The 128996-nt window shown below is 49.5% G+C and overlaps 8 protein-coding genes across 16 annotated transcripts; 1 reads left to right on the top strand and 7 right to left on the bottom strand.

Moving 5' to 3' along the window:
• Positions 1 to 15511: 15511 nt before the first annotated feature.
• On the bottom strand, positions 15512 to 36289 carry LOC122364427 (acylphosphatase-2-like). The gene is made up of 3 exons (XM_043334783.1): positions 35529 to 36289; positions 21546 to 21672; positions 15512 to 16303 (listed from the first exon to the last, which is right to left on the bottom strand). Exons 1-3 carry the CDS (start codon positions 35587 to 35589, stop codon positions 16189 to 16191), a joined length of 303 nt encoding a protein of 100 aa, XP_043190718.1. The 5' UTR covers positions 35590 to 36289; the 3' UTR covers positions 15512 to 16188.
• A 450-nt stretch (positions 36290 to 36739) lies between these two features.
• LOC122364426 lies at positions 36740 to 49937 on the bottom strand. Of its 2 annotated transcripts, none has more exons than XM_043334782.1 (5): positions 49389 to 49937; positions 46672 to 46821; positions 46152 to 46332; positions 45640 to 45783; positions 36740 to 38745 (listed from the first exon to the last, which is right to left on the bottom strand). In XM_043334782.1, the coding sequence occupies exons 1-5, from the start codon at positions 49908 to 49910 to the stop codon at positions 38651 to 38653; spliced, it is 1092 nt and encodes a 363-aa protein (XP_043190717.1). In that variant the 5' UTR covers positions 49911 to 49937; the 3' UTR covers positions 36740 to 38650. The 2 variants fall into 2 exon arrangements, with proteins under 2 accessions (XP_043190717.1, XP_043190715.1); XM_043334780.1 differs by having other exon boundaries at positions 45614 to 45783; positions 49389 to 49928.
• Positions 49938 to 53811: 3874 nt separating this feature from the next.
• Positions 53812 to 74894, bottom strand: LOC122364425 (TBC1 domain family member 23-like). Of its 2 annotated transcripts, none has more exons than XM_043334778.1 (13): positions 74764 to 74894; positions 69954 to 70171; positions 68156 to 68360; positions 67693 to 67816; positions 67266 to 67390; positions 66844 to 66994; positions 66408 to 66572; positions 60872 to 61076; positions 59175 to 59269; positions 58544 to 58889; positions 58068 to 58206; positions 57608 to 57802; positions 53812 to 55640 (listed from the first exon to the last, which is right to left on the bottom strand). In XM_043334778.1, the coding sequence occupies exons 1-13, from the start codon at positions 74802 to 74804 to the stop codon at positions 55412 to 55414; spliced, it is 2238 nt and encodes a 745-aa protein (XP_043190713.1). In that variant the 5' UTR covers positions 74805 to 74894; the 3' UTR covers positions 53812 to 55411. The 2 variants fall into 2 exon arrangements, with proteins under 2 accessions (XP_043190713.1, XP_043190714.1); XM_043334779.1 differs by having other exon boundaries at positions 58068 to 58203; positions 74764 to 74881.
• Positions 61176 to 65688, bottom strand: LOC122364424. Its single transcript, XM_043334777.1, has one exon. It carries the CDS (start codon positions 64849 to 64851, stop codon positions 61378 to 61380), a length of 3474 nt encoding a protein of 1157 aa, XP_043190712.1. The 5' UTR covers positions 64852 to 65688; the 3' UTR covers positions 61176 to 61377.
• A 4759-nt stretch (positions 74895 to 79653) lies between the features above and the next one.
• Positions 79654 to 88267, bottom strand: LOC122364423 (distal membrane-arm assembly complex protein 2-like). 2 transcript variants are annotated; one of them, XM_043334776.1, is made up of 7 exons: positions 87953 to 88267; positions 82882 to 83006; positions 82396 to 82578; positions 82048 to 82135; positions 81606 to 81738; positions 81039 to 81204; positions 79654 to 80574 (listed from the first exon to the last, which is right to left on the bottom strand). In XM_043334776.1, the coding sequence occupies exons 2-7, from the start codon at positions 82998 to 83000 to the stop codon at positions 80277 to 80279; spliced, it is 987 nt and encodes a 328-aa protein (XP_043190711.1). In that variant the 5' UTR covers positions 83001 to 83006; positions 87953 to 88267; the 3' UTR covers positions 79654 to 80276. The 2 variants fall into 2 exon arrangements, with proteins under 2 accessions (XP_043190711.1, XP_043190710.1); XM_043334775.1 differs by lacking the exon at positions 87953 to 88267 and adding an exon at positions 87308 to 87450.
• LOC122364422 (leukotriene A-4 hydrolase-like) lies at positions 83423 to 88522 on the bottom strand. The gene is made up of 2 exons (XM_043334774.1): positions 88354 to 88522; positions 83423 to 85737 (listed from the first exon to the last, which is right to left on the bottom strand). The coding sequence occupies exon 2, from the start codon at positions 85725 to 85727 to the stop codon at positions 83889 to 83891; it is 1839 nt and encodes a 612-aa protein (XP_043190709.1). The 5' UTR covers positions 85728 to 85737; positions 88354 to 88522; the 3' UTR covers positions 83423 to 83888.
• Positions 88523 to 88631: 109 nt separating this feature from the next.
• Positions 88632 to 94840, top strand: LOC122364421 (MAP7 domain-containing protein 1-like). 6 transcript variants are annotated; one of them, XM_043334770.1, is made up of 10 exons: positions 88632 to 88743; positions 89064 to 89227; positions 89534 to 89702; positions 90073 to 90211; positions 90568 to 90637; positions 90942 to 91509; positions 91876 to 92743; positions 92909 to 92982; positions 93240 to 93372; positions 93612 to 94840. In XM_043334770.1, exons 2-10 carry the CDS (start codon positions 89187 to 89189, stop codon positions 93887 to 93889), a joined length of 2340 nt encoding a protein of 779 aa, XP_043190705.1. In that variant the 5' UTR covers positions 88632 to 88743; positions 89064 to 89186; the 3' UTR covers positions 93890 to 94840. The 6 variants fall into 6 exon arrangements, with proteins under 6 accessions (XP_043190705.1, XP_043190706.1, XP_043190704.1 ...); XM_043334771.1 differs by having other exon boundaries at positions 88679 to 88729; XM_043334769.1 differs by having other exon boundaries at positions 88721 to 88840.
• Positions 94841 to 109211: 14371 nt separating this feature from the next.
• LOC122364438 (mitochondrial distribution and morphology protein 12-like) lies at positions 109212 to 113850 on the bottom strand (the record flags this gene model as incomplete). Its single annotated transcript, XM_043334799.1, has 2 exons — positions 109212 to 111306; positions 113694 to 113850. Coding segments are annotated over 2 exons (361 nt in total), but the record flags the coding sequence as incomplete, so codon positions are not given.
• Positions 113851 to 128996: the final 15146 nt, after the last annotated feature.

Raw genomic sequence — 128996 nt, 5'->3', positions numbered from 1 at the left:
ATTGCATGTACGGTAAGAGGACGCACTGTTCAGGAGGGTAAGAGTACGCAGAATTATACATTAAATCGAATATACAGAAATATAGAATTATTAATCTATCGCTCAATGACGATTGTTTTGTAGGTATATCATCAATGGAGCACTGTGATGCAGATGCGTACCCAAAATTCTTCCAAATACGAGTTATTCTCCTTTTTGATTGTGCATTTTTTTAAGAAACACACGACATGATTATTTCCTGATTTATAGACTTGAAAGATTTATTTTATGTTTTTCTTTTTGGATACTAGAATTAACTTAAATGCCTTCTTAGTTTGAAGTTAAGCATTTGGACAGTGCAAGCTGCATAGGTGTGTGTTCATATGCTTGCGTACTCCACCCGCCTGGCGTGCGTACTCTTACACACCCCATATGGTAAGAGTACGCAAGTGCAACGGTTCAGAAAATGTCAGTTTTAGACCACTTCCATTTACGCTGAAGGATCGTTGCCCCATGGGTTGATGGCTAATTCAATGAACTTTAATATTCCCTATTTGCGATTTCTTTCCTTCAAATATTAAACAAATGAGAGCAAGAAATCCACTAAGTGCGTACTCTTATACGACTTCACCCTATCCACTCAACACCATCATCGTCACCCATTCATGCCTTCCTCAGGATCAGCCGACCGGCATCCTTCCTCACGTTGTCTTCCCTAATCTCCGGCCACACCAGACAAGTCCGATGGCGACACTGGCCGGTCCAGGAGGGGCATTTGGGGCAAATGCCCATTAGTGTCGTTTTGTATGGACTTGGTAGGGCCTGAGCCCTACCATGGTGGTGGAACGGGGAGGGCACCGAGGCAACGTGCCCCCCCCCCCGCCCCCCCTTGATTTTGGTATTTTAACATTAGCCCTTTGGGCGTTGCATGGAAAGAATGGGCCCAAAAGTCGGCAGTGCCAGAGATAGTTTTTCAGGGAGCAATTCCCTCTTCTCGGGTTTTTAATAGGGTACCTACCAGTCCAATATGTGCAAATTGTAGGTAAGTACCTATGTCTCAGAATTGTTGCGTCTGTGTGCTGAGGTCAGGTCAGAATCAAATTCGCGACCTTCCTTAACCCTCGCCGGACCTACATATTGTAGGGGAGAGTGGGGAAAGATGCCCAGGGTTTTGCTATGTCATATATTATTCGAAAATGACGATCGGAAAGCAGGGCGTATTATAAGGGATTTTCACTGGGTCGGCAATCACAATTAGGGGCGGCATTTTGCACTCATAGGGGCGGCACTTGGCATCTGAGGTGGGCGGCATACCTACTGATATTTAATGACCAAAAAAAGACATGTTCGACGGTTCTTTTATAACTCTTTCTAAGTAATGATTTCAGATTCAACCTAAGCTCAGCGGTATTACGTTCATTTTTCCGGGATATAGTATTCCTCTCATCATAATGCGATAAATGAACTGTAATTTGACTTAACAAAAAATAATTTTAAAATTTTAACTTTTTAATTTTTGTGAGGTCAAGTTCATGACCTCACCAGAAATAAAACATGTTGCATACCAGTCGATCCGTATCGTCAAGCTTAAAACATTCACGGTGTTTTATGGCTCTATCTAGCCTTCGCCCCAGTGGGGGGGGGGCATATGTTACCACCCTGTCGCGTTTTTTGCGTATAAATAAAAAACCGCGGCGCGTAGCGCCGCGCCGCTTGGCATAGCTTTTTGTACATCAATTTTGGACAATGTGTGAAATTTTTGACCCCAGGTCATGTCAGGTCAAGTCACCAGGTCAAGTTAACTGACCAAGCCTAAAAAAAGTTTGCAATCATGTCCAGCCTGCAATGTTTGTCAGAAAGGTTTGAAACTTGGTGGATTGCATGCTGTTATGGGCGCCTACAATTTGTATATCTCGGATTTTTTATATCCGTGACCTAAGGTCAGGTCAGTGGCGTGACCTTTCCATTACAAGTCAATGGAGAAAAATGAAAATGCCTCTAGATCCGTGTGTACGCATCGGAACAGTCTAAATATTTCAGAATCACAATGATGTAGTCCACTCGTGATGACCAAGGTGTCATTTTTGCTGATAGCCTCTAGACAGGTCATCCGAGGTCACTTGAGGCTACAAACAGTTTTTTGCCAATAACTCGCGATTGGAAAGAGATAGAACGCTGGGGATGGTCTTATTGTGTTTGTCTTGTTGAGACTCATCGACTGATATGCAACATGACCTTTTCCGGTCAGGTCATGACCTTGACCTGAGGTCAAAGTTTCAAGTTGACCTTTCAAGGTCAAATTATAGTTCATTCGACGCGTCTTGGCGAGGGGAACACGATTCTGGCAATAGAAATGTCGTGGATTTTTGTAGTCGAAAGTTATTGTCGAAAAACACTTTTCGTAAAAACAGCTATTTTTGGAGTTTTTGCCCTCTGGAGGCTAAACTGTTGACCTGAGGTCAATATTGATAATGACCTTTTCAAAAGAAGAGTTCAAAAGCTATCGTTTGCTGTTCCATGCGTTTTTCTAGCTACCATAGTTCCTGAGAGAGCGGCATGTTTTCTGAAAAATATAATGACAATTGGCAAATTTTGACCTTTGATGACCTCTGGTGACCCCAATATTGCTCTAAGGTGAAAAATGGCTGAAATACTTTCAAACGTACGCATTGAGAGCTATTGACTGCTTTTTACCGCGTCTTTCTAGCCCTCTTAGTTTTTGAGTTAGAGGTGGGTGGTAACATATGCCCCCCCCCCCCTCACTAGGGCGAAGTTGGCTGAGACCGCCACTGGGGCGCGGGCTAGAACAGTGGTCGGCAGGTCGCACGAGTGGTGCCCACTTTATGGGCGCTGGACGGGGCCATTACCCCCACTTGTCATACCCAATTGCTTACACAGCAAGGGTCGCTGATATTCGGCCATATCCTTTGACGCCTCTATTTTTCTGCATAGGTATAAATAAAATGCAACACAATTAACTCTCTTTTTATGGAGAGGGAGAGCGGGTGGAGTAAGGATGAATTCATACATTTTTATTTATTAGTTACTCGCGTAATGAACAGCGTATTGCAACGATACGTTCATTCCCCCCCCCCCACGTTAATGAATGTTATACCTACCTACTCAAACATTTTCGTGACCCCAGTGACACTGTCATTGAGTTTTTGAAATTTGACCTTCACTCGGTAACTTTCTCTCCGGCTCGGCCGGCGGATAAAACGCAAGCGAAGACAATGCGGGGAGTCCGGTGCTCTACTAACTGAGCTACGGAACAGGCAAATGCTCACCATAGATATACCGACTGAATGATCCCTTTATTACTTCAGCGATTGATAAGACAAACAGTGTGTAACTGTACGTACATATAAAATGTAAGTATCGAAATTGCGATGTCTTTGACCAAAGGTAAGGACAATTTTGCGACCCTTCCATCAGGTATAATGAAATGGGAGAAAATCAGGGCATGTGCCTCTTTTTATAGGTAGACAAATGTCAAAGTTAACGAATTTAAACATCACAAAACAATTAAAAATGACACACTTAACCATCGCCGGACTTATTGGTTTTCTACATACGCGCCGGCCGAAGGGGGGGGGGGTACAACCCCCCTCGCCGTTTCGCCCCTGGTGGAGCTAGCGCGTCGCGGAAAAACGAGCGTGTGCGCCGTTACGAGACGCAGAGATTGGTAACCGATTTTAAGGTCCTAGGTCAACCGGTGACCTCTGAGGTCAGGTCAAGTGCCTCAAGGTACGGTTCAGTTTGTGGTGAATAACTTCGCAAAAAACGGCCGCAGAGCCGCGATTTTGGCAGCATCGTGTTCGCCATGCTCAGTCGCGTCCAATGATATACTTTTTGTTCGGGTCAGGTCAACTTAGGGTTTTGACCTCAGGTCAAGGTCAGGTCAGCACCCCCAAGTCACGAAGTTGGTCGAAAGAGGTCATGTCGCATATCATTCGACTCGGCAGGCCTTCCTGAGTCCACTGGTGGCTTTCCCGACTCGCTAGCTCAATTTGATCGGGAGTTATTGACGAAAAACTAATATGACCTTGATGACGTCATAAATGACGTCACGCAAGGTCAACATTGCAAAAAAGACGCATCTAACCTTGCAAGGAGTGCATCAAATCACGATTCTGTGTGTTTGAGATAGTTGGAGATCGTTCCCGGCGCCAGAATAGCAGTTTTCATTTTTCCCCATTGACTTATAATGGTGAGGTCACGAAAATGACCTGACCTCATATGACCTTTAGGAAAAATCCGAGATATACAAGTTGTGAGACTCATAATGGATACTAAATCCTGCAAGTTTCATTTCCCTGTGACATGTCCTCCGGCAGTGAGGGCGTTGCGAAGTTGCGACATCTGAAGACCGTGCAGAGATTCACTTATGACGTCATAGGTCAGTGACCTGACCTGACCCAAAAATGCGGTTGGTGTCAAAAGATCCGGCTTGAATCAAAGGTCAGATATGCCAAGTTTCAGCTCTCTATCGCCAGCGCGTTCGGAGCTATCGCGAAAAAATCCTATGGGGGGAGGGGGCGGCACCCGCCCCCCTCGGCCGGCGAGGGTTAATCGGAAAATTGCCACCCACGACCCCTCGTTATGTCTTTGAGGTCATGTCAGGTCATGGAAGGCCTCCAGCAGTTTTTTCCAATAACTTCTGATAAAGACATGCGACATGCCTGAGCGATGAAAACACCTTAGATGATTTCAGTTTGACGATACAAATCGACTGGTATGCAACATGACCTTTACCAGTCAGGTCATGCCCTGGACCTGAGCTCAAATTTCCCAAATGACATTTGAATGTCAAATTATAGTTCATTCGACGCATCTCGACGAGAGGAGCACAGTACTGAAAAAAAAACTGTCATAACTTTCGTGAGTCAATAATTATTACAGTAGAAAGGTTCCTCATTAAAACAGCTCAGTAGAGGGGCGGAGGGGGTCCACTGTCCCCTCCAACCCTCTGCGGCCAGGCACGGGTTAAACAAGTTGTGCTCTGGAGGTTAAGCCGTTGATGTTAGGTCAAGTCTGAGGACTTTATAGGAACGCTATTGAATGCGCTTTTTCGCGGTGCTGTAGTTCTATTCTTCCCCGAGTTATGCGCCAGTTTGTCAATAAATGTTGAAACAGACAACATTTCACCCACATTTCACCTTTGATGACCTCTGGTCACCTGATATTTGACATTTGACTTGACCTAACCAAAGTACGGTTAAAGGGACTATCCCACCTTTAACCCGCGAGTTGCTGGGGGGGGGCGTTAAACGCCCCCACTTTTTTCGCCGGGCCATAGCATAAAAACGGCGCGCCGCAGGCGCGCCAAATTTTGGGTACCTGTAGGGAATTGATTGAAGTTTATTGTGACAAAGTTTCAAAAAAATCGGTCGGAAAATTTTTGAGATATCGAGGTTTTAGTGACGTCATGATTTCTGAGTTTTCGACCAAAAACGGCACATGTTCAAAAAATCATATAAAATCACAAAATAGACATATAGACATGCCGTAAACGCCATTAGACTGCCAATACCATGGACAATCAAATGGCTATCTTCGATTATTGATTATCGTTCCGCATTTTCCAAAATCTTGAACTGAATCTTGGCAATTTCTCGTGACTACTTCACGACCATGATACATGAATTTCTTAAATTGAACTTTTTTAGCCAAACACGTACACATATGATAAAATTAATGTCACCATCGTGTTCTACGCCCCAAATTACCCATAAAACATCTGTCACAGGCTGCGAATATCAGTTTTTATTTTCGGGGATATGTGCCTGCCCGGTTGACCTGACCTTGACCCTGACCTATGCTTGACTGACCCCTGCATGGAGCTGACACTCTTGTAGGCCTTATATGATGGATTGTGCACCGTTTTGACAGAGTTTATGACGAGAGGCGCCCATTGCGAAGTCCTGAAGTCCATGCTACTGAAAACCCGATTTCAGGTGTTTGACCTGACCTTGACCTGACCTGTGACCTCAAAATTCAACTTTAAAGTACTCATCTGAAGCGTCTCGTCGCGTTCTTTCGTTTGCCGCCTCGTGCGTTTCGCTGCGCCTATTGGTTCTCGAGTTATCGGCTGGGGGCGTTTAACGCCCCCCCCCCCCCCCCCCAGCAAACGGTGGGTGGCGAAATACCCCAGCAACTGCCGGGTTAACATGGGGTTTGAGTTGAGATAGCCAAGTTTGCGGCGAGGTTCAGAAACCACTTTCTATCTAGGTTGCAACCCCTGCGGCCTCTTGGTGTTGAAGAAATTCGTTCCCTTCATTGGAAAATGGGCCTTGTACAAGGCCCTATCTTCAACATGGAGCGACCGTTAGTGTGACGTCACCTCGTTTAGTCATTCTGATTTAAATGGGATTGTTCGTTGAAAAATCGCTTAAAACTTGGTCTGAACTTTGTTGTGGTGCCCACAGAGTAAAAAGAATCAGCTTTATGACAGTAATGTGGCCTGGGGAAGGAGGTAATTTTGGGCTGTGACGTCACATATTTGAAAGTTTGTGTTTGGAATATGGGAAGCCTAAGATGTTTAATGAAAAATAAATGCCAGAACCGTGTTCCTGGTCATCCAATCTATAAAGTCGGGCACAATTTAACTGGTTTTAACAACATTTTAGAAGGTGGGATAGTCCCTTTAACCAACTAACCCAAGTAGTTTTTGACACTCTTTCGAATACCGCTTACCGCGTGTCGCTACGTGGCCCAAGAAGACAAGTTATAGGGGTCGGGAGGGGGGTTCAAACAACCTCAGCCCGGCGCCGATTAACCCTATTAGTGGCAGAGGGGTTGTTTTCATCCACCCCTCAGGTTTTTCGGGAATATCTCCGAAACCGCTGAAGCTACGATGCCGAAATTTTCTGACTTTTCCTAAAAACAAAATTGGGCACATTCCCTGAAAATTTCAAGTTAATAACTTTACCAGGGGCGGCTCCAGAGCACTGGGAATTGGGGGTCCTATTCGTGAAGCGAGTCATTTGGGCGAAGATCACGATGCTGCACCAGTTTTACGAACAGTGAATGAAAGGGATCATGTGATAACATATACAAAGTTATTGTGCATCCTCTTTTGACACGTTTTTGCTATAATAGGCGGATCCAGGCGTCCAAAAGGGGGGTTATGTTTTACCTCCCAACATAGGTGCCCTGACACCGCCTATGCATGACCAATACAATTGTAGTCGTTCTCTCATCAGAAAATTGTAGCATTACAAGACCATTACCACCCTTTTTAGAAACAGTACCAACAAAAACCTTATTTACTATACTTTTTGTGTGCCCCCAATCTCAATTATCTGTATCCGCCTATGATTTTTGAAAATGCATATTTTTAGGATCCATGTGAATTCCTGGTTCATTCTCTATCGATCGGTAAAAGTTGCGTTAAGATTGGTTCAGAAACCTGGCCGTTATAAACAGTCTAAAATGTATCTGCAATTTACCCGTTTTTACCCCCCTCTACCCCCCCCCCTCCCTATTGACATTTTTTAATTTTTATTTTTTAAAAATGTAGATCACGTTCAGCGAAATCGAATGCCGTTTGAATTTTGAAAATCGGCCCGTTAGATCTCGAGATATCAATGGGGGTCATAAACAGCCCCCCCCTGCCACTAATAGGGGTAGCCAGGAGCCTGCCACTAATAGGGTTAAGGGAAGGCACTATCATTTTGGGGGGCGCTGCAGATATGCTAAGGGACGACAACATCATTTTGAGGCGCGCCACCAATTTTTTTTAGGGCACTTTAACCACTTTGAGGGGCACCACCGACACTGTGAGGAGCGCAATTATCTCGTTGAACGTTGAGGGGTGGCACCATTACATTGAAGGGCGCCATGTGAGCAGTGATGTGGGGCAAAATGACAATGAGGAGCGCCTCCGATACTTATTGCGCCTCCGATACTTAAAGAAGAGACGCCACCATTACTCGGGGGGGGGGGGAGCAACATCACTTTTATTTTGAGGACGCCACCTTCATTGTAAGGGGCAGCACTGTAACTTTAAGGACCGCCGCGGATACTTTAACCCGCGCCCCGCTGGGCTATTCAGCCATACGCGCCCTGCTGGGGGGGGGGGGGCAGATTCTGCCCCCCCCCCTGTCTAACTTCCGAACCGATGGTCGTAGAAAGACGGGGAAAACGGCAATCGAAAGCTTTCAACAAGGCGGATCTTAAGAGCCCAAATTTTGTTGCTTAAGTAGGTCAGAGGTCAGGTCAAGGTCAGGTCAAGGGTACAAAATGCAAGTTTCTACAATATCGGCCTTGCACCGTAGTTGCCGAAGAATGGACTGAGACTGATTGCCCAAAACGTGTTCTTAGACTTCCCAGACAATATTCGTTGCATAAAATGTCATTCAAAGGTCAAGGTCAAGGTCAGGTCAGGTCAGGTCAGGTCACCAAAAACAAAATATAGAAATAGGCATGTGCGACACATGTTTTATGGGTCATTTTACTCATAGAATTCAATAGGCACACTCAATGATAATAGGCACAAGTGATGTGGACCACCTCTGGATGAATTTCAGGTCATGGTCAGGTCAAGGTCAGGTCAAGTGAGGTCAAATTTTGAAGTTGGTTGTTAAGGCCTAAAAAGGTGTCTATCTGATGTAGGTTTTCACGGCGAATCGAATGGTGCTATTTTTGTTTCCGTACGAGGTCTAGAACTTCCAAAAAAATCATTTTCAAAATTTTTGTGTGTCGTGACGTCATAAAGTTTTGAATAACTCCCACATTTTTGAACCGATTCTTCTAAAAATTGGTATGTAGGTGCACATAGACCACTTCTCTAACATACATCACGGTTTTTTTTGATAAACTCAAAATTTTGGATTTTATAATTATTTTCCCAAAAAAGTCAGTTTTTTGAAAAAAATTGGGCCAAAATCAAAAATTTCCAAAAAACTGAGATAGCCATTTGATAGACAAAGTAGAATCACGTATAACCTTTTTTGTTACGTCTTGATTCCTTTAAAAATGAAGATGTTAGCGGCGTTTGAAATTTTGCCGTTTTTGAGGCGAAAATGGCGAACATGACGTCACTAAAACGTCAATTCCTCAAAAATTTTCCGACGGATTTCGCTTAAATTTTCAGGGAACGTGTCAAATTGATGTATGATAAGGTACTGTAAGTTTGACGTCGCTGGCGTAACGCGTTTAGAAGTTATTGGCGAAAAACGGGAGGGGGGCAGATTCTGCCCCCCGCCCAGCGGGGCGCGGGTTAAGGGGCGGCTCCATCATATGGAGGGGCGCTACAGATCGTTATTGGACGGCAATAGGTATGATATTTAGGGACTCCGATACTTCGAAGGGCGCCACCGCTTGTTTGAGGGTGACATCATCACTTTGATGGGCACCACCGATACTGTTCGGGGCGCCACCGACACTATAAGGGGCGCCACCGACACTGCCAGGAGCACTTTGGCCGGCGTTACTATCACATTTAAGGGCGCCGTGAGCACATTGGGGGCGGCACCATGACGTGGAGGGGCGTTACGGATGGTTTGAGGGGCGGCAACATGACATTGAGGAGCGCCTCCGACACTTCGAGGGACACCAGCATTTCTTTGAGAGGCGGCACCTTCACTGAAACACGAGAACAGAATAGAATCTATGTTGTGCAATTGACTTTTGTGCGATGGGCGCTGTGCTATAATTCACATTTGTCGTTCAACGACGCCAGATGCGCACGTGTGTGATGTGAATGTTATGTGTCTCACAGTGCCGCCGGAGCCTCCAGTTTTGTACGACAGCTCGGGACAACAGATTTGACTTTTGAGGAGACACCAGTACCACCGACACTGTAAGGGGCGGTACCATCACTTTGAGGGGCTCCACGGATGGTTTGAGAAGCGGCACCATTATGTATATGGAGGGGCGCTACAGAAAGTTGGAGGGCGGCAACATTGTATTGATGAGTTCCTCCAAAACTTTGAAGGGCGCCACTGACACTGTAAGGGGCGGCACCAGCACTTTTAGGGGCGGCAGCATCATTTTGAGGGGCGCCACCGACGGAGACACCATCACATTTAGGGGCGCCACTGACACTTTGAGGGAGGCACCATCACATTGAGGGGCGCCACCGATACTGAAAGGGGCGGCATCATCTTCTTGAGGGGCGGCATCATCTTCTTGAGGGGCGGCATCATCTGCTTGAGGGGCGGCTCCATCACAATAAGGGGCTATGTGGATACCTAGAGGGGCGGCACCATTATATTGGTGGGTTCCTCCGACACTTCGAAGGGCGTCACTGACACTATAAGGGGCGGCGCCAACACTTTAAGGGGCGGCAGCATCATTTTGAGGGGCGCCACCGACTCGTTGGCCGGCAGCACCATCACATTCAGGGGCGGCATCATCTTCTTGAGGGGCGGCATCATCTGCTTGAGGGGCGGCTCCATCACAATGAGGGGCTATGTGGATACCTAGAGGGCCTCAGGGGCGGCACCATTATATTGATGGGCTCCTCCGACACTTCGAAGGGCGTCACTGACACTATACGGGGCGGCAGCATCATTTTGAGGGGCGCCACCGACTCGTTGGCGGGCAGCACCATCACATTCAGGGGCGCCAACGGCACTTTGAGGGCGGCACCATCACATTGAGGGGCGCCACCGATACTGAAAGGGGCGGCATCATCTTCTTGAGGGGCGGTATCATCACATTGAGGGGCTCCACAGATGCTTAGAAGGGCGGCACCATTACATTGAGTGGGGCTACTTGAACAGATTTAGGGGCGGCACTGTCACATTGAGTTGCGGGATCATCACTTTCTATAGACGGCTGCTTCACTTTAAGAGGCGACATTATCATTTCGGAGGGCAGCAGCCTCACTATGAATGACGGCACCTAGCCTGCATGTGCGTGCTGCATCCTAGAGGGGGCGGCAACTGGGTCGGCAAACGGCTGTCACTGGGTCAGCATTCTCCGTGACTGGGTCGGCAATTGCCGACCCAGTTAACATGTTAAAATACGCCCTGTCGGAAAGCAAAAACTTGGAGTTTCAACGGAAGCAGACATCATTTTTCTCCAAAAATATCACACTTTCGTGCCTGAAATATGATAACTTTTTTGCTATTAAGCATTTTCCCGAAGAAGTGAAAGGGGGCATCTTACCCCACAGGGTGGGAAAGACGCCCCCTGGCGTTGGGAAAGATGCCCCCTACACTATAAGTGACATAAATGGGCACGTGAATCGCCTGAACGAATCAGTAGTCCCTTCGAGACTGCAGTAGACACCAAACGTCATCGAAAGGGCCCTCAAAAGTAGTCGTAAGGGACTTCAGAGGTCATCGTTAGGGCCATCATAGTCCAACGCGGCCAAACAAGCCTCCTTGGTGGCGTTCGGAGACCACTGTGGGGCCCTTATAGGTCTTAATGATGCTTGAGGGCCCTCGAGCCAATCGTGGGGACCTCAGATGCCAGCGCGGCCCGTGGAGCCAACGTGAGAGCCCTCAAAGGATGTCGTGAGGGGCCCTGGAGCCAATAATGGGGCCCACAGAGGCCGTCGTGAGGGCTCTCAGAGTCAGATGCCGCCCAAAAAGTCGCTGTGTGGGCCGAGAGACCGGCATGGGGAGCCCCCGACCGTACTGGACTCTCAATAGTCCCAGATCGGCTTTTGTCTCTCATCACAAGTATGTAATAAATGATTTGACGGGCTGCTTGAAGGACAGCCTACGGATTTAACCCGCGCCCTGATGGGGGGGGGCCATTTTGGCCCCCCCCCCCCTGTGGTTTTTCTTAAATAGCGAGAAAACGGCGGCGCGCAGCGCCGCCAAATTTTGGGTACCTTACCGGACATCAATTTGACACCTTCACACAAAATTTCAAGTCACAGGTCACCTCAGGTCAGGAGTTATTGAGGTCAAACTGAGGTCATGTTCGAGTAAAAATGAGCAAAAAACATGACATCTTGAAACGCTCACTTATTCTACAGTTCACAAGCAATTTTAAAGTTCTTTATGTGGTTGTGTATAGAAAAGACGGCGCTACAAAACTGCTATCTCGGATTTTTGAAATTTTTGGATTGTGACCCCCAAAAATCAAAAAAATTGATTTTTTTAGAAAAACTCAAAAAATTTCCAAAAAATTTTCGAATTTCGAAAAAACCGGAATATATGTGATAGTCCCTGCGCTCTTCGATATACATACCAAATTTTAGATCGATAGCTCTTTTTTGGCCAAGTTATAGCGAAAAAACTGTTAAAAATTGATGACGTCAAATTTTTGAACTCAATTTTTAGCAATTCTAGACCTCGTAGCGCAAAACGGAGACCACCATTGAACTCCCCGTGACGAGCTGCATCGAATCGATACCCATTTTATGCAAAAATATCAACTTTGAAATTTGACCTAATTTGACCTGACCTTGACCTGACCTTGACCTGACCTTGACCAAAACGTGACCTAAGCTGGCCCTAAAGTCTGTCTGACCCACATAATCGCATTTGTCATGTAAAATGGACCATAAAACATGTATCACACGACACTTTCATATTGTGACCCCCCAGTGACCTGACCTCTGTGACCTGACCTGGTATCAGTGACCTCAAATAGCAAAATATGTGTTTGAAGAACATTTCCCCATCGATGATTTTCAATGAAATGCATTTTACACGATTTTACAACGCATTTCTTGAAATGCCTGTAAACGGTGAAAATTCGAACTTTGACCTGACCTGTGACGTCATCGGTTTGACCGAGGTCAATGAAATTGGGTCACAAGGTAGTTCCCTGTTGGGGCTATCCAACACCGTTTACCGCTTGTCGCTATGTTGCGTGGTTCTCGAGATCTGAGGGGGGGCCAAAATGGCCCCCCCCCATCAGACCGCGTTGCTCGGCAGACCCCATCTGGGCGCGGGTTAAGGGGGCGTCTTTCCCCATCAGGACAGGGGGCATCTTACCCCAAGGTACCGAAGTAACATTAACCCTATTAGTGGCAGGGGGGGGGTTGTTTTCATCCACCCCTCAGGTTTTTCGGGAATATCTCCGAAACCGCTGAAGCTACGATGCTGAAATTTTCTGACTTTTCCTAAAACTAAATTGGGCACACTCCCTGAAAATTTCAAGTTCATAACTTTACCAGGGGCGGCTCCAGAGCACTGGGAATTGGGGGGTCCTATTCGTGAAGCGAGTCATTTGGGCGAAGATCACGATGCTGATGTATTATAACTGTATGCACCAGTTTTACGAACAGTGAATGAAAGGTATCATATGATAACATATACAAAGTTATTGTACATCCTCTTTTGACACGTTTTTGCTATAATAGGCGGATCCAGGCGTCCAAAAAGGGGGTTATGTTTTACCTCCCAACATAGGTGCCCTGACACCGCCTATGCATGACCAATACAATTGTAGTCGTTCTCTCATAAGAAAATTGTAACATAACAAGACCATTACCACCCTTTTTAGAAACAGTACCAACAAAAACCTTATTTACTATACTTTTTGTGTGCCCCCAATCTTAATGATCTGTATCCGCCTATGATTTTTGAAAATGCATATTTTTAGGATCCATGTGAATTCCTGGTTCATTCTCTATCGATCTGCAAAAGTTGCGTTAAGATTGGTTCAGAAACCTGGCCGTGATAAACAGTCTAAAATGTATCTGGAATTTGCCCGTTTTTACCCCTCTCTACCCCCCTATTGACATTTTTTTAATTTTTATTTTTTTTTTAGAAATGTAGATCACGTTGAGCGAAATCGAATGCCGTTTGAATTTTGAAAATCGGCCCGTTAGATCTCGAGATATCAAGGGGGGTCGTAAACAGCCCCCCCCCCCTGCCACTAATAGGGGTAGCCAGGAGCCTGCCACTAATAGGGTTAAATCAGTACCTACAATTTGTTAGCCATAAAACTACACCCTGAAACAAACTGTTTGGGACACAGTACACCATGGGTGGAGCTTTTCCAGGAAAGTTGGTGGGGCAAAAAGTTGTCAAACCTACCGATGTCCGATTGTTAAGTAAGATAAAATACAACAATGAATCAATTCTTTTCATTACAGAGATGATACTCGTATTTTGCATTACACAGACATTTCAAAGCTCCTCGTTGCGAAAAACATTGGTTTGCTAAGCAGTAATTAGTCTTGCGAATTGGCTTAAGTTGGTGGGGCAAAACGCTTATTGGTGGGGCAAAATGGCAAGTTGGTGGGGCAGCCGCCCCACCAAGTGAATAGGAAGCTCCGCCCCTGCAGTACACGCATGTTAATGTATCACGACTATATAGCAAGGGACGCAAAAATTATCTACCTTCTTTGATATTTACAATGTTTTGACACCAAAATATTTTTTTGAAAGCAGCAAATAAAAAACATGCAATCACCAGCCAGCCGTTGCCCAACTGAGCTTCGCAAATTTTTGTGCAGTTTACAAGGCAGGCTTCCGCTTTACGCTAAGAACATTAATTTCCAGGTTCGATTCTTTGTTTCGCCGCTAGAGGGGGTGGGGCGTCTTTCCCACCCTGGGCATCTTACCCCACTCTCCCCTATTTCTACATACGCGCCGGCCGAGGGGGGGGGGGTCGGGTACGACCCCCCCTCGCTGTTTCGCCACTGATGGAGCTAGCGCGTCGCGGAAAAAACGAGCGTGTGCGCCGTTACGAGACGCAGAGATTGGTACCCCATTTTAAGGTCCTAGGTCAACCGGTGACCTCTGAGGTCAGGTCAAGTGCCCCAAGGTACGGTTCCGTTTTTGGTGAATAACTTCGCAAAAACGGCCGCAGAGCCCCGATTTTGGCAGCATCGTGCTCGCCTCGCTCAGGCGCGTCGAATGATATACTTTTTGTTCGGGTCAGGTCAACTTAGGGTGTTGACCTCAGGTCAAGGTCAGGTCAGCACCCCCAGGTCACGAAGTTGGTCGAAATAGGTCATGTCGCATATCATTCGATTCGAAAGGTCTTCCTGAGTCCATTGGTGGCTTTTCCGATCGCTAGCTTAATTTGATCAAGAGTTATTGACGAAAAACTAATATGACCTTGATGACGTCATAAATGACGTCACGCAAGGTCAACATTGCAAAAGTGACGCATCTAACCTTGCAAGGAGTGCATCAAATCACGATTCTGTGTGCTTGAGATAGTTGGAGATCTTCCCGGCGCCAGAATAGCAGTTTTCATTTTTCCCCATTGACTTATAGTCATAAGATCCGGCTTGAATCAAAGGTCAGGTATGCCAAGTTTCAGCTCTCTATCGCTAGCGTGTTCTGAGCTATCGCGAAAAACCCCTATGGGGGGGGGCGGCACCCGCTCCCCCCTCGGCCGGCGAGGGTTAACATCACAAGCCTATGTGAAGATGCTGAATAATGCGTCCTGCTTCGCGTAAACGAGCCAAACCCATCCGATTCGTACATGATTATGACAGATTGTGGCTCATAGCTGTACTGACCCAGGTGCCAGTTACCTACTGACAGGGACATCAGGAAAGGTCATCTGAGGTCACTTGAGTGTACGCGGTTACGAGACGCAGCGATTTATACCCGATTTTAAGGTACCCGAGCTTGCTGATCTGAAACAACCCACACACTCATTACCATACACAGGCATATTTATTTACAAACACGTAATCAAACAGCTCCGTTTTAATTTCAGCTCTCCTGATTTTTCCTCAATGAATGCATTTCAGACACTGTTGGTGTTGGGAGGGTTCCAGGTCATCCCAGCTCGGCTGCAGGGCTGGCCACGGGCGGATATATCCAAGGTCATGAGACGAGAGAGCCAGTAGCGGTCAGCGACGCTCGACGGTGAGGTCACGTGACATCACTGCCGTGGTTTCCTTGACCGACCAAGATGCAACATAGCTCCGTGGCTTTTTAGCATTCCACACCGGGACTGAGCTGCAAGTTACGCTCAATAACACTGAAAGCCGATCCTTTTGCGTGCTTCTGTTGGCAATTTAAGGCAGTATATCCATTTCTGGTAGTACACAACCAGGCTCGAGCCACGCATGACAAACTTTTGCATACACAATTGACACCACACACGACATCGAAAAGCACCTCAAGAGCCAAATCCGCTCCTCTCCTCTCCCCAACCCATTGCAACTTGCATGATACAAATGCTTCTTGCACCTTGACAAGAAGGCATTCCTAGCACAAATGCTCGTTTAGCACCCTAGCTCATAAAGGTCAGCACGCAGGTCATGACGCATCCTTGGAGCTGCACGGTCGCTGTCCAGGTCAGGTCAGGTCAGCCTTCTAGGCAGCTTTAAAACCTGACGGAGAAGTTGGAGAAGTCCTGTGCATTCAGGTAGATGGTGTTGGAGACGTCGCACCGCTCCGGCTGAGATCCCGGGCTTCCCGTCTTCTCCATCCACTGAACTCTGCCAACAGAAAAAGAACAGGGAGAATGGAATGCCTTTAGATTAAAGTGTCGCCTATAATAATACCCAGAAATTGCAACTTTTGATTTACGATCATTTGTGCGTCAACGAAGGTAGCTGTGCAGGTGCATACGTTTAAACTAAACTTTTAGTGAAATGCCTCTGCTCTCCAATGATTTGAAGTTCAAGAGGCCTGACAATTAGCATAACAACGTAAATTCGATTTAAAAAGTTGTCGAACATTTACCGCTGGTGACCATTTAGTTTTCAATCCATCATCAGCAGTCATGCTGAGCATAGACTCTGAGTAATCAGTATGTGTTGGCGGAGCGGGGCCAGACGATGTCGGCATCTCTGCGGCCTCTCGATCAATACGGGCCCGGGCCGAATTCGGGTCACTCCTCTGGCGCGGTCAAACACGACCGTGACTGCTGTTTGTGCGGTGTCGGCACCGCAAATGGCAGTGGAGAGAACGGGAACGGGGTGGTGGATGACGGGAGAATGGGGGCGGCGGGAAGAGGGAGGATGAGAAGCAAAAAGAGGAAGCTCAAGGATGAGGATTGAGGAGAAAGGATGAAGCAGGCAAAATGAAAATAAATAGGTCAAGACTTTAAGTAAGCGATAAGAGTTACCAAAATACTAGAATAGGCGGTGTTGACGAAAAGGCTGGAGGAAAGGAGGGACGAAAGAGTAGAATGAAATGAGAACGGGAAGAGAGGTTTCGAATTGCTGAAGAACCTGATTAAGACATCAACGGGAAGATAGAGGGAGCGGCGATAAGAGTTGGCTATCCGGCGAATGCACCTAATTTGACCAAATCTGCACCTAATCTCTTTTACAGCAAGTGCCTTCATTTTATTAATTAATTTCAGTGTTTTAATCGATGATGCTCTCTGATAATATGACAAAGTAGGCATATAAGCAATAAGTGCAACCGTAGCTGATAGCTACAATGAACCTAATTTGACCAAATCTGCACCTAATTTGCACCAGATGTGCACCAAATGTGTACCAGATGGCCATCGTGAAAACGGCTGATATCTACGGAAGCTCTCGAATTCGCCGTGTTTGCAATAATATCCTTACCCCGGCACCTTCTCGGTCGCCACCGCAACTTCTTCTCCCTCCCTATAGCCGATTATTCTCTTATCTCATTCCCCGTCGTGAAAACGGCTATTGTGTTCCATGTGTGAGTTAAGTAATGAAGCGGCATGCCAGTGCGGTATATTTTGGTATAGCGGGACTAAAACCCGAACTGTCCAATCGCAAAGTGCTTTTTGGTATCCACTATAGGACTGAAAAAAGGCACGATGGAACGACAATGGCACAGGATTGACAGGACATACATTCATATGTACCTATAAAGCCAAATAATTATAGGTGTTTATGTGTATGTGCTTTATCAGACGTGTGTCAATAAATGTTGCCTTCCATTAGAATAGCAAAGCATTTTATTCGGGGGTGAACACTTTCATTTCCTATTTATCAATGCTTGCCATATCATATGTGCGCAAGTTCAACTTCCTATAGGTATAAGGTTGGATTTATAACTAGGTGCGTATAATTACAAGAAGGCCAGCGAACACTCAAAGTAATACTTTAAGATCACGTCTTGTTTTTTACATAATTCCGCAGCCATATCTGTCCACTCTCTGTTTGCAAAGCATCCAGCTAAAATATAAAGTAACTCAACTTCCTCTCAAGCTTTGCCAAACTGCTGACGTCATGTGGGCGAAAATCTCGCCGAGTTGGCAACAGCCCGTCCGCAATTAATTTCAGTCATCCTGGCAAAATTAATGACTTTCAACCGCCGAGCCGAATATTCGCAGCAGTTGTAAAGCAAAGCAGCGGAACGAAATGTCAGGACCGTTAGGAATCAGCGAGCGTCACACTTTTGGCTGTTGAAGGTTATCGTCGCACCGAATGAATGCATGTTTTTGAACACACACAAAAAAATGGATAGGATGGTAAACAGGTAAACTGCGCGGATTATACATCAGCATATGCATCCAAGATAAAATTCGTACCAGCTTTAACGCTGCAATGGCAGGTTAAATACATTTTTGAACTACATTGGCTTCAAATGTGCTATTATACAGCATTTTCAATTAGGTAAGTGTCTGGGATTGGATGTAGGTATCCTTGGCTTTCGCTACAACGGTGGCAGCCCTATTGAGGCATGAATGTAGGCCAAAAGCTTATGCGTTTATTGGACTTTTCACTATAGTTCATGTTCCTCTAAACTCTACTCAGATCCGAAAGTTTGTCTTCCTTGAGTTGGCAAAAGAACGGTCGATAAGCGGCTCTGTCCAGAGTGATGCTGTGCCGCATTGCTTCTGTGCTAGGCGGCACAGTATACCTGGCAGGGCACCAGATCGCCTGCTGCCAGCCTGGACGAAGCATACGCGCTGTTGCTGACGATCTGATGAATGATTAATCCAAGCAAGCTTTCAGCTCGACACCCTTTTTGCTGAGATGAGTCAGCCAATATTAGATATTTAGGTATGTCCTACATTCAAGTTGCCACAAACATCGTTTTAGCCCTTTTCCACTATCATTCACTCGATTCTCCCACTCTTTGACATGACTTTTCTCATCACGTGTTCACTGTCCGTTCTCAGCTGGGAGGGCGCGTCCGGCGGTGTCAGTATTTTGACGCTGTCAGCCGAGCGTCGTCCGTCGTCCGCCCCCGGGCTGGCACCTCTCCACGGAATGTGAGCGCGCCTCCGCCGGCGCCGGCCGCTGTCCAACGGCTGCGACCATTGCTCACGGGGAGCGGAGGACAGACAGGACCGCCGGCCTTCACGGCTCAGAGGCGCCGGGCGTCTGCCTGTGTTCACCCGTAGTTGAACTATTGGTGTGTGCTCACAGGTCCAGGGCCTGAACTTGGGCTGACTGGGGGCTGGAGTGTTCAATAATGTATGCAGAAAGTGCTGGGATATAAGTTATCTTCCATGCCAAAAGAAAAGGAAAAGTTTCGACGAAAATATTCAGCCTTAGTAGATTTGGTCTGGCTTTATCCAGACAGCAGGATGGAAGATCGTCATCTCATCCAAAGCATATCACACCTCAATCAGCCTCAGACATCGCTGGCATCTCGTATATAACGCCAACAACCCTATTCTGATCCGATTTGTTAGCAGCCAGTCTGACAGAAATCCTCCTCCCATATCTCGTCTACATATCTCTTCTATTTCTTGCTAAATAGACGGCGCCCTTGTATCTCGCCTTTACGATAGTGGACAGCTGATGATCACGTTTCGTATTCCATAGAGACAGTCTAAATCGTGCATATTTCAACAGCACTGCCCTTTTTCTACAACACGGCATATGGTTTGTTTCTCAAAGGCGACGGTGCGGTAACGAGCGCGGCAGCTCCAGCCCAGGGCCTGTTTTCGGTGCGTTTCCGGTGCGTTTCCGGCCGTTTCCGGAACCAGAAGCGCCGCTCGTGGCGCCGCTAATACAACACTGTCGATTGGCGCCGGCTGCAGATAATAGACAGCGCTGATCGATGTCACTCGCGCCGCGCCAGATGCTGGTCGTTTCCGTGAGCGGTGGCCAGTGGTCGCAGCAAGCTGCTGCAGTCCGGAGTTGGTCCCAAGGGGCAGGGCAGGGTCTCGACCGGCCACCGGCCGTCGGTCGAAGGCGAAGGTCATTCGCAGATTGCATACTAATTAGTGAGTCGGCGCACCGCTTCGGGGCTCGGGAGGAAATTGCTTCATCGTTGCAACGGCAGCGCGAAATGACAGCCGTTTCTCAATTAGTTCCGTTATAATTTGGAGGAGTTGGAATGATACTGTTGTGAAGATTGTCCAGTTGTGCTAGGTGGCTTCTCAGCTTGTATCTACCGTGTAATGATAAATTGCTGAAATCTGCGCTTCGAAATGTAAAGCGACAAGAGAAAGTTTGCTTTTACTAGGCCCGTGTGACGTTTACTTCCCCTGGAAATTATGAGGAGCGGAAGACATTATGCCATAACGTAGCTATGATCGGCCTTTACGACTCCCTGAATAAATAACTCGATCAACAATGACAGGCTATTGAAGTTATAGCTTCAATATCCCTCGAATTACCCTGAAAGTGGGTCAACTTTTATATGGCTCCACCATGCATCGTAAACTCATACACAAGGGAAGAGGTACGTCATAAGCATTTCCCTGGACAGGCCGGGAGGATATGATGAAACAAGCACCCGGTATGAAACTGCCCCCTCTCTCTCTCTCTCTCTCTCTCTCTCTCTCTCTCTCTCTCTCTCTCTCTCTCTCTCTCTCTCTCTCTCTCTCTCTCTCTCTCTCCCTCTCTGTTTCTCTCTCTCTCCTCTCTCTCTCTCTCTCTCTCCCTCTCTGTTTCTCTCTCTTTCTCTCTCTTTCTCTCTCTCTCTCTCTCTCTCTCTCTCTCTCTCTCTCTCTCTCTCTCTCTCTCTCTCTCTCTCTCTCTCTCTCTCTCTCTCTCTCTCTCTCTCTTCCGACACGGCTGCTCGCCGACTTCACTGATATCCACATAAACTGAGCCGGGGTCAGGTCTCGCCCGGCGATAGTGTTTCAGCGGTTCGCCCGTCACGCTCCAGCCGGCGCGGTCGGTGCAGGGCATTGTTCGACCGATGGCGGACCGGCGATCGTGCTATCATCAGAGAAGTTGGACGATCACGGCCACAAATGGCTGGGTCGCTCCAGGACAACGGATGGAGTCTAATGGAGCAGGATGTTTCACTGTTGAGTGTTATTCGTTAATGGGTTAATGACTGGGGGAGTAGTTAATTCTGGAGCACTCGGTCCAGCTGATCATTTAGCTGTCTAGTGTCTATACCACAGAGATTGTACGATCTGTGACGGGCTTGTAACCACTTGCTAGACATCTGACCCATGCATATTGCATATACCTATATAGGTAATCGATTAGTTTCTTTGCGTGGGCGATTGATAAATGATAACTGGGTGAAACAGGGATTACTGCTGTAATCTCCATGTCATACAATAATGCATATTGCATCATATAACAGAGATCAAAACCCCATAGTGCAGTGAACAGACAAAGAACGGTATTGTTTGAGCTTATTTCCTCGCAACAGTGATAAGCCCCTAAAAGAGGTTATTCCGCTTTTTCTGTGGAAAAACGACATTGAACACCAACCTGATTTATGAATATGTATATAGCTGCATAAGAATATTAAATAGAGCAAGATTATACCTAATGACATTAACACCAACTATTCCCCGCTCGTCTAAGGTGAGCCCCCACTCACATTTCGTCCACCTGCGATTTGCGCGCCTGCAGTTTGCCGCAGATGGTGCCCTGTTTGGTGTTCTTTACCCAGCCAGTCGCGCCGAGTTCGTCACACTTCTCCTTCAGAAACTTCACGTAGCCACAACCTGCCAATGAAACGATGTGAAACTATGTGAGCAAAAATTTATGTGAAGACAACCTTGACAAACTTGTTAAAATTATTGTCAGTGCGGTCAAACTTCGTTTCCTGCAAGCTCAAATCACGTCAGCATCTATTAGCGTAGCACATCAGCAGCAGCTGGTGCCGAAATTGGGTCAGGGACTGGCAGTAGGTCACAGCTGCCAGCCCTGACCGACCGCCAAATGACCATTGACCAATCACTCCCCGTTCCCTCGCCCAACCCGTCTGGAAGGTAGCCCACCGCGGGTCACCGGGACAGGAAGGGCACGAATCCACCGCATACCGGAAGAGGGCGTGTGTGACCTGACCGTGCCGCGGGCGATATTCATCCATCTACACCAGCTGAGGCCAGCGCTGACCGTAATGGCCGGGACGGCGCCGCGGGGGACGGCTCCATCAGGCTATCACGATAAGCGGGTCGTCCTGGGCCGCCTGCCCGCCCGCGGAGTAGCTACTTCTGTGTCTGGCAGCCGACGACCCATCTGGTACCAGTGGATATCTCTCAAGGTCTGATAATCTGGGTCCAACGGCGTGGTGGCGATTTTTTCAGGCATCTGACGATTTTGAATGGAAGGAATTTGGTTGCTTGCCAACGGTATACAAGTGAATGCAGAATGAAACACTACCTACTTACACTGAGAAGCAGGGCTGCGGAGTCGGAGTCGGTCGGAGTCGACAGTAGTGACCGGAGTCGGAGTCGGAGTCGGAGTCGATTTTAGAAACCCGAGCCGGAGTCGGAGTCGGAGTCACCGAAAATCTGTCGACTCCGCAGCCCTGCTAGGTCTGCGGAGTCGGAGTCGGGAGTTGGAGTCGGTCGGAGTCGACAATTCTGCCCGGAGTCGGAGTCGGAGTCGGAGCTGGTTTTTGAAAGCCGGAGTCGGAGTCGGAGTCGCCGAAAATCTATCGACTCCGCAGCCCTGCTGAGAAGCCCCAGTTTCCTTCCCTAAAAAGATGCGCGATTGTCCTGAAATTCCACTTTAGATGATCACTCGGACAAATAGACGTTACGTTTGCTCTAAATCAAAACGTTTTTTTTTTTACAACAATCACATTCGAACAATTTGTAATAATGCATTTTAACAGAAGAGTTTAGAAACAAATCTTGATAATTTTTCTCGCCCGTAAGACGTTGCTCGATTTTAGTCGAAAGTATCGAAAGTATCGAAAGTACAATAGTTTCGATGGTTATAACCCTCGCAGGCGTGCGGCGTTTGCCAGCTTCTAATGTGTAGGGGGGGGGGGTCGGTTGGACCCCCCCCCCTTGCCGTTTGGCCCCTGATCGAGCTAGAGCTTCGCGGAAAAAAACGAGCGTGTTGCCCGTGACGAGAGGAAGCCGATGATACCCAATTTTAAGGTCTTAGATCATTGGTTGACCTTCCAGGTCACGTCAATGACCCAAAGTCGGGAAAATCGGGACCTGTTAGAAAGTCGTAAAGGGTGGCTGCTAGGGGGTTTTTCGGGGTGCTGATCACGAATATCGTGTTAGTTTTGATCACAGATGATGTCTTTAAGCATTTAGACCAGGTCGGGTCAGGTCAGGTCAGGTCAACCAGTAGGCGTCGTGACGGGTATTCGTAGTACGTGTCAACCGCCTCTGACAGCTTCGTAACATGTTACGAAGGCACCAAAACTACTTCGTAAATCTTCAAATGGTTGCTAGATTCGAATTCAGCTCCAAAAACTGGCCTAGAAACATGCACAGCTCGAAAAAAGTGAACCGAGGTCACCCGAGGTCACCAAAGGTCAATGACCTGACCTGACCTTCAGGTGACCTTGACACCCACCCTGATGCATGGAAGCAACATCAAATCACATGTTTGAACGTTTGAAACCACGAAAAGCTTGCCAACGCGCGGCTAATGCGAGCCGACATACGCAGAATCGCGATTCCGGCCAAACATGGTCTCGGAAAAGAGGTCACAGGTCAAAGGTCATTTGGGTCAGGGTCATGAAATTTTCAGGGTAGGTGTAAAATTTATCAATGTGAGGGTACCTATATAGGGCCAAGGCGATGTCGCCTCTTTTTTTTGTTGCTGTTGAAAAAAAAATCACAAATTTTGGGAACGGGAGCCACGACCCTACGAGTCTGTTAGGCATATGCCTGACAAAATACCGTCTTATAATCTGTTCTGTCTTTACTTTGCTAAAGGATAAATCAAGAAGTCCAAGATGGCCTGACTCCATCCGAGGATGTCACCACCTCTCACTCTCAGTTAGTCCGTCAGACGAGGCATTACTCACATAAGTAATAACGTTAGCAGTGGACAGTGGTGTCCCTGCTGGGAGAATGCGTCGTGTTTGCTTTCTGTCGCTATAGTGGCGGCTGGCGTGTCGAGATGAGTGGCCGTGTGGCACATCGATCCGTCCATATGTACTTACCACTGGACACTCCGCCATACTCGAGGGCACTCTGAGCGCTCTGCATACACTCCCGAAATACTGACCAATGCATAGTAATAAGGCCATCAACATTCGGCGATTGTCATAGCGTGCATAAAAAGTGAGATGTTTTCGGCGATCAGTTGTATGAGCCTGGACAATGCATTGATGTAGTTGGTAGGAGTCTGAGGAGTCTGCGGGTTGTCGAGTGTTTCCCGCCGCTTGGCTGGCACCGATATAGAACAGTCGATACTCGATAGCTTATTTCCTACTGTCGTTTGTTGGCTGAACATTTATCTTCCGCTGTGGACGGCTAGATTTATTGGAACTCCAGCCGAGCTGGTGGCCGTTTTCAACTGACAAATGTGTTACAGGGATACTGAAACTGCACGACAAAAGATAAATGTAACATTATAAGTCAACTGATAATGTTTTTTCTCCGCGGTGAGGGCGAGCGCCGCCCATGTGATTGCGTCATACCGCCCGCTCGTCAGGTCCGCATGACCCGAGCCCGGGTCATTCGCGCTCGCAGCGCCGCCGAGAGCAGTCAGCCACTGAGCCGTGGGCTGAGCGCGGCGCTTCCTGCTTTTCGTTCCTTTTTGCTCTAGCAAGGCAAAGGAGCCCTACCGTATCCTCACATTCCCACGTAAAGAATGTTTTACATTCCAAGTTCTTAATGAGTACTGTAGATACATCAGCATGAGTGCGTCCAGCGGGCAGAAAGTGAAGCTCCAGTGTGATCACCGGGGTAGGACGGATTAGGCTCGCTATTAACGCTTAAAAATCTCCCCTATCGCGACGTTCAAATCTTACATTGGTTTCATAACTTGCGTGCGTGGGTGGATCGGCCTTGGGAGTGTTTTCCTACGCCGAACGTATGATCTGCACCAAGGCACGTTCCGTCCGTACCATCGCATGGCGGTCAGAAAGACAGCACGTTTGGATCTCAGGGCATGGCCGATGATGTTGGTCCTTTTTGCCCAGGCCATGGGACTGGGGCTACCACGTCCCCGTAATCCATAGAAGTGTTCATGGCAGTGGCGCTGGCTCCTGCTACGACACGAGCCTATCACGCTGTCTGAAAGGAGCAGAACTTTCCTCGGGAGTCGGCTTCTGACAGCCTGTTTCTAGTCAGCGTCACAAATGTTGACAACCTTTGGCCAAGCAGAGTTTTGCGTACTGCGATGCTTTTGCTAGAACTGGGACAGCTATGTAACGCTCGCCGGCAAGTCACCATGTTTCGTTCAAATTGCTCAACGTTCCATGCCATTTTCACGCTGTTTTTTTTTTTTTGCCCCTCTCCGTCGCGGCGAAATGGTCCGTTGCGGGCTACAGGAACATACTGGTGCACTTGCAGTGCCATAGAGTCCTGGCCACGACGCAGTTGTAGTATTCCGTGCTTCTTCCCGTGCTCTCTTTCCGGTGCGTGTTAGTCGCCATGCTCCATTGAGCGTTGGTCGTTGTGCCAGTTTGGCCAGAGGATTCATGTAAGTGATTCTCCTGGCTCTCTTGCCGTGCACTGGTCCGAAAGGAAAGGTTGCCAGTTCCGCCAGCCGAACTTTCTCTTTGCACTGTTCAGCCGTGCGCTGGTCCAAGATTGGTGCCAGTTACGCCGGCCGATTTTTCGTTGCACTGCTCAGCTGTGCGCTGGTGCCAGTTACGCTGGCCGATTTTTCGTTGCACTGCTCAGCCGTGCGCTGGTCCAAGATTGGTGCCAGTTTCGCCGGCCGATTTTTCATTGCACTGCTCAGCCGTACGCTGGTCCAAGAAAGGTGCCAGTCTCGCCGCTACACTGCTCAGCCGTGCGCTGGTCCAAGATTGGTGCCAGTTACGCCGGCCGATTTTTCGTTGCACTGCTCAGCCGTGCGCTGGTCCAAGATTGGTGCCAGTTTCGCCGGCCGATTTTTCATTGCACTGCTCAGCCGTACGCTGGTCCAAGAAAGGTGCCAGTCTCGCCGCTACACTGCTCAGCCGTGCGCTGGTCCAAGAAAGGTGCCAGTTACGCCGGCCGATTTTTCGTTGTAATGCTCAGCCGTGCGCTGGTCCAAGATTGGTGCCAGTTACGCCGCTACACCGCTCATGCAGCTGCGCGCTGGTCCAAGTTTGGTGCCAGTTACGCCAGCCGAAATTCGCGACACGAATTTTCTGTAGTCCCTGTTCTGCCGATCTCCCCCGTGCTATAGCAGCGCATTACTCTCAACGTAATGTAACTCGCTGGGGCTTCCGTGTATGCAGCAGATGTAGTTTTGCTAATTTGCAAGCACGCTGCGTGTGTTGCGGACCATGTGCTGGTGTTGAAGCGAGCTGCGTCTCACGCGCTCCTCAGTTACCGTTTGCGGCTATTGTATGTTGTGTGCCGGACATGCGCCGGGTGAATGCATTTGTTTTACTTTTATGCAAATTTTTATCTGCACTTAATTTTGCTAAGCTTACCTGCCTACGCATCGTTCTCGGGTTCGTGGGGGTAATGGGCTTTTCCTCACCCAAAGGCATTGTTGGAGTGCACAATACATAGACCCATAATCACAACAACGCCTTTGCGAGCTCGAACGAAGCGTAGAAATGTAACATTATAAGTCAACTGATAATGTTTTTTCTCCGCGGTGAGGGCGAGCGCCGCCCATGTGATTGCGTCATACCGCCCGCTCGTCAGGTCCGCATGACCCGAGCCCGGGTCATTCGCGCTCGCAGCGCCGCCGAGAGCAGTCAGCCACTGAGCCGTGGGCTGAGCGCGGCGCTTCCTGCTTTTCGCCATCCACCTCCCCTCCGCCACCGACGCGACTGTATTTTATCATTCGTGTAATTGTGCAGCTTCGCGTACATGCTTGATGCGTTGTGCAATGTACATACCCTCGTCTTCGGCTATGTATTGTGGGCTTTTCCTCACCCAAAGGCATTGTTGGAGTGCACAATACATAGACCCATAATCACAACAACGCCTTTGCGAGCTCGAACGAAGCGTAGAAATACAAATATGCCTCTAGCAGCAGTCAGCACAGCTGATCCGTAGAAGTAGCATTTTGTTTCAAATGTTTACGATGATTGGGAAAGCTACGCTATCATATGTTTTGTTCCGTGGCTTAGTTAAGTTGATTTCGGAATCTTGCTATTTTAGGGTAGTGAATTACGTTCCCAAGAGGCTATCCACTTTTCTACAATAAAGGAACCGGTCCTGGCCGGCGCAGATAGGCATGCTAGCTCTGGTTCCCTGTCAGGTATGCTGTGCCGCCCAGCACAGAAGCAATGCGGCACAGCATCAGCCTGATTCACTGACTGTTAGGGCGGGTCGATGAAAAAAGTTTTCAAGTGAAGAGCGATTTTCCTACGGGCTGATCCATAAAACGGTAAAACATATTTTTTGCGAATTTTTGAAAAGGAACTGGGCGCGCCGTCCACGGTTTTTCGAGACCACTTTTGCTAATTTTTCTCGTTGTTTGCAAAATTTAGTAGGAAAAAATCGAGAAAGATACTATATTTACCACTTTCCTAGTTCTACATGCTTACCCCCACCTCTTCACAAAGTTTGGAAACCCCAGTGGCAGAATCGTGCTCAGAATAGCGATTAGCATCGGCGATCTGAGCGCAACGAAACCAGCGCCATCTATTGAGCGAGTTTGGCATAACATTGGTTTTAACGGCTTTCCGACCGTTAAAAGCTGACGCAGCCGCTGCCAGGGTATATTGCCGCTGCCACGTCGGGTATATGGTGTTCTTTGGTGTTCCTAAGTGTCTGGTGTTCCTTATTTGACACTAGGTGAGTTGTACCCATTCGATCCATATACTAAGTTGCTCCGGAAGCTATGTGATTTCGCCAAGAAAACAGCGAGATGCTTAACTTTGATATATGTTTATCAGTTAAATTAAGTTTTGCAGACAGATAACATCAGTCCAAACCGTATGTTCATTTTTGAATGCAATGTAGCCAGCCACCTAACCGTCCTAGGACAGAAAATCACACTTCGATAATTGATTCAAACGCCGGCATGAGAGCGTTGCATTGCGTCCTGATGGCACACGTGATGTAACCGAGACGTGCTCTCTTAATAACAGCAACGTATGCTGCCTAAGTTAGGAACCGGACGGCTCGTTCCACTGCCTGAGTAGTGAGTATGGGTTATGGGTATGCACCGGATCGAAATTAATTTGTTAAGCAGTGGGTCGAAGGTCACCCTCTTCCAGCGAGATTGCTATTGGTGACTCTGTAACGCGTTCTTTGGACCGATCTATGAGCTGCATGTAGTGCATGACTTGTTTATTGCAAAATGCTGATAGAATCGCATATCTTTGTCTCCTGCCTCATTCACTTCTTATCCCGGCAGTTGCTGGGGTATTTCGCCACCCACCGTTTGCTGGGGGGGGGCGTTAAACGCCCCCAGCCGATAACTCGAGAACCAATAGGCGCAGCGAAACGCACGAGGCGGCAAACGAAAGAGCGTGACGAGACGCTTCAGATGAGTACTTTAAAGTTGAATTTTGAGGTCACAGGTCGGGTCAAGGTCAGGTCAAACACCTGAAATCGGTCTTTCAGTAGCATGGAATTCAGGACTTCACAATGGGCGCCTCTCGCCATAAACTCTGTCAAAACGGTGCACAATCCACCCTATAAGACCTACAAGAGTGTCAGCTCCATATAGGGGTCAGTCAAGCATAGGTCAGGGTCAAGGTCAGGTCAACCGGGTAGGCACATATCCCCGAAAATCAAAACTGATATTCGCAGCTTGTGACACATGTTTTATAGGTAATTTGGGGCGTAGAACACGATGGTGACATTCATTTTATCATATGTGTACGTGTTTGGCTCAAAAACTTCAATTTAAGAAATTCATGTATCATGGTCGTGAAGTAGTCACGAAAAATTGCCAAGATTCAGTTCAAGATTTTGCAAAATGCGGAACGATAATCAATAATCGAAGATAGCCATTTGATTGATCATGGTATTGGCAGTCTAATGGCGTTTACGGCATGTATGTATGTCTATTTTGTGATTTTATATGATTTTTTGAACATATGCCGTTTTTGGTCGAAAACTCAGAAATCATGACGTCACTAAAACCTCGATATCTCAAAAATTTTCCGACCGATTTTTTTGAAACTTTGTCACAATAAACTTCAATCAATTCCCTACAGGTACCCAAAATTTGGCGCGCCTGCGGCGCGCCGTTTTTATGCTATGGCCCGGCGAAAAAAGTGGGGGCGTTTAACGCCCCCCCCCAGCAACTCGCGGGTTATACTTTTTTGCCGTAAGTGTCTCGAGTCTTTTTATCACCATTCCTTAGTTCAGCAAGCATCGCAGCGTATGCACTGTTTGCTGGCTGTCTGTATCGGCTAGTGGCAGTCCAAAAAAGTTTCCTGTAGTGAGCCCGGTACTTATTCCTGTCGATCACTGGGCAAATGACACAGACCGATGAGCTGAGAGGTCTCGCAATAGCGGGATGCTTTGGAGTAATCCGTCTCTGCAATGTTTACTCCGTAATTTCGGACCACATTGGGACATAGTGAACTACATTGAACTCGGTGATAGTTCGAAGCTGGTCAATATATGTTGTATGATGGGCGATCGCGACGGAATACGTAACTTGCAAGCTGCCAACGTAAGCCATTTTACCAAATTCAAGGGCTCAAGCTTCCTTACTGACAGCTACCTCAGGATTTGTCAAGAGGTGAAGTCTGCTTCCGGGCTGTTCAGAAGTGTTCTCTGATCTGGACTGCATGGCGTTGCCCGAAACGGCACGAACGGTTCCTGCTCGATGCACAGGCACTCTTAGTAAATGGTCCACTGATCGGCGCGGCTTTAGTCCAGTGGCTTTTCCACAAGTCTTGTAAACTTGTTTAATAATTTGGCCCTTGTCTGATTTTGGTGTAAAATAGAATAAGCACTGACTACCGGCTCATTTACTGAAGCAATATGCTCGTCCAGCAGGCTCGTCCTAGCCGATGATCCAGCACGGCTATCCTATTTATCATGATAAACGACGCATCCTTATGCACGTAAAATGCAGAAGGGCATTTCCTTTGTAATCACTTGCCTATCCGAGAACAGAATGTGAAGTGTCACCGAGGACCACCACGCGGCATTAGTTCCGTTTCGACATGGAGGCTCCTTTCCACTAACTGCAACAATGTCACATGATTGGGATCACAAATTGCGCCGGCGACCGCTTAGCAGCTACTACTGCGGTTATTATGAGGTCAGTTTCCCTCAAAGCTCGATGCTCCACTGCTTGTTGCGGTGGCCCAGCCCCAATAGGTCATCAAAATGGGATCTGATGGTCCGATGAGAACGCGCGACTCGGGCAGTGATATGATACGCGGATCGCCGATCAGCAGGATACCTCGCAACTCATCCTCAGTCTGCTGTCAGATGAAGCCGGGCTAACTTAGTACTTATTCTGCAATTGAGCTGCTACTGTTCAGTTCTAACACTAGGTTTGCATTAAAAAAGGTTAAATTTACATGCAAGAAATCGAAGCCAAAACTGAAAATAATGCTGCTGAAGTCTCAGCGCAGAATTAAATGACTAATAGGTCCAGCGGACACTATCGCACTTGGCGATTAATGGCTGTGCTAAAGTCAGGTGAACCCCTAATATGTAAATTTCATGGCTAATTTAATTGCAATTGACAGCTTTCACGCTATATACGCTCCTGTGCCTCACGTTTTTTCATCAGCGTCCTAAGATCGCATCAGCAGAATGCATACTGTCTCGACCGACGCAAGGTTAACAGTCCTCTCAAGAGATGGCGCTGCGATCGAGTTGCGGAAAACCGATACAGAGAGCATGGCACCATGGCCACAGTTAGAGAGATACAGCCAACAGACTTACAGAATAGGTTGAGGAATAGCTGAAGTTTCAAGGTATATATTTGAAAATAATTAATTACATGATATTTGTGCTCAAAACTCGCGTGCAGTGAAAATGTAGCGAAAAACCCGGTTGATCAATTGGCTGCGGCGACCCGCAACCTCAACCAAAAAAATTGAAAAAATTCACACAGTCTTCTTGTGACATGCTCCGTAGGAATTTCGGTCTTCATTTTGTGTCCTCGAAAAAAGTTCTCGGATGACCCGCCCTACTGACTGTGGTCCACTGTCCAGTGTCCACAACCCGCTGTCTACCAGCCCTGGTCCACTGCTTCTCCTGACACATACATTGTCCACTATCCATGTGTCCACCATCCACTGTCCCTAGCCTAACCCGCTGTCCACCACCCGTTGTACACTAACCCTGGTCCACTGCCCCCCCCCCCCCCCGACCTCTCGTCCACCGACCGTCATCCATTGTCCACTAACCCTGGTCCACTGCTCCTCCTGACCCGTTGTCCACCGACCCTCATCCGCTGTCCACTAACTCCTGACCCGCTGTCCACCGCCACCGCAGGGGACCTGACCTGACGCTCTGGCCTGACGCCAGACTCCCTGATTATGCAGAGCACGCGCCAGCCAAGCAGCCACCAGCTCTGTCGCCGACAGGACAGCGACACAGGCGCGGCACAATAGACCGGCGGGTGCTCCGGCCAACTGGCGCCGGCCTGATACGTTCCGGGTCCAGAAGTGTCCTTGGAGATCGCCAAAAAATAATACAAAAACAGGAAACGGTTGGGATGAGATGTCAGAGAAGTACAGTGCGTTCAGAGATTTACCAAGTGGGGAATCGTCTTGTCTGTTATTAGTTAATAGTTATTAGTCTGTTAATACAAATACAAATAGTTGACATCTAGCAGGCTAGTTTTACAATGTAGGTACCCGATTATTTACATAGACATGTTGATCAAAAGTGATAACAGCTGACTGAGATTTTTGTCTCTGAAACATCGATGCGTCATTTTCCCGTTCCGACATTTTTCGAGGATCCTCAATCTGAAGTTCCACAAGCGAAGGTGCTGTAAAGTGCATTAACACAAAAGCTTGGACTCGCTAAGTGAAAGGGCTTTTTAACTTGATTAGCTCAGAGTCGGGACTTCTGAATGCGCCACCTTCGACAGCCATTAGAGAGCGCCAGCGCAGTGCGTTTTAAACGGGCCGGCCTTTCCCCAATCGAGGGCGTGCAGTGTGTTGATCAAAGGTTTAGCTGCCCGCTGCTTCAGATCTCAGCGTCAGAAATTCTCTCAACATTCCATACGACAGGCACACACTGAATACGAGGCAGGGCTTTGTCCAGAGCGGAGAAAATATGGTGTGATCAGGAATAATGGGCATTTGTAGATCATGCTGAAGCTTCGGTGCATGACAGGGCTCCAGTTTCGCTCTCCGAATTGATACAGACTCGAATGTGCTGAGAATGTGTGGCATGAGTGAGGTCGGAAGTGTCGGCTAAGCAGAACTTGCTGCCAATCCGGGAACAGTTACGTTGTCATTACACCATTTCTTACAAGGCATAAGAAAACCGTGAAGGAAAATCATGTTTCTTCCAGCACCTTCCTTTAGCAAAAACAAAATCTTACGTAAATGTTTCCTATCAATACAATTTGCACAGGAAAATCAGGAAGACTCACAATTCCTGATGAAAATTTCGTATTCCATAGATCCACGCTGATATTTTGGAAAGTCTCCAAGTAAAATTGGGACTTAACCCGCGCCCTGGTGGGGGGGGCTATTTTTTGCCCCCCCTCCAGACTTTTCGATATATCTCCAGAACCACTGCGCCGATCGTCACCAAACTTTCAGTACCCTCCCGGACATCAATTTTACACATTGTGACCAAAAATTTTTCCAAAGGCTATGATAGGTTGGCTGGAAATGACGTCAGAGTGACGTCATGTTCTGCCGTTTTCGACCCAAAAAAGGGTTTCGCGGGAAGAGCTGTCAGGCCTGTAGCTTTGCAAATACAGAAAAATGATACAGACATAAAAGCTGTAGAATGGACAGGGCTACAAAACTGCTATCTCGGATTTTTGAAATTTTTGGATTTTGACCCCCAAAAATCAAAAAATAGATTTTTTGAATATAATAGCCAAAAAATCCAAAAAGTTTTTTGAATTTCGAAAAAACCGGAATATATGTGATAGTCCTTACCGCCTTCTATCTACATACCAAATTTGAGATCGATACCTCTTTTTTTGGCCAAGTTATAGCGAAAAAACTGTTCAAAATTGATGACGTCAAATTTTCAAACTCAATTTTCAGCAATTCTAGACCTCGTAGCGCAAAACAAAGACCACCATTAGACTCCCCGTGACGAGCTGCATCGAATCAATACCCATTTTATGCAAAAATATCAACTTTGAAATTTGACCTTTTTTGACCTGACCTTGACCTGACCTCCACCAGAAAGTGACCTAAACCGTACCTGATGGTCTTATAACCAACACCATTGAGTTGGAAATGAAAAACTGGCCATAAAACATGCATCGCATAACCTTAGTAAAGTTGGGTTCATGTGGTGACCCTTGGTGACCTTTGGTGACCTGACCTGTGACCTGACCTGGTATGACCAGTGACCTCTAACAGCAACATATCTACTAGGCAACTGACGCCCTATCGCTGATTCCCGACAAAATACGTTTTCCTCGGTGTTATAGCGCATTCCCTAGAAGACCCGTGAACGGTGAAACATTTCATCTTTGACCTGACCTGTGACGTCATCGGTGACCCCGAGGTCAATGAAATTTGGTTTCCCTCGACAAATTTGACAGGCCTTTCGAACGCCGTTTGAATTTTGCAGATCCGTCCAGTAGTTTCGGAGATACGAGGGGGGGCAAAAAATAGCCCCCCCCCCCCCACCAGGTCGCGTTATAAACAGACCCCACCAGGGCGCGGGTTAATTTACCGAAAGAATCTCTGCATCTCTTGCACCGATGTTTTTTGCATCTCTTTGGTAGAGGGCTTAAATCTCTCTTTAAAACTCTTTGAAACATATCTCTCTCAACGGATAAACTACAACGCTTTTTACCTGGGAACCGAATTAGATATGTCAACCACGTCGCTACAGTTCTGAACTTCTTACAGTCTCATCCAAAGACCTCGTGATATCGGGTTATTTAGATCTCCGAGGAGCGCTGGCCGTCTGTCCGACAGAGCCGATGACGTCATTCGCTCCTCAGCAGCGTGTTGTGATTCTGTCATAGTTGACGACTAACTTGGCACGGACACCAGTCCCGAATGGCCGAGCTAATGAGTTGATATAAGCTGTCGTTCCCGGGGTGGTGAAGATTTGAAGCTCAGATAGGAATATTGGTAATAGATATGTTTTTACGTTTTGTTACTGCTCTTCATTTTAACTCCTTTTTTGCAATGAAACTGTTAAATCGAGACTTTTTTATAACAGTTCGATAAATCCGATCCCGCGCTGCCGAGTTAAGCTGGTATTATCCCTCGCATGTGTAGGGGGGGGGGGTCGGATGGATCCCCCCCCATGGTTTTTCGCGAATAACTCGCGTAAAAAGCGGCCGATCGCGACGAAACTTTCAGTACCTACTCGCATTTCTCATCCTATTATACCAACAGATCGCATGAGTATGTAAATGCACAGAAAGTATCGGCTTCAAAATCAAATCCGTCCATAATGAGCTTTCCTTTTGTCATGCTCGTATATCTGGGTTAGCAGTCCTAAAATGGGGATGAGAAGACTAAGAGCATTTGGCTTGCGCTAATTTTGAGACTCAACCAAGCGTCGCCGTGTGCGCGAAACAAACATTTTCTGTCCGTTTTTCTGCTATACTTGTCGCCCGCATGGATCCGTGAGAGATGATCCAGGGGGAGGGACAAAGTGGGGATGCTGAGAGGGCTATGGGAAGGAAGGGAGGAGAGGGGAGAGGGAGAGAGGAGGGGAGGAGAGGGCGGGTCGTAGAGGGCGGGTCGGACACGCCTCGGCGGGCGGCGGGCGGCTGGCGATGGTAACGCGCCGTGAGTGATAAACGAGAAATCGCTCCGCCACCGCCGCACGACGACTGCTGTCGGGGGAGAGCTGACGAACCGGGAAGTCCTGGCACATACGGATAGGCCAATACGACGACAGGACCAACATACTGGCAAGAGGACCAACAGACACTGACGGATCTGGACCATCACACTGACAGACAGAACCAACATACTGACGGGACGAACAAACATACTGACATGGTGGATCAACATTGGCGGAGTGGATCAAAATACTGACGGGAAGGACAAACATACTGACATGGTGGATCAACATTGGCGCCTGACGGAGTGGATCAAAATACTGACGGAGTATAGACAAACATACTGATGGACGGACCAACATACCGCCAGAATGGACCAATATACTGACGCGACGGACTAATGCGCTGAGAAACGGAAAAACACTCCGATGGGATGGACCAGCATATCAAAAGGTTGGTACCGCCAATCCGCCACCCTATTTCGGCCGTAGCGGCACACAGGTATTGATGTTCGCTAATTGCTTGTTTGTCTCTATTATCGTACAAATCACAAAGACGTAATACACACAATACAAACCAGACACTTAGGTCAATATCTACTTACCTTGCACGTGGCCGAACACCTCGAAGTCGACTGAGATCATGGGATCGTCACCGAGCGTCATGACGGCGCAATGAGACGGCTACCGAGCTGAGAAGCTAGTGCACTGGGAGACCGAACAGAGAGTCTGAGCTGACGGTCTGAGAGACAAGCGCAGGCGGACTGTTTGGTTTGAAGGCCCGACAGACGAAAATGAGCGCGTTGGCGCAACTGGAACGACTCTGCAGCTTCTGACGGTTTGATACCGGAAACTCTCAGTCGTGTGTTGATATAGCTGAATCCCTTCGCTTGTGATTCTCGCTCTCAGTGACCCTCTGGAGGTTCTCGCCCGGGAGTCTCTATATGCGCCTGTCGGTGTGTTGGTCTGTATATCACGGGCTCTGAGGCTGCACTGCCGCTGCGACCCCCGGAGCCGTCACCGTCGGCAGGGCCTATTTCTGCTGTGGGCCAAGCGACCGACCGACCGACGGTCAGCTGTCGCGTTGGTCGCGGTAAGTCGAATGGTCAGCAGGAATATGCTCCTGGTTCGCAAATTTCCTGGTGTAGTCTCTAAAAAATAATTCTTTGAATTGACATTTGACAGTACATCTAGTTTATTCGTAAAGCGTCAAGATTAACCAACTCTCTTGGAAACATGATATTTTACAAATGAATTATGAAGCATTTGTGGAGTCCTACTAATTAAACACTTCGATTCACGTGCTGATAGACGCATTTCAACGGACACCAGCTGCATGGTTAAATGCACTTCCAATGCACTTCTTGCAACGCCCATATGCTATAGTCATAGATCTATTATCAATTCCCATACACCCTATGTATGCTATGCAATCTCGTTGACAACCTCCTGAAATGAGATCCATATACCCATATTCCTTTTTCCGCGATCCGCTTTAGTAAAATAAAGATTGGCACCTATGAATCATTGCCTGCGAACATACCTACTTAGAGACAATATTTTTATTATTTCTGCTAGCTATTTACCATTTGTTTGCAACGTAGGCAATCTCCTATTCCTAATAATGCGTTGTGGTTAACAATGCTGTGGTTAATAACACTAGAACGCTAATAAACGCATCTCTTAGTAAATGTCCTAATGTCCAGTCTAATGTCTAATAAATGTCTTCCAATGAATGTGCTGAAGAAAACAAAATTAGTGTCCTTATTCAGACCTGAGAATCCTCGGACGAATAAGCCATCTTTTGACATGTGCCTATGTGTTTGGTATGTGTTATTTTGTATTTGCATTCCGTATGGACCAGTATTTTATTGTATTGCTTCAGTACTGCACATAAATTACGAAACGTTTCACAACAACCGGTGACTATAACAACGGCGTGTAAATACACGGAAGTTTGCGAAAACCCGCCTCTAGGTCAAGACAATTACGAGCAATTATTATTTGACACATCGATCAAAAAACATACGGCTTACAAGCACACCAAGTTATCATTATTTTCTACACTAAGAGTACAACTGTCTAAGCGTCATCACAATGAAATAAATCACTTGCAGATTTGATCTCACCTGAGGCCTCTTGCACCAAAATCCTCTTGCACCAATGCTTGGATTATTTTGCATCGTATACCCAGTCCAAGTCTCAAATGTAACAATTTGCGTGCAAAATTTAGCAAGCACATGTATGATTATGCATTGGGCTATTGCAAACAAATTTACCACCGTTAGATTAGCTTATTCTGAAACCGGTTTTTCGATTTTACCTAGCTAGGTAGTTTGGTGCAAGAGGCCTCTGTACTTACATACGTAACTATATGCTATACAATATACATCAGATGTGTACAGTGTACACTACAGTGTACATTGGTATCGTTGCATAGTTCAGCAACAAGTTACAGCTGCAAGCGACGTGCTTTCACAAGGGATAATTGAAAGCAGTGTTTCCTAATTCAGATCGCATCTATCAATATTTATTCGGCATGCAGAAGCAGAGGTTTATGTTTATGAGTTTGGTTCGCGGAACAATTGCGCGGGACAAGTGGTTTTCACGCGGGTCATATTGCATTTTGCGATACTCGTAAAGGCACGTCTAAATGCCCGTCAGATTCGTAATAAGTGCTGCACTTGCTCGTGAACGGTGCAACACAGGCTGCGTCATCCTACTATTACATCAAGTAAATAAATATGTTCACAAAATTACCCACAAACCTGACGCATAAGCTCTATGTGCTATAAAAATATATCATCTCATTACACACACTTCAAAGATGCACTCATTCATCTTACGAATGCACCAATTCATGACGTGACATTTCCCACGTCGGTTCAGCCGTGTAGGTGCTAACACATTTTAGCACCGCTTAAACATTAAAAAGCATACATATTTACATTTATATTTTAAAATCAGCGATGAACCTGGGTTTCATTATTCATGGCAGGCCTTTTGTATTGTTGTTTATGAATCCCGCCGTAGGTATTTATTTACAAAAACAAATTTGAAGCATGGAAAAGCGACTTCAAAGAATAGGTAGGTATGTTTCTTAGCACCGTTGTAGGTTGTAACTATATGTATGCGTAACATGCATGCATACAGCTTATATTCGCTGAGTTTAGTCTGCAGTACACCATTTGAACAGTGTTATGTTAAAAGAAGTGTCTTAAACCGTTTCTGTACAATAAATTGAGCCCTAAACATCATTTCAGTTTAAATGTATGTTCGAAGAAAATAAAGGTAAGCCACACATAAAACTAGCACATATTTATCACTGAGGCCCTCCTGTCTGCGCGGGACGATTCGGGATGCTGTGCCAAAACCATTAAAGACGCACAGGATTACCTTCTTCCCAAAGTTTCTCCTACTCCTCCACACACTAAGATCGTTCCGGAGGTCTCGCGTAGCCTCGCTCCTCAGGGAACTGTTAATAAGCCGGATCTTTATATACCTTCCCATAACACTTACTTCTCGCTCAGAAGAAAATCGGGCCAGGTCGGTTCCCAGAAAGCACCTTCAGGTGCGAGCCTCATCAGCCGAGTACCTCTTACATGAGCCGCCCGGTCGTCGGACGAATTCATTCTCAAGGGAGTACCACCTGAGACGAGTGCATTTTCAGATGAGTTGTCGCTCGGCCGGGTGTGCCATCCCTCAGATGAGCGTCTCCGGCTTTCCGTCAATATCTCTCGGGATGTGGACGAACATCTGACCGGGAATCGGTATCGGTCTCGCTGTCGGCTTCGGAGCCACATAGCTGATTAACGACTTGGCCTGCCGGCGATAAGGTCACGTCAGCATGCATTGTTTGGACGACGGGCTGAGGCAACAAACGGACAGCGGCGGCGCCAATAAGTCCTGAGAAAATAAACCAATGACTTGTTTAGACAAATTAGAATAGCGCCGGGGTTCATGTTTAGAAATAAAATCATATCAATATCAAATCAATAAAGTCAAGAAATAAAATCACATTAAGTATGACATTACCCGTTAAAATACAGGGACAATTACAAATAAAATGGTACGCAAATCCACATAACAGGGCTTGTTACACATATTCTTTTAATATTAAGGTTTGTGTTGCCATCATATAAAGCCGCATTGACAAAAGACAGAACTGCAACGAACGAAATATACAGTTGCAATGATATATCAATAGGGCATAGATGTACGTACATACAAAAAAAAAATCATGTCACGCATCATTGCATGCAAACCAGTTCCAAATTAAACACACATGCAAAACAGTTTAAGAAGCCTCAGCAGTACTGCATGCAAAATTTGGGAATTTAGTGTAGCTTAACATTTTATTGCAATTTTTCTCTGCATCCATTTGGACTCTGTCATGATCGACCATATGTAGTCAGGCTGGGAATCTTTCCTCAGACCGTCGTACTACTCCGTAATCTGGCAGAGGAATAGGCTGCGTGCCGGCTCTGATTGCCTGAGACGTCGTGATCGATTTCTATTCTCTTTTCATGGCTGCAGTAAGTAGCAGAGAAATACGACGAAAAACATCATTTGAACGATTCTCCCGATCGCTTCGTAAACCTTGATATAAATGTGAGAAGTTTGTGTCATAAGCTAGTTGATGTTTGCCAAGGACAATCCTGATAAACCAACGAAAGCGTCTGAGTCGGGTAGCCCTGCGTGGTTATCTCGTTTCAAGTGTGTACAGCAGACAACGGAGACGACACAATGCGCTCCCTATGTCCAGAGAGGAGAGTGAAGTAAGACACAGCCGTAAATGTCGATGCCATGTCGTCATAACGTCCACTTGAATGTGTTTTATCCGGCTTATGTCAAGCACCAATGATTACCGACCAGGCATCGGTAGGATTGTGATTGCAGGATTGCAAAATCCTGATTGCATTCCTTTTTGGTGGACTGCACCTGGATTTGAAATCCATTCCAAAAAACAGGATTTGATTGCGGATTGGATTGCATCATACTTCCATTTTTTGCAATCCAATCCGGATTGTGTTTGATTAGTGCTTTGAAATGGTTTGTTGCGATTGAAAATTATTAGATCGGCTTCATCGGCTTAATGTACTTTGCTATTAGGAGCTTTTTTTCAGAAATTTTGTCCGAATGGATGAATGGGTGGCTATGGGCCCGGGTGCCCCGCTAAGCAGAGCTTGTTGCGAATGACACCACGGACCCACCACCCCACCTTGCCCGCGCCCGGTTCACCGGTGATAATTTGGATCGAAAGTTTAACGTGCCGCAGGTAGATGGCGGCACGGTCCTCCCGGGTCTAGGGTGGCCCTCTCTCGCCAGTTGCCAGCTGGCTTAATATAGGAACGCGGGTCAAACGACGTGGAGCTTCCCGGCCGCGAACTCGCTGCCACCGAGTTAGGAGACGGACGCCTTATCCACTAGGCCACGGGGAGGACATCTAAACTTGAAAGAGGAGGCTTTACATCTAAACTTGAAATAATTTAAACGCTTTTAATTTAAACGCTCAAAATAATATACGCTGATGAACTACATAGGAAGGGCAAAGTTACGTATTTGAGGGCGAGTTTCAAAAACATAAAACACTGGTTGGGTAGAGGTTTCAATGTGGGGGTGTTTGAGGCAAAAAATATTTCCCATAAAATACCTGTGCCTTAGATAGGAATTACTCGCAAGACTAGGTACTAGAAATGGGTGATTTGGGGATGGAGGCACGGCCCTATGCCCCCCTCCCACCCCCAGACCCACTAGTGCACATAATAATACAAAAGGATTGCAAAAAAGGATTGCGGATTTGATCTCAATCCAAGTGAAAAAGGGGATTGCGGGTAGGAATGCAATCCACTTCGGCACTAGGAATGTGGATTGGGAATGCAATCCTTTCAAAAAGGATTTTACCAATGCCTGTTACCGACAAAGATTAATTTGATAACCGCCCAGTGATAACCGATAACGATCCCCATCGCACCTAGTGACGTTTTGTATCTTAGCATTAAGAAAACGCCATACTTTAATCGCACCAGCACTGAAAAATTGGGATGCGTGTGAAATGTGAACATAGCTCAGTTTTTGCGCAATTATGTAAAAAATGGCGTAACCGTATTATCTCCCCATAGGAAGTATAAGTCAATGGGGCATAACATTATATTGTGCGAATTTACCTACAATACCTACAATAAAGAAAAACATTATATAATATAGCATAGCGAAGAGAGGGAATGTAAGCTAGCAATAAATGATTGTTTGACTCTGACCTCAACTTTTCCAGTGTACACTGTAAAAAATATTGACGACCTATGTGTCAAAACAAGGGTCTCGAAACAGTCACCAGGTTGTCAATGCTTCCGGTACCTACCACTTGACTAGTTACCGCTTAGTTAGCTTACAGGCTGAGAACTATCCAGATCGTTATGATCCGGTATTGTAATGATACCCTAAGGTGTACCTTTGTTTTGAAGTGCTGAATTAACTATCAAGGTTGTTTGACGTTTGTTTTCGCCTCAATCCGAAACGAGGAAGACCCTCATCAAATTATTAGGTGAAAGCCAGCCACAGGATGATCAAAATACTAGGGGTAGTTTTGTCATAGTAATCTGTGAAGGGCGAGGAACAAGCCGTAGCAATGCACTCGTCACTAAACCAGCCTGAGATTATTCGCCAGGTAGCTGCTGCGTTTCCCTACTTGCTGAATCATGTTTGCAACTTTCCATTTCCAGACACTTTTTACGGCAAATAAATTGTTGGGTTATTTGGAAGGTGAATGACAATTTTATTTCTACTAGTCAATAGGTACATTTGTATTTCCGATTGCTCTAAAACTTTTTTTTTAATCGTTTGCGGTAGGTTTTTATTGTTCGCAGTAAAGTTGCGCACCTGTGAATCCTTCACTTAATGCGTTCCCGGCTTCCCGGCGCCAGTTGCGGTCTGCCGTGCCGCGTTCGGTCAGGGGTGTGCGCGTCTGTGAAGTGCGAGTGTTTATCACTGGGCAAACCTGTATCGTTTCCATTTGTGCAGTGTCTAGTTATGAAGAATTGCCTGCCGATATATGACCTGCAGTGATCGACGTTCTGATTCAATAACTTGCCATAAGCCATTATTCTCAACCAAATCGCGCAGAGACGTTTGCAAAGTTGTCGAGGGGGGGGGGGCAAGAGCGATTTTAAATGAATTGCTCTCCATGCAGTGCAATAGGACTTAGGTTTAATTTTTCGAAAGTTGTGGAGCCGCCCCCGGTGTCCGGCCTGGCCAACCCTCTCAAGAACCGACAGCTAACGGAACACTGAAGTTTCACTACGACGATTTCCGCCAAAGTTATGAAGAAAAGGCAAGTGCAAGAAGTACAAAACTTCTCTTGGTAATCAAAACTTAGGTTTGGCAAATTCCAAACCCAAAGTCACTACAACTGTGGATATAAATAAGCTGGTTATTGACGGCCAAGCTCTGGCCAATCTGAGGTTCAGACCTATCATCAAGTTCATGAGGCAGCTGCGGTTTGGGCGGCTCACGGGCTCCACTGCATAGGCTCAGGCAGGTACTCTACAACATGTCTTCTGTGTTCTTAGGTTCAGATCTATCGATAGGTATGTGCATGCTTCTGATTCGATTGATAACTGTAAACGGGCGCTGGAAGTGAAAGGTTCGCTTGATATACGAAAGGTGCATTGCAAGAAAGCACATTATTTCAGAAATGCACTTTCATTTTATCTTGAGCGTTTTTGGAATGGGCCAGATGAATTCGTCATCAAACTGGTAAGGGATTTCGTTTGAAGACCACCGATATTTAATAATATGATGGTCTTCAAACGAATTCGCTGGCAAATTCGATGACTGGATTGGGCGGCGTAGGATCTGCTGGTCATCTGACTATGGGTTGATTAGGGCCTAGTTGGGCCCCTAGTTTTGACCTAGTTTGAGCTTCATTCGTTAAGTAGGAACAAGACGATGCTTCTTTTGAACATCGTCACTAAACAAGCCGCCCTCGTTTTGACATTGTTTTTCGTTATTATTGTTACTAGGTACTTTGTTATCATACACAGCATTAACGAGGACCTGCTTCCAAAACAAGGCAGAAACGCTCCAGCTATTTTTGGGACGTGGTAAAAACTAACCGACACCTGGTAACTGTCATCTGACGAACACAAAACAAGCCAGGGGCTCGCAGCGTGTGTCAAAAGTAGGATGCAAAACTAGTCTGTACCCCCGACATTTAGCGTTGAGAATCATTTGACGAGGGGCTAGTCAATATTTTTTACAGTGTAGATTTCTGATTTCAGTTATTTAATCAAATGCCCTCTAACCAAATGCTGTCCTTATAAATCATTTTGAAGATTGTGTATTTTGTCCATGCCCGTGATGGTCTTTCTGTACTCATCACTGCTGTGCAATAATGCAAGCAATTCTGTCACAATGCAGTCGCTGCTGCGTTGTTTTCGTCTGATCGGTCCCGTACCATGTAATCAAGGCCAGCACAGCTATTATCGAGCGCCATAATTGTCCACCAATCACCATGTCGACGCTGGCGTCCGGAAGGTCGCCGTGGTTGTGCACGGAGGTGCTCTTCGTGACCACTCGTGACTCGTGACTATTTGTGACTTCGTGGTTACAGCTCATGACTACAACAAGAGAACGCTCAAATGAATAATTTGTCGTAGGTAAACCAAAACTTATACACAGCTTATCTAATATCGAGCATAATATATAACACTTTGACTCATTGGGTTTTCCATCGGCGATATTTTGACCGTGCCACAAGTGAGACGTGGTAATGTTTTGAAGAATAGAGCATTGACAATTTCGTGTTGTTCGGTGGACTCATATTTCCATTCACAGATTTACACACAAACACGAATCAGACGTAACATACACACGGACACCACCTACACAAACACACACATGACAATGCACAGATAGGTAAAGCAAAGAGCCCATCACGAGCAAAAGCAGCCCAGACGAAAGCTTTTCTATATAATTAACCCGCGCCCGGCTGGGGGTCCTGGATTTCCACGCCCTGCTGGGGGGGGTGTTTGAACACCCCCCCCCCTTGTAACTCGGCTCCTGGGCCACGTAGCGATACGCGGAAGGCGGCGTTCGAAAGAGCGTAAAAAATAATGACAAAATCACTTCGGTCAATTTTTTGGTCAGGTCAAAGGTCAGGTCACCAGAGGTCATTGAAGGCAAAATTTCGCCGATTTCCAGGTCGAATGTCGAAAATTTCCAAGAAGCTAACGCATAACTCGGGAACCAATAGAGCTACAGCGCCGCGGAAAAGTGCATTCGATAGCCCTATTAACGCCCTTTCTGAGTAATTCTCTCAGATTTGACCTGACGTCAACGGTTTTGCCTGCAGGGGGCAAAAACTGCAAAAATAGCCGATTTTTTTCGGAAACAGTTTTTTCTGCAATAACTTTTGACCCAAGCCTTGTACGAGCTTACTTTTACCGGCATCGTGTTCCTCTCGTCAAGACGCATCGAATGAACTATAACTTGACCTTGAAAGGTCAACTTGAAAATTTGACCTCAGGTCAAGGTCATGACCTGACCGGAAAGGGTCATGTTGCATATCAGTCGATCCGTATAGTCGAGCTGAACACATATAAGGCGTTTTCATCGCTCTAGCATGCCTCTATCAAAAGTTTTTTGCGAAAAACTGTTAGATACCATTCGTGACCTAAGATGACCTCAGGGCACAAACAAGGGTCACGGACACCATTTTCATGTTCAGTGTGTCTAAACCACTTGTACTTCGGTGTTTCGGAGTGTTTATAATGTCTTTCGTCCAAAAGAGGCGCATTTCAATTTTCTCCCATTGACTTATAATGGGGAGGTCGCAAAATTGACCTGACCTTAGGTCATCGATATCAAAATTCTGAGATATACATTTTGTACATGCTATTGCTCTTAGCAATCGCTAAGAGCAATAGCATGTACAAAACAATCGCTGAAAGTTTCAAAGCGATCGGTCACTCGGTGTAGCTATGACAGACATTGAAACTTTTTATGAGGTGAGGTCACTTCAAGTGACCTGGTGACCTGACCTTGAATGACCTTGGTCTGAAATTTTCACAACATGTGTAGAATTGATGTATGATAAGGTGTACCAGAAACGGCGGCGCGGAGCGCCGCCGTTTTTGAGATATTCGCGAAAAACCACAAGGGGGGTGTTCAAACACCCCCCCCCCAGCAGGGCGCGGGTTAACGTATCAGCATACAAACTGTACTTACAGCGTGCTCCTGTGCAAGGCCCAATGTGCTTTTATTATCTAAACCTGACGGGAAGTATATCGTCACAGGCCACAGCCGAGAATGCTAAGCATACGTGTAGCTTGGTGTTTGGATCTCGGCTATTCAATCCTAGGTTCACGCGCACATTGCACAATGTCTATTGCACAATGTCTATTGCTCTGACGCCCGACTGTGGCAGCCTTTATGAGATGCCATGCGATTCATGCGCAGGTATACCGAGTCACCTTCTATGCGGATGGCATAATTGGCTCGATGGTGCATCACGTCATATTTTGGTGTATGTAATACGTTTCCATGCGCTGCTCAAACTACTCAAGACAGACATCAATCTAAATATGTGATGAAGCTTCGCACAGTGAAATAGTTTTGAAGAAAAGCTAAACAATCGAAACTTCAAGATATCATGTCGGATGCAGCTCGCCCCAAAGCCACCGGCACCCACCTGCAGCAGACGTGACAAACACCTACAGTTGAAGGGTAGGGGGCCGATGAGGTCGCGCTGAACGCCGCAGAGAAGCAGGTTCTTCGACATCCTGAACAGCATCAGCAGCAGCACGGAGGCCACCGAGACCGCGGCAGCCGAGCCGAGCCGCAGCGAAGGCTCCATGTCAGCTGCAGCGGGGGGGGGGGGGGAGCAACGGGACGAACAGTCACTTCACTTCAGAAACCTTCACGATATTGTTGAAGGTTTCGGAGGAGCTGATTGAACCGATGAGTTATCAAAGCTTCATGAGCTTACGCTTACAAATGAACTTATTGCCAATGTGTTGCGACTTGCAAACATTGGATTACGGAACAGTTTCCATGATAACAGTCACCAACAGATTACTTGGTAGTCATGCAACAAGATAAATTATATATGTTTCACATAGCCAGCTAAGAATAAAACGTCCCAGCGGTCGAGTCGGCCACAGCCATGACCTCACACTGGTGACATGAGACCAGTCGATTTCGCGCAGACTTCACTCAGATCGGCTCACCGGGAAGGATGACGTCAAAGAAGAGGAAGACGCCGCGCCAGACGTTGATGACGCCCGTCAGTCCGAACAGGGCCAGGAGGTCGTGGGCGGTCAGCGCCGGCACGAAGGGCAGCAGGCGGTACCACCGCACCACCGGCCACTGGATGGCGTAGCTCAGCGCGCACACCACGAAACCCACACCCTGAGATGGAAGGGAGGGGAGGGTTAGACGGATTTCCGTTTTTATGTACAAGTGATACGTGGTATGTAAAATGGCTTGCCGATGGGAATTCGGGGACAAGATTAAACTCTCTGCAGGTGGGTGTTGAGTAGGGCGATTTGAGCTTGATGAAACACCCAGCTTAGCGGGAGCGCCTCACTTCTAGTAAGTCCTAACACTAAGACAAACTTTAACAAGCCTGGTGAGGACTTCACAGTAAAATATATATTCGCGAGGTAACAACTCCCAAAAGCGTCAAGTCGTTAGTGGAAGTGGTTAAGCTACGAAATAAAAGTAGCTTCTACGGCGTCTTCGACATACCAGTGAGATGGCCGTGGAGACGGGCGGGTCGCCGGGCAGGACGATCTTGTCGAAGAACCCCCACAGTCCGCGCCACAGGAAGGTGCTGATACAGGTGAGCACCACGCTCAGGAACGCGTCCATCGTGCGCAGGTGGTAGTCGTCCGACAGCTGCCGAACGTGCGGTAGGTGATGTTGGATAGGTAATCGCCATGCACATTATACAAAATGCATATTCCTCCTCTGCATTGCCCATGGTGAAGCCATGAAGTAGCAAACAGCAGCGAAAGAGGACTTGTTATCTATTGATACATCGTGCAGATTCAGACGACAGCGTTAGAAAAAGGCAGATGACAGGCTTAAAGAGTAAACTACATAAAATAAAGGAAGAATGAAGGAAGCTCACATTGATTGTAACATAAATGTTGCGACAAAAACGTAACTGAATGTGTGGGATAAAGAGCACTCATTATACGGCATCTCTCCAGGTTTAATATCCTGAGCGGGACCGACCGTTCCATTCTGTTTCTATATTCTGGCCGCCTTGACCTGCTCCCAGGTCTAGTTTAATTCGGTAGACGGAATGGAAGGGCGCCCCGGGGACAGGCCCACTGCTGGATACGGCGTCTCATTTCACAGTGAAACGGTGTCTCCGTCGTTTTGTGGTGGTATACTGTGGCATGTCTGGGCGTGCCCTCAGCACATCAATCTTGATGAAATGACACGAAGCCCAAAATGAAAAGAACGAAAAAGGCCCTGTGGTTAGATTAAAATTGACGTTGAAACCTTTCGCCAAGACGAAAAGTGCATATTAGAAGTAGCATATCAATTATGCCATTTGAACCATCGGTTCATCCATGGCATGGCGTTGCATTAGTTAGTTGAAATTATCAAAAATTGGAAATGTTGCGCATTCAAATTTGCTTGCTAAAATTCCAAAAGACTCCTGCACTATCTATAAAGTTTATTTAATCGCAGACACGCAAGTATGACACGTCAAGCAAGAATCGTTCGACAGCCGGCCCTTGTCTTTATTTTCGGAAATCGGTTTCAGCTGCACCACTTGTAATCCGAACCACTCCGTCCGCAACCTCGGGCTCACGGCTCTGTAAAGACACGCAATGGACACGCTACGACTTCGATTCGACACGCTACGGCTTCGATCAATGAGGGCTGCTCAGAGATTAGAGAACAGGCGAGGAGGGAAGCTCTCGAAACAGACACGAGGCAGGACGATACAATCGGCAATACAAGTTTTAAAGCCGGAAGTGTTTCGAAGAACCTAACCTAATTAATGTCATGGCATGTGAGACTGCCCTGCCTTAGTACAGTGTTTGTCGACCATTTAGGTCATTTTGACGCTTGTCGCCACTTTATCAAGTATCAACTATCAAGCCATTACGAAGTGTTACGAAATCACTGAAGAATCACTACGAAATCACTGTAGGACTACAACGATGCCGCATTGCAATCGAGGTCATTTAACAATTGGCTGTGATCTGAATGATTCTAATTTGCACAAATTATGTTCTTATTAAATTGCGATGATCTCTTAATTTGTTTAATTACGGGCAAACGAACAAACGGACAAGCGAACAAACAAACATATAGATAAACAGACAAAGGGACAGGCGGAAAAACGGATAAAAGGTACAAGCAGACAAGCGTGAAGACGGCCAAACGGACAAACGGACAGACCGATAGACGAATACAAGGATAGGCGGGCAGACGGACGAACGGACTGATTGATAAACGGACAACCATACAGACGGAAAGATGGACATGCATATAGACGTATAGACGGACAAACAGGCAGACGGATAGACGGATAGAGGGGCGGACAGACGGACAGACGGAAAAGCGGACAGATGGACAGATGGACAGACGGACAGATACATAAAAATACATAATAAAGGATACATAATAGCCGTTTTCACGACGGGCTATCCGGCAAATGCACCTAATTTGACCAAATCTGCACCTCATCTCTTTTACAGCAAATATCTTCATTTTATGAATTTATGTCAGTGTAATCGATGATACTCTCTGATAATATGACAAAGGAGGCATATAAGCCTTTAGTGCAACCCTAGCTGATAGCTTCTAAGAGATACACTGAACCTAATTTGACCAAATTTGCACCTAATCTGCACCAAATGTGCACCAAATGTGTACCAGATGGCCGTCGTGAAAACGGCTAATAAAAACTACGCTAAGGATTAGCGGGCTAGTGGCTCAACATGAAAGGAGTCTGTCTTATTAAAATTGCGATGGCTTGTTAATTTGTTTAACAACGGACAAACGGACACTAATAAACAAGCGAACAAACAAACAAATAAATAAAACGGACAGAAAGGACACTTGAGGATTGAGGAACGACAAAAAGAGGAAACGAGCTTATCAGCGGTATCACACATGCTCTAAAGTGTCAAACAATCAGCGGTTGCGCTGAGGCCGGGTGGTGTCATCAAATGGAATGTCTTCAGTAGATGATCGCGGATAACTGTGGAATGCTGTTATTTGATAGCACAAGGCACTTTAAACACAAGGATGCCCAGGATTAGCTAGCCTTTCGGCTTACACAGTCTTACGCCTGATCAAAACGATAAGCTTGAGCCTGAACAGTGAACAGTCGCTCAGTTAGGTTTGAATATTTGAACAATTGCGCCCTCGATAGGTATGTTTCGGAAATCGGATTATAGTCAGTAACCCATAGCCCATCAACCCGCTATTCTCACCGTTGTATCCAATGGCGACTCGAAACTGAAGAACGTCTTGGGCAGGTCCACATCCACGCCGAGTGGCAGCGCCACACACGTGTTCAGGAAGCGCAGCTTGGCCAACACGACGAACCCGGCGACGGCGAACATGCCGTAGGAGAACCACGAGAGGCCCGAGTCGGTGTCCATCAGGAGGAACACGCCACGCCACAGAGACACCACTCCGATCCAGAGGCACACGACCACCCCGCGCGCGGCCAGGCGCCGCGCCGCGCCGGCACTGCCGCGGAAGAAATACAGCTGCAGCCGATCGCGCATAAAGGTCTGCATGTAAACCACTACGGCGCCGATAGTGAACGAGGTCCATGCCGACGGGCGCGCCGCGTTCGGGAACACGGCCGCGTCCAGCAGGATCCAGATCGACTTCCAGGCGCAGGTGGTGAGCAGGGTGGCTACGAAGAAGGTGACGGCGAAGTCGGTGGCGGCGGAGAGCCGTCGCTGCCGGCGCGCCGGAGAGGGGAGAGTCTCCGGGTGACCCATGCTGCCGTCCGGCGCGAGCGGCGCGCCCACACTGAGAGCCGCAGAGAGGCTGTCGACGGCGAGTCGATAGCGCGCCGGTCAGTGGAGGATGGGACGCCGCGCGCGGGGCACGTGAGGAGTGGATCGATCAGCGCCGTGACCCTCCGGCGCCGCTGATCCCTCTTCACACGCGCGCTCCAGTCAAACTGGCGTGGGCAGACGTGTTCAAAGTTCACACGCTCACTCAGATACGCGGGAGCTCACACTCATGAACTTTATCTGAGTGGCATGATGCGTCTCTTTACAGGACCTAAAGAACCTCTTCTTCAGTCAGTCTTCAGTATCCCCATCCAATTGGGACCAAACCGTCCACATCCCTTTCACAAATCGATCTTTTCTTAACCCGCGCCCCGCTGGGCTATTCAGCCATACGCGCCCTGCTGGGGGGGGGCAGATTCTGCCCCCCCTGTCTAACTTCCGAACCGATGGTCGTAGAAAGACGGGGAAAACGGCAATCGAAAGCTCTCAACAAGGCGGATCTTAAGAGCCCAAATTTTTTTGCTTAAGTAGGTCAGAGGTCAGGTCAAGGTCAGGTCAAGGGTACAAAATGCAAGTTTCTACAGTATCGGCCTTGCACCGTAGTTGCCGAAGAATGGACTGAGACTGATTGCCCAAAACGTGTTCTTAGACTACCAAGACAATATTCGTTGCACACAATGTCATTCAAAGGTCAAGGTCAAGGTCAGGTCAGGTCAGGTCAGGTCACCAAAAACAAAATATAGAAAAGGGCATGTGCGACACATGTTTTATGGGTCATTTTACTTATGGAATTCAATAGGCACACTCAATAAGTGATATGGACCACCTCTGGGTGAATTTCAGGTCGAGGTCAGGTCAAGGTCAGGTCAAGTAAGGTCAAATTTTGAAGTTGGTTGTTAAGGCCTAAAAAGGTGTCTATCCGATGCAGTTTTTCACGGCGAATCGAATGGTGCTATTTTTGTTTCCGTACGAGGTCTAGAACTTCCAAAAAAATCATTTTTCAAAATTTTTGTGTGTCGTGACGTCATAAAATTTTGAATAACTCCCACATTTTTGAACCGATTCTTCTAAAAATTGGTATGTAGGTGCACATAGACCACTTCTTTGACATATATTCCGGTTTTTTCGATAAACTCAATATTTTGGATTTTATAACTATTTTCCCAAAAAAGTCAGTTTTTTGGAAAAATTTTGGCCAAAATCCAAAATTTTCAAAAAACCGAGATAGCCATTTGATAGACAAAGTAGAATCACGTATAACCTTTTTTGTTACGTCTTGATTCCTTTAAAAATGAAGATGTTAGCGGCGTTTGAAATTTTGCCGTTTTTTAGGCGAAAATGGCGAACATGACGTCACTAAAACGTCGATTTCTCAAAAATTTTCCGACGGATTTCGCTCAAATTTTCAGGGAACGTGTCAAATTGATGTATGATAAGGTACTGAAAGTTTGGCGTCGCTGGCGTAACGCGTTTAGAAGTTATTGGCGAAAAACGGGAGGGGGGGCAGATTCTGCCCCCCCCCAGCGGGGCGCGGGTTAACCTACACGCAGAGTAGACAGCACACATGCTACATAGTAACACTTGGATTGTTTGACCGTCTTTAGTTACCGTCTTTAGCCGTCCTTTTATGTGGTTGTTGCCAGGCCAGTTGACCTCAGCCCCGCCCATTTAGTTTCCATCTCTCGATGGATCCCGGAACCCATTCTCTTCGGCGACAGAAGTCCCCAGCCGTCTGATCCCCCGGCTATTGGAGCGTGACCATACTCGGAAGTGTCGTCCCACGACTTCCAATAGCGTGACCGCAGTCGCCACTGCCGACGGGTAAAGGCGGCCTTCCGTTCACATTGAGAATAAGTACGGCTCGCGCTCGCCTGCCGTCTGTTCAACTTTAGGGGCGTGGAACTTGGAGGGACTGAGTGTATAGTGTATACTGGTATACGATAGAGGACTGCAAAGGATAGGGATCCGCGAGTGGAATATTTCTGGCTATCGTGACTTCTAAGGGTCATTTAGAACCGATGTAGCTCCATGTCAGTGGACTCAGATAGCAGAGCCGGAGATTCGATGGAAAATATGGGAGCTCGAAATGCGAAGCTTCTACATAAATGCACATTGGATCCAGTGGTATCTTCCCTACAAATCATTTATTAAAGATAAAAATATTCAGAGTGGCATGTAGTCAGGTGTCACAAAAAGCAAAGGTTTACTTTAAGTAAATTTACACGAGTTTAAGGGCACAGGGCGCATGACCCACTACGCTAGCAATCCGATCTGCGATGAGTGTTTTCGAACTGCAAGAGCTAATAACCGGGCTGCCAACCGGGCAGTGAGGCTCGTTTACCCGCAGATAAGAGATGTCGAGCAATGTGAGTGCACTCACACTTGCCTCTTGCTTAACCCGCGCCCTGCTGGGGGGGGGGGGGTGTTTGAACACCCCCCCTTGTGGTTTTTCGCGAATATCTAAAAAACGGCGGCGCGGAGCGCCGCCGTTTTTGGTACACCTTATCATACATTAATTCTACACATGTTGTGAAAATTTCAGACCAAGGTCATTCAAGGTCAGGTCACCAGGTCACTTGAAGTGACCTCACCTCATAAAAACTTTCAATGTCTGTCATAGCTACACCGAGTGACCGATCGCTTTGAAACTTTCAGCGATTGCTAAGAGCAATAGCATGTACAAAATGTATATCTCAGAATTTTGATATCGATGACCTAAGGTCAGGTCAATTTTGCGACCTCCCCATTATAAGTCAATGGGAGAAAATTGAAATGCGCCTCTTTTGGATGAAAGACATTATAAACACTCCCAAACACCGAATTACAAGTGGTTTAGACACACCGAACTTGAAAATGGTGTCCGTGACCCTTGTTTATGCCCTGAGGTCATCTTAGGTCACGAATGGTATCTAACAGTTTTTCGCAAATAACTTTTGATAGAGGCATGCTAGAGCGCTGAAAACGCCTTAGATGTGTTCAGCTCGACGATACGGATCGACTGATATGCAACATGACCCTTTCCGGTCAGGTCATGACCTTGACCTGAGGTCAAATTTTCAAGTTGACCTTTCAAGGTCAAGTCATAGTTCATTCGATGCGTCTTGACGAGAGGAACACGATGCCGGTAAAAATAAGCTCGTACAAGGCTTGGGTCAAAAGTTATTGCAGAAAAACTGTTTCCGAAAAAATCGGCTATTTTTGCAGTTTTTGCCCCCTGCAGGCAAAACCGTTGACGTTAGGTCAAATCTGAGAGGATTACTCAGAAAGGGCGTTAATAGGGCTATCGAATGCGCTTTTCCGCGGCGCTGTAGCTCTATTGGTTCCCGAGTTATGCGTTGGCTTCTTGGAAATTTTCGACATTCGACCTGGAAATCGGCGAAATTTTGCCTTCAATGACCTCTGGTGACCTGACCTTTGACCTGACCAAAAAATTGACCGAAGTGATTTCGTCATTATTTTTGACGCTCTTTCGAACGCCGCCTTCCGCGTATCGCTACGTGGCCCAGGAGCCGAGTTACAAGGGGGGGTGTTCAAACACCCCCCCCCCCCCAGCAGGGCGTGGAAATCCAGGACCCCCAGCAGGGCGCGGGTTAATGCACTTCAGTGTCGTAATTAAAGCTCCTTAGCAACATGAACTTCGCACTCGCACGAAAATACCTTGCAAGATCACGAGTAAGTGCCGTACCTAGCTCAACTTTCTGAGCCTTGACCTGAGACCCCAACGACACCGTTAATGGGTGGCGGCGTCTCCTTTATCCGAAATGGACACTTATCAGCCATCATCAATGAATCAGGGCTTGGGATCACTAGATACCGTCGCACAAGGCACCCAATGCACCTCTGGCTATCGTACATTACGCAATCTGCCACACAGATTCCCGAGTCAAGATAAACAGGTATATATTTAGCGTTTGTGGCAGCACAAACCCCCACGGGAACAGAACATGGGCATTGGACGAAACAACGGTCTTACAACCTCCACTGGTACATCGCCTTTTCGATAGGTGAGCTGGTTTCAATGCACCCTCATTGGCAGTCGCGCCGGCGCAACACAATTCGATGCGCAACGGGGGGTTACAACTTACAGAACACGGTAGAGTGACCCAACCGCAGAATCACACAGACGAAATGGTCAATTTCCGGACACAAAACACACCCACACGGCATCATAAATCAAACACCGTAATTGGTAGAACAGTTGAACCTCACGGACCAATAAATCGCATTCGTCAATGTCGCTCTCTGGGGTCTCTACCATGGACAGAGCTGACGTCACAGGTTCACACATGACGTCACAAGTCATATTTTTCACCAGTCACTCAATAATCAGCCCTCTTCCGACCGACTGACTAGAAACAAGCTAGCCCGCAGCGGATCGGATCTCACACAGGGGTCACTTTTCTCGCCACTGATTCTGACGAAAGATAAACATCCACTTCACATTGTATCTCACAATATACACAGATCGGCATCGCTGGGATAATTTGACACTGCGTACTACACATGAGCATGGGCCTACTGCGGCAAGACAACCTCACTACTTCGCCAAAAGCTGTCCGATATATACCTTCGGGCACATGGCTTCTTAGCTTATAGCCAATCCACGTACTAATCCAGCATTTGATAAACATAAATGAATCCTGTTTGAAAATCAAGCATGGATAATATATCAGATAAGATGCAAACCTTGATATATCCTGCCGAGTCCGACGATAATTATGTGAATAGATATTAAATTAAATAAATTAACGACACATTTACAAGAAACCAAAGCTGATGATATTATGTCATCACCCCACTGACCAACTACGGTCGCTAATGATTATCAGCTCAATCTTGGATAATGATAAGGCATTCTGCATCAATCCAAGCGGCTAGCTAATGTGACTTTTACCCAACGAGGACTAAGAACACTCACCAATCTGTTGGGAATGTCTATAATAGTTCATCCATCACACTATGCAAATTCATCATGATTCCAACCGCACAGCACACAGAATCCTCACAGCTTCAGTCTGTCCACAACCAAGCGCACCACCACAGCAAGCCAGCACGGCAGGAGCTGCGACTCGCGGGCTCGCGGCTATCACGACCCGGGCAACAGCCAATGCGTTCTCACACAGCACGATTTTTGCCGGTGTCGCCGCTTTCTCATAATCGCTCCAGCCTTCAGGCGTTCTAGGATCGCGGCTATGCTCGCGGAGGATGAAGCGGCTTCACGCGTCGGCAGGTCTCCTGTCTTCATCAAATCACTAGACAAAAACGGCCTTCGTTTCACTGGTTACAAGGGGGATGCTACGTCGGTCGGTACCACGTCTAACACTGCTCACAACTGACACCGCCTGGCGTGGCTGCACGCTGGACCAATCACCGCACGTGTCTTCAACTGGACCGACGTTACTGGAACGTGTTTAACGTGCTTAAGGTAGCCACACGTTACTGGAAAATGGTCACGGACTTGCCTCGCGTTCGGCTCGCTCCGGTCACGCCTCTTGTGCAGCCGCCTCTGCTGGTGGCGCCGACTCGCTGGCACCCTCCGCCCCCTCTGCCGCCGCCTCAGCACTCTCTCCCGCCTCCATTGGCTCGCCTGCCTCTCGCTGTCTGGTTTTACCAGGTGGCCCGTCAGAAGGTTGGCCCAGGGTGTCGTCGGATAGACGGATAATAGCCATCTTCACCGCCTTGGTCGCCTCACCGGCGCGGGGGATGTAGAACCTGGGGCGGGGAGGGGAGGGGTGCACAGGTCAGGACGAATAATGCACTGCAGAGAACAGAACATAGGCCAGCACACATCTATATACATAGCAGCACAACAGCACGCACAGGCACACAGATCAAGACAGGGCACATAGGCAGCTCATAAAAAACGAAACGAACAGAATTTCGGACAATGATTGTATATAATTGAATACCTACAGGGTGGAAAGTAATTACGCGAACATTTTCTTACAATTTTGACCGTCAGTGGAGCATTTTTATGAGTACGGGCTGTCATGGAACATAATTGGTCGTGTTTGTTGTCGCCTCATCTACCAAAAGTGACCTTACTTTGAACAATGACCTGGAAGGTCTTAAACACCTCTCGACTTAAAATGGTGCAGACACCATACGCTGCACAAGACCGAAATGGGCAAAGAGCTCAATTTGGAGCTGCCAGGGAAAGCGTTTGTGATTATTTTCGCTGGACTGGCGGAGAAGGGATTCGTAGCGGTCTCAGCACCAGCATTGCACAATTATACGTTTTTCTTAAAACATAATAACACTTGAGGACTTAAAAAGCAAAGCCGTCCGCGGCAGCAACCCCTCGGCGAATTCTGTTGCCGGGTGGGTGGTCACCATGTCGGCGACAAAACGACGCCAGTCGACCCGAAAACTGGCAAAATAGCTTACTCTGGCCGGGTACCCGATCTAGGATATCACGATTCGCACATTAATGCGCAAAAATTCGAAAATTAAGTCGTACAAACCCTCGGGATGACCAAAATTCACGAATTAACAGCAGAATTGTTAATTGAAGCTTTTCAAAGACAATCAAAGATGGACAGAGGAGGACAGGCAGCTGGATTTGTGGTTGGGTGAGACATCTGTGAAACTGTTTCATCCGTCAAACCTGCAGAACAACTGCTCTGAGGGCTGCTGTTGCGTCCTATGTCCCGTCCGTCCCAACCTTCAAACATCCGACAAAGGAACACATCAGTGGGTCACGAGCCCCCGGGTGGTGTCAGAATTGCGTGTAGCGCTAAAAAAGGTCACTAAAAATAAAGTATACAACCGGTGGAACATCCTCCAAGACGAGTGTCTCTGTCTAATCCACCGTGCAAAGAAAGGGGCAAAATGACTGAGCGCACTTTTGTGCCTGACGCAAAGAAACTGCTCTTCGTGATTGGTGAAATCCTTACTTTCACGGCCAACAAAACGCAATACTGGTGCTGTGAGAACCTGTTTTTCTTCAGGACATACAAAAGCTGATCTGGGAAACGCCTGGGCCTCAATTCGATTAAAAATCTCCAGATGACTCCTCAGGAGACCGTCTAAAAGCTGCAAGGAGCCACCAATACCGATTACCTCACTGGACAGCTCCATAAGGTGTGGGCTGAGCTTTGGCCAACAGATCTTCACATGCTGATGTAAATCATGCCGGAACGCCTATGTCAATGCATCGCAACTAGATAAGGATAAAGTAAAACATATATTGTTTATGTCACCGCCGTTTTTTTCATTACTAGAAGACGAAAAAGTATGTTCGCGTAATTACTTTCCACCCTGTAGGGGCTGGGGGGTGGGGGGGGCATGAGTCACGGTAAGGGACTACCTAGCGGCTGCTGGCGAGCAGTAGTGGTAACAATGGCTCATTGAAAAGTTCCATACCAACCAAAACGTATAAAACACTTGAGCCCCACTTAACAGTTCGGCATACTGTGAGCCGAACGCAATTCGAGGCGTCACTGACACTCTTCGACAAACTTTGTCATTCCAAAGTCAACCCAACCTTCGTCTCTTCGTCCACAGCCACAACCCGTTCAGTTCCAACGACCTCTTCCAACCCACCCCATCGACACTTTCCTTGATACACCCCACCACACTGACCTCATATGCTCTATCCGTGTGCCTAATCCCCTAGACAACCACTTTCCTCTCATCTTCATCTAAATTATCCATGAATATTGAATAATGATGCTCACCTGTCCAAGTCCGTGATGGTCATGCCGTCGCCGTCATTGACGCCATATTTAAAGGTAATTAACTCCGGTCGTTTCTTCTTGCTGGTGATTGTGACGACGGAGGTGAGTGAGCGCCGGGCGGCCAGTCGCGCCCAGCCGGGCTTGTCGGGCACCTCTCGCAAGACCAGCAGCTGGGTAGGTGTCACCAGAAGTAAGCTGTAGGAATGATAATCGGTCAGGTTTGTCGAGACTAGGTCATGTGAGCTATAGTCGGGTCGGCTTATAAACAAAAACGACTAGGATACACGTCTTGGTAAATGAGCTAATTCGACATGACAAACTTGAAACGATATGCAACTAACTATGTGCAGACCTGTCGTTCTCTTTCCTAGGGTAAGCAGTAAGCACTAAGCACACGTCACGACTGGAAACAAAAAAGCAGTCCTTCAGTAGTCTCCCCAGCCGCAGCTATCATCATTACCTGGGATGTGCCTGCTTGTTCTCCTTGATGTGTTGGCACTTGAAGTGTTCGAGCAGCTCCGGTTTCCGCATGTAGTCGGCGATTTCCACCAGCTCCATGGTGGTCTCGACTGGCATCGTCAGCTCCTCGTCACTCCCTGCTAAATAACAGAAAAACGGGCACATAAAGGCGTGCATCGTCACTTCCTGCTAAATGACACAAACATATGCAGTGAGCTGTGACACTTATAGAACGCCACAGAAGCAGTTCTAACACCCACCCCACATACTTTTTCGGCCGTGCGGTAACCCTAACCTACCACACTCACTAACCACGTTTTCCTCAGCAAGCAAATGACTCCTTACTGACGCGCATGAGTCCGTCCCATACCACTCATGGGCACTGATTTCCCTCATCCTCTCTCTGAAACGCCCAGCTGCCTGTCCGCATGAGATATCCGCTCTTAATTCCACCATCCTCCCTCCTCCTCCACTCACGTCCATCCTCGTCATCATCCAGTGAGAAGACGGGCGCCATGTTGCGGTACCGCTTGCCCTTGTCCTGGCTGCTGACATGCCGTTCCGTCTGCTGTTCCATAGCTGCGTTCGTGATAATATCAACCAGCTTTTCCTTCACCTGCTGACCCTTCATCTTCCAGCGCGCGTTCAGGCGGTCGATTAGTGAGACCTTGGTGCCGGCAGCGGGCTGAGGTTGAGGCGCGTCCGGCCGGTCACCTCCGGGTCCAGCGCCGGCGGGTGCCTCGTCTGGGGTACAGACCACGCAGTGGCGCGCGCTGTGGTCCGTCAGAGCCGAGAGGTTCTCAGAGAGCATGTCGTGCACCGCCTGTAAGGAGGGGAGAGAAATGTGACGTGAATATGGATGGAGAGACTGGCCAGTGGCCATGTCCTTTGGCGGAGCCGGTTTGGTATATCAGTCAGAAAACCAGCAACGATTTTCAGGGTATTCTATACAAACCATGCACCTACGAATTCCCACAGCCCTGTATAGGCCGAGTTGAAACACGAATTCTTCAGTGGAAACAGTCACCGAATAGAGCGCGGCAGCTAACGAAAAAGAATGAAGAAGCGAAAAACATTGAAGGAAGCAATTTTGAAATCGAAGCGTTACCTGATAGCCTCCTTCGACCTTGCTGACATAGAGGGAGCGTTTTTGAAGGAAGGAGGCAACCACCATGTGTAGAAACTGGTCCTCCTTCTCCCGACCTGCAGCGAAGACAAGCAGGGGAACAGTTAGCACTGCATTGCTTTTTCAACGTTTAACAGCACTGTTGAAGCTGCAGCGCGTCAAAAACACTTCTAAGAGTTTCACATTCAACAACCAGCCACTTCATATCCATGTTGCAGGCACTTTAGAAAATCAGTCATTTTGTAAAATGCCTAGGCATTTTGCAAAATGCCTGATTTTCCAGGCTTTTTGCAAAAAGCCTAGGCATTTTACAAAATGACTGACTCTCCAGTCATTTTGCAAAATGCCTAGGCATTTTACAAAATACCTAGCCATTTTACAAAATGACTGAGCAGCGTGTTGTAGATACGAGTACCTAATTATATACGTTTTGGTAGCGTGTAGGTGGACCGAGGAGTCCAGCATTATGACCAGAGGAGTCCAGCGGTGGGAAGTCCATACCTACCTCTCTCTATTTTGAGAAGTGCAGGCCCGCGACATTTCCAACCCCCACGTCAGCGACGCTGCTGGATTTAAAATGATCGATCTGGAGCGTCAACAAACGACGGCCCTATGCCGGCCTGTATCTGTAAAACCATTAGAGCTCGCGAGGATTCGATCCCACACACTTAGGCGTTAGTGTCTTCTATAACCAACGCTCTCGTCCTACGCCAAGCGACCTGATGATTCTCCCGATGTGGAGCTTGCTATTTCTAACTGGGACCATGCAAGTAGGTACTCAAAGCTGTCAAACAAAGACACAATCAAACAAAGACTACACTCATTCGTTTACATGTAATTGTACATCAACCGGGCCTGCCTATTGACTAGGGCCGGTCTCCGGCTGGTTTTGTTAGGTCTAGTTTCAGGCAGAACATGAACGGCGTTGATGTACTTGGGAGTTTTTACAGCGTTAACTAAACAATGCTTTATGCTACAGCCGAGTCTGCAACTCAACCTGGTCGTTACTCAGCATTGTCGCCATCACAGAGCTTCAAAATCAAATCGATCAGCTACAGGCTGAACACGTACCTATAGGGTATAGGAAGACGTCCAAAAACTGTTGGCCATAGTATCTGTAGTGGGATCTACGTTCCATGCTGGTCAGGCATTTTGCAAAATGCCTAGTCATTTTGTAAAATAGCTAGCCATTTTGAAAAAAGCCTGGTTGCGTTCAGTCATTTTTCAAACAGCCGTCTTTTTGTAAAATGCCTAGGCATTTTACAAAATGACTGATTTTCTAAAGTGCCTGCAACATCCATACTTCAGTCACGGTAGTTCCCGTCGAAACACTACCTTTTCGCTCGTTTCAATTCCTAAACCTAGATTCATTGAATAGTCACCACAACCAATGACTCAACTCAACCGATCTAAAAAGATCCTGTCCTTTCAGTATCGACATCCGTTGGACTTTTTCAATCCCAGCCTCATCCGATGAAGCAGAGGTGCAGTCCCCGCCGCGGTCCTATGCTGTCCCCTCCCCTCTTCTCAGGTAATTACCTGATCCACTGAAGAAGAGGTGATCTCCGGCGTCCGAGTGTTATCACACATTCTCTCCCTATCTACCTGATTAGATGAGGCACGGATGCTCCCCTCCCCCCGCGCTCCTGTGCTTTCCTCTATCACCTTTCCTCCCCTACCTGATCCAATGAAGCACAGGTGTTCCCCGGCCGCCGAATGCTGCGCCGCCGTCGCCTGACGCTGTGCACTGAGCAGAGCCGACACGGCGGTCCCGAACGCGGCGGGTTCATACAGCATCAGCGTGCAGTCGAGGTGGAACGCGGTGGGCAGGTGACCGGCGTTATACTGGTCGGCCGGCCGGCAGTCCACCAGGAAGAACTTCACCTGAAATACACACCAGAGATTGAACTTTGAACAATGGAAGAGTGTGCCATTCGGAGATAAAAGCACTACTCGAACAGAACAAACGAAAGAATATTTTTTTTTTTTTTTTGTTTTGTTTATTGCCAATGTTTTCAGTGAGATCCAAAGGCTGTTCTGGTTTTTCACAACACCTTACACGCAATATCACAAATCACAATAGGCCGCTGGCTAGAGTTGTCCGAGCAGAATGTGCGCCGGTCGGTGTGACTACACAGGGCCCGAGCGGGTGACGATCGCAGGCTCCTCTCCCGTGACTGGATGACTAGACGTGGGTCGAGCCGGAGCGGTGTTTCGAGCCGGCCAGCTCAAAGAACAGCACGTAAGCCTTTCCGCTGTTGACGCTTCTCTGGTCCATCACGTGGACCCGCGAGTCGTTGTACTCGTACCACTCTGCCGTGTACGGGTGTCGGCAGTGAGCGGTGTAATGTCCTGAGAGCAGCGTGCCAGAGTGGTTCGCCACGCCGTATAGGCTGTACCGGCAGGGCGTCTGTCCGGCCGAGTAGGGCGACAGGTCCAGGCCGTTCACCGAAAAGTCGACAGTGGTGTTCAGCTTCCCGCGGAACCTCTCCTGCGGCGAGAACCGCTTCAGGTGGACCACCAAGATACGAGGGAACTTCTGGATCGAGAGGCTCCTGGTGCACTTTTGGCGCTTCTGGCACTTTGAGCAGGTCGGTTTTTCGTCGCCATCGAGCACCTCCTCTTTGGTGAACAGGTCAAAACAGGCCTGTAGGCGCACCTGGCCACTTCGTGACGGGATTGGCAGACTCAGATCCCAGAACGGGTCGAAGGTAACCGATGCGTGGCCACATACCGTGCACCGCAGGGTAGCCTTGAGCTGGCCCACGAACAGGTCAACAAACTTGGAGTTTTCCAGGCGCAAGAAACGTTTCCAGGCCTCCATTGACTTTTGACTGGCGCTCAGTGAGTCGTCGATGTCGGTCGTGATCGGCTTTGGCCGGCTCGTCACCCGGTTCACGTCCTCGTGAAGTCCCTGCAGCAGATATCTGAGGAATTCCTGCGCGTCCTGCTGCTGAGAGCCCATGAAGCGTGGCGCGAGCCGTTGGATCATCGACTTGAGTGGTGCGGTGGTGAGCACCCGCTCCGTTTCGTCCGAGGATGTCCACATGTCGCGTATCAGGGCGCTGAATGTGTTCATGAGGGACCCCTTCGTAGCGGCGGCAGGCATGCTGGCATCTGAGGAGCGTCCATCGCGCAGGATGTAATCGTGGAGAGCGCGTGTGTTGCTCAGGCACTGGACGACTGTGTTCAGGAAGCAGGTGTTGCCCGTGTTCCTGAGGCCGGTGAGACCGAGCGGTCTGCCGTCAGATTCACTGCCAGTCCCGCCGCCGTCTTCGCTGGGGTTGCCGGGCAGTGAGTGGTGAGACAGTCTGGTGTTGGGCGGTGCAGAGGACTCCTCCGACGGGAGTGCCAGCGGCTCGTCAGCTAAGAACTCGGGTGAGGCCTGCCTTGCTGTCTGTTTTGCTGAGGCTCGGCCGGTCGTCGCAGACGGAGGAGGCGAAGGCCGGGTGCGCACCCCTGTCACGTCTGGTGGTGGCTGCTGTCGGCGGTCTGCCCTCGCCCGGTCTGTGGCGGCTGTGGCGAGAACCGCGGCGGCGTTGCCTCGCACAACAGCGATCGAGAGACGCTGTAATAGCCATTCGGTCTCGCGTCGTTCGCCGGTACGGGTGGTGATGAGCTGGCCCAGCTCGCGGATGAATTTTGAGGTGACGGGGCCGAGTACCCCGGAGGTCTCCACTGCGATGGGCACGAACTTGAAGCGGGAGCTGATTTCTGAGTAGTGGCGCCGTTTTCTGTCTTCTGCGGCCCGAGCGGCGGCACCAGGCTCTAGGGCGGTCTGAATCAGCACAGTGTCGGCAAATGTGTCTGCGCATGTGGCATCCCATGTCAAACACATGCCTCCGCTGTACGGAAACAGCGTTAGGCCATCAGGTCGCTTGCCATCACCCCGGTCGAGTCCGACTGGCTCCAATATGGAGGGGATGCCGGCGCTTGCCAGTCCGCGCCTCACCACGTCATTCAGTTGGGCGTGACGTGGGAGACGACCGGCGCTCTTCACGCAGGAGAGCCCGTGGTGGCCGAGCTGATCCACTTGACGTCCGCACAGACGGCACCGGTGCTGCTCGCAGACTGTGGCTCCGAGGCGGAGAGCCACTGCCACCCGCACCGACTCCTCGTCCAGGTGTAGGCCGAGACTCGGCACCGGCACAGCCTGCAGCCAGGCGGCCGTGTGTGGCTGACTGGCGGCGACCAGGCGTGCCCGGTGCAGCTGGTTGGCGGAGTTGACCATCTTATCGCGAATCGCAGTAGCTGACAGGGTGTCCCAGGCCCGCTGGCTGCTGACAGCTGAGGCGGGCGGCAGTTGTTCGGTCCCTGTCACCTCAGAAAACCGGTGAATTGCTGTCTGCAGGGTTGGTGGCACACCGCTGGCCGGAAGCAGCCCCGGAGAGATGCTGCGGAGGAGTGGCAGAGCAGCGTGCAGAGAAGATATGTAGCACGGCAGTGCCAGGTCCTCGACAGAGCGAACTCCGAGACCTCCCAGTCTGAATGGCAGTTTTGCCTGCTCCCACAGCTGGTCATTGATATTTACGTTTGTGATATCGACCAGAGTTTCTCGCACCAGCTCGTCCACCAGCTTGAGCGCGGGCACCACCTTGTACAGGGGCGCTGAGCGCAGCAGGTACTGGAGGCGAGGCGCTGACGCGTAGTGGACGAGAAAGAAAAGTCCAGTGTGTCGGTCCAGGTGCGTCAGTCGGGTGCATAGGCGTCCGATGAGTTCGGCGGCACCATTGGCAGCTGCGGTGAGGCTGGCGTCCTGCAGTGGTGCGCCCAGCAGAGTGACGCTGTGGAGAGGGATTTCTGTTATCTCCGGCAGGACACTGCGAATGCTGTCGACCGCTGCGTTTTGAGCTAGCTGGGGCGCCGCGTCGATGATGGCTACCTCGCACTTCGCCGGGTTCAGCTGCAGACCGAGTTCTGTCAGAGCCTTGGCGAGTGAGTGGAGGTCAGACTGGACGACATCAGCCGGGCCGGCGATCGTGGCGTCGTCCAAATACCACACGTTCAAAGGCGATCTTATGGCTCGGGCGCATGCGTCGACTCCCAGTGCGAAGGCGGCAGGTCCAAGAGGATCCCCCTGCTGGACTCCGGTCGCTGACAGTACCGTCTGGTCCCCGATGTGCAGCGGTGTTGGGAGGTGGTAGGCTTGATAGGCCAGCGGGTAGACCTCCGGGCAGCGCTCGTGAATCCTGGCCAAGATGACGTCCCGTCGGATGGTGTTAAAAGCGTTACGCACGTCGATTTTGACCATGACTCGCGGTGTGTCTGAGCTGGTGGAGTCGGAGTTGATGAATTCCCGCACTGCGTGCACTGCGGCCTCGCATCCCAGCGGGGTGCCGACCCCGAGCTGGGTGGGGCGTAGCTCCGGACCGATAATGTCAGCGATGTGTCTCGCGGCGATGCGTCCTGGCAGGCGGCGGAACACGCTTCCAACGGCTATCGGGCGCAGACCACCGTCCTTCTTTCTCAGAGCGCAGAGTGATGCTCCGAATAGAGCGTCGCGACCACACTCTGGCACGAGGCCGCGCAGAACCAGGTTGGTGAGGGCCGTCAGGGAGGAGAGGAGGCGCCGGCCGGACTCGGCGGTCTCTCGGGAGAGCAGCTGTCGTAGGTGTAATGGCCGGATGCCGTCGAGACCAGCAGACGATCCTGGTGGCATGCTGAAGATGGCGGCCCGCACCTGCTCCTCCGTGACAGTGAGCGGGGGAGGGTCGGAGGCCGCGGGAGGTGGCGGTAGGCTCTGGTCGAGTGGTGCGAGCGGGTGTTTCAGTCGGAGCGCGGCGATGACCTCGGCACTAGGGTCGACGAAGGTGTCGCTGGAGGTCAGGAGACGGAGACCGGCCCGGATATCCCCGTCGGCGCACTTAGCACGAACTCGGCGAGCAAGAGAGTCAGGAGTCGTTGTCCGTGGAGTAGGGGCGCGCCTCTCCACCGTCCGCGAGGGCGGAGCGGCGGAGTCTAGCCCGGCCACCTGACGTCGTATGTGTGACGCCAGTGTTGGGCCCCGTTCCCCGCTATTGGTCGAGTCGGGTGTGCGTAGAGCAACAAAGGCAAACGACAGAAACTTCCACCACGATGATGATGAGGTTGGACTGTTGACTGCCTCATTCACCACTTCTGACAGGGAATCGGCGACTAAAGACCGCGCAGCTTTCGGAATCCGGGCGATAACCTTCGTGCTGGCGCGGAGTTTCGACAAGCCTGCCGCGATCCCGCAGAGTGGGGCTTCTGACGTCTGGGTGGGCGGTTCCAAAGTGGCAGCCGGGCGGCCAAGGCACTGCTGACAATGCCACACGGAGAGAGCTCGCGCCTGTTGGATGGTCAGCTTAGCGCAGGACGTGTGCCAGCGCTGGCCGCAGAGGCTGCAGGTGATTGCGGCCTTCCTTGAACTCCGGCTTCTGCATGCCTGGCAGCTGAGCGAGGCAGTTAGCTGGGTGGTGGCCGGTGGGCGGCTGCGTCCGATTGCTGTTTGTCGTTGATGAGCATTTTCGTTAGTTGCTTGATCCCTTCTTCTCTTAGGCTTTTTCTTTCTCGACGCGGTGACCCAATTTCCGTCTCTGGGGTCAAAGCCCTCGATTGGTGAATCAGAATCATCAGTATCCATTTATGCATCTTATCTTTTCCCAAAGCGGGATCTTCTTTTGATAGTTGACACGAGACACAAATGGAAAAATCAAAGGGCAAAACCTTTCCAGACCCGATGCGTTTTTTAGAAATCAGGTCAGTAATATCATTACTGAAAGAATATTGTATGTTGGAAGCAGCTGTGTATTCGGCCAATCTCGTTCAGCCCATTAACAGTCGTGCCTCTCCCCCGGCCCATACCGCGAGGCTCTATTCACTCACAAACACTCCCCTTGCTATCAATCCTCCTCCGCGACCACACTTATTCCCTCCCTCCGACTCCTGACAGCCATCAGATCTCTTCAGTCACCACTCACGCATATAGCATTCAGCCCCGACGCACACAGACGGCTGACGCATACAGCGCATCCCCATCCATCAGATACTTCCCCCTCTTTCCGACTCCCCCACTGACTTATGGAAATATTCCGCAATCTCCACACACACATTCGACATTTTCCGTATCTACCACACGCCTCCCACGGCTCTCTCTCTCTCTCTCTCTCTCTCTCTCTCTCTCTCTCTCTCTCTCTCTCTCTCTCTCTCTCTCTCTCTCTCTCTCTCCCCCTCCCTCCCTCCCTCCCCTCTCACCAGTTCAGTCTCCGGCAGTACATCAGGTGCGTCCCTGCTATCCATACTGGAGAGGATCTCGTCGGCGTAGACGGGCAGACAGAGAGACTGAGCCAGCGGTACGGTCGGGGTGAGCAGGGACGAGAGGTGCGGCGCGCACACCCCGAACAGCGACGGGTACAGCTTCTGCCGGACGGGCGGTAAAAGAGATGTCAAGAACGCATTTAGAGGAAGATCAAACTCATTTAGAAGAAGTCATAACAAAAGTAATACCCTGTAAATTCTTATCACATTGTTGCAAATTTATAGAAAATCTAATATTATGCTGTCAGCGTAACAAGTAATACTTCAGGGACATGAAAATAAGTGCGCGTACGATAAGAAAACGAAAGCAATGCAGATATCCAAGATCGAGGTCAGTCCTGCCTCGCTAAGTCAGCCACACGCAGTTACATACCCGTCTGAACGACTTCGGCGTCCTCATGGAGTAGAAGTTGGCCAGCTCGCAGAAGTCTGGCACGTCATCCGCCTGGATGAAGCAGGGCAGGGAGGCCACTGTGGAGACGATCTGAGCGCGAGGCTTGCCCTTCAGCTCCAGAATCTGGTCCCTGGGAGAGCAAAGAGTATCAGTGAGATGGGAGTTAATCAGGGACACATCTTGTGCTAAGGTGGGTTTTTACTAAACACAAATCAAATATCATTACTGACAATCCTTAAAGCTGAAGCAAAATTTCATCTGGGTAATAAAATCTGTCAAGCGTCGCTGTTTCACCCACACAACACCTTAGCATAGTAACGATCCAGTACCATTCCTTAGCGCTTTGATTTCCAAAAACTTTAATAAGCGACAACTCCCAGATGAAGCTGACTCAGACTTACTTGGCGTTGACGAGGATGACCAGACTGAGGAAGAATATGAGGAAGGGGTCGTCCATCTGGAAGTAGATGTCCCACATGACCCGCAGCGCCTTCAGGTCACAGGTGGCCGCGAATAGGCTGTTCAGCTGAAACGAAACACACGACATTATGAGGTTATATGAAGTCATGATGCAAAAAAGAGAATACAATACAAAAAGAAACGAAACAGTTAAACGGCCAACTTCTGAACAAGTATCTACCAAAAGTTAACAAGAAGGAACAATGGAACATAATGAATTCCAGATAGCCCTCTCTTGATAAAACAACGACAAATGTGTTGCGGCGTATGCCAAAGATCGGCGTGAATGCAGCTTATGTCAATATGCGACATTTCGAAGCTATTCAGCATACATAAATCTCAGCAGCAACCATCAGCCACAGCACATACCCATGTGGTTGCGAAGCTGTCGGGCGCCACCTTCATCGTATCGAGGAAGTTGCAGAGCTCCGGCTCGTGGTAGAGCAGCAGCAGCCGCAGCAGGTGGTACGGGTCGCCGTCCTTGGTGCAGTTCCTGACGCGATAATCGTAGTCTGGTCAGTAGGTAACGAAGCCCTGCACTGCGAACCATCTACGACCTAACGTAGAAGGGTCTTCGGATCGAAAGGCTTCACATGATACCATTCAAACTTCAAACCATTGAACCGGTAGCCCTTCTGGTCAAAATGGAGAGGCTGTTCATTTCATCAAAGACGGATTTATCAGCACCACAAACACACTGAATTATAAATGAAACAGTCATCAAACTCTGAAAATGACTTCTCAGCATCATTCCGACTATATCGAAAGGCAGCCCCTCCTATGCCATCTGCTGTATGAGATCTCCACCAGTCCAATCCCACAAGCAACTCACTTTGGTATGTACCGCTGTAGTATGTTTGTGAACGTGAAATACAGCTCTGGTTTGTTCAGCTTCAGGGGCACCAGGGGCTGCAGTATGTCCATCCAGCCGTTACCGCGTCGGTAAGTGTCCCGCTGCGACTTGCAGTAGTGGGTGAGTACTGACTCCACGTCCGACATGACCGACACGCGGTCACCCTCGTCGTTACCCAGCCGGTCTGCGGCGGAGGGAGCGGAGGTCAGACAGGGTCACAGGTAGGGGAGGTTCAATGCGGTCTGAGGGGTGGGGACGGAGGGGCGTTTTTGGTTTCGAGTCCGATAAATTCACCGGTAGCGATGGACCGAACCAAGCGTTCACTGGCGACACGGATAGGGACGGAAGAAAACGGTCAGAAGGTCGAGTCCCGGGTAAGGACGAGCGGGAAAGGTCAGTCGGGGTCACGGCCAACGGGTGGGGACGAACGGAAAGGGTCAGATGACAGTGTCACAAGTGAGAACGAACGGGAAAAGTGAGATGGATAGAAATGGTCAGAAATGCTCACTGATCACAGTGGGTGGGGACTGGGGGCGGTAAATATTTTCCCCTTTAACCCGGCAGGCGGTGGGCCTACCAGCCACCTTACGCGCGGTGGGGGGGGGGGCACTTTTTTGCCCCCCCCCCCGTATCTCCGAAACTACTGGACGGATCCGGAAAATTCAAACGGCGTTCGATAGCCCTGTCAAATTTGTCGAAGGAAACCAAATTTCATTGACCTCGGGGTCACCGATGACGTCACAGGTCAGGTCAAAGATAAAATGTTTCACCGTTCACGGGGCTTCTAGGGAAAGCGCTATAACACCGAGTAAAACGCATTTTGTCGAAAATCAGCGATAAAGCGTCAGTTGTCTAGTACATATGTTGCTATTAGAGGTCACTGGTCATACCAGGTCAGGTCACAGGTCAGGTCACCAAAGGTCACCAAGGGTCACCACATGAGCCCAACTTTATTAAGGTTATGCGATGCATGTTTTATGGCCAGTTTTTCATTTCCAACTCAATGGTGTTGGTTATAAGACCATCAGGTACGGTTTAGGTCACTTTCTGGTGGAGGTCAGGTCAAGGTCAGGTCAAAAAAGGTCAAATTTCAAAGTTGATATTTTTGCATAAAATGGGTATCGATTCGATGCAGCTCGTCACGGGGAGTCTAATGGTGGTCTTTGTTTTGCGCTACGAGGTCTAGAATTGCTAAAAATTGAGTTTGAAAATTTGACGTCATCAATTTTAAACAGTTTTTTCGCTATAAGTTGGCCAAAAAAAGAGGTATCGATCTCAAATTTGGTATGTAGATAGAAGGCGATAGGGGCTATCACATATATTCCGGTTTTTTCGAAATTCAAAAAACTTTTTGAATTTTTTGGCTATTATATTCAAAAAGTCTATTTTTTTATTTTTGGGGGTCAAAATCCAAAAAATTCGAAAAACCGAAATAGCAGTTTTGTAGCCCTTTTAATTCCACACCTTTTATGTCTGAAACATTTTCCTGTATCTCTAAAGCTGTAGGCCCGACAGCTCTTCCCGCGAAACCTTTTTTTTGGTCGAAAATGGCAAAAATGACGTCACTCTGACGTCATTAGCGGCCAACCTATCATAGCCTTTGGAAAATTTTTTGGTCACCATGACGTGCGCTAGCTGCTCCCGGGAGGGTACTGAAAGTTTGGTGACGATCGGCGCAGCGGTTCTCGAGATATATCGAAAAAACTAAAGGGGGGGGGGGCAAAAAATGCCCCCCCCCCACCGCCTGGAAGGTTAACTACTGAATCGCAATACTCACCAACAAGTTGCTGGATGTCCTCCCGCATCATCTGCTGCTCCGGCAGGTCGTAGATGTTGGTGAAGGTCATGAGACCATCATCGACATCCTGCTGGATGTCCAGGCAGGCCAGCCAGGCGGAGGCTCGCAGATCGTCCGGCAGGGGACGGCATTTGGCGATACCTCGCACATCGACCCCCTCTGGGACACTGAGCAGGGCCGCCTCCAGCTCCAGTGTCCTGGCAGGTGGGAAAGGGGTTAGAGAGCGTGGCTGAGCACTGGGCAGGTCTCTGGTGGGGTAGATGGACATGGTGACTAGTGAGAGGGCTGGGCACCTAGTTTTTTTTCATACATCATCATTTATTACGACAAACCACATTTTACATGATCTCATGTCACAAACGCACGACGTTCCAGCGCCCTCAAAAAGCTCCTGGCCCCTGTCTTCCGCTCGCTCCGCACCAAACTAGCCAACATAATATAAACATCCATAACAAAAAAGCATTTGCCCACGAGCTGACCTCATGGCCCCATACCGGACTGGACACCGGACCGATTCCTTCTACGCACCGGTCTCTCTCGCACGCGCTCTCTGACTGACCACATACTCTTTAACCACAACGAAACAGTGACAAAAGCATGGATATGACAAATCATAAACCCAGAGATGAAGATCTAAACAACATAGTTAGCAGAAACACTGACACAATCGTCCGTAGTGCGTGGCGGCGACGGCGGCGCCGCCTAGTTCCTGGGCACCTAGTTGCTGGGAAGCAGTGTTTAGCAGCAGTGTCATTTTAGAAACCTTATATATTATTTTAAAATAAGTACCTAGGTATATCTTAGTGGGTAGCAAAGGTTAAATAATAATATGAAAGATGATTTCATCTACAAAAAGTGTAGTTGTCTTTTCTGTATTTACCTTTTCAAGTAAAGATCTAGAATTGCTGAATACCTATCGCTATTGTTATCTGGTGTCAATAACTCAACATTGGTATTAGGTAGGTAGCTATTTAAAGTGTTTTAGCTTCCACAGTTCAAGGGTAGATGACCTTTTACTATTTCTCGTCATATTTCTGTGCAGATAGTGCAGAGGTCACTGATGGAAGGGCTGCCAACTGACATCTGGACAAGTTATAAAGAAAAGCAGTCACTGTTCATGTTGAGTGCCCATCCTGAATGATGACATGAGTTTTTACATAATTGAATTGAGTTAAAACAAGGCTACGACTTGACATTAGGGTACGTTATATATCATGTTTATTTAAATATTTTGGCACTGATTACTAGCATGACAAGATTGGACCAAACCAATAATTATTCAATAATCTGCTGTTCGACATTGGCTCCACCACTGCCAAAATACAAAAAAAAACTCCTAAAGTAATGATACCTAACACCTCATGGGGTTGGCAGTAGTGTGGTAACATCTACCTACCTAATGGCCAGACAGCTTAGCATGGCAATATGTGACCTCATCTGATTCTGTGCACAGTGCAGCACTTTAACCCATTAGTGCCCAATGTTCCCATTTGGGAACATCGACAATTTTGGCTCTAGGCTCTGATCCTAGGATCGCACAGCGATTATGAATATTGGTTCTGGTATCTGAAGCCCTGAACAAAATTTAGCAGCCTAAAAAACTCGAACTTCACCCTTATAAAGCACCTCTCTTGATTTTCGAAATAGCCCTTTTTTGCTACACTGTACCTTCATCAAGAAAATAATTTCCTTAAAATCGATTTCTTGATAGATTTCCTTATAATTTCCAGTAATGCTTCAACAATAAGTTCCAATTGTACGGGAGAGATATCAAAAGCAATGCTTCACCACAAAAGCTTCGGGGGCTTCCAAAATTTGGATGTTCCCAAATGGGAACATTGGGCACATCCACTGGGTAGGTCAGCTCATAATGGACTGACATTGGAAGGCAAAAGCGAAGCTCTTTTTCTCTCTCCTCGCGCTCTCTCCCTCTCCTCTCTCTCTCTCTTTCTCTCTCTCTCTCTCTCTCTCTCTCTCTCTCTCTCTCTCTCTCTCTCTCTCTCTCTCCATCTACCATTTCCTCCCTCCCTCTCTTTCTCTCACTCTCACTTGTTCTCAATTTCCACTGACTCAATTTGCACGTCCTCTCTGGCTGGTTCTGCTCTCACGCTAGGTCTTACACCCGGTGTGTCAAGTGACAGTATCGCTCACGTTACTGATGCTCGGATGATAGAGCGTCGTCTCGTCCAGCAGTGTCATATCCGTCGGCGCCAATGTCAGCGAATGGAGTAGGGTCGTTGGTATCGACACTCAACACACCTCGGGTGCCCGAGACAGAAGCTCTCAGTCTGCCAAGTGCGTTCGGGGAGTGATGCACGGCAGAGGTGACGAGTGGTGACTTATCGTCCTGACCATGGCGCGTAGATCTGTGCGCCTGCTGAGTGAGGCAATCGCTGCTGTTGCCAGTGATGACCACGATGAAGGGCTGGACTTGGTAATACTGCCACCGGAAGGTGACGATCAGTTGCCACCGTAAATGTCTTCAGACGCCTGCCCAGCACCATGTGTTCTTTGACAACTACTTCTCGTCGTATGCCTTGATGATAGCTCTCCGTCAAAGAGGCATCCGAGCAACGGGCACTGTGCGCGACAACAGGCTGAAGAAGTGTCCCCTGCCTGACAACAAAACTGCTGAAAAGGCGCCCAGGGGACAGCATTGGTACCAATCCACTAACGGGGTGCTGGCTGTGAAGTGGAGAGACAACAGGGCAGTGACAGTGGTCACAAATCACTCGGACATCAGCCCACTCAAAGACGTGCAGCGCTGGTCGGGTGACGAAAAGAAGAAGGTGACGGTCAAGCAGCCGAACCTCATATACGAATATAACCAGTACATGGGTGGCGTAGACCTAGTGGACGGAGCGGTGGCGGCTTACAGGCCTGTGATCCGGTGGAAGAAATGGTACGGCACGCTCGTCACCAACGCATTCGGTCTACTGAGAGTACCCAGCTGGCGCATGTACCGCAGCTGCACCGAGAGAAGTGTGGACCAGCTGGTGTTCACTCGCGAGGTCGCTCTGGAGCTCCTAAAAAACCCGAGACAAGAGCCATGTCCGCCAAACGTCACCGGCAGCGGACCAGGACCCAGCAGCGACCGGGTGACGGTGGTCTCCCGAACTGCACAAAACCACTTCATCGTCCCGGCTGCCACTCAAGGCCGCTGCAAGCTGTGTCAAAAAAAAACGCGTACAATGTGTAGCATCTGCCAAGTACGACTGCATAACCACTGCAGCCAGAACTACCACACCTAGGCTGCCGCCACGGTGCTGGCACTGCAGATGCATATGCAGTATGCACTGATGCTCTGACACTGCTGACTAATCCCGAGCAACGGGCACTGTGCGCGACACAGGCTTGAGATGATGTCTCGCTTCGACAGGTGAGACACTTTGGTGATGAATGGAAAACTGGTATCGCTGGCTTGTGATTCATCGTTCTAAATGTCTCGCTCTACCGTAAGAGTAGAATAAAACGACTTTGTGTGTCAAAAATGTGTGTTGACAAGGGTCGATCAGTGAAATGAGACCACGATCTCATTGTGGATAGTGACAAGGTCAAAAAGAAGAAAAAGCCCTTCTTTAAAATGTTGTCTAATATGTGTTTCTACTGTTGCTTTCTCCGTTTCTATCCGCATAATGCATACGCCTCTTACCCCCATTTGTGCCCAATGTTCCCAAATGGGAACATAATTTTTCACCAAGTTCGAAATTTTTTAGGGTAAAACCATTGTCACAGCTGGAATCAGGGACGTCGAAAACCATCGGAACACCATTCCAAACATCAAATATCGCGGTATTTATATGCTTGGTCATTAATGGGTTAAAGCTGCCCAATGGAATATGTAGGTATATAACCTAGGTACCATGTTGTCATGGATATTTTGTGTGAAATGGTGTGGACCCAACAATTATAGCACTGCTGCAAACTCCTGGGTAACTTCCGTGCAGGTGCATCATTGGGTCTGTTCCCGTCGCTCCTCCAACCTCCTCCAACCTCCTCCCGTTTAAAAAAAATTGTTCCCGTCGCTCCTCCAAGCTCATCTTGATTCCACATCTCACCACCACTATTTGCCTCCTCCCTCATCTCAAACGAAAGTTGGATTTTTGGAGGAGGTTCTGCGTAGACATATCTGGCGCCAATAATACAAATGTGAATTGTTTATAAATGAGACTTGAGGGAAGTGGGAATGATTTTGGTGATTGATGAGGATGGGATATCTTTTAATAGTAATGTTCGATATAAATCTATGGTTATTTTATTAGAAAGAGATTGTTGACTCTAAATTGCTGTTTGCGCACCATAAATCGCCGACCGTTACAGCCTGCAAACAGCTGATTTCCTCGCAAAAATGTTCCTGTGGCTCCTCTGAAACAGCTCTCCTCCAGGCTCATCCAACCTCATCCGAGATTTTTTGGGAGGAGTGACTGGCAGATTCACCACCTTAGCTGGTGCGTTTCGTCAACTCAGCTCAGTTGCAAACAACACTACAGTCTGACTTACCGGCCTTTTAATGAGTCATAGAGCATTGAAAGCTAGGAACCTTAGCACTTAAAAAATTATGTTAATTTTTTTTTAGCATTGGCAGGGCATTAATGTAATTATTTTATCAATAATTGTGCCAAGTGAATGGCACATACTAATAATGAGACATATCCAGCGCACTAATTCCCGACGACTGCGTGAGCAGCACAAGGCTTGAGAAATTAAAAAGCATTTCAAAAGCTGAAACAAAGCATGCACATTCATAAAAACAGTAACTTACAATACAATGGTACATTTTATTTCTTACCAAGACGTATCATCGCTCATCGCGTCACCATCCGACGCCATTTTTGGGACATGCCTAAGAGCTGGACTTTTTGCACGCGTTCCCCGCCAGGGGGCGCCACTGAGGAAGCACCCTCTGACGTCACGATAAAACTGCGCGCACTGTGCGCACGGTTCTGTAAGCAAGTAATATAGTGGTGGTTTCATGGTGGAAATTGGAATAAGTATTTTGACGTTGTAAAATTTCAAGCCGTTTTTGTAAAATTAATTAGCAAATGCATTTCAAAAGTATTTATTTAAAGTGTGAAATGAGAATAATTAGAAGAACATGGATATTTTTGTTCCAATAGCTTATTATGTGAGACATGATCGGTACTAACGGGTACTTCTAAGAAGTAGTGAAGAAGTACCAAACAGCCTGCTCGGCTACGATCGTCAGCTGTCCTTTGGAGCTGGACTTCAACGCTGTAAAACAAAATATGTGCTGAATTAATTTTTAGTTTCACCAAAATATAAGCAATTTATCATTTCTTTTTCACTTTTGTAATTATTGTTGAGTTAAGAGACATGTTGTAAGTTCTGACAATATAAATTATTAATTAAAAAACCGAAATGCGACGGTAAGTATCTGCTACTAAATTATCACTGTGATCAAATACATGGAGAATCTTGCTACCATTGCTTATAAAACGTGCTTATCAATACACAAATGTTTTATTTCAGACAAGAAGGATTTATTTGCCTGAAGTCTTGCGTCATGTGCTACTGCTTTGATTCCAAAGACGCTCTCCGGGTCGGGGTAATTTAGTTCTTCATCGATCGATGAGATTTTGATTCCATTGATATCCAAATTGATAAGCTCGGCAGTCGGCACCATGGAGTAAGGGCGTCCCCACAGGGGTGACGCAGGAAATATGAATGGCGTTTACACCGACAGTAGTTTCCCACAGCCGGCAATGGGAATCTCCTGTCGGTGTAAACGCCACTATAGTCCCATCCAACTCAAAACACTGGGGAATATCCCCGCACTTTTGAGGACGGAAATCTATGGACCTGCTCGAAAAATAGTGGATAAAATACGGCGAGCTTTCAGTTTTATGGTTGGGTCTCCCTTCCGAGGCACATATTTACGGGGGATATTGGGTCATATTCCCCCGGCGTCCTGATGATCGGCGCCCAGCTCAACGTCGAAGGCGCCCTGATACGCGGCACTGCTATCTGTGAAGGTGCCCAGGCGGGCCAGGCTGCTGCCGCTCGAATTTTGGTTGCCTACTTAACAAAACCTCCGTTGGTGCCATCTCAGTTTCCTCGAGGTCAGGCAACCTTCACACGCCGTTGGCTACCTTGGCTGGCCGGCGACTCGTTCCCCTCGTGGCGACGCTCTTGACATCCAGTCAAAAGTTGGAGTGGCTGGCGCCCCCAGTGGGGGCCGGGGAAGGGGCAGTGGGCCTCCACGTTGCTCTCTTCCCGAGCCTATGGTGACTTGGCTCAACTCTCCTCAATAGAATCTGGATTCTGCACGCTGTATTAACATGGGCGTAGACACCACTACGGACAATACGGACAGTGGGTGTGACAATCAGTAGTGCCATTCATATAGAGGGTGTCATATATGAGCGGAGAGGCAACAGTACAGCTGAGCGGAGAGACAACATTAAAACAACAGTACAGCTGGCGTTGCATGGAGCTGCAGGCAACCGGACAGCGGAGGCTTGCGAAAAATAAACAATTCGTCACTTCAACGTATAAACAATAGTATAAAAAGCAACATAAACACATATTCTCATGGTCGAACCCATGCACTAGCGGCTCACGGCGGGCACAGGCACGCAGTGCGGTAGCGGTACCGGATCACACGTCATGGGCGTTGTCTCAGCATAGGTTGTTATGAGCGGAGAGGCAACAGTACAGCTGAGCGGAGAGACAACATTAAAACAACAGTACAGCTGGCGTTGCATGGAGCTGCAGGCAACCGCACAGCGGAGGCTTGCGAAAAATAAGCAATTCGTCACTTCAACGTATAAACAATAGTAAAAGCAACATAAACACATATTCTCATGGTCCAACCCATGCACTAGCGGCTCACGGCGGGCACAGGCACGCAGTGCGGTAGCGGTACCGGATCACACGTCATGGGCGTTGTCTCAGCATAGGTTGTTAAGAGCGGAGAGGCAACAGTGCAGCTGAGCGGAGAGACAACATTAAAACAACAGTACAGCTGGCGTTGCATGGAGCTGCAGGCAACCGGACAGCGGAAGCTTGCGAAAAATAAACAATTCGTCACTTCAACGTACAAACAATAGTAAAAGCAACATAAACACATATTCTCATGGTTGAACCCATGCACTAGCGGCTCACGGCGGGCACAGGCACGCAGTGCGGTAGCGGTACCAGATCACACGTCATGGGCGTTGTCTCAGCATAGGTTGTTCGCAATCTAGTTGAAGCCTAAGAAGACGGCCAGTGGGGTCTCACTGCTGCTGAGGCGACCTCGGAGACGATGCGTCGCCCCTCCTGTCGGCGACCTGCGGTGAGCAGGACTCCAGATAGCTGTCTGGCACGTTGCCGACACTGCCAGACGCTGTCAGCAGGCCTCACTGCTTCAAGTGATGTGCAGATGGACGCCAGGTGACTTCGTCTGCAGGCGATTCCGGAGACCGCGGCCTCACCAGGCAGTACCACCTGCATCGCCATGTCGGTGTTTCTAGAAATGGAAAAATAACAGCATCGGTGAAGGACAAGCAATACAATGTATTCTGTTTTCCTCTCTTGCAGGTATACGTAATCTACAATTATCATTGTTCCTATTTCATTCAACTGAACCTGAAAATTCCATATTGGCACATTGTTTGACTAAATTTGTGTAGTTGGGAACAGGGGCGACGCCACGGTGCGACGACTGGAGGGGACATTGACCATTTTGGAGGGAACGAGGACCATTTCAAGTCGATTCTTTCCATGCAGCGCCATAGGCGTAATGTTAAAATTTTAAAAAGTGGAGGGGACAAGATCCCCTCCGTCCCCCCCCCCTGTTGCGACGCCCTTGGTTGGGAAGCAGATTGTATGAAATACATGTTTGGTTGAACAGTGAGGAAAATATTTCATTGATGACTATAGCTGCAACAAAAATACTGAGACAGAAAACATTTGCGCTTACCTGGCTCCTTAGTCAGTCCCGCACAATGGAAGTGGTACCATTTATCGCAGCCGTAGCATCCGACCATCGGTGCTGCACTCCCCACATTCCCAGTACCTTAGGAGCGTCTTGGCTGTGAAAAGATTACATGAGTCATGGCGCATACATGAATAGTAAGATGTTTTATATGTTTAACATCGCATAGCAAAGACACAACAGCCTGGGAGTCAAGTGTAAGCCAATGTGTAAGCCCTGCCATGTTTTGCAGACTGGATTTTAAGCAAGAAAAGCTTTGCTAAAAATGACGCTTGACGAAGCCTCATCCTACTGGGCTGTCTGACATGTCTCCCTGTAAAAAGCATGTGGCCCTTATATTGTATATATGATGAATATGTTAATAATGCAGAGGTATAAATTATACCCAACGTTTCATCTTAATCGGCTTTGTCAAGGGTGTTTGAACAGCTTGAGATGAGTGAAGTGTAAGGGTACCTAGGTACATCTGAAAATAAACTGAATCTGCGTTCAATAAACATTGATTTTGATAATACATTTCACAAATCAACTGCTAATAACAATCATACGAAAATAGCACGACAGATAACTAACAATCGCATGAAGAACTTCTTGATTCGCCTTGACATTAACCCGGTTTACATAGCATATTTGACGAGGCTCTAGCTCGTTAATTTGGCGATAATTTCGATGCAGTGGTCTACAAATATTTAGAGGGGATCATTTTGTAAATTGTTAAGCACCATTGGCATCTTTTGCAACATCACGGACGGAGATATAAGCTTGCAACAAACCCTATGTAAACCGGGTTATTGTCGTCCGAACGAATGTTGTCTTAAGTTACACATTTGTCTTTTCTGCGCAGCATTTGTGTTTGCTCATTTACCGCACCAATGTTCGCCAGCGGTGGTGACTTTTCCTTACCTGCTCACGAAACGTCACACACGACATGACGTCACCCGAAGACGTCATCAAAAAGTCCAGCTCTTAGGCGTGTCCCATTTTTGTGTCAACTGGCTTATTGACAACTTCCAATAACAGCAGCTGATACTAGTAAATGACGTAGAAGAAATTAACGTTAACGCCGTTTTTCTGAAAATATTTACGTGTGAATTGAAAAAGTGTGCAAGTGTTGTTTTTGAAACAACTGATTCAATAATTATTGACTTGTTTTGACATTTCAAAATTGAATCAATAATGTACAGACTACAGGATTCAGGAAATTTGTGAAATAAGGCATTGATGACGTCATTAGCCTATTTTAAAACTTTACAGGCAATGCAAAATATAAAGCCTTGTACAAAATGATGTGGCCTTTAGAGTAGCAAGTTTTTAGCTCCACACGAACACGAACATTCAAATTTCTTTGCAACGCAGCCTCATATCAATGAATCCCAGGCTAATGTGGCGAAACCTTTTCGTTTGTGCAATACCTTTTGTCATTTGTGTAGAGTGATTGAATGCCCACCCGAGCTTATACACGTGTCAGCGCTGTTTTTTTTGGGGGGGAGGGGGTACCCAGGGTGCTACCGTAAACCGTCACTCAGATCGTCTTCTGACTGGCTGACATTGCTTAGGCCGGATTCAGAGCATTCGGGACGGCAGAGCGAAAGCCTCTACGTGATGATTCGAAGAATCCGTCGTCCAAGGTCGAAGTACCATCTGATGTGGCAGGGAGGCGATTCTACGTGACGCCGCGTAGGATCTTTGCGTAGGGTCATTTATCTTCTAAGTGTTTCCTTTTCCGTTCAAACATCCAGCAAAATAACAAAACATATTGGTATTTCAAAGTTAAAACCGACAGGCAGAGCAAGCTAATGAGGCCAACAAGCGCTCTCCTGTCTCCTGGACTCAAAACAAGCCTCATTCCCTAATCGACATAGTTCGCTGATAAAGTCACCGGAGAGTCGCCGTGCAAGAACAATTTCCAACAGACTTGCAACTACGCGTAATGCATACATCTGTGCACGAACAAGGTCTACGGGCTTGTAAATTTGACGAGACAACTAGAAACAACAATCCGATACGACTCACAAAAGTGCATCGAATCGTCGCCAGTACAAAACCTAGCAGCCACACTATGACACTCGCCGAGTCTCGACCGATCATTGGTGATCACTTGGGTCATTCGTGATCGGCCCCACTCAGACACAACAGAACAACTTAAAGGCGATCGAGAGCCACATAATGACGGAAAACGTCATATCCTCCGTCCTGGTGAGCCAATAGAGACTGCAAATTACCCGTGGGTAGCGACATATTGTTCACAAGGCGACCTTCGAGTGGGTCACCGTTTTGGTTCAGTCATTACAGTACGTCATTTTTCTTGACTCGTGAATACAACATCACATACCATCAAAATGTCAGACCCTCGGGCTGTTAAACTACGTCGCTGTGGACCCCGGTTTTGATTGGCCGTCAGACGCCGACCCGGACTGTGTGGCATCACTTGACTGGCTCTGAGTAGCGGCCGGAGCCTGTGTCTCCGTTTCTGATTGGTCGCCTCCGGGCGCTTTGAGCTGCGATTGGCTCTCGGCGGCGGCCAGCAGGTCGTCCGGCGGAGGCTGCAGCACGTCCACGCCTCGGATCTCCAGGCCGGGTATGGCGTCCTCCAGCAGGAGACAGATGTAAGGCAGGATACGGATGTGGTCCATGCGCTCCAGCGTCAATGTCTTCAGCTCCCTGCATCGAGAGGACCGGGACGTGGTAAGTGGTCAGCAGCGCGCGGAGTGAAGCGAAGGACAGACCATTTTGTGGTAAGAGTGCAAGTGCATTATCTCTAACGGGTGAGTCGACCGGTACAGTCGTATGAAGTGGAAAGTGATCAACCTCAGGCAAACAATGACAATCCGGTTACTCGATAGGAGAAACATTACTACGCGCTAAGTCACAGCTGATAAGCGCGTACGTGATGCAAAAACAAAGGGCAATTCGTCGCAAAAACCTAACACTCATTTTATTTGCTGTATAACATGTGTAAAATATGTGTTTATGTGCAATCAGTGCATACGCTTAACAATAGTTAAAATAATTTTGATTAGTATGTCCAATGACACCAATACGACTCATATTCACTCCACGTAGCGGTGCCGACACTCACATAACTCGCCCCGCCTCTCCCGTCTAGCCCGCCCCCGCCGACTCACTTGAGCTGCGCCACGCCCTCGAGGCCGGTCTCTGTGACGCGCCGACACCCGCTGAGGTCCAGATGCTGCAGCGTGTGTCGGTACTCGCCACAGACGCGGTCCACGCACCAGTCGTCCACAAAGGGGCAATCGCGCAGGTACAGCGCGCGCAGCTTCGATAGGCGAACTGTGAGGGCAGTGCGGGAGGGTCAGAGAGATCAAGTATCTCAGATAAGAAGGCTGAAGGGTGTCAATGACAACACACAGGACTAATTAAATGCCTTTAAATCCAAGGGCAAATCCAGTTAAGATGCGGAGGATGGTCACATAACATGGCTGTTGAGCTTTATAATGCGTCACCGCTTAATACGATTTGCGACTTTTTGGTAAACGTTTTTTTTTTTCGGCATACAAATAATACCAGCCTTCCAGCATAAAATCATCACATTTTACACTAGCCTCAGACAGGATCTAAACGTCATTTAGTCTCTAAATTATCCAAATGTCCCACATGGTCCCACCCACTGAGGAGTTTCAGAACCCAATCTTTGACCACGCAACCCATCGACATATCCAACGTCCACTCACTGAAGTTCTCGAGTCCCTCGTAGACGATCTCAGTACCACTGGCGTCCAGCTCTTCCACATACATGCCGTGTGTGTACCTGCCCGGCAGGGGCACGCTGCCCTCGGGGGAGCGGGTCACCCAGCGCGGGTCTCCCTGGCGGAGGAAGGGAAAGGGTAACGGCGGTTAGCGACAACATAGATGAAAGCGAGCATTGCTGGAACCATACTGGAACGTAACTGGTTGGCGTTCAAATAGCGCTAGTGACAGTACATACCGCTTGCAAAATGCAAGGGAGCATGAAGCCGGACATCGACATTGACGATCGACATTCACAAGGCTGCATTGAAACAATTTCAATCTTACACATAACCGGATAAAAGCCACCACCAGATCAATAATCGAGCAGACCGTCGTAGACCTGTTTCTATTAACTGTTAAGATATTCACTGTCAGTGACCTCACCTGTAGTCTGACCCTGCCGCCTCGGGCGATGATGAAGTGGGCAGCCGCCAGGTCAAAGCCCAGGATCTGATGGCGTTCCTCAATGAACCTGGGCGGGGAAAATGGCATTCAGAGTCAATCCTTGAAGTAAAAGTAAGTCAATAGTTTTATGTCGCAAAGGAGGAAAAAGTAAAACGAGAAAATGAACAATGCCTGGCTAAAAATTAACATAACACGATCCGACGTTTCAATTACATTTTATAATTGCAATTTAACCACGATTGGTTAACATGCCTTAATTTCGATTCAAAGCTCGTAAAACAAACAGTACCACGCGCGGCGTGCAGCATCCTCTGGCAGGCAGCTCACCTCTGTTGGAGTACCCTGTTCTCTTTAACCTTGTCTTCCAGAAACTCCACGACGGCCTCCTTGCTGAATTTCATAGTGTTGAACCGCTGCAGCAGCTCCACCGTCGAGGCCTGCTTGGGCTTCAGCAGCTCGAAGACGCTATAGAACTCGAGGCTGTGCCGCTTCTCCTCCTCATCCATAATCCTGCCGTGAAGGTGTGGGACGGTCAGCGTACCTGATCAAGTTAGCTCACTGCACGGTAGTAAATTCGACTCTAGCCGAGCGATGAATTATGCTTCAGGTGGGGCACAGGCCGACTATGTACGGCAGTAAAAAAGCTATCCCGGATAATAGTTATATCGTTTCTAGCATCTAGTTGCTGTCTTCTACACGCGCACTTTTGTTCCTCTCCTCTGATAACTCGTTCACCTGAATACACACCCTCTCCCTTTAACACACACACACACACTCTCCCTCCAACACAGGCCCTCTCTCTCTCGGACGCACCTTCGCTCTCGCTGTGAAGGGCTCTCATTATCGTGATTTGCTCCCGAGGCCAGCTGACGGCGTAGGACAGTCAGCTGACGCCTCAGATGACGACCCGAACGGCATCGGAGACCCAGCATCGTGACCTGGGGTCAGGAGAGGTCGGTTGGGTCAAGAGGGGTCAACCGAGTGGCTACGGAGGCCCAGCATCGTGGCATGGGGTCATGGAGGTCAGCTAGACCAAAAAGGTTCAAAGTGATGAGCATCTTATGTCGGCATCTTATGTAACAAGGTCGACGCATTGTTATCATAGTTTATTTTGAAAAAAAAGGGTTTCACTGATTTAGGTCACAGCACATCGAAAAAGTTTATACCCGAAGCAGAGATGGTCGTCGAGTTAGGTTAGACGGTCGTGTCGTGTAACATTAACTGCCTAGTTAGCAGTTGTCACAAATGTTTTGAGAAAAAAATATATGTATAGTTACTAGTTAGTGCTTTTCTGTCGAGGCGGTCTATGCAACATTCAGATACCCAAACCAAGGTTATAACTTATAAGCCAGAGTTAGGTAAAGTACCTCCTTTATTTTTGACCAAACACCAAACATACAAAACAACATTCACCAGCCAGCTACAAACTAGCTAAGTCCAAAAAAGATACAAAACATGCGAAGTAACAACTTGCGATGCTCACTGAAAGTCAGCAAGAGTTATACCACTGATTGCATTTCAGAGTTATCGAGGGTTTCAATGAAGAACGTTTGTAACTGAATTCAATTTTACGCTATCGTCTGGCTATTGGGTCGATTTAACACCGCTTTAAAATCATTCAATAAGCGCTCGCAATAGTATCAGCAATAGCGTTGAACGGTCCGTAAGATTATCACAAGGCCTTTCAATTATGCGGAGATGAAAGCAAACACGAGCACGGAATCAAAGGCCTAGACAGAAGAAAACATCACAGACACTACGAACTACTTCCAATGAAGACCCCCATTCAAGCAAAGTCCGTCTCACTTCACCACTCCGCATCACTCGCTAAGATGCAGATCTTTGCCGACTGTGTACACAGCCACGTGCATCATATTGGGCTTATTTCTCTCGAATGTGGCAATCGCCTTCGGTCGAGCCTCTTCCCAGGCGTACAAGTCACGGTAGATCGGCCTGACGAACTTCATCCTTCCCTGGGAGGTCACGAACTCCAGTGCTGGCTGCAGCTGCCTCTCCCACCGGGCAGCCAGGCCGAGACGTAACCAGCGGAATCGGATCTCACTGTTGGCACGCGCGTCCAGATCATACAGCTCCTGCATCTTTTCCAGCTTGTTCACCGGCAGCGGCGGCGCTTCTAGGAGCTGGGCCAGTAGCTCGATCACCTGACCTGAGGTCAGCGGGGTCAGGTCATCGGCCGAGAACGGGCACGGCTCGTCAGAATTCCAGGCCAGCCAGCGGGAAGACAGAGCCGAACACACGTCCGCCAGTTGAGAGTCGAACTTCGGCTCCACTGGCGGCATGCCTGGCGTGTGCAGCCAAGCCTCCCAGTCCACCTTGTCGAATAGACCAGGCGTCGGAGCAAAGTACTCTTCCAGAAACTTGCGGAAGTCGGCGCTGTCGATTGATTTCAGTCGGAACTTCTCCACGTATGCACGCAGGAACGGATCGAAGACCGTCGGCCCGCCAGCCAGCTGTTCCAGATACCAAAGGAATGCGTGACCTTTCTCGTAGGGAACCGTCGAGAAGGCATCATCGGGGTCTACCCCCGCCAGCTTTGGCGACAGGCAGGTGAGAGGATCATCGGCACCGCGCGTACGAATCGTCTCACGGAGGCTCTTCCATCCTCCAGCTGCCGAGAAGTGTCTGGCAGGCTCACCGTGCAGCCGCGCCAATATCTTTCTCTCGAGGAACATGGTGAAGCCCTCGTTGAGCCAGAAGTGCTCCCAGCTGCGGTTGGTGACCAGGTTGCCGGTCCAGCTGTGGGAGATCTCGTGCGCCACAACATCCACCAGCGAGCGGTCCCCGGCGATCACCGTCGGTGTGATGAACGTCAGACACGGGTTCTCCGTGCCACCGAACGGGAAACTCGGCGGCAGCACGAGCAGGTCATACACACCCCAGATGTACGGGCCGCAGAGTGCCTCGGCAGCCTCCAGCATTTTCTCTGTGTCGACAAACTCGTGCGCTGCACGGTCGACCACACCGGGCTCGGACCAGACCGAGCAGCGCGGTCCGAGTGGGCGCGACTCGAGGTCGCCGACAGCCAGAGCGATCAGGTAGGCCGGCACGGGCACTGGCTGGCGGAACCGACACCGCGCCACGCCGTCCGCCTCCTCTCGGCCCTCGCGGAGGCCGGACATGAGCGCCGTCAGCTCAGCCGGCACTGTCAGCTCAGCCGTGTACGGCGTCTTCACGGCCGGCGTGTCCTGCAGCGGCGCCATGGAGCGGCAGTGGATAGCCTCGCAGTGCGAGTACACGTACGGCCGCCGCCGTCCGGCCGTCTGCTCCGGCTCCAGCCAGGCCAGCGCGGTCGACTCGGGCCGCGTGCTGTACTCGACGGTCACAGTCAGCGGCTGGCCGTCCTCCGGCGGCAGGGAGACACGCAGCGGCGTGCCGTACGCCGTGTGCTCGTGCTCCGACTCCAGCTTCCACTGGAGCGGCGCGCCGTCCTCCAGTCGGCACACTCCAGTCACCTCCAGCCCGCGGGTGTCCAGCAGCAGGACGGCAGCCGCCGGCACACGCCGCTCCACCTGCAGTTCGGCAGCACCATGCAGCCGGCGCGCCTCAAAGTCCACCGTCAGACGCAGGTGGACCGAGGTGACGGCCGCCTCGTGCGGGTTGGAGAACGAGCACGGGTCGTCCGGGCACATGGCGGCCATGGCGGCGACGCTGAAACGACGCGCGAACGCTGCTGAAACTTGCCACACCGCTGAAAACGGCAGCTGATTACTTCTGTGGAGGAACGTGTGGCAGACCAGAAGATGACAGCTTTTGCACTTTTTCTTACTTGCTTTTTATAGGAAATAGGTAGTAGGTAGCAAATATACAGTGCTATGAAACAGTTTTGCATTGATATTTCCAAGCATTACACACAAAACAATGCGAGCATACTTAACTAGGTGCGTTATTCAGCTCTTATAAATCACCATTCACCAGCCAATATAACTAGCCCATCATAGCAAGGTCAAGCTACAAATATCAGGGTGTTATGGCTGATGTATATACAAACAGTAAGTAATCTTTTGGCAGATATAACTTAGCTGTACTTGCCAGCATCAGGGGCTCAAGTCTCAGGGTGTTTTTTTTTCTACATTTTTGGCATGCCATTTAATTGAAATAAAACATTAATCAAGCAGGTTGCATGTAAAGCAATAAAATACCCTACAGTTATGCATGTAGTTGTAGTTGCATGTAGTTGAATTCTGCAGGGGCGGCGCTGACCTATTGAAAGTAGGTAGGCACTTGGTAGGTAAGGCAGAAAATCTGAATGCGGAATAGGTAAAGGAGAGGGGGGAAGACAGCCTTATTGCTTAGTCGGGATGCGTCAAGCAGCGACAGCAGCGTCATCTACAAAAACCATCAACTTAACTAGAGCTTACACGTCTGCCGCCAGAGGCAAACTAGTCTCTCAGTAGGAGTCTAGTTCGTTCAATATAATTTTTAAGTAACAATAGAATAACGCAACAAGCATAACAACGCTACGTACGCTGAACTTATGATAAAATTGATAAAGTAAAATGTCCTTTATTTTACGATAAATGGACATTTTAAAAAGTTAGGTTTGAGAGTTAGAAGGTAGCACCTAGTCGATGTGCCGACCATCTAGACCTTTTCTACCAAAAGGCTCAATAGCCTCAGCATGGCAATAGTCGATAATCTAGTAGGACGACTGACGAGGTAGGCACAACTTAGGCAAAGGTTTTCGTCAAGGTTCTTATAGTACGATCTTTGGGTGACGTTTTTTGAAAAGTTTAGGAAATTCTCTTTCGTTTCAACGCATTTTGAAAAACGAGAAACAAAAATTTTTTTAACAAAAGCAATCAAGCAAACATAAGCCACGATATATGTAGTGATGATTTAGACGCAGGGGAGACGGCAATTGACGTAGGCACTGCCTACCTTGCCTATATGGGAGAACCGCCCCTGGAATTCTGGCTATTGATGACTACACAATAAGAGGTCATATGCATGTCCATTATCTGTCAAAGTCATAGTAAATCTTGCAAAATACACTTTTGGTGTGCTTGTAAGTTGCATACCTATCATCATTTATCATCGTGTATGTGTATGTTTCACATAAGTCAAATAACTAACTGCTAACTTCTAACAATTACACCATTAACTTTACAAAGACAGACTAATTTATCTAATTTACAAAGTTACATCATATAGGTAAAATGGAATGTAGGTAAATGTGTATTTCTAGTTTCCACTTTAATCAGTCAACAATCTTGCTTACCCTTACAAATAGCAAAGCAAGAGCAATCAGCACAACTTTAGAATAGCATGTCATGCAGGTTCTGATCTTGATCATCATTAGGAGCTGCTGCAGGCTGAGATTGAGTGGATATTTTAGAGCACAATTGAAGTTGGCCCACATAATTTTAGACTATCTGTCCCACATCTGACATCCTCATTTGAAAAGGCAATGACTACTCTCACCAACCTTACAATTCACATGTCATGACTCAGGCCATCACAATCACTGTCAACTGTGAGGTGTCAGTGATGACCAATCAGTCGGAAGTTTAGAATGTCTGGATCTATTTTCCTCTTTGCAAGAAGTCCAAAACTAATTGTACTTGGTCTGTACCCCTCACAACGAAAAATAAAGAAAACTACAAATTTAATCTGAAAAAAATACAGTTAATTTTTTTAGCTACAGCCTGCACATATGAAAGCTGAAGTGAAATCCAAGAAGTTTTTTCTTTAAGAGTTCCAGCAATAACTAAAGCTGTGTCAAACTATAGCAGTGTTAAAACACCACAGGTGTTCAATAGATACGGAAAATTGAAAAGTGGTGTTTGATGCAGATAGCAGGGACAGTGCTCCCCAAAGTTTATACAAAGCTCCTCAGCCTTTGCTTCCTACAACCACAACTCACAGTGCTGTCCTATGAAAGATGAAAGGACGCCGGTGAAAACAGGGCGCCGGACTCCGGAGGGCATATTGGGTCACGTAACAATCGGAACTTCTCCCCCTGTGGGCCTTCTACATGCTAACTGTCACGTGTGAATTTCACGAGCCTTGATCCAATCGCCCCTGGTGCCCTGTTTTCACCATCGTCCCTATGAAATAATGAAAGCCAAAGCTGTAAGGCTTATCTGTTACACTCTTGGTCCAGTAAAATTATGTTGTGAAGAAAAGAACAAAATTTTGTCATCTCACTGTTGAGAACAGGGGTCGAATTGATATCCAAATTCCAAATCATGACGTGCGTCAAGTCAATAATGCAAAAGAAAGCGTCAATTGGCGTCAATAACAATAATGCAAAAGAAAACTCACAGTGCGCAAACAGACTGGGCGCAGACTAGTGAAGGTCGTTCCAACGTACACCGCAGAAAGGCAGAAAGAAACTGAATAATCTTCAATCGCTTCTCAATCAAATCATTTGCAATTGAGAGTCGTCAACAAGATACCTAAGAAACGTCGTCAATTCGCAAATTGTACGAAATTCAGTAAATAGCGAAAATGGCGCAAGAGATACGAAATACAACGCAGTGTAGCGGTGATTTATGTACAGAGCTGGAGGCAGCCGACTCGTTGCTAGGCAACTTGCTGCTAACTAAGAAAAAAATTCCCTTATTAGCAGGTTGCCATAGAAAGTTGAAGCCGACCTTCGGCCATCAATAATGAATGAACAGTCGCTTTTGACCTTTTGGTGAATTGAAAATTGTAGTGAAGTGTCAATGCATTCCAATTCAAATTATGTTGTGGTTTGATGGAGTGGTATGTGCGCAGTGCGCACTGCGCGCTGTGGTCAAGGCCCATGGTGCTGACTGAACTTTCGGTCAATTGTAATTTTTCTCACTTGTTTTTTATGTGAGGCTTAATTTTTCGGACACACAAGCTACCTTTCATTCTTTGGAGCATTCATCAATGTGAACGAGAACTGTTTACTTTGACTTTGACTTTGACTTGCTGATATTTCAATTTGTGAAATATTTCTGGACTGATTTGTATGAATATATGTACTGACTGTGATATACTGGCAGCCAACACAAATGGAGTCAACCATAACTGGCATGCAAGGATAAGTACCCACGGCTACCTCTGTCACTTCAAGCCAAGAGGAGCTTCCTTTCAGCTTGGACAAATGTGATGCAGCAGTAGAAACTATGCTGAGCATAGCAGATGAGCTTAAAATCATACAGCAAAGGTAACTACTAGCTAGCATTACACATGGGAAAAGGCCAATGTGCTGGTTAGATTTAGCTCTCAGTGCATTTGGGGGATGAGCTCAGCTTCAGGGACTGGGGACATCTTCTGGCTAAAGACATGAGTGGGGAAATGGTTGTTGACTAGCAGCAAGCTAAAGTGTAATGCTTAATTTGTGGTGTTTTGTGTAATTTGATATAGCTTTAAGCTTTTTAACCAGGTTAAGGCTGAGGGAGACGAACAGGTGAACCAATGCAATCATTTTTGTCATTTAACACCACTTTTTCCCGTCCGTTCTCTCCGACAGTACGACGGAGGAGGAGCGGCGCCGGCGCGCGCAGCAGCTCCAGCAGCGTCTACAGGAGGATGCGCTGCGACGCAAGTTACGCAATGTGCGCCTCATCGGCAGCGTGGAGCGGCTGGCCGAACGGGCCTCCTCGCTGCGTCAGCTCACCGACAGACTCCGGCTCATAAAGGTTGGACACGGGCCTGATCCGCTGTGCGGGGCAAGTATACCTGCTGGGTTTTGAGCCGAGGACAGCTGTATTGTAAGAGGAATTGAGTGACAGTCCATGAATGAATGTCTCGCTGGTCGGGGTATGGTAATGCGAGAGTGACTGCCGTGTTGTGCGAGACTGATGGGATGGGTCGCGGTTTTTGGCGGTTTTGTAATTAATCTGACTAATGTTCAATTTTATCTGTTTTTTTTTGGGGGGGGGCATTGTCGTTCAGCTACCAGTATCACTCGCTATGTCAATACAGTTGTTGATGCTGCTTTCTCTAGTTCCACATAAGTCCAATTTTGTGTGACGACTGACGACCTCCTCGTTGTTTGTCGACTCGTAGCGCCAGTACGAGGTTCTAGCCACACATCTGCCTGATGATGACCCATCCAGCCAATCACAGCTCGCCGAACCGGCGGCAGCGCTACGTCACAGCCAATCAGTAACCTCTGTGGGGGAGGCAGAACACCATCGTCAAACCGGTGAGCAAATGTCAGGGTAGCGTCTTCTACTGGCCCGGGCGAACGATATATTTTGCTTCAACTGTATTGCATTTGTGTGATCAGCTGGTGCTTTCCAAAGCTAATGAAATAAATGCAATCGAATCCGAATTCGTAGTGTTGTGTGCTTTCTGTGATTTTTGGCTGCATTTTTGGCAAATGACACTCTACATAAACGTAGTTAAACGATTCTGACTTTATTTTGCGGTTCGTGTTGTAATGCTCTTCTCGGTACCTATCGAAAATATCCGTTCCTTCTGTGTTTAGTGCACTGATGAATCATAGTGCTTGGTCGCTGATTGCTTTACTTTCCAACTCACAGCTCGTTCATGTTTCAGCGCTGAAGGCGGCCAGTGGAGATCCGACGGCCGACTTATCACATCTTGTGGAAGGCTATTACGACCCCCGGTAAGGCATTGCAAGTGCTTTCTTTACTGCTTATTTTCATTCGCTTGACTGATCTTGACCACCTTTTACCGAGAACTCTCGTGGTTAGTGGTTGTTTATGAACTTGATGATATTTGTAGACAGAAGCATGCCATAAGTTCTAACTTACCATACATTGTCGTGAAATGAGGACACAGAATTCAGTTACCAGGATACACTGGCAATGCCGTTGCCCGCTGTTGAAAATTGTTGGCCGTAGGTCATCCTAATGTCTGTCGCTTCATTTCTGTCATGTTCCTCGCCTCACGTCCCGTTCTCCCACCAGGCTGGCGGCTCGTGGGTGGCAGGGCGCCGCCGACCCGTGGGGTCCGTCCTCGCAACAGCTGGGCCGGGACGAGCTGGGTCGCTCCACGGAAAGCCGAGCAGCTCTTCTACGCTCGAGGATCGCCACTTCTGCCACCGTCCGCAGCGAGCCACCAGCGCCGCCTGGCGACCGCGGCGTAAACTACGGAGCTGTCGGAGGACAGACCTGGGAGCGAGGGAGAGAAACGGAGTGGGACCGCGACGCGCGTGGTCCCGGTCCTGGTCCCAGGGACCCGTCCGACTGGGAACGCTCGGAGTGGGACCGGTCCGGCCCGGGGGAGCGGAGCTCAGCGCCCATGCAGGACCGCTCTGTGTCCGAGTACTCGGTCTCTGCGCCGGGCCGACGTCGGGCGGCGCCGCTGGCCTGGGACGGCACCCTGGACGGCGTGGCCAGCCGCTGGGGCACGCTGGAGCGGCCGACAGCTGCCGACGAGCAGCTGCAGCAGCTGGACAGCGCGCTGGCCCGACAGCGGCAGCTGCTGGCCGCCACCGCGGCGGCGACGGAGACGGCAGCGGCGAGGGACGCGGAGGTGGGTAGAGACTAGAGACAAGGGTTCAGGGATATCGGAGAATAATAGTGAGGAATTTATCATGCCGGGTTTTTGGTACCGTGCTGCTTCGAGTCAGGACTGAACTGACTGGAAACCGAACTTTGTGGGATGGTGGCTTATGTGCGAAGGATGAGTGTAATTTTGAGCCAAGGGAAAGGGCTCACAATTTGTCATTGCCTTTATCCGTTGAAATTCGTCAGTGACCAATAATGCAAAAGATCATGTTGATTTTGAAACAAGATTTGAAGGTAATTCATGATTAAATTCAAATAATAGCTCGATGATTGAAAAAGTGAAATTTTGCTACTGCATTGAATATGACCGCTTTTCTGTTTTCTGTTCCAGGATACCCATCACGCGCCGCTACCTCGCCTTAGAACCGGCTCCTGGCTGGACCCGGAGTCCTCCACGATTGGCCACCGACGCTGGGAGTCTGGACCCGACCCTCGTACCAGCGACGGTGGCCCCCAGTACAGGGGACAGGAACACTACACTGGGGACCACGGTTCGTACCTCGGAGACCAGGGAACCCACCAGATGCCCCGAGAGACTAACGTGCGCTTTGCGGACTCCTCAGACAACGAACGTTATCATATCAGCCACCACCGTGACCATAATAACATCGGCGGAAGATCCAGCCACGGGGATCGTTCCAGTTTCGCTGGTCGTTCGGACTATCTCGAACCTCCAGATGCCAAGCCTCGCTGCCCGGCTCACCAGGCTATGCACGAGGCAGGTCAGACGAGAAGGTATGAAGAGGACGGAGCGAGATTCGAGCGAGATCCAAGCGGCGGGGGCGAGGGAGAGCGATTGAGAGAGATGGGAGAGGACACTGAGAGAGCGGAGAGGCAGGCTGAGGAGCGTGAGATTAGGAGGCGGGAGTCGCTCAGAAGGCGAGAAGAGGAGGAGGAGGAGGAGAGGAGAAGGTGGGAAGAGAAGAGGCGAGCTGAGGAAGAGGGGATGAGGGAGGAAGAGAGGAGGAAGGAGGAAGAAAGAAGGCGAGAAGATGAGATGAGGAGGGCAGAAGAAGAGAGGAGGCGAGAAGAGGAAGAAAGAAGACAAGAAGAGAGGAAGAAGGAGGATCAGAGGAGGCAGGTGGAAGAACAGAGGAGACGGGAAGAAGCTGATAGGATGCGGGAGGAGGCTCGGGCGGCCGCTGAACACTCGACTGCGACGAGAAAGGCGTCAGTCACCTCAAATGCCAGTTCACACGGTGAGAAACGAGAGAGGTGACGATATGGCTTACAGTAACCATGGAATGGCATTTTATGGTCTTGTCATTTCACTGATTATGCATTGGATGTGTATTTGATGACGATGTTTATGTGTGTTCGAAATTGTGTTTTTTTCAAGTTTGAACATATTTTTTCTTCTTCAGGTGTGTCTTGGAACGGTCGGTCCGCTGTGGCCGCTGCACCGCAAATGCAGAGTGGAGCCAATAATGGCAAACAGGTGAGGCCTAGCCATTAGCCAATGTGTGACTTTCGAGGATAATGCGAGAATGTTACGTACAGGGCTCTAGTGATCTGGGGCAGGAGAACAGATTTAAATGTGTGTGCTTAATTTCTTTTTTGATGGTGTTGTGCCATGTGTATGCTTCGTTTTCATTTTGAACAACATTAGATATGAACCTTTTCTGAATGTGCTGTTCAACGATCGACTTATGTCTTAGTTGAAAGTGATTAGACACCCTATTTGTTGCTTTTCAGAATGCGAAGAAAAAGAAGAATATGGATTGGCTGTTGGGCGGCGGCCACTCGTCTGGGGAGTCGGACGGTGAACGGCCAGAGGGCGGCAGAGGCAAACCGACAGGGGACGTGGCATCTGACACGAAATATTCCGGTAAGTTAGTGAAACGGGCTAAACAAGGGACGCAGCTGGAGTGCTTTGGGAGAGAATGGAGTGCTTTACAAGGAACGTTTGGTGACTTATGGTCCTTTGATTGACCGGACATTTTCACCCCTTGTTTTTCTTGTAGGAGCTGCTTTTTCTGTTCTGTCCCCTATGTTCCTTCGTCGAATGGATCTATAGTCCATCATCGTATTAGCAGTGGTCCTGACAGCACACCACCTCCTCCACAGGGGCACCCTCAACGGCAGACCGGCCGGCCGCCGCTAGTCGTCAGAGCTCCCACGGAAGCACCGCCGCCGCCCCGGTCCCAACCGTCAGACGGACGGTCGACACCTCATCGAGTGACGAGACCGCTCCCGCTCGTACCCCTGCCCCCGCCGCCGCAGCCCTCGCTCCCGCTGCCGCCAAGGATAAGCCCATGAAGATACGTCTCGACTCGGGATCTGATTCGTACCACCTCAGCGCCGACCTGGGAGGCGATGAAAGTGATGATGATTTCTGGGGCTGATGGACGTCATCGAGATGTCATTGGGAAGGTGAGAGCGGAAACGGGGTTGGTTGGTGAGGACTTGTGAAGCGATACTGTGCTGGTCCACACATAAGTCACGTGCATGATCTCATGCAGAAAAAACGCAGGCAAAGCTTTAGTCATTCAATTTGATCAAGGCCCTAATTTGATTGTGAAAAAGCTTTGGTCGGGAGTGTTTAACGCGAACATATTCAGAGGGTTCTATGTAGATCAGTCATTCTATTTCAAAACGAAGTAGTAAGTTTAAGTCGACGATTGTCATGAAACTTGGGGGTATCATTTGACTATCGTGCTGGCACCGGCTGCGGATGGAAATCCAGACGAAGAACCCAATGCCGTCCTAATGTGTCACGTTTTCCGTGTGTGTTGAAACTAGTCACTGGGATGACTGTTCACGCCATACGGTATCGTGTGGTATTCACCCTGCAACCCCCCCCCCCGCCCCTTTCTCTTCCACATACGCACACGTCCCTGTAATAACATCCTTTATTATAAACACGCCTACTTTTGCATTGGTGATCTGTGACTACGGATTCCGTCCGCAATGAGCTCAGTATTGTGTTGTGGGTCATTATATGTGCATTGTTCATCGTGCAATGTCAACTGGCCAGTTATTCTCCATGGCTGTTATGATTTCCGATCTCTCTGGTGGCTTATGTATTTTGTGTTACGTTCTGTTTGTCCTATTGTTACTTTGATGGTGGCCCCAGACTGCTTTGCAAGCCAAAGGGCATTCCAAATAATGGAGTGAAATGACAATACTAATCAACATCGATTCGTCTATTGTGTTATTTATTTGTATTTATTTCATTTATGCACTTATTGTGAACGTGTTGGCCGGCACATGGCATATTACTTCTCTTTGTAAAACACGTCAATAAAATCAATAAACTACCTGTTTATGTGGTATTAACTACTTATATAAACAAAGCGTTTATTTGTGATATGAATTCGTAACTGCCCATGCTTGGTTTTAGTGCCTAGCGTAAGTTTAAAATTGCAATGAATATAAACACACTATTATGCGTTTGAATTGTTCCGCTGTGGTTCAGAACGGTTTTGCAGGTTTACAAGGTTGATACATTAGTTCTGTCACCATGCGAATGTCCCTGCCTCGCCCCACTACCTTTCCAGATACCAAAAGCTTCAATGTTTTCCAGCTCGGCCGATCGATGCATTTTTACCGTGACGCGTCAGCTTCATAAACCGCGTTTGACAACGCAATTCGACAGCACATAAGTCAACTGGCACGATACATAACACTGTTGACTAATGAAGAAACGAACTAAAAATCTCAACCAGATGATTAAATGAAATAGAGATAACCATCACAATTTGCACTCGCTATTGAATTCTGCAGTATAAAATTGCACCGTATAATGTGACTCTGTCAGAAGTGTGGCTGTGGCCATTTGTCTTGTCTCTGCGATGAGTAAGTTGTCCATCCTTTGATGAGGTAATGTGTTGTCGGCACTGCCCGCTCAAAGCCTGAGATCTGACAGCGCATATGTCACCGAGCTCGTTACTAAAGCCCGGCGGACGGCACAAAAATCGCCGGCCCGGCAATACCTGTAGGTAAGAACTGCTGATAGGTATCGCAATTTGCACCTGCCGCCACGGCTCCCGAATTGAGACGTCATGCAACCGACTGCAGTGTCTTTCAGCCTCAGGGACGGGCGTAGGGGACCGCGTCACGGGTTCTTGGCCTATCTCACGGTGATTTCGCGACAGCAGCTGTCGCTGCCGTTGAGGGGTGTCGCACTCGACGACTTAGAGGACGTCCGTGTGCCGTGTGGTGTGGGGATGCCGGGTGAACTCGGTAACCGTCGGAATAGGCCTGTCCGGGCGAGTATAAGTCGGCGTTTGAGACAGACGCCGTCGTGTCGGTTCCTCGCTCTTTCGACTGCGTGTACGCACTCTGATGCGATCGCGATCATTTGAACATTGTTTTCGATCATATTTTGCTCCCCGTAGCACTGTGCGTACGCTGTGATTAATATAATATCGTCCACATGTTTGATGACTAGCTGATGATTGTAGGACGTGGGTGGAAATGTAAATTTATCCGTTACTTCTCAAAAGTTCGCATATGTTTCGCTAAAACAGGTGCAGCAAATCTGGTCAACTGAAACTGACTGCGACCCCTCTGTCGCCTGCCTCGGCCCGTTCACCCGACCCTGAGTTGTCAGGCTCGGGTGCCAGTCCCGTAAACGACTCCATCTATTAGCTGTCACAATCCGGAAAACTTCCGGACAACTTGTTCTGGAGGGCGTAAAAAGTGCGCCGTCTGACACTAACAAATGGGACAGCATGCATCACTGAGATCCCAGCCCGGGCGAGTGGGAACAACCGAACCCAGTCAAGTCAAGTCAAGCACAGAGTTGAGCTTTAGCTCAACAAGTATGCTCTCGAGAGCGAGGTTTAGCCCTCGAATGGTATACAAGTGCCTGCAACGATAGCATTACCTACCCTTGTTCGAAGAAGTGCTCTATAATGCGTGGGTTGCCAACATGAATGTGGATGGCATGGCAGTTTCTCTGAATGAGTTCTGTAGTGCATTGAGATTACAAAGATTTGTGGGTGGTTATGGAGCCGAATGATCAGATGGAATAACGATAACGATTGTCTACCTAAGTGTCCAGTCGACATGCCGGAAGGGTATTAGTTTTGTAATTGATTAATCCCTTTCAAAGTGTCATTTATGAGCCTTCCGTCCACGCAAGCCTCGATGCATCATAACATTTTTGCGGTGCCCCAAACAGTCGTATACCCACCTAAAGCGCTAACACTGGGAGAGCTAATACTAGTCTAATGCCCTCAATCGTATCACCTGGAATGCATGGCAGATGCCGAAACGGGAGCTACTGCAACACCTGGATTGAAAAATAACGACCAAAAAAGATGTGACAGGGAGGGCTTCCTTGTTGTGCACCCGTTTCGGCGTCAAAGTCCGTGTTTGTGGACATCTGTCCGCGATGGCCCTGCAGTAGCAGCTGGCTCATCAACAGCAGCTAATGTCGTACCAACTACTGGATCTGTCGCCACCACGGGCTGACACCTGGCCGGTGGTCCATCGCTTGTTGTCGTGACGGCACGTCGAAGAATTTTTTTTCAATCCATTTAGTCGTACTTCACTTCAATTGGTGTTGCTAAATGCTAGTTCGACCCTTGCCACTACATCTTTGTGCCATCACACGACTGACCGCGTGTTTGCGCTGTTTGCGTACTCGTCAGCAGTTTTCGTTTGTAAGTAGGCAAACCCAGCGACTCGAGTCAGTCTCTTCTCAACAGGGCGACGCGAGCTGCTGGCACGTCCTCTCTCTCTCTCTCTCTCTCTCTCTCTCTCTCTCTCTCTCTCTCTCTCTCTCTCTCTCTCTCTCTCTCTCTCTCTCTCTCTCTCTCTCTCTCTCTCTCTCTCTCTCTCTCTCTCTCTCTCTCTCTCTCTCTCTCTCTCTCTCTCTCTCTCTCTCTCTCTCTCTCTCTCTCTCTCTCTCTCTCTCTCTCTCTCTCTCTCTCTCTCTCTCTCTCTCCCTCTACCTCTTTCCCCTCTCTCTCCTTGCCTCCTCCCTCTCTCCCTCTCACACTATATTCCTCTACCTCTGCTCTGATTAATTAGATGGAGATAAATATCCAGCACTGGGAGGCGGCGCTCCAATAAATCAGCGTGGTCTGCCGGCCGCTAGTGCCGACAAAGGGCCGCCGGTGCGGCGCGCTCACCTCACATTAGAGGCCAGCCGCCTGCTGCCCCGCGCACGAGACGACGCACGGCACGAGGGCCAAGCCGACCCGACCCACCAGCCTGGTCGTTGGGACGTAATCGCAGGGCACAAGTCGAACCACGGATTTAGCTGTTTGAACTGGTGGTGGCAGGCTGACTAGTTAAATCTCGGATTTTTTGTCAAAAAGGTAAAAGAGAGGGGCTCAGCCAACTATCAAGGTTCCACGGTTATCTCAACAGCACTGCCATAGTTTTCGACTCTCTGCTTCCTCCAATACATTCCTCCACTATCTCCTCTACCTTTCTCCTCTCTCTCTCTTTCTCTCTCCCTCTCTTCCTCTCTCTCTCTCTCTCTCTCTCTCTCTCTCTCTCTCTCTCTCTCTCTCTCTCTCTCTCTCTCTCTCTCTCTCTCTCTCTCTCTCTCTCTCTCTCTCTCTCTCTCTCTCTCTCTCTCCTCTCCCCTGCCGCGTTCCACCTCGTTACCGACTGGCAGGCCGTCCGGTAACCCGCGATTGATTCTTGTTTTCCGCTCATTGGTGCTCGCCGCTTCCTTGTTTTGGAGTCGGTACGCGCGCGCGCCCCACACCTCGTTGGCTCTCTCCGGCAGCTAATTGTCGCCTGTTGTAGCTGGGAGAGCCGGGCGGCCGGGCGAGGGCGAGCTGAGTAAATCTCCCGGTCGACCGCCCGTCGACCCATCCCATTGTTTTCACACCCCGTCGACATAAAAACGGCGCTTAACATGCCGGCTGGCGTGCTTTATTGCGCGTCCGATAGACATTCAATTTGGCCGCCTCGGAGACCAATTGACGCTGCTCGGTGCGTGCCCGGGCCGGGGTGCGGTTATCGGAAGAGGAGTGGGGTGGGCTGGTAGATCGGGCGTGACCTCATCTGGCCTGCAGCCGGCGACCCGCCGAGCTATGCATGGCGGTGCGTTTTTTACCGGTGTGCTGGTGTGAATGGACGGCGGGACGGGTGGTATCTCGATCGAATCGGAGCAAGGGTAAGGCGCTCGGTGTGTGCGCGATTGGAGCCAGCGGGGCTAGCAATGGGATGTTGTGTTGTTATATGGTAGTTTACAGTTCAAACAGATAGTCTCTATACCCAGCAAGATATAGTCCTGTGTCCTCGGCCGGGGCCCGGTTAAATCCTCTGGTTTGGTTGTTTCTTCTCCCAATCCGGGCGCAGTCCCATATTCTCAGAGTTTTTTTTTTATGACGGGGATAGTCCCCGTCTCCAGGTCTTCCTCAAGCCCTGGATAAGGGTGAGGCTGGTGTAAAGTGCAATGTTACATTCTAATGAGTGATACAATTATTGGTAAGCTTGTGATTCATATTTTCGAATGAAAAGCTAAGATGGTGCGGTTTCGATTAGTTCAAAGGTCTCTGTGGATATCCCGCGCCCTGGTGTGGGTCTGAGCCACCTTCGCCCTGGTGGGGGGGGGCCAAAATGACCCCCCCCGTCTAACTCGAAAACGAAGAGGGCTAGGAAGACGCGGAAAAAAGCAAACGAAAGCCCATAACAAGTACGTTCGAAAGTATTTCGGTCATTTTTTCGCTAAGGTCAATATTGAGGTCGCTAGAGGTCATCATAGGTCAAATTTCAGTGTTTTCGGTGTTGCCGGACATATTCCGCTGTAGCTCGGAAACTAGAAGAGCTAGAGAGCCGCGGAAAAAAGCAATCGATAGCTCTTTTCAAGCTCTTTCGCCAAGGTTCGTCAGATTTGACCTCAGCTCAACGGTTTGGCCTACAGAGGTCATGCAAGGTCAACTTGGCAAATTTCGTTGAAAATGTTTTTAACTATAGCATGCATTCACGAGAAAATAGAGAAACGATTCATGCACCATCGTGCTTGGCTCGTCGAGACGCGTCGAATGATATATAGTTTGACCTCGAAAGGTCATTTTGAAAATTTGACCTCAGGTCAAGGTCATGACCTTACCGAAATAGGTCATGCTGCATATCATTCGATCCGCATTGACGAGACAAACACGATAAACGTCGAACGGAGTCTCTATCTCTATTCAATAACAAGTAAGTGCAGAAAAACCGCTGGTGACCTCTGGTGACCAGGGAGATGACCTAGCGTGACCTCAGCGAGGTCACAAGCAAATGGTTTCACATGGGCTGTGATTTGCTGACCCAAGACACTTCAATAACGAAATATAGGAACAATCACGCCCGATTTAGCTGAAAAACAACTACTTTTCGATTCTCCCATTGACTTATAATGGGGAGCAGCGATGACCTGACCTGACCTTAGGTCACATTTATAAAAAATCCGAGATAGCCATTTTGTAGAGCTGGGTGACATCTTCAAGTACTGTAAATTTTACATCGATCGGATAAAAGCTGTGCCTTTGAGAGAGCTTTGAACTTTTTTAGAGGTGGTGTCAGTTTTGGTGACCTTGTGACCTGACCTGACCTGACCCGAACCCCCAAAAAAAGGACATGATGTAAAAATGTTGAATAAACAGCTATACAAAGTTTCAGGGCGCTAACTCAAGTGGTTTCTGAGTTATCGCTGAAAAACCACAGGGGGGGGGGGCCAAAATGGCCCCCCCCCCACCAGGGCGAAGGATATACAAACACCAGCTCCTCTTTGTGTCCAATAACCGAGCTGGGTCGTTGCGAGAACCAGAAGGCTGAACTTCTGCTGATCAGCGCGCGCTGTGATGCCCTTCTCTAAAACACACATCACACAGCCCACAGTTCGTAAACACGAAACAGAGGAAGGCGCTGATTTGGCTGAATGGTGGAATCTTCGCGGCGTAAAAACAGGCGTGACTGGTAAGCAGTGGCCACACTTTGATCAGTGAATCACGCCGAACGAATGCTACTCTGCAGAAATGTTGCGTCTTTGTTGCAACAACGGCGACAGAGATATAAGTCACAAAGAGGTCTGAAAAGAACGAAGGTGAATAGGAGGTCGGGACTCGGGTGAGCTTTGGCAGTCGAGTGTTGACAAATTAACTAAATAGGTACCTATAACCTATATCTTTACCTACATGTATGTAGCTGCTTCGTTTTGATACGAACTGGAATTGCAATTGAACTGTAATTCAATGCACCTATTAATTTCCTTTTTCTTTTCTTTTTTTATTTTCCGCAAGAAGTGTTGGGCGGAAACGCCTGCCACCTTTCTCCAATGTTTCTTTAGGCAGACTCCGTTACGTTAGAGTTGAGATGTCTCTTCCCTGGAGGATTAGCTCACCAAGCAATCGCACAAATACTCCTCCCCCCTCCTCCCCCCCCCCCCGTCTCCCTGAGACACGGCCACCGGACAGCGGCAGCATTTGTCAGGTGTCAGCGGTGACATTTGTCAATTGTCAGCGGTGACATTTGTCAATTGTCAGCGGCGCCGCGGCACCTTATTGGCTCGGAGCCGATTTGGTCGTGTTCTCACGCAACGCGACTGTGTGATCGCCAACCGCTTTATCATGTGTTGACATTTCACTGTTGATAAGGAAAGGGCTTCATTAGATGGATTGCAGTCCGATGTCTCTATGAGGAACAAATAGATCCGGCATTAGTGACAGTGTCCACTCTGGTGTTTCCAGACTGGACATTGTGACTTTATTGTGATTAAAATTGATTTCATTACGGAGTGGATGCCCTCCTTTATTGGATATCAGATTTGGTGCATCATGAACGCTTACATAAATGTTGGAGAGGCTCTGCTGTATTGTACCGACTACCAAGTATATGTATTTCGAACGTGGCTTTGCAAATAAGTATGAGCTGCCGATCAAGAACGATTATGATCGTGTTTTTAAATTTTCTTACGTTTTCTTACGCTATACGATTTCCATACCCAAAGGCCAAAGCATACAAATGCGAGTTTTGAATCGACCTTTCGCGTGCCTACCTAATGAAAAAGGTTGTTTTAAATACATACCTACAACCTATTCACTTAACTTTCTGATTTATCCTTCATTTTTTTCGGCTTTCTCGCCAACCAGATTTAGAACGAACAATGTACATACGGTCTGTGCTACAGCAAATCAAATACCTACGTGCTTTTATATTGCATATAGAGCACTTCACGGATAGGCTTTTTAGGATCCGGCCCGGCCCATATCCGGCAAGTCATATCCAGATCCGCCCATTATCCGCCTTTCTTTGAATATCAGAATCCGGCCCACCCATGGCCCGTATTGCAGCCAAACTTCCAAAAAATATCCGTAATAATCCGTTTCACCAATAACTGGTTTCACCCAAAACTGGACTAACAAATTCAATCTAAGGGACCAGACAGCCATACATCTCACAGACCATCATGGTTCCAAAAACCATGCTTATAAACCTACTACTACTACTATTACTTTAATCAAACCTCTGCTGCCGCTTTACACATTAGGTTAATTTTTAACTTCAATGTTGAATGTTAAAATTTTGATCCGTTTTGAGCCGGGATCAACCTTCAATTCCCAAATCCGGCCCGCCCATATCCGTTCTTTTTTAACAAATTTAGAATCCAATCCTATCCGGTCCGCGGATTTATCCGTGGATAACGGATTTATCCGGACCATGAAGTGCTCTAATTGCATAATAGTTTTATTCTTGAGTGTATGAGACATTTGGACAGATCCATGAGTACCTACCTACCTCCCATCGAATAGTATCTGCAATGAAACGATAGATCAACAACACAGCTCTGAGAAGAGAAAGGAAGAGAAGCACCTTACTATTACCGTTATAAAATGATCCACAATTCCACACACAATTCAGGTTAAGGGTCGTCTAATTGCTAACACAATCACGATCAGTGGCATTCAACAGTCACACAGTGAGCCGAATTCCAACGTTTAGCCTTTCCACACTACCCAATGCCACCTCCCGCCAGCCCCGTTCGCAAAACATTTCCCATATCCGATGTCACCGTTTATTATTTCAGTTCGTGGGGTTGACACGTGTAGCCTGCTTCACAGCAGCGCTCTGCTCCCGTGCCGCCACTCCCTCCCTCTCCCCATCTCTCTAACCCTACCGGGAGCGCCTTGGGACCTCTCCCCCACTCTCTCCTCTCCTCACCTCCTTCCTCCCCCATTCTCACTCCGCTAACACAGCTGGTGAGCAGCTGCCCACGCCTGTCAACTCCGATCCCCCGGACGGGGCAGATGTGAGGGAGGGAGCGGGGAGCTGAAACTCGAAACGGAAGGTGAAACAGGTTCGGCGGGGCTGGTCAGCTAGAGGCTGCATGTGATAACAGTGGGAGCGCGTTCTGCTTTATGCAATAACTTGACATTTTTTATATTGGCTGCAATAATTCCATTGAATTAGGTCGAATGATTCAAGGTAAGCTGCCGTCATTTTCAGCTTTTCGCACTGCCAATCTTAACGCTTCGGCACATTTTAGGAGCTTCCAAGCTTAGCTTAATAATTTCTTCAGGCAACTATTGTAGGCGACGTGATGAGTCGCCCTATTTCTAAATATAGAAATAATTGTAATCTAGAGGCAATATGTACACTCATGGTCTGCCAAGGTAATAAAGATACGCCGCTATTTTTGTCCGTTACAATTGCGTCCACGCAGCCCGGGACAAATTAGGAAGCCGCAGATGCATGTAGGTATAGGAGCGCTGGTGCATTCAATGTCTAACCATCACAAATTTCCAGCGTGCGTTCAAGATCGGCAGTCTAATTGCTAATACATCGCCCCGCTATCTACTTATCAAGAGTTATACGGCCGCATAATTATATGCAGAAGCTTGAAATAGGTGAAACTGGTTGCATTAGTCAAAATCATAAACTGCTTCCAGACATGGGTCTGTCATTACAGAAGTCAAACCACTTAGTGCTTCGAGTGTACCAGATCCCAAGATGACAAATATCAAACGGCAACTAGTTACCTAACTCTCACATTTACTAACGTCTTTTCGACGTCCTGTCACAGCCCGCCATGACATGGCGGGAAGACCAGCGCCGTGCATGAGCGCGCTGGTCGGTGGCCGTTTTTACCCACGACTGCGGCGCCTGGATTTCCTTGAGGTGGCCGTCGACAGGCCGCTCGGTGCCTTCACATGGGTGCTGTGGGGTGACAGCGAGTGGCTGGTGATCCACACAGAGGCGCCACCTGGTGGCAGTGTGAGGTGGGAGACAGGGGACCTGGCCGGGCCGCGGTGGCGAGCGAAGGGCTGCTGGTGACCGGCGCGGCGTGGTGTTGGCGGCACGGCCGGGAGTGAAGAACTGAAGAGGCAAGGACTGGAACGAAGTCAGGGGGGGGGGGAGATTTGAGAGTGTTGAAGTGCCATTGTCAGCAGCATAGGAGAAGAATAATAGTGTCGTGTCAATGCAATTGGGGGGGGGGGGGCAGTGGGATCGTCGCTGGCTGATGGCTGTTGATGTCGCACCTCAAATGCAACCTTGTACCAAAAGTTTGGTGGAGACCGGAGCAACTGGAGTTGCCTTATCGAAATATCGAATACCATTTTTTATTCACCCTTCCCTCCAGCACCCCGAGACCTGTGGGGATGGGTTTGTTGAGCCTCCTCCTCAACCGTTTCGCCCCTAATTGAGCTAGAGCCTTCCGGAAAATGGTGACCTCTGAGGTCAGGTCAAGTGCCCCAGCGTGGGATCTCGGTTTATTGGCGAGTGATCATGCCATGGTCGTAAAGCTGCGATTTGGGCACCATCGTGTTTGTTATACTCAGCTCGTCGAATGATAAGCTTTTTGTTTGGGCCAGGTCAGCATAGCGAGTTGACCTCAGGTCAACGTTCCTCGGGTCACAAAGTGGTCGAAGGAAGTCATAGCGCTATTTACATATCATTCAATACGGCAGGTTTTCCTGAATCGATTGGTGGTTTCTGCGACTCACTAGCCCCAACATGGGCAAAACAAATTGACTCGAGGCAAAACAAAGCTACCTACCTCTCATCGCACACATTTTGTGTTTATTGTCTACTGGTCCTGATTGCATCTAAACACAAAACTCCACCTCAACCGGCAACCGCGAGGGGAGCAGCCTTCTCAGGTTGCCATGGAGACCAGCCAGCTGTCGGCCGTTTCGCTCGCGGATAAATCACGGTAACCCAACACCGGCGATAAAATCTACCGCAGGACGACGCGACCAACGCGACGCGACGCGCAGATGGCGCGGCGATAGTGGCGCAGGGCGCGCACAGATCGCCGCGCTCAGATGCGGGCTGGATAGCGGCACGATTCAGAAAAACAGCGGCCCGCCTGCGCCGCTGCTGTCGCAGGGTGCCGACACTGCTGTGGGGCGACACATGTGGAGAGTGTTGAGGAAGCGCTGAAAACTGGGAAGCTGGGTGTGGTCAAGCGGATAATTAATTTAGTAAGTGAATATTTTGCGTTATTGGTCGGTGGTTGAAGAAGCAGTTGCATCTTGTTCTTCGGCCTTCTATCTTTTTCACGAGCTCAGAGCATCACGGTAACCTTATGCTTCGGCGTTGCCCTACTGCTTTACCTACGGCCTAGTCAACTCGTCTTTCCTCACCACTCTAAACGCTCATCCTTTCGTTTCTTCTCTCCATGCTCCATCTGCAACCCTCTCCCCTCTCGTCCCGTCTGGCCGCTCTCCTCTCTTCGTCACTCTCTGCGGGTGGTGTCTGGGGACAGACGGTGCTGACAGGAACTCAGTAAAACAGTACAAAATGTGGTGCTACCGAGGCAACCACTAGTTGGAGTGGTTATAGTCTTATCAACGACGTGCAGTCCGCCTCTCGGGGATACGGTGGAAAGGCAGTTTTGAAGGTACCGAGACGGACTCGCTAGTCCGCTTATAAACGAGATGCAAAGTAGAAGGCAACTTCGAGACAATTTCTTAGACAAAGAATCATTGATTTTCAGCAGATGTAGTGTCAAAGCCGAATAGCTTGCGACCCGTACCTGATGGCAGAGGTCAAAGTCCACATTTCTCCAGTTTGGGTGTTATTTACAGCTAGACTATACATGGCCTTGGCTAGACCTTTCAGAGGCCTGGCTGTTTAGAGTTCGGTCCGTGCAGCTCGGAATGTGAGGGCGTCCTCTTCGAACACGTGCCGTGCAATCTCTAATGATCCTCCAGCGTATTTGCATGGCTTCGCCTAACGGTTTCGGGTCTGCAGAATATCCAGATAGAATTTCATTCATCCCTCCGATAAACTGCGATGATGAGGTCATTGCAGCTTCCTGACCTTTCTTCAGCTGCACGTGCTCCTAACGTTTGAGTCGCTCCAGCGGCGAGGCTGATGATTTATTTATGCCTTCCTCGGCGTTGAGGAGCGTTTATATAAGTTCAAACGACATCTGGCGGTGTTCGATGACATCACGACTTCCGGGGCCAACGTTAGATGGCTAACGCAATGCCTTTGCTGTCTTGCCAATGCCATGACACCGGAAAGGGACAAAACATTTAAAGAAACTGTTGCAGTTGATACCTGGCAGATTTACTTTATTTGATTCACTTTCCTGTTCCGCTCCGATATTTTATTAATAAATACAATTGCAAAGCAAATAAACCACACATGTGAATGCATTATAGGTAGAACCACACTTGGATAAGACTTTGAACGAGGAGTATTAAGGATGATAAAAAACAGCACCATAGGCGCGGGAGCCGGGGGGGCAGTGGGGGCAGCTTGCCCCCCCAACTCTGGGGCCGTGGGGGCGGTGCCCCCACAGCTTTGAGATGGAATACCACACTTTTTTTGCAAATGTTTTCTTTTTTTGTTGAAAAAGCCGAGGGGTGAAAAATAAGTGGCCTAAAACCGGTGAGAAAACTAGATTTGGGGGTACCCTAGGTTAATCTCTATTATGGTGTGCCCCCCCAGTCGGAAAGTAGTTCCCGCGCCCCTGAACAGCACGAGCCACGACACACGAATTCATTGTTTCTTCTCTCTTCTTTGCCGTTTTCAGGATATAGGGATCAATCGGCTGCTATGTCGTACTTGTTCATCGGACATCTTATATATGACGAGCGGTACGCTTGGCAGACGACATAATCCGTGTTTTGTCGCCCGTTTCTAAGCCGTCACGTCCGCTGAAAGGCCGCTGAAGTGTACTGGCGACGATAGCCCTGTGGAGAGCCTATCTCCCCTCCCCATCAAATCCTCGGATTTCCCTCGCATAAAACCCCTGGGTAAACTGTCATTACGCAGATAATCAGCCTGTGCCTAGGCAGATGATTCTAATCACTGAAGAGCGGCCGGTTTGCGGCTGTCTGTGCTATAAGGCCTCGTTTACGGGTCATTATCAGCAGACGACCTATCCAGGGCAGGAACAATGCGCTGGCGACATTCCGTTGTAAAACGCCTGACGACCGAAAGCGTCACAAAAGTTCCCTAAGGCAGCCGGGACGATCCGGCGCCCTCCCAGCTGTCATCTCGGCTGTCTCGCTGTGACTGTTGGCCGCTGTGACAGCCGGTGGCGGGCCGTCACCATCGGGGAGGAGCCGACACCCTGTCGATCGAAGTGCCGACAGACGCGTCACAACTGTCACAGCCGCGCCGACACCTGTCGCGGCCATCAGACGCCGTGCGACGATCACGACGGGCCGTCTCGGTGACGTGTCAAACCTGCCCGGTGGGCGACACCCAGGTCGTCCGATTCCCACGCCCGCGTGTGACGATATCACCGCTCTTGACACCGACTCCACCCCCGTCGCCCGGCGACGGTCTGCCGCGGCAACTCTCGACTCTCTCCGGCCTCCGGAGGACTCATGGGGCCAACCACGATGGCTCAGAAGAGTGAGTCCTCCTGACCTCTTAGGACCAGAGCGGACCGTGGGACCGTCGGCTCAGAGTTCAGCCCGATTAGCGCTCACGGGGCGCCTCCAGCCGGTCCGTCGGGTCGGCCGACCGCCCGGGGACGCGTCGTCGTCGTGTTGACAGCCCACAGAACGCCCTCCGCATCTAGCCGGCCGGCCGATGGCGCGATAGCCGCCTGCCCAACGCTTTGTCCAGCCAGTCTGCCATTAATCAACACCTACCGCTGCCACCTGGAGGTGGGGTGGGTCCGGGCGGGTCCGGTGGACCCGGTGGGTCCGGTGAGTCCAGGCGGGTCCGGTGGGTCCGGCTGGGTCCGGCCGGGACCGGACGAGCTGGGCTCTGTATACGGAGCGTAGCAGTCACTCTAGTTTGAGGACTTCACCGTGAGTGCGTCGGAAGAATGCCATCGGTTGGCTTGGTAGGCTAAATTGAGCATAAGCAATGCTCGTGATTTCACCGAATGGGTTTACTTAGTGAGGTAAAGACTATGGGTTACGTTACGATAAAAGTTTCGTTTGTCAAGGGCATAGCTCACAATTCGTAACATGCGCAAGCCTCCATTCATTTCAGTAAGCAGCTCAGCCGTTTCCACCGTTTCCTTCCTCGCGGTGTCTACATTTTTATAGCTCCGTCGCCTTATGTTTTGTTTGTTTTTTTTTTCATCAGTTGAATCCCTGTCAGCAAAGGATTTGGCACTACTCACCAAGCTTCCCGTACGTGTTAATCCTCCATCACCCAATTAAGGTAAGCAGCGTGTTTGCAGGTGAGAAAAGTCGAAAATAAACGACCATTTCGAAAGATTATCTTCATTTTCATGGGCCTGTACAGAAGCAGAAGATTTAACTGCACGACATTATGTTTTGTTACACCCTAAAACCACACGGAAGCCGCAACCCTTACTGATCTCGGCTATGCTAGGCACTGATTCCCATAGCGAGTGCGAGCCCCGCACCTGCGCTGTTAAGAGGTGTCGGCAGATGCACAGTGCACACACCAGGAGGAGAGCGTGTGCCGAGAGGTCGGGCATGAGGAGCAGCTGCCACGTGACGGTAGCACACGGCGTCACGCTCTCACGCATCAGTTACTCAGTATCAGTGGAAAAAGAGGATCTCTTAGCCACGCTCGTGAACGATTTCAGGTAGAATTGCTCATTAGCTCATCATTACTCAGTCGGTGTATTGAGTGTCGGTTCACCCCCGAGCCGTCTGAGGATGAGGGGCACGTGTGCGAGTCTCCGCCGTCGGTCCCGACTGCCGCGTGCCGCCGCCGTAGCAATTAATTCTGTGACGTCATCATCACTCTATGGGGTCGTTACTCTGCCCCCATTAGCGGCGCTCCTGGGTCCAGGGGGACGTGTGGCGAGGGCAGGGGACTGGAGGGGAGGCAGTGCTCCCCGCCATGTTGGCTGCAGGCCGCGGCCGTCCAGCCAGTTCGGCGCCCGCGGCGGTATGCGGACGGCAGTCTGCAAGTCAGACCACACGCGACGAGGTCTAATGGGATGGCGGACGGCTGCGTCGTGTCGGCCGGTGAAAATGGCTGGGCTGCGGCAGCTCTGAGCTCGCCTTTGGTGAAGCGATGTCGGATGTTTGGAAATCAAGCTGAACAGCAGAAAGCAGCTAACATATTGCTGCTGATTACCTAGCTACCATTGCTGAAATGGTTCATCCGTGACTAACTTAGTCCTCCCATTCAGAGTCTTACTCTACCGTTAAACGTCTACAGCGATCGCTTGGAGGTCGGTCGCTGACATATTACAGGGCGGACTTCTTGTACGGTCAACTGCTCATTGGACCAGTCTTGAAGGTCAATGCCTAGCTTCTTGCAGCACGCACGATAAGGATACATTGATAACTATTACCATCACACAAATAGACGATCCTCGGTATATTACTATATTAGCAGCGATTGCGTTTCACAGAAACTAGGCAAGGAATAGCCACAACTCTATCATGCATATAAATTATTAATAATAGGTAATATTAACCATCGTTGAATCACCAAAACCAAATTCGTAAGAGTGCTGCACTTCCCAGGACTTTGACAGCCTAAACCGCTACACCATTGGAAACTACGTACTGCACATTGGGAATGATGTAATCGTTCTTTCGCTCGCAGAATGACATGATAAATTAAACAGAATCGATATTTAAGCGCGAGACGAGATTCGTTTGAAGGTAGTACAGGCCACGAAACGGACACCAACAGCGAGAGGCAGCTAAAAGTGGTGTGTGATCGGCAAGAGATTTTGAGAGTTTCGCAATGCTGCAGCTCAAGATGTGTGCGAGTGAGCAGTGAGCGGTGAGCACGCCAAACAAAAACAACGCTGAGGACAGCTGAACGGTCCACATCACCCAGAAACATGTGATTCTGAACCCACTAATGACACCGACTCTTTGAGTGAAACATTGCCGACAATACCGATGACAAGTGGTAAATAAAAAGAAAAAGCAGACGTTTACTGCAGAACAGCTGTGGCGGGTGGATGACAACATAAGAATGCTGAGACTCTGCGGTCGTCTGCAAGTCTGGCTTCAAAGACGAAACACTTGACTTCGGTAACAGCAAAAGAGCAGAGGTTAGATTAAATACATGCGTGGTAGGTAACTCAAGTCCAGGAGTGATAAATCCTGTAATACCAAACTTCTGTAGACATAAAAAGCAAAGACTCTTTCAGCCACCATTTGTCACACCGACGAGCACAATCACGCCACGGGGATACACACGCATAACACGCGAAATAAATCACTGTTTCATCACAACACTGGTACTTCATTCCAAGTGACATTGCTTACATCACTGCTTGTATCAGCGCGCCAACGTCACTGAATGACAGTCTCTGGCGTCACTGCCAGCAGTTCTGACGTCACTAGACCTGACCAGGGTCCATTAAGTATGCAACCCAGGTCATCCTGGGCCTTACAAAGTCCAGCATTTCCCGGGTCATCATCCTTCCCACAAGACAACGCACGTGCTGATTTTGAGAGTATTCCATAAGCACATGCTTCATTCTTCGACGTCATGATCCGATTCAGCGAGACCATAAAGCTGAAGTGCGAAAATCACCAACAAGCCAATCAAGAGAGCTTTGAAGTCCGATGAACTTCCTGCGCTAGGGGCACGGCCTGATGCTCGTTTCTCCGACGCGTCTGTGAGAGGACAGTGTTGAAGTGAACGGAGTATATCCACAGGTGGAAGGCCGGGGTCACTCGCGCCTGGCAGCTGACACGGACGGAGAATGCGGGTCCACCGTTCTGTTCGGCTCACATAGCCCCCTTTGTCTACCGCCGGTAGGTCACCTTGTGCGCCGCCGCGGGACAGCCGCCAGGTGTCCTCTGAGTCTGCAGAAGATGCTGAGTGCTGACGTTGCCTGCGGCTTCCTCCAAGCTCTTTAGGTGTCCGTTCCCCGCAGGTTCACCGTTCAGAACACGAGGTTCCAGAGTTGCACAGCGTCCAGCAACATTTGAGACTCATCCCAGTTCCGACGGTTTCGCACTCGGGATGGTGTTGCTGCCCAAAACTTGAGCGCTGTACAGCCTAACCCACCACCCGTGACGGGGTCACCTCTGTCGACCTTTCGAAGAACCGAAAAAGAAGCCGAAGCTTGACGAAGTCACCTTGGCGTCGTCGTCGTCGGAGGTGGCGTCGTCGGCAGCGGAGGCGGTGGATGTGGATGCGGAGGCGGTGGATGTGGCGGCGGTGGCGGCGGATGCAGCGGCGGCGGTCAGGCGTTGTCGGAGGCGGCCCCGTTTGACGGCCACCCGCTCCACTGTCACAATCCCGGGTACTCCTGGAGCAGCTCGTGGCCTCCGGACAGCGGCAGCTGACCCAGCTGGCTGTGGTACATGGCGGCGGCGGCGGCGGCGGCAGCGGCTGCTGACGGCGCGCCCAGCCCGCCGCCCCCACCCAGGGGGTCGCCGCCCCCGCCGCCGGGCTTGAAGTCGAACATGGAGGTGGGCTGCACGCTGGTGTGACTCTGCGAAAGAGAAAGTGCCGTAAGCGGTCTGGAAAACGCAGTTTTTGACATGCTGCAGCATTTCGTTGAGACGAGCATGCTCGTCCTAACGAAACAAATGCTAGCGCCAACTTGATTGAACAACTACGTTGCAATTAGAAAGTATGCAAAGCAAAGATAAAGCATTTGCAGGGGAAAGCGACAATATGTTTTCACATTTGTTTAGTTTCGTTACACTTTTACGCTGTTACACAAGGTCATACGAAATGCACGGGTTTGCTGGTGAAAACGTTCACTGCTGAACCGAAGCTGCAAAATATAAAATATAAAATCGAGCTCAGAAAGCCAATAATGCTTTCAGATGTAACGGGAAATGCCAGTGACGATGCCGACAAAGCTTCAAGGTGTACACAGAGTTTCCATTTCCAGAGCCACCTCTAACGCTGGGAAAGCGCCGGACCAGAATCACCGTCCAGACGCGACACGGGACGCGACAACAAGACAGACGGGGTTGTCCGAGCTTAGGGCGGTCGCCACTCGGCCCAGCCGTTCACGGAAACGGCCTGCAAAAGTCGCCGGTCGCTCAGTCACCGACTCAGACCGTCGTCGTGCACGGTCCAGGGCGGCGCGGCCGTCTGGTCGGCCGTTCCGCGAACAGTGGACAATGAAGATGCAGTTCGTCCCGGTCGATTACACGTGTAATCCGCGGCGCCCGGCCGACGGCCGACGGCTGCCGAAATGACTCATTATTCAGGTGCTGTAGCAAACAAATGGCCGGACAAATCTTGCCGTCTGATCGACACGGTGGGAACGACACAGATCCCGAGGATACGGCGCCGACAATCACCAGATAGAGGCGAACGTTTTGTTGCACGCGACGGCACTGGTTTGTAGCGTGCAAATAAAATAATTCAAGGTATTTTTGTCTGGCAGCTTGCAAGTTGCAATTGTGGTAATCGAATGGTCTTAAAACGTGCAATTTGAAGGTCTAAATGATGCATTATTTGTTCAAATTGCCCTCATTTAAACGATGTCAATTCTATTAGCTTTGGAAAGTGTGGTAACTGGCCTATTAGACGCATATAGCAATATCCGCTGACACGACCAGGCGCGTATTAATTCATCTTAATTTTATTGCAGTGATGTATAAGTTCCTAGTGCTAAGCAAGCAATTGCATTAATTTTAATGACAGCCGATATAATTGCACTAACGAATTAACCCATGCATTCATTGGACAAACACCTGCCATTGGGAAATTCCAGCATTAGGCTAAATATAGTGCAAAGTGGGCTTTTATTTCATCAAGTGCTTGAGTCTTAAATTAGCGTGAAAAAAAAATCTTGCAACTCCGCTATCTCTTTTTTGGCGAATCGGTACCGTCTGATTAATTTTGTTTTAAAAGTAAATGGCAAGCTCGTGGCTCTTTGTTCATTCTCCTCTGCAGCAAATTACTCGAAAGTATTATAGGCGACGGCCACTCGCCGTTCGAGCAAATGGTTATCATGAATAACGTGAATAGCAACCGAAATGAAGGGACCAATTCATTGATTTATAAGTTTATAGATTTTGTTCGAATAAAAAGTACCTATCTATATTTAACCGTGGAAACACACCTTATTCTTATCCTCGCGCTGTTAGTAGTCAATCAAAAAACCCAACGCATCCCATTCTCCCCTTTACGCGCTGTGAAGTGCCGTCAGATCTGCCTCGATAATCGGCTGCGCCCGTCCGCGGCGCGGGAAGCGCCCCTCCCTCGAGGCCCCGCCCCGGTCACACGATCCAAGCAATTGGCCGACGCGTCGATGCCGATAAAGTGATTCGCGCCGGCCCCCGGCCGCGTCGCAGCCCCATTGGTGCATCGCTTGTGTCACCGTGACGAGAGTTGCGCCGCAAATCGATACAGCGCGCCACAAACGTCCCCGAGAGAGAGACCACCGACGACGGTGGAGAGGGGTGGAGCCGGAGAAAGAGGGGGAGTGAAACTGAGCGGAAGCCAATGCGCGCGGTCGTACGGCTCCCGTTTGATGTTGCAAGGTCGTTATCAGCAATTAGAGAGTTTTGGATTGCGGCCGAGCCGCTTTTGAAATTAATTCTACATTAGACAAGGCTGGCTATCACAAACGAGGATGAATATGGTATGCAAAACATGCCGGACGAAGTTCTGATGTGATACTGTGTATGTTTGACCGACATCCAATACGCTTGAAACGGAATCCGACGTTATTGGATATGACTGCTCGACGAGCGATGTCATTAGTCTCATTTGCCCGGTTATGTAATCCTCCTTGAACACCAGACGGCTACGCCCGTGGCTCTGGTCGACATCACGGTACATACTAACGCACGTGCACGCGGGATCGGGTGTGCGGACCGGCGGCCTTTGAAGTCCCGCCGGCAGTGACCTCACCTGCGGAAGCTGCTGCTGCTGCTGCTGCTGGGGCTGCTGCGGCTGACCGGCGGTGTGCTTGGAGTCGCCGCCGGCACCGTGCTCGCTGCCCGTGGGTCGCCGCTCGTCGTCGCTGTCCGAGTTGTCCTCTGAGGTTGCCGTCGTTTTCCGTTTGTCCCTGAGGTGAGAAGAGAAGAGTCGTTAATCAAATGTTACACGATGTGCCGCGCGCGCGGGACGATCTCGGCACGCGAGGGCCGATCTCGACGCACGTTAGTGTCCGACGCGGAATGCAGTAGATCATCGCACCTCATCTGAAGTGAAGTACGTTCTCCACCAGAGGCGCAAAAACAAGACCTAAACCGGCACTCGTCATTTGAGGAATTACGCAGATTTTACAAACTATGTTGAAGGCTATGTTTTAGAATAACTGAAAATTGCATCAAGAGTCTTGATTCAAGACTTTATCATTAAGGCGCGGGAGCCGGGGGGAGGGGGGGGGGGGGCTGTGGGGGCTGCTTCCCCCCCAACTCTGGGGCCGTGGGGGCGGTGCCCCACAACTTTGAGACGGAATACCGCATTTTTTGAAAATGTTTTCTTTTTTGGTTGAAGAAGCCAAGGGGTGAAAAATAGGTGGCCTAAAACCAGTGGAAACTGGAAAACTAGATATGAGGGTACCCTATGGTTGACCTCTATTATGGTGTGCCCCCCAGTCTGGAAGTAGTTCCCGCGCTCCTGAGACTTCATATGCCTCTGTTGATTGAAGAGTAGCAAAATAAGCTCAACTTCGACACTCGGTTTTCATCGCCTCGTTCCAGACCAACAAGAAGATACGAGACTAGTGCAAAGGAAAACATATATTACTTCTTGTAAATACCCCTTGTATTGAGTGGCGACTATTGTCCAGGTGCTGAGCACATATTCGATTGGTGAGACAAACATAAACAAAACGGAAAGGACACATCGGACAGCAGCGTGATGTTGACCGTGGTTGTATTTCCTGCAGGAACCACTAAACAAAGCACTTACCATTGAAATGGAGTGCAAAATGCAACATTTGAAAATATTTGCAAGACAGGACTTTTAAGAACTTCTGATTAGTAATTATTGAAATATATAATGTGGGTAATCGGATATTCTCACAGTTAGAATATATCATACTCGCAAACATGATAAATGTATATGCATACCACCTCTGCTAAGCATGGTTTACCTAATGGATGCCGACTTTATGAGAAGATAAATTGGCCACGGTACCAAGGTGTCTGGTTACTGGTCAAATGAGTTAGTGCTCCGAGAAAGGGCTGTTTTGCCGTCTGGTTCTTTTCGAGAGGGCTGCAATGATCATGTTTTTAGAATTGAGGTAGGGCCTGAGGCATGTGGAATATCATTAGTGATATCAAAAAATATAAAGTAACAGTAAACCCATGGATGGAGCTTTGATATTCTTAAAAAGTTGCCACAACTGCCGAACTAGGCCATTTTGAGTTAATTTCTTACTGCCTTCGATACACCAGCAAATACCCCAATGTTCCACGCTCCCGTTCATCGATAGATGACCCAGCACCGGTGACCTGTAACCCAAAACCGTGACCGCAAGACCGATAACCAGTGATCTGGCTGACCCAGTGCAGTCCCACTGGTGACCACCAGTGGCCGCTGACCGCCAGTGACCGTAGCTGCCTGACTGGTGACCGGTGACCTAATGCCGGTGACCGGTGACCCGTCACCGCTCCGCCGGTGACTGCCAGTGACGGCGCCGTCACTGATGTCCGGTGATCGGACGCGATACGCGCCGGATAGGCCGCGCGGCGCCGATGCGCGTCAGATACGGCTCCACGTCATTTGTCACCGTGCCGCGGCGTCTGCGGCGCGGCGGAGACGTCTGCGGCGCGGCAGAGACGGACAACCGCCGGCCAATTACTGCAGACAACCGGCATCGAAAGCAGTGACGAGATGGAGCACTGATTATTGCGCTGGACTCTACAAATTGCTGGGAACTGCCATGCCTGCTCGGAGTGTGTCGTACTGACTTAAAAGTCACCGTCCAGCACAAGAAGAAGATCTATTCTGCTCTCCTCTACATCTTCCAGCCAACTAAACTCACAATCCCCCTCCTGGCACATCCACAGCTCGCAGACACACATCTCACATCATCGCCAACCAATCGCGCTGTCATACGTCATATATCTCACATCATAACCAGCCAATCATGCTCCCATACGTCATGCCCGGCCCAGCTACTTGCAGGGTGTAACTCGGCCCTGCCGGCATCAGATGCCGGCGGCTATGACCAACGCTGGGTCACCGGTTCACAGCTCGACGCTGAAGCTGACTCACACTTATACGGCTCACATTCATCCTTGCGTCACGCTACATCACCCCCTGGTTCTGAAGAACCACATTACTCTACATGTTACATGTCATTCAATCAACGCATCAACTACATCCTCTGGCACACCATCGCCATATCTTTCCGGCTCTCTTCGAACACGCGTACCACGCCGCAGCGTCGCAGGCACGAACGTTTCACTCTCGTCTGCGGACACATCGGACCCAGTCGGTGGATCGGGGTCCGGGGACTGAGCGACGCTGGGCGGCCGCGTGTCCGACTCCGTCACATCACTCGGAGCTGGCGACACACACACGCCATCACACTCGCTGTCATCAGACCACTCCACCGTTGGCGCTCGCAGAGCCCCTGGCCTCGGACATTCAGGGACGGTCAACCGATGTCGGAGGTTTCGCACATGTCGTGGGACATTATCGACTTCGATTGTCTGGGCCGAAACGACGCCTGTCACAATACCCTCGTCTGACTTTACAAAACATCGGTCGCCCCGCCGCCGAACCCACACCTTGTCCCCTACCTGGTATACACCGGGTTTCTTCAGCGGCAGGGCGTCACCAGGCTCGTCTGAGGTTCTGCGGGGCGTCACGTCAACGTCTCGGCCAGGGTGTCGAAGCACCCCGTTGATTGGAGCTGTGGCCGGGTCACTGCCATCCTTCGGTGTCACGTTGTATCGATGGACTGCTTCAGCAACGGAGCAGGACTGCCGGGCCACCATCACTTTGATGGTACGATGATGGCGCTCGACGATGCCGTTCCCGCCGGGCTCGTAGGCAGCGCGGAACCGGATGGATACGTCCCAGCGAGCCGCGAACGCTAACATGACCCGGCCACGGAACTCTGTCGCATTGTCCGTGAGTATTTCCGCCGGGGCTCCACGCTCTAGAAACACGTTCTCCAGCTCACTCACAATCTCCAGAGCTCCTGCCCGGCGAAGCCGTCGCCATATGGCGTACCTCGACGGCCCGCAGTCCACCAGCGTCAGGTATGGGTGGCCGTGCACGTGGGTGACATCCATGGCCAGGCGATCCCACGTGCGTTCTGTTCCGAGTGACCCACCGGGCCAGCGCTCCGGCGCCGGGTCAATCGAGGCACACGTCTGGCATCGTCTGACCACGTCTCGCACAGCTGGTTTTGACACCCGCCTCACCCCCAGCTCACGTCGGGCGTACCACAACGTTCTCCTCACTCCTTGGTGACCGATGTTTTCGTGGATGGTGCGGATGTCACTCGCTGAGGCACTTGTGATGGCAGCGACAGCCACCGGTTGTGCTTTGGACGAATCAGTGGTTGGCTGGTCGGCAGTCTGCAGCCAGGCGTTGGGCACCCGCGTCACCTCATCAGCACGGTTGACCGCTGACGCGACCAGCTCGATAGTGACCTCCAGTTCGTACTCGATGACGAGCTGACGGAAAACAGCCACGCGCCGTCGGATAAGCATTTCGGACTGCGCCTTGGTTCGCAGCCTTGCCTTACCCGACAGCGCGTCACTCAGCCAGCGGTGCACCGTCACCGAGTCTGTCCGGAGCGTCAGGCGACGGAAGCCCCATGCTACCGCCAGGTTGACACCGTTGAGAGCGGCATCCAGTTCTGAGATATTGATGTGCACGTCCCTCTCCGATTCGGCACGCAGCCAGGACGCGTCCTCGATGATGGCGCCCGTGTCAGGGTCAGTGAGCACGACACCGCGGGCGATGGAGCTGGCGTCGGTCCACACCACGACGCTCGTCCCTGTCACACACCACTGGCCGCGTGCCGGGTCACATGCTCGAAACCGCCGTGACACCTCATCCACCTCACGTTGTAGTTCCTCGCTGACGATCGGAGTGTCCCAGTCCGGGCTGAGGCGGTTGGCAGTCCGCTTCATCCATGCAGCGGCCGGCCGCAGCCAGCCTGCGACCGGCACATGAGATGTCAGCTGGCCGGCCCACGCGAAGACAGATCGCCGCGTTAGCACGGGTGGAGCCTGCGTTGGTGACTCCCCGTCCCTACTCCACTGGAGTGCCGGCCCGTCGCTCTCGGCGACACGAAGGCCCAGCATACGTGCACCGGTCGCGACCCGCTCCGGCGGCTTGCATGTGAGCCCGAATCGAGCGAAGTGCTCGGCAACCTCATCAGCCGAGACCACCGCTTCGTTGACCAGCAGATCATCGGCGTAAGGCAGCACTGCCTCTGCCAACCCGGGGCTCTGTGCGAGCACCTTCCTGACCACAGCCTTCATGATCAGAGGCGCGATACTGAGCCCAAAGCCGACCCTGGTCAGGCAGTACCGCCGCCCTTGCACGATGACTGTCTGGTACGGCCACAGGGCCGGGTCCACACGAAGCTGAAGAAAAGCTTTCTTCAGATCCAGGACAGCGACCCGGCGTCCGTGACGTCGCCACCTTCGCAGCTCTTCCACGCAGACGTCAGCGTCGGCTGTGTGACGTGTCAGGTGTTGATTGAGTTCCCGATAATCTAACACCGGCCGCACCTTGTCCTTCGCTGCCTGAGTAACCACCATCAACGGGATCAATCCCTGTGCGGGACCGTACATCGTCTCATCGTATTCGCGCAGCCAGCCCTCACTAATCCACAGCGCCAGCTCTGCATCGAATTTTTCACGCGCACAACTCGGCACACCGTACTGAGCTATCGAGTTTCCAAGCGGGGGCGGAGCCACGCCACCGGCCCATTTCCAACGGACTGTCCACACATCATCGAACACAGCCGTGAAGTCAGTCTCGTCAATCCTTAGCTCCGGCTCCGTGTCGACCGCTCGACACACCTCCCGCTCCGGCGGGACCTCACGCTGCACCACAGCAGCCGTGTCGACCGCGCGACACACCTCCCGCTCCGGCGGGGCCTCACGCTGCACCACAGTAGCCGTGTCGACCGCTCGACACACCTCCCGCTCCGGCGGGACCTCACGCTGCACCACAGCAGCCGTGTCAACCGCTCGACACACCTCCCGCTCCGGCGGGGCCTCACGCTGCACCACCGCAGCCGTGTCGACCGCTCGACACACCTCCCGCTCCGGCGGGGCCTCACGCTGCACCACAGCAGCCGTGTCGACGCTCGCAACTGGGTTGTCGCTCCCGAAGCGAACGGATCCTCCACTTACACTCACGCCCTGCAGGGCGTCAATGCCGGTCATGCCCAGCAACACGTCTACGCCCAGCAACCGGGCCGGTACGACGACCGCCCGCACACTCACTGTCGCCCCGCGCACTCCAAGGCTGACCACAGCCCGCCCACAGCACAGCACCGGGCTGTCGTTGACAGCGACCAAGCTGGCGTCACTCCGCTCCCAGCAGGACACCATGCCCTTCCACACCACTGTCTCGCTGCACCCTGTGTCGACGAGTGCTCGGCACTTGCGCCCATTTACATTGATGTCGATGATGGGGGCTCTTGGGTCACTGCGGCAGCTGGCGACGGCGGAGCCCGTGGCGCTGATGTAGCGCCGTCGCCGTGCCCGTTTGGGCAGAGCCGGGCGATGTGGCCTACCTGGTTACAGGTCCAACACCGCAGTGGTGGACGGCGACCCGTCCCTCTGGCTCCCCGCTGCTGCTGTACATATGATGGCGGCGGCTGGACGACAGCCACCGATGCAGTCGCTCTCTCCCTGGCCGTCATCGCCAACGTTGACCTAGCGACGGCGACGGCTCGCTCCAAGGAGAGAGTTTCATCTCCAGCACTGTTACGTACTGTTAGCCGCACCTCCGGCGGCAGACCTTGCAGGAAGTGCGTCGTCATCACTTCGTTGGACACTGAACCTATGAGGGATATCAGCCGCTTGACTGATCCCAGGTAGGCATCCACAGACTCGCCCGGTTGTAGACGTCGGTGATACAGCTCATACATAGCCGCGTCGGGTCCCAATGCAAATGCACGATGCAGTTTTTGGCGGACGATTGCAGCATCCCGCTGCTCGGTGGAGGAGAGGGTGGCCCACACCTCGTACGCCTGGTCCCTCAGGCGTGTGGGTATGACAGCGGCCAGTGACACACGACGCAGGGCACACAGCTGTGTCGCCTGCTCCAGCCATCTGACGACGTCACCGCTGCCGTCGAACTCCGGTATTGCCCGCAGATCGAATGCAGGCGCAGGAAACTCTGGTTCCATGGTATTGGTACCAGCTACCGGTGCACCACTGCCCTCTTCTACGTCAGACATAATCACAACACTTAGTCGAGAAGGCCGAAATAGCTTGTCGTACTGACTTAAAAGTCACCGTCCAGCACAAGAAGAAGATCTATTCTGCTCTCCTCTACATCTTCCAGCCAACTAAACTCACAATCCCCCTCCTGGCACATCCACAGCTCGCAGACACACATCTCACATCATCGCCAACCAATCGCGCTGTCATACGTCATATATCTCACATCATAACCAGCCAATCATGCTCCCATACGTCATGCCCGGCCCAGCTACTTGCAGGGTGTAACTCGGCCCTGCCGGCATCAGATGCCGGCGGCTATGACCAACGCTGGGTCACCGGTTCACAGCTCGACGCTGAAGCTGACTCACACTTATACGGCTCACATTCATCCTTGCGTCACGCTACAGAGTGAAAGGTGTGCGAATTTATCCGCGGCTATTGGTCACTAGCTAAAAGTCAGTTGCCCTCTTTGACGGGTCAACTCACTGATCAGTGGTCACCTTTTGCCTTCTAACGACCCCAATCATCTCCCTCGCCTGCCTCAAGTTCGGGCATGATTTTCCAAACTTCTTCGCCAGACTCAATCGCACAGAGCCGCTTTAGAAGTGTCCCAATCGGCCTTTCTCAGCCGTCTGTCGAATCCGCCCGATACATCCTCTCACTGAGCAGTGAGCACCGACCCGCTCCTGAACAGAGGTGCTCTGTGTCACCCAGTTCCGGTCTTCCCCTCCCAGCCGGCGCGGCGGCGGGCGAACCCTCAACAGCGGCAGCGGGTTCCACTGAGCGGGGCGATAGCGGCCCCGATAGCGGCACGGTTGGGGACAGGGCGACCCGTGTCCCTGTCGGTGGAGCGGTACCCTGCCGCTGCCAGCGGGACAATGGGGCTCTGTGGGGTATCCGGGGCTCTGTGGGGTATCCGACCGATTCCGGTGACCAGTTTGGTGTTCGCGACAGATGGGGACCGTAGGCGCTGCTGGGTAGGCGTGGTGAGGACTGAGGACTTGAGGAGCATCCGGGCGGCATCCGCCTCATTTGAAGATCGTCTCATCGTGTCAGAAGTAAACCGACCAAGTTGCAACAATTCTACAGCTCCTAAAGCGTACTGGCCAAGCATTGGAATGCGCGTGAAAAGATTCCATTTTCACTTGGCCGATCATTGCAATATCAAGCTCCGAAATGAATAAAGTCTGACCAGACAAGGTGGTTTTATTCACTTCAAGTGCACACGACGTTTGAAGCTACGAATACAAGGCGTTAAAAGCCGTGACATACTCCGATGAATAGGCCACTCGGTGCAGAGCAGTTTACATTCGGCACTTGGCAGGACGAGCTGTCTAAATGGCTCACTGAAGTATGCTCACGCCATAGTGTTTACAAATGATAACATCGGCGGATTTCCCTCTATGGGCAGCTGTTCCGCATTATAGGAGAGAAGAGGCTTCATTCATGCCGCAATGGCGGAGTTTGGGGTGCCCATGCAGGCTCGGCGCCCGCACATTGTGAGTGCTCTTTTGAGACCTGAGAGAACTGCGTTCGATGTGGGAATGATCAACACAATGTCTGGCGATGAACACCAGGGATGCGGAGCCGTGGAAATTTCAAACGGCTCCGGCTCCGGCTCCGGCTCCGGAGAAAAAAATCGGCTCCGGCTCCGGCTCCGGCTCCGGGTGAAATGTTATGGCGGCTCCGGCTCCGGCTCCGGCTCCGAGTAAAATGGTCCGGCTCCGGCGGCTCCGGCTCCGGCGGCTCCGGCTCCGACTCAGTACATCCCCTATGCAATCAATTAAATACGGGTGGAAGAAAAATTGGATTGGTTATACGCGTTACCTACTCTTGCCATGACCGGCTCACCGCGTCCCCGCGCAAACGCACCTCGGAGAGAACTGGCAGAACAAAGGACTAGGAAGCGATGGCATTGGAAACGCAGTCGCCGCGAATCGGAGTTCACTGAACCATCGTAAGCTGACACCCATCTCGGCTGCATTGGGGGGTGGGGTGGGGTGGGAAGAGACGGTGCTGGGAGTCGCAGTCCACTGCACTGGCTTCAAAACAATGGCCGTCACCTGATGACCGGTCCTCATGTTCTGGGGATGCAGTAGACGTGAGGGGGGGGAGGAGCAGACAGGAAGTTGATTGCGTACTGTGGGATACTGGGGATATTCGGCTTTTTCATTCACTTGATGGCCCATGACGTACTATTGGTCTCAAGATAAGGGCCCAGGCGACCTGTAGTTTTGATGCGAATACCCACCCTCGCCACAACTCGGGCCGAGTGCACCCCTCCTCCCAGCCAGCGCCACCCCCACTCGCATTGTGGCGAGGATGAGGGTATTCACCGCATCAAAACTACAGGTCGCCTGGTCACTTATATTGAGACAAATAGTACGATATGTTTTACTGCCTTGTACTGTCAAACCGAACTAGGTCAATTATTTTTTTTCCTCTTCAAAAAATAAAAAGGAGCCGGAGTCGCCCCCTTTTTTGGCGGCTCCGGCTCCGGCTCCGGCTCCGGGCTATATTGTTTCACGGCTCCGGCTCCGGCTCCGGCTCCGGGCAAAATATGCCGGCTCCGGCGGCTCCGGCTCCGACTCCGGCTCCGGCTCCGCATCCCTGATGAACACTGTGGCACTGTGATTTTGGGTGATAGATTTCACTGTTAACAATGCGTATTTGAATGGTAATGAAATAACAGTGATTGTGATAATAAATCATCGTTTCGCCTTATCCTCGCCATGCATCACATTAGTTTTAATGACTGCATTAATTGTGCCACCACTGACAGCAGGTATACGACAGATTCCGTCATTACCACCACGTCTTGATGACAGTTATCGGAAAACCAAACCTAATATCACAGCAAAGTGGTGTTTTTTCTCACAGGCTATATCGTCATGAAACCGGTCACCGGTCATACCCAGTATCGGGCAGACACGGGACCGCCAGGTCCGTGGTTGCCCGTGATCCGCATATAATGCGATACTCGTCTCGATGACTAATGGAGCACCTCTGTGCCAGCCCGACCGTCGGCTGGGGGCTGTTCTGCGCGTCGGCGCCGTCTCTGGCTCCAACTCGGTCGTCCCGGCAGCAATTAATCATCGCAGGCCGGCGGCACCGGCGGCTTAGATGTCGACGTCGAGCCGAGATGGGGCTCACGATATAGGACAGCTGAGGTGATTGCAGGCGCCGCCGTCAGCTGCCGGCATCACATCAGCCACTGGCTGACGGAGAATATACGGGGAATGTCCGTCCTAGTCGCCAGAATTATTTGCAGAAAGTCAGAAAATCGAGTTGACCTTTCCTTTTAGCCATATCCTTTGATTCGATGGATGAACGACCACGGGATATCTCATGACGTAAAACGTCACAAAACACCACTTTACAACAAATGAAGTTTTTTCATTGTATCCAGTTGATAGCCGATATGAGTCCGATAAAAAACTTATTGTTTCGGCACCTATAACTTCTCGCTCGAAAGTATATTTTTCTTTTTGTGAAGAAAAAAAAAAAAACGCGGCGCTCTTCAAACCAAAGCTGCCTTATCCACCTTCACCACGGGTGCGTGCGAACCCAGACCGCGAGCCGCCAATCTGGACTGGTTTAAGGAGATCAGCGGGCCAAAAATTCCCACCCGCTCCCCTCGGCCGTTTGCAGCAGATAAGCCCCACGCGGACGTCTCAATCAGACACCAGTCTGGCGGGGGCACTATTTTGAGGATGCCCCTGCAGGTAAAAAATGATGCATACCAAGGGGTTTTGGCGGGGTCATATAAAGTAGAAAGGAGGGACGAGTCGATGCTACACCAATTTGAGATGACTTTTTTGTTTGAAAGTTCAACTTGCCCAGCATGTTAATGTGTGAAGCGAATAATCAACTTTCCGATTTTGCATAACTAAAATTTGTTCTTAGGTTTACTAAATTAGAAAATCTCGCATTCTAAACACGCATCGCTGTGTGACAGGGTGACAGCGTGGGAACTGTGTCGTATAGCTCTTCGGCCATTTACCAGTTGACGAATTATTCTCCACCCGATATCTGTCAGTGTCGAATCAGCGCCACGCCTCGTCGTTCGCCGTCACATCACTTAGCATAGCCGGGCGTTAATAGCCTGTTTATACGCCGAAATCGGCCGCTGTTTAGAATTGATTATAAACCGTCAAGATCGTTATCTCACCATCCAGAGAACAATCGAAGCCACACCGCGTCACTGGCCCAATAAAAACCGCATTACAATGTGACGTTGTGCGCCGCGTTAATCCCGCTGAGGCGGATTCGACTCGTGTGAGGCGGTCGTGGCCCGGAGATCGGGCCGGTCCACGCCGCGCTTAATTGACAGCTCACTAGTTAATGGTTGTCGTAGTGTTTGCACGTGATAAGCGCCGGACAGGGACGCCGGTGGCCCCGGGCCGAGGCGGCGAGGATCGGTCGGAGGGATGACAAATTCCGAGTGTCACTCGGTGACAGAGCTCCGACGGACGGCTGTGCTGAGAAGTTGTGGGACGAGACCAGAGCCTTGGACGACACCGTGCAGTGTGCGGTCAGTGCAGTGCTGTGGAGTGCAGGAGACGGATGGATACGAGCAGCTCGACCAGCTTATTTAGTAGCCCAAACCTCCGTGTCCGTATAGCCTGTACTCTGTACTCTACATCAGGCGATGAGTGCATAAATTGAGCCAAGCTGGTTCAAAAAGTAGGCATGGGAACTGGTTCAACACCTTCAAAAACGCCACGCCAAACACCTCAATGCCAATAAGACGTTTCTGGGTGAGTCCACATCAAGTTAACAACTTCTGGTGCAGATCACTGCACAATACTTCAGAGTAATATTGCTGCAGTCCGTCCTAAGCTGGGAGCCGGACTGCATCAGTACAAGGAAGCTGATCCCCTGAGAGCACGCTGCACGTCGTAAATAACGCCAGAAATGTGCCCAACGCACTACTGGCGCCTCACTTCAGCGTGTCGTTTCAAGGTTACCCATTGTCGAACACAGTAGAGCCGGTACAGGTCATAACGCAGAGCTCATCCGTTGCAGGGCAATGCACCATGGATCGACTAGAAGAGAGGCATGGCATGGCCGTTGACAATTGGAGGAAGTGAAGGGCTGTAGTAGTCAAATATAGAGGGGAATATGATTAAATTTGTCATTCCAAGGAAAATAACACCTACACTTGACATGCATGCATTCTTATCTTGTCAACACTAAGGTCAGCAGTTTGCCCTTTGCCGTGCGCATAAAACCCTCCTACTATACATTGGACAGTGGACATTGGACAGTGGACATTGGACATGGGACAGTGGACAATGCATTAGTGTAGCGGCCACACCAACACTTTGACCAACTATCGCGGCGACATTCCTCTGCAATTAACGGCCGGCGGCCGGGCGCGGATCTCGCTTCCGATCAGACCAGAGCGTCACGACCCCGCCGTAAAGTCAAGCCGTCTCCCGTCCGGGGCGCCCGCGTGACCGGCCGACCGCCGTCGCTGTGCGCCACTCAACTGTCACCACTGCGCCACGGCTCGCCACCATTAGTGTACCGGCCGACAGCTGATGGGCTGCAGGCCTTTATACCGGGTATAAAACGGGCCCAGACCGGTGGCGGTGACGATTATCCACTGGAGATGACCGTCCCGGGAAAGAGGAGATGGATAATTAAAATAATATTGCTCATTCGCCACCCAAGCAGGGGAGTGGTGACGCTTCTAGCGACTCGATAATAATGCGGCAGTTCGTAGTAGCCTGCGTCACGTCCCGGAAGACAATCGTCGAAATGAACGAAGGGAATCATACCTGATAGTAATCTCCCACCCTTACGTCGATGGGTACAGTCGATACGGTATTATCTAACGATATAACGACCGAATGCAGTGTGGACTGCCCGTAACCAGATATCATTGCGTCATGAATTATACCTCACAACGTAAAAAAATGTTAGTGCATTAGTCATGGTAGACCATTTGGAATAAATTCTAACCAAGTCTCCAACGTTTCAGGCGATATGGCAAAGGACCAAAAAATATGCACCGCACTTACCATAGCTACTCCAAAAATATCGTAAAACATACGTGCGATATCTATAATCCCTTGTAATATGCCATACCCACGGGTGGTCCACGTTGTCACTCCTGACTTATCGATACCGCTGTGACATTTATACAGGGCTCAACACCGTCACCTCTTGGCGTCCTTTGCATCGCGCGTCGCGCCGACCGCCCGCCCGACATACTGCACACTCGGCGACACAAATTGCGCCCGGCCGGCTGTCGGCCGTGGCCGCATCCCGCGGCGGCTTTTTTGGCGACGGCTCCTGCTAACGAGAATTATCAGCCATGGTGAACCGGTGTCGAACAGGGTTGCAGGGACGATTACCTCCTAGCCGCTCTGATCCACTGACACGACTGGCTGCGGTGCGGCTACTTCCGCGAACCGTGCTCGGAAAAAGGCTGAGGATCGATCCGGCTTTGGCCAGCCGTGTGCCACGCCCCATGACGGCCCAACAGCGACCGGCTTGACAAGGAAGTCACGGCGGCCAGGGAATCTCATGGTGGAGGGGAGGGGCAGCGGTTGCAGAAGACAGGGAAGGGAGAGTGACAGGGGTTTGAAGTTACGTACCGCGGGATTTATTGGAGGGAAGAAGGCGTGGATGATTTTGAAAAGAAAACAAGGAAACGATTGCACTGTTTTTTTTTTACGTTGGGGAGTCAGTGCTTAATGCTTATCAAAAAGAAGTCCCGCATACCCCGAAATGCAAAGCTTCATTGCGTAGAACTTCCTTGTGAATGGTTTAAAAATAACAGATCTGTCAACAGAACTTCTGTACCATCTCCCGACGCCTTGTCATTTCTAGTGAACACACTCACCGTCCGCTGCCAGCCTCGTATTTGACGTATCCCCGTCTCCGAGTCAACAGCTCAGCAATCGGCGAGCATTGCAATCCCGAACACGACGATTATGCCTCATTGATCACTATAGGCTGACGTTTTATGGGCGTCCGCTCAGCCCCAGTTGCACTCGGACAATGCGAATGCCGTGATTTATGGCCGAAAATCCGTCAGAAACACGCTAGGAATCGTCGGAAACGTGTTATATTCAGACATAACAGCGCTCTGTGATTGGTGTTGAGATATTGTCACTCGGTGATTTAGACGCTCAGATGCCAGTTCAAGGCGTGTGTAGAATGCAAGTACGCTCTAAGAACGTCATATGGTGAGATTGGCACCAGTCTGAAAAAATGACAAGTTGAACTTGAGACGGCATCTAACTGATATGTTGAGCGCAGATAACGCAGTCTCGTGATGTGATTCCCTTCGATGACACCACCAGGAAATGATATCCGGGATGTGGCTTGGAAGGTTTGGCTGAAATTATTTTGCACGGGGACTGTTCAAGTGTTCACTATTCCCTACTTACATGACTTACATCGTCTTTCATGTGAAATACCTACTCAGATGTCACTGTCTGTCATTTGAAATACCAAAATGACAGCAATTCGAGATCAGGCAGGTTTCCATTCGCAAAACCTGACCTCAATCCCGTACTCAAGTGTACGAAAAAGTCAGTGGTTGGTGTTTGGTATGCAATTCTTATTGTTGCAAAGTTTTGATTTGTTCAAAATTAGCGAGTATTTTGGACGAAACGTTTGAACACCTCATGTTCATAAGCGATCCACAAAAAAAGGGATGCTTCTTCTTTGTTTTAGCCAGTTAAACCGCTTGCTCATAGTTTTGAAGTGGCAGGTAAAAATTGCATAGGTTAATCACGATATTTCTTTACCGTGGCGATGTTTCGCTGCCATGGGCCATTCAGCTATTTCATTCAGCAATGCCACGAGGGTCCTTGCTCGCCGTTTTGCTGTCTTTAGGCTCTGTGTTTGTTCTGCGAGAGCGTGGAGCGAGCCCATTAGGAAGCGAGGGAGGGAGGGAGGGAGGGAGGGAGAGAGAGAGAGAGAGAGAGAGAGAGAGAGAGAGAGAGAGAGAGAGAGAGAGAGAGAGAGAGAGAGAGAGAGAGAGAGAGAGAGAGGGAGAGGGAGAGGGAGAGAGAGAGAGAGAGAGAGAGAGAGAGAGAGAGAGAGAGAGAGAGAGAGAGAGAGAGAGAGAGAGAGAGAGAGAGAGAGAGAGAGAGAGAGAGAGAGAGAGAGAGAGAGAGAGAGAGAGAGAGAGAGAGAGAGAGAGAGAGAGAGAGAGAGAGAGAGAGAGAGAGAGAGAAGAGAGAAGGGACACCCACAGCCGGTCAGAGCAGACACGGCCGCAGACTGCTGCCGGCCGCCGACGTCTGTGTTGACTCGGAGGGGACGGAAGGACCCACAGCAAACACGCGTAAACACACAAAGCACACAGACGCAGACCGGGGCAGGGAGGGACATCCGGGGAGACACTGGGCAGGCGCCCATCAGCTAACACGGCCACCGTGGGCTCCATCAGAGGGGTCCGCACCGGACAAAAGAAGGTCGGACAAACCCGATCAGCGGGCAAACGTCACGCGCGACACGCCCACTCGTCAAACTGACGCTGTCGGACGGTTACCATAACAACCGAAGGTCAGCGCTCGTCTCGACACGTGAGTTCTCAGTGATCATCTGGTCGAGAGTCGCCCGAAAACAGCGGCTCTGTTTATATACCGGGCGACCACAGGAGATGATGGCCCTCCGGATCGCTGTCTGGACATGACGTCCGATCAGCGCGGGAGACGTGAGATGACGCAGCCGCATCCAGGCGAGACAGTGGCGAGACGGTGACGAGGCGATGGCGATAAAATGACGTACGGCATGAGACGGCGACGCACGTATATACCGGAAGTTAACTCAATATTTTCTTATCAGAAGCGTGTGAAAACGT

The sequence above is a fragment of the Amphibalanus amphitrite genome, unplaced genomic scaffold (assembly GCF_019059575.1).
Source record: "Amphibalanus amphitrite isolate SeventyFive unplaced genomic scaffold, NRLGWU_Aamphi_draft 000676F_arrow, whole genome shotgun sequence".
Lineage (NCBI taxonomy): Eukaryota > Metazoa > Arthropoda > Thecostraca > Balanomorpha > Balanidae > Amphibalanus > Amphibalanus amphitrite.
Note: the sequence above shows the minus strand (reverse complement) of the source record. Positions and strands in the feature narration are given on the sequence as shown.

Coding starts and splice junctions, on each gene's coding strand:
- LOC122364427 (XM_043334783.1), bottom strand. CDS start 35,589: ATGACGCTCGGTGACGATCCCATGATCTCAGTCGACTTCGAGGTGTTC. Junction 21,673..35,528: donor GGTGTTCGGCCACGTGCAAG/GTAAGTAGATAT, acceptor TTTCATTGGCAG/GTTGTGGCTACGTGAAGTTT. Junction 16,304..21,545: donor AAATCGCAGGTGGACGAAAT/GTGAGTGGGGGC, acceptor TTCTGTTGGCAG/AGTTCAGTGGATGGAGAAGA.
- LOC122364426 (XM_043334780.1), bottom strand. CDS start 49,910: ATGGGTCACCCGGAGACTCTCCCCTCTCCGGCGCGCCGGCAGCGACGG. Junction 46,333..46,671: donor TCTCCACGGCCATCTCACTG/GTATGTCGAAGA, acceptor CTTCCATCTCAG/GGTGTGGGTTTCGTGGTGTG. Junction 45,784..46,151: donor CTTTGACGTCATCCTTCCCG/GTGAGCCGATCT, acceptor CCCCCGCTGCAG/CTGACATGGAGCCTTCGCTG.
- LOC122364424 (XM_043334777.1), bottom strand. CDS start 64,851: ATGCCACCAGGATCGTCTGCTGGTCTCGACGGCATCCGGCCATTACAC.
- LOC122364425 (XM_043334778.1), bottom strand. CDS start 74,804: ATGGCGTCGGATGGTGACGCGATGAGCGATGATACGTCTTG. Junction 66,573..66,843: donor CGCCGAAGTCGTTCAGACGG/GTATGTAACTGC, acceptor CCCGTCCGGCAG/AAGCTGTACCCGTCGCTGTT. Junction 61,077..66,407: donor TACTGCCGGAGACTGAACTG/GTGAGAGGGGAG, acceptor TGTGTATTTCAG/GTGAAGTTCTTCCTGGTGGA.
- LOC122364422 (XM_043334774.1), bottom strand. CDS start 85,727: ATGGCCGCCATGTGCCCGGACGACCCGTGCTCGTTCTCCAACCCGCAC.
- LOC122364423 (XM_043334775.1), bottom strand. CDS start 87,448: ATGTGGGCCAACTTCAATTGTGCTCTAAAATATCCACTCAATCTCAGC. Junction 82,136..82,395: donor AACAGGGTACTCCAACAGAG/GTGAGCTGCCTG, acceptor TTCCCCGCCCAG/GTTCATTGAGGAACGCCATC. Junction 81,205..81,605: donor CGAGGGACTCGAGAACTTCA/GTGAGTGGACGT, acceptor CTGCCCTCACAG/TTCGCCTATCGAAGCTGCGC.
- LOC122364421 (XM_043334770.1), top strand. CDS start 89,187: ATGCTGAGCATAGCAGATGAGCTTAAAATCATACAGCAAAG. Junction 89,228..89,533: donor CTTAAAATCATACAGCAAAG/GTAACTACTAGC, acceptor TCTCTCCGACAG/TACGACGGAGGAGGAGCGGC. Junction 90,212..90,567: donor AGAACACCATCGTCAAACCG/GTGAGCAAATGT, acceptor TTCATGTTTCAG/CGCTGAAGGCGGCCAGTGGA.